This window comes from Leucopleurus acutus, assembly GCF_964270905.1.
Source record: "Leucopleurus acutus genome assembly, chromosome: 1".
NCBI classification, from domain to species: Eukaryota; Metazoa; Chordata; class Mammalia; order Artiodactyla; family Delphinidae; genus Leucopleurus; species Leucopleurus acutus.
Window position 1 is genome coordinate 251,662 of NC_139142.1, and position 106,591 is coordinate 358,252.

Consider the following 106,591-nt stretch of genomic DNA (forward strand, 5'->3'; position numbering starts at 1 on the left):
GCTGGCATGGAGCAGGTGCCCCAGTGATCCCTACCATTGACTGACTGTGAAAGAAGCTGGAAATTCCATCAGGAGCTGCCCAGTGAAAACGTCTCAGGTGACCCTTACAGAGCTGAGTGGAAAGGTTCAGACATTTGTTCACTTCATAAATGATCATTAGGCTAGTTTCCAACCCTAGGGACACAGGAAAGAAAAAGCAGAACCTGGTTCTTACCCCCATGGAGCGTACATTCTCCCAGGGAGAGAATATGAACAGGTCAACCAACACACAAAAACATTGTACTTTCTGATAACGGGTGTTTGGACTGAGAGAGCGTGGGCAGGGAGGTGACGTGGGGCTGAGGATGGAAGGACAGTGAGGTGCCAGTGGGGGAAGGCAGTGCCGGCCTGGGAGCTCCCTAGAATCCTGTCTGCTGGGCTCAGGCTCTGGAGGGCTGGAGCGTCCCCAAGAGTTTAGGGTGGGCCTGCCCTCAGCCGGCTGAGTGTTACTGAATAACAGAGAACAGAGACTGAGGACCACGGGCAAAGGCACAGCGGAGTGTTTACAGAGGGGCCAACGGCATGTCGTCCAGTGCGCTGGGGGCACAGAATAGAGTACGGGGAAAGGAGCCACGAGCCAACCATCCGGAGAGGTCTGCGCAGGGGCACATCTCGGCGGCCTTTTCTACGCATACCCATACTTCTTCAAAAAATCTGGGTGGAAGTACAAGTACTGTATTTTTTTTTACCTAACAGCAAACTATGAGCATTTTGCTGTATCCTTGAATGTTTTTCTAGAGTGCGGTTTTCAATGGCCTTTTGCTATTCTGTGATGTGGATATGGTACAATCTGTTTACCCAGATGTCCCTTTGCGGGCATTTAGACCAGCATCATATATGTGGTAAAGTGTTAGTGGCATCCCATTAAAATGGTCAGTTAGTCCTTAAAACGTTAGTGAGGGCTAATGTTTTAGTGGGAGGAAGGAAGAGGTTATACCGTCATTATGAATAGAATTTGGTTATATCCTGAGAAAATGCAAGAGAAGAACCTGGAAGAGTGCTGTAACTAAGCAGAAGTAAGAATGTTACAGGTTGTAAGACGCAAAGGGACGGTCCACCCCGAAACAGCAAACAATAAAACAAAGTACCCCTCATGGCAGAGAGAGCTAGTTGGCCCCAACATCTGTTCTCTCTCTCCCAGAGGGACAGAGCTCTTGATCTGGGGCTGAACACAGGAGGAGAGATCCCTTTTCCAGCTTTGGGAGCATACAGCTGGGTTGTAAAGGAATATTTGCCTGTGTGGACAGCAGTGCCATGTGAGGAGGCTTCTCTGGGAGGGGACTCATCAAGTGCTCCCCACAAACGGACCCAAAATGGTCAGTGCAGGGGGCTCATAGGGAATTTTGTGTTGACCCGATGGCCACAGGTGCCCAGATTAAGCACTGTTTCTGGGTGTGTGTGAGGGTGTTACTGGATGAGATCAGCACTCGGACAGGTGGACCTGTAACACAGGTGACCCTCCCCAGTGCAGGTGACCCCCCCCAGTACAGGTGGGCCTCATCCATCTGCTGAAGGTCTGAATAGAACAGAAGGTGGAGGAAGGAGGGATTTGCCCTTTTGCACCTGCCTCACCATTGAGCTGGTCTCGTCTCATCGCCTGTCCTCGGATGGGAGTGATGCCATCGGCTCCCTAGGTTCTCAGGCCCTCGGACTTGGGATGAATCACACCACCTGCTCCCTGGGTCCCCAGCCTGCGGACGGCAGCTCATGGGACTTCTCGGCCTCCGTGACCGCGTGAGCCGACCCCTCATAACAAACCTCCCTGTCGGTGTACGTCCTATTCGTCTGCGCCTCTGGGGAACCCCAAGTACTACAGGGAGCTTGAGAAACTGGTGCTGAAGTTCACCTGGAAGAATAAACAAGGGGTCGTAGCTGTGAGACGGGGTGACTGCAGTAGCCCGCCTTCTCACTTGTGAGACGGGGTGACTATAGTGCCCACGCTGCCTTGTCGTGGGATCAGCCACGGGGGTGGGTGTGAACGTGTGGAGCTGCTGCCCAGAAGGCACAGGAGAAATGGGCAGTGTTGGCGTCATCGCTACTACCAGGCTTTGGAAGGGAAGCGGAGGTGTCCTAACCAACTGTCTCATGAGATGACAGTGACCGAAGCCATGCCTGTCACTGCAAGAATCCAAGAGGTGGTCAGTAGCACAGAACAGGTGAGAGGAAGGCTCTTCTCAAGGCTGCTTGCCAGAAAATCAGGTGTGAGCCTCCCTCGTGCAGAACACCTACGCGAAACCCAGGTGGACGACACAGTTAGGCGTCAAATACGGCAAAGCCACCTCTGGACTTGAGGGGACTTTCTGAGCATAGCAACACTCTAGGAAGTCACTGGCTAATAGCCGGTGGTATCTGTGTACCTGGAGATGTCCACTGTCTCCGAAGCCAAAAATCCACTGTCAGCAAAGTTAAAAGGGAGAAGAATGTATGTCGTAGGCCAAGGGTGGTAACCTGGTTACCTAACGACCACCTACAAATGGATAGGAGTGATGCAGAGAGGGGAAGGCATTCCAGAAGACCGGTAGATGGAGGTGGGTTGGCCGGCAGTCATGGGAATCGAATTCCCACATACAGAGACACCCGTTTCGCCCTGAGAGTTTGAGGATCTAACACTGGGATCCCTGCGTTGGCGCTGGTAGGAAACGGGTGCCGGTGAACCAGAGGGGCTGTATCAGGCCCCCTCTGGGGGAACCGGAGGAGGAGGGGTCAGGAGCACAGGATCCCGCAGGTGGCACTGCCCTGCAGCCACAATGCAGGAGGTTCCTGAGGTCACCTCTGACCTGTGGGAGCCTCGTAGGCCCGGGGCTGGGCCAGCGGGGCTTCTCCGAGTGAAGCCTAGAATCACGTCCAGGCTCACAGAGCCAGGGGAGGTCAAGCCGGCCACTGCACAGCCACCCCCTGGAGCATACAGCTGTGCAAAATGGTAAGTTAGGACATGGCTAAAAATACAATCCTTTTTGGTTAACAAAATGTGTGTGTAAATGCATGTACATGTAAAATGTATATTTACATGTAAGTGATTATACGTGTAAAAGACCTATTTTCAAAGTACAAGGACAATACGGAAGGTTAAAAATGGATCCAAAGTGTTAAGAAATTATCTCTTTGGCAGGAAGTCAGTTGATCGAGCTTTTCTTTTTGCTTCTCTTTACCTCATATTTTCTCTATGATGAATATGTATTAATTGTACCACGAAAATAAAGGAAAAGAGTAGCAGCTTCTGTGGTCAAAAGGCACGGGCGGCCCGTGGAACATGCAGGTGCCGGCAAAACGGGTGACTGTGCAGCCTCAGCAGCGGGGAGAAAGCCCACCGCACACGGCTGTGTGAGAAAATCAGGGTGCGCAGCTGAGCAGACAGCGCCCCTGGGGTCAGCGCCCCTGGGGTCAGCTGAGCAGACAGCGCCCCAACGCATGGGAGCCCTGCTGCCTCTTACTGGAGGGTGTTCTGGGCCCTGAGTGTAAGGGGCGCCTTTGTAGTTACTTTTGTGTGTGTGTGTGTGTGCGGTATGCGGGCCTCTCACTGCTGTGGCCTCTCCCGTGGCGGAGCACAGGCTCCGGACGCGCAGGCTCAGCGGCCATGGCTCATGGGCCCAGCCGCTCCGCGGCATGTGGGATCTTCCCGGACTGGGGCACGAACCCGTGTCCCCTGCATCGGCAGGTGGACTCCCAACCACTGCGCCACCAGGGAAGCCCTGTAGTTACATTTTAATACTTTTCTGTGTTCCCCACAATGGAAATTGTGTCACAATAAGTCAGTACAAGAGTTAAATGTTGGAAAAGAAAACAACAAGGCCCTAACACAGAAATCAACAGAGGACATTCCCGGGTAATTCACAAAAGCTGGAACACCATGGTGGCAGCGCCCATGAATCAATGTTCGACCTCAGTGCTGTTCAGATTAACATAGGAATGATGTCCGGTTTTCCTTAGAATTTTCTTTGTTTTTCTGATGTTTTACAATTAGCAAACATGTTTTTGATGCTTGAAAGCAACATTATTTCTCAAGCAGAAGAAAAAAAGTCTGACCAGTGGAGGGTGGGCCCCGAATGCCAGGCTTTGTGCAGTTTTAAGCAAAAAGAGACCTGAGTGACACAGCATTTTTCAAATATTGGTGTTGGTCGCGTGGCACATGGGACAGGGACATCTGGGGCACCCGGGGTGCACTGCCACTGCTGGGGGTGGGCCTAGCTGGCTGCTGAGAGCCACGGGTAGGTGGGCCTGGGAACAACCTGGTGGTCGTTCGAACGACCTTGGGTTTGGGGCAGAGGGGAAGAGAGGAGTAAAAACCAGCTCAGGCTTGGAATCTGATAGTCTCCCAGGAGAACGAGCAAAATTCCTGAGGGGGAGATGCAGTACAGAAAGCAAAACAAACACACAAAGGAAAAAACGGGAGAGTGTCTGGGATGCAGAACTGTCAGGTGGGGAGCCTGGCCCTGTGTTGTACGCTGCAAAGGGACACTGAATCACACAGACACAGCACATCTCCCAGGAAACTTCAGGCACTGCGAACTAGTCAGAGTCCCCTGACAGGTCTGTCAAGGGGTAACTTTAGCTGGGATGGGGAGGAATTCACTGGAGGCCCAGAGAGTGGCACATTCACCCCAAGGGCCACCTGCATGACGTGGAGGGCGGGCATGAGCTCTGCGTGGCCAAGCCAGCCCAGAGGAGAGCGCGTGCAGGGTGGTCCTCGTCCAAGGAGGAAAACTTACCCATCCAGCGAATAACTAGTAGGTGTCTTCCCCTTTGGGGAAGATTATGTGTTTGTACGTAATATTAAATTTTGCAGTAGGCTGGAGGTTTGCAAAAACAGGTTCATCTAAAAAAAAAAAAGCAAAAAAATAACCCCAGCTATTCTACTAACATTGCATGCTGATTTCTCTCATCCAGTATGACCCTGGCGCAGGGGCTGTGTCACCGCTGTGCTGTCCTCTCCCCAGGTCCTTTCCTTCTTGGGACATATATTGGAGTCACGGAGGTCAGCCAGGGCTTGGAGACATGAGGACATCCAGGGGACCCTGGGCTTTGACCTTGGGGTACACTCCCCAAGGAGGCCTGGTGTGGCATTCCTCTCTCAGATCATCTGGACCCGGAGCATGCACCTGAAGGGGGCCCTCAGTGTGGCCCCAGGAACAGTCAGGGGAGGCGACACCTTGGCTGTAGGCGGCCTCAGAGCCGGAGAACCTAGCACCCACGCGTCCTTAGATTCTTCGTTTGTGCCAAGTCCAGTCCTTAATACCTTGGTCTTGATGACCGTCTTGCACTGGTGAGAATGGGGTGCTTCCAGCCTTGCTAAACTGTACGCGGCTGGCCGTTGCTCTCCCTGGCCCATCTCGGCACATCCCCAGGTGAAGGTCCTCCCGACAGTCGAGGAGACACCTTCTCTGAGCAGATGGAACCAGGAAAGCCTCTATCCCCGAAAGGCAGCAGCCGCAGCCACACCCCTCCTCCCAGGGAGGCTCACTGTACCTGCGGACGTTCCAGATGTCTGGAGTCCAGGAGCTGTCCGGTGGCCGCAGAATTCAGGCATGGAAGGAGCTGTAGAAAGGGGTCAGGCCCCTGTCACCCCGTCCACGGGAGGAACCAGAGAGATGCAGGTGGGGCAGGTGGCCAGCTACACCAGGGCCCCCTCTCACCCCTGGTGGAGGCGGGAGCCTGTGACCCACTGTGCGTCGGCCCAGGAGGTGGGACACGAGGGCGCCGGCCCATGGCTTCTGTGGCGGAAGATGGACTGCACCCCTCCTCAGTGGCACGTGATGAGGGTGGGCAGAACAGACAGAGACAGGAGCCTGCGTTCTGGGTGGTCTGCGATCGTCACTGCAGTCTGTGGCACATACGCCATTTCCCCTGCTCTGCCCCCGCCAATGCTGGATGGAGATGCCATGACCTCTGCTATGCAGACGAGGAGACAGAAGCTTGGAGACCTCGCCCACGGGCACTGAGCTGCTGATTTTCAGGTGCGGTGATGGAAGCTTGCGTGCCCAGCCCGGTCCTCTCACCTGTGCTGACCGCCACACTGTGGGGAAGTGTTGTAAATGTGTTACCGACCAGGGTTCTTGCCCTCCTTAGTCGATAGAAATTGATCAGAGGCCAGACAAGAAATTCACGCAAGGCTTTACTGGGGCCCCTGCTACAGCAGGGGAGAGGGAGAAGTACCAGGCCCCCTTACTTGCTCCCCGACGTAGGGCAAGCTGGTTCCTTCTAACGGGTAAGGATAGGGGCGTGTCCCGGGGTCAGGCTGCAGGGGTGGCTGAGGTAGTTTGCCTACCCTTGGGCGGTGCTGTGTGCAGCAGGCATGCGCAGTACCCTGCTTTTGCTCTGGGCTCTTCAGAAGCATCAGCTGGGCTTTTTGGTCTTTTTGTATCTTGTTGTCCATAATTTGCCCCAGCTGTTTGCATGCACGCATTTATTTTCAGTTCCTTATAGTTTCTTTGTATTTCGTTGCCGGAGGAGAGGTGTGTCCAGGTGCAAGCCCTGCAGCAAAGGGTCCCAGGTCCCAGCCCATCTCAAATGTACCCGAGATGTGTTTTAATCAGGTGTGGTAAGGTGACAGACACAGAGACAACTGCCTTTGAAAGAAGGTGCCTGAAAAGCAGGAAGGCAGAGAACGCTGCAAAGCCTGGAGTAAAGCTTGGAATCCTATCAGCGCCTGATTGCATCAAGGTATAGGTCGCCCCCACCTGTGTGACTCACCGAAGGAAAATAAATTCTCTCTGAATAACAAAAACATCTCCGAGCCTCACAGTTTTTCTTTACAACGATCATCATTTAGTCCAAAATTACCAGGTGTGCCAGGAAACGATTTCACATAAGCCAAGAAAAACGACAGACATAAATCCATAGGTCACCAATATTGGAATGATTAGAATGAACCTTAAAAGGTGATTAATATATTCAAGAAAATAAATTTTAAAAATGGAGAATTTCATCAGAGAATTGAAATCTAAAGAAAAATAATCATGAAAATTCTAGAACTGAAATATAAAATAGCTGAAATGAACAACAGAATAGATGGTTTCAAAAGCAGATTACACACAGCAGAAGAGAGGATTAGTGAAATGAAAATTATGTAAGTAGAAAATACCCAGATGGAAACAAGGAGGGGAGAAAAGAATTTAAAATACAGAGTATAGTATGAGGAACGTGAGCAACAGAATAGATGGTTTTAAAAGCAGATTACACAGAGCAGAAGAGAGGATTGGTGAAATGGAAATTACATAAGTAGAAAATACCCAGATGGAAACAAGAAGGGGAAAAAAAAATGTGTCAAAATACAGAGGCATATAGGACATAGCAAAAATCTAACATGGGTGTAATTGGATCCTAGAAAGAGATTTAAAAATTTTAAAAGCATCCAGGAAAAAAATTGTAGCTTAACTTCAAAGTGCAACAAAACAGATAAAAAACAGACTTTTTCAACAGAAATGATGCAAAGAAGACCATGGAATGAGCCTTGAAATTGCTGAAGGGAAATGACTGACAGCTTCCAATTCTATCTTGGTTGCCGGCAGCGTGGCCACTCCCGCAGGGCCCTGTCCCCTCTCCAGCTGCTCAGCTGCTCCCACCTGCGTCCCACCACCGAGGGCAGCGGCCAGGCTGCAGGGTCCCTCGTGCACTCTACACTCGTCAAGCCCCACACACCCTCTCATATTCCCACCTCGGGCATCCACACTGAGGATTCCAGCAGCTGGGCAGGTTCCCAGCCAGGGCGAGGGGCGGGCTCCCTCCTCCAGGCGCCCCCATGTCTCCTCACAAGACCCCGGGGTCGACCCCCCACCCCTCTCCCCGAGGGATGGGGAGGAGAAAAGCCACCTGCCCCCAGGACTCCCTGCAAGGCAGGCAGGTGTCTCTCCAGCACCGCCACCCCCACCCCCCAGGCCTGCAGCCTGCACCTCGGCCTCGGGAGGGAGGCGCCCTCCAGCCTGGTGCTCCAGGTGGGGCCTGGGAGCCCACTGCTCTGACTCGGGGCCCAGATGGCTGGGGAGCCCCGCCCCATGCCCGGGCAGCCTCTCCTCCTTCCCTCTATCGGGTGACAGGTGTGGGAGGGAGACAGCCGTCCAGCGTCCTCCGCATCTGCTCGTCCGGGGCTGGCCTGGCTCTCTGTTCTGGACACTTCCCTCCTCTGTGTGGGTCGTGAGGCACTCTCGGGGCTCCCGGACCCCAGGTCTCTCCCGCGCTGGCTGCAGTGGGGTCCCCGCGCTGTTCCCCCTCCCTCGGAAGCCTGCAGGGGTCTGGGCACCCAGGGTGGCGCTGGACGTCTGGTGCCCCGTGTGTGTGTCAGGTCGGGTCAGGGGGGCGGCCGGTGGCGCTTTTAAACATGTTCCGGGTCCTCCTCCCTCGGGTGTGGTGGGTAGGACGCCCAGGTGGAGCTGGTGCAGCGATGGCACTGGCAGGTCGGTCAGCCAAGCCTCGCATCTCCTGTCCTGCGGGTCCCGGCCCCCGGCGCCCCTGTGAGGACGCTGTGGGGGCTGCCGGGTGAGGCGTTCAGGCCCCACCAGGAGCCACGTGAGGGAGCTTGGAGGCAGAGCCCCTAGTTCCGGCCAAGTCTTCAGAGGACGCGGCCCTGGCCAACACTTTGGCCGTGACCTCGGGAGACCCCGGGCCAGAACTGTCCCACGAAGCCTCTCCCAGACCCCTGACCCACGGAAACTGTGAGATGATAAGTTTGTCATTTGAAGCCACGAACTTTTGTGGTTATTTGTTAGACAGCAATTGATAATGAGCATACAAAAAGTTGGCCAAAATGTGGAACAGTATTGAACTAGGAGACAGTAATTTCATGGGACAATTTTGGGGATCAGTTTGCCCATGTGTGGTGTGTTGAGCGTAGGAATACTCTGCGCTCCAGTGATGCCCCTTGGGGAACATCCATGTGTGCATGGGGGCACGAAGACAAGGGTCATCACTGCAGCAACCTCTGTTTCCTCAGCATGAGACCGGTGACCAAAATTCTGCTCTGTCCTTCCAACAAAAGACTATGTTGTCCCGACCATACATGCACTGTCTTCTAGCTTAACCGGCTCGACTGTCCACACCCTGCGGTGAGGGCGGCCACCTGCAGGGTGAGGCGATGATGAGCCACACATCAATGGGGCTCAGGGGCCAGGCACCCTCCCATCATGACAGAGATCCACTGCAGATTTACAATACCCTCTTGTATCTTATTCCAGGAGTCGTTGCAGTTCTGTTTCTAAGTTCAGCATTTCATGCCATTTGGGATTTATTTTTAGAACAGGGTGAGGTCGGGGCTCAATTTACCCTTTTCCTCCTCTAAACGGAAACCCCAGCCCCACTGAAAAGTCTGTCTTTTCCACAATGATTGAGGCCCCTAAATTTCCGTGTATAGTTGGGTTTGTTTCTGGACTCCTGGTTTTATTCCACTTGTCCCTGTACAAATACCTCGTGGTTTAATGGATGTAATTTGATATAATACTTTGATATACAGAAGGGCAATTTTCCTCTTCTTTTAGAATTTTCTTTTTTTTTTTAAATAAATTTATTTATGTATGGCTGCGTTGGGTCTTCGTTGCTGCGCATGGGCTTCCTCTAGTTGTGGTGAGCGGGGACTACTCTTCGTTGTGGTGCACGGGCTTCTCATTGCGGTGGCTTCTCTTGTTGCGGAGCACAGGCTCTAGGTGCGCAGGCTTCAGTAGTTGTGGCACACGGGCTCAGTAGCTGTGGCTCGCGGGCTCTAGAGCGCAGGCTCAGTAGTTGTGGTGCACGAGCTTAGTTGCTCCACGGCATGTGGGATCCTCCCGGACCAGGGTTCAAACCCGTTTTCCCTGCATTGGCAGGTGGATTCTTAACCACTGCGCCACCAGGAAAGTCCTTTTTAGAATTTTCTTGACTGTTCTTGTGCAGTATCTCTTCCAGATGACTTTAGGGTCAGCTTATCAAGTCACTTGAAAATCCTGTTGACATTTTGGTGGGGATTAAATCGACTTTACAAACTGACTCGTGAAGATTTTAAGTATTTACAACATTGCTTTCAAGTGGGAATAAGGCATTTTCTGATTCAGTTAGAGCTCCTGTCAATCCTACAGTCAAGGTTTAACGGTTTTTTTTTTTTTTTTTTTTTTTGCGGTATGCGGGCCTCTCCCTGCTGTGGCCTCTCCCGTCGCGGAGCACAGGCTCCGGACGCGCAGGGTCAGCGGCCATGGCTCACGGGCCCAGCCGCTCCGCGGCACGTGGGATCCTCCCGGACCGGGGCACGAACCCGCGTCCCCTGCATCGGCAGGCGGACTCTCAACCACTGCGCCACCAGGGAAGCCCGGTTTAACGGTTTTTGAAAAACGTGGTCTTGGGAGTTCCCCGTTGGCCTAGCGGTTAAAATTCTGGGCTTTCACTCCTGCGACCCGAGTTCGGTCCCTGTAACTGAAATGCCGCAAGCCGCGCGGCCAAAAAAAAAAAAAAAAAAAATGTCGTCTTGCACATTTCTTTTCAGGCTCGTTCCCGGGGACCGCATGGGTGTTCCGGCGACCGTGAATGGCATCTGAAGGTAACTGAGGGCGCGGGTGAGAGGGACACAGAAACGTGATGACACCGGTAACCACAGGTGGCACAAGTGACTGTCAGGGGGTGGGGAGACACGAGGGGGGGTCCACACAACAGGGAGCGGGGTTGCATGGGGGCGTAAGGGCACCGCCAGACGGAGCCCGCGGAGCCACTAAGAGCCGCGGAGCCTGCCCACAAGCCCGGAGGGAGGGGCGGGGGCGGGCGGGGGCGGGCGGTCCCGGGCGAGGGTCTCCACCCTCAACCTGCGCCAATCCTTCGCAGAGCTCTGCTTCTCCTACCCCGCCTGAGGCCCCGCCCACAACAAGGTACGCCCACAGTCCCTGGTCCCGCCCATAAGGCCCTCAGGTCCCGCCCACCACTCCCCTGCTCTCGCTCCTAAGGCCCCGCCCACAAGCCGCGGTCCCGCCCATCTAGCCCCGCCCCCGCAGGCCGCTCAGCCTTTCCTCCTGCTGCTGGCGCGCTGCCGTTGCGGACTGTAGGTCCCAAGTTCCGAGGCCTGGTGGCTGCGTCCTGGCCCGGAGGCCGCGGGTTCGAGTAGTCGCGTTTTCGCCGCGGCCCCGGAGCCCGTGCCCGTTCCGCGGGGCGCGACCGTGGCGGGCAGCGCCGTCCCGGCCCGCGCGGCGAATCTGCCGCTGCGAATCGGCGGGCTCGGCGGCGGCGGCCTCGCGAGAGTCTGGGCGGCGCGGACGCGGCTGCGGACGGGCCCGCGGACGGGCCCGGCGGACGCGCGGGCCGGCGGGCTGACTGGGGCCGGGACCGGCGGGCGGGGGCCCGGCCTGGAGCCGCCGGCATGACTGGCCGCGTGTGCCGCGGCTGCGGCGGCACCGACATCGAGCTGGACGCGGCGCGCGGCGACGCCGTGTGCACCGGCTGCGGCTCGGTGCTCGAGGACAACATCATCGTGTCCGAGGTGCAGTTCGTGGAGAACAGCGGCGGAGGCTCGTCGGCCGTGGGCCAGTTCGTGTCGCTGGACGGTGGGTCCCGGCGGGGCTGGCGAGGCGGAGGACCGGGTGGCCAGTGGCCTCCGTGCGTGTCCGGTTCTGGCTTTAGTAACGGAACTTACCGGAACAGGGGACAGGATGCGGCCTGGGGTCGGGGTCGTGGCCCATCCCCCTCAGCGCAGTCCCTTCGCTCCTTGGGGGGACAGTTGTTTGAATCTGGGGGTCGGGGACGTCAGCGCGTCCCCTCTCTCAGTCATCATAGTCGATCCAGCTCCTTTCGGGTTACGGTTGTATGAATTTAAACACATTTGGATTCGAGTAACACCACAGCGAGGATAGAGTTCCACAGCCCCACGCCTCCCCGCAGCGGCAGCTGCCCTCCGTCCCTGCAGTCTTGTTTTTCAGGAAGGCCGCGTAAATGGAACCAGCCCGTGGGCCACCTTCGGAGACTGGCATCTGTCCCTCAGCCCTGTGCCTTTGGGATTCGCCCAGGCTGTTGCGAGGATCTGGGCTCCTTCCTGTGCACGGCCCACGATTTGCTGAAGGACCTTTGGTTTGTTTCCAGTTGGGGGTGATTATGAATAGAGCTGCTAAAAACTTCGAGGATGGCTTCTTCCGTGGACATAGGTTTTCATTTCTCTAGGGTGGTTACCCAGGAGTGGATGGTAGCCGTATGTTTAACTTTATAACAAACCACCAAATGGATTTTCAATGTGGCTGGCACCGTTTTGCATTCTCACTAATTGCTTCACCAGAACTTGGTGTTGTCTCAGTATTTATATATATTTTGGGTGTGTTTTTAGTGTGTTGTGGTGCCTCATCTCCGTGTTGATGCATTTCCCTAATGCATAGTGATGTTAAACAGCATTTAATGTGCTTATTTGCCATCCCTTAATCCCGCTTGCTGAAATGTCTGTTCAAGTAGCCTTTTGCTCATTTTATATTCAGGTTGTTTGTTTCCTTACTGTTGAGTTTTGAGCATTCTTTAAATATTGTAGTTACAAGTCCTTTGTTAGATACGTGATTTGCAGAGCAGAAGTTTAAAATTTTGATTAAAAGTTTTAAAATTTGATGCAGTCCACTTTATTGATTTTTTTTCTTTCATGGATTGTACTTTTCTCCTGTTGCAGAGCATGGGCTCTAGGCACGCGGGCTCAGTAGTTGTGGATCGTGCGCTCTAGAGCACAGGCGCAGTAGTTGTGGCACATGGGCTTAGTTGCTTCGCAGCATGTGGGATCTTCCCAGACCAGGGCTCGAACCCGTGTCCGCTGCATTGGCAGGCAGATTCTTAACCAGTGCGCCACCAGGGAAGCCCCCAGTAGTAAGTCTTGAAATCAGATGTTGTGATTCCTCCAGCTTTGCTCTTCCTTTTCAGAATTGTTTTAGTTATCGTAGTTCCCTTCCCTTTTCATTCAATTTTAGAATAAGTTTGTGTATATTTACAAAAAATCTTGCTGGGGCTTTGACTGGAATTGCATTAAATCTCTTGATAAATTTGGAGAGATTTGACATTTTTACTATATTGTGTCTTCCAATCCATGAGCACAGATGTCTCTCCATTCATTAGGTTTCCTTTGATCTTCCATCATCGTTTGAAGTTTTCAGCATATAGCTCCTGTACATATTTTAGATGTTTACCTGAGACCCAAATAGAGCTGTTGTCAATAGTATTTTTCAGAAATTCAGTTTTCAGTTGTTCATGGCTGGCATATAGGAATACGGTTGATTTCTGCCATTGGCCTGTTTCCTGTGAGCTTGCTAAACTTATTAGTTCTAGGAGTATTTTTTTTTTTTTTTTTTTTTTTTTTTGGCGGTACGCAGGCCTCTCACTGTTGTGGCCTCTCCCGTTGCGGAGCACAAGCTCCGGACGCGCAGGCTCAGCGGCTATGGCTCACGGGCCCAGCCGCTCCGCGGCATGTGGGATCTTCCCGGACCGGGGCACGAACCCGTGTCCCCTGCATCGGCAGGCGGACTCTCAACCACTGCACCACCAGGGAAGCCCCTAGGAGTATTTTTAAAAATAGATTCCTTGGGATTCTTGATGTAGACAATCATATTATCTATAAATAGGGGCTGTTTTCTTTCTTTTGTTTCTGTTTCTTGCTTTTGAGCAGACATGCTTGCCTTCTTCCCAGTCTTAGAGGGAAGCATTCACTCTCCTCCCACGCAATATGATGTTAGCTATAGGGTTTTGGTACCTGTTCTTCATCAGTAAAGTTGAGGAAGTTCTCTTTCCACTCCTAGTTCGCTGAAAGTTTTTATCATGAGTGGATGATGAGTTTTGTTTTTCTTCCTTGGTCTGTCAGTGTGGCTGGTTTTTGAATGTTCAACGTGCTTTGCATTCCTAGGGTAAACCCAATTGATCACTGGGTATTATTCTTTGTATGTGTTGCTAAATTAGATTTGTTAGTATTTTGTTGGGGATTCTTACATTTATGTTCATGTGGTATATTAGTGTGCAATTTTCTTGTAATGTCTTTGTCTGGTTTTGATATCAAGGTAATGCGCCTCCTGGAATGAGTTGGGAAATGTTCCCTTCTCTTCCCGTTTTCTGGAAGGATTGTGTAGAATTGGTGTTATTTCTCCTTTGACTGTTTGGTGGAATCTACTAGTGTAGCTATCTGGGCCTGGAGGCTTCTTTTTCAGAAGTTCTTAATTACAGGTTCAGTTTCTTTAATAGTTGTAGGTTTTATTTATATTTCAGAGTGACTCTTTCATGTCGGGTGAGGTTGTCGTTTTGCGGCTTTGGGCCGTCTGATCTAAGCTGCTGAATTTGTGCGCGTGGAGCTGCTGGCGCTACTCCCTCATTCTTTGGGTGTCCGCAGGGTCTGTGGAGGCGCCTCGCCTTCCTTTCAGATATTGGGGTTTTGCATCTTTCTCTCTTTTCCCTTTGTTTCTCCTGCTGGAAGTTTATCAATTTTTTTGATCTTTCCAAAGAACCGGTTTGGGGTTTCATTGCTTTTTTTCTCCTGTTTTCTGCATGGCACACGTCTTTGTGTTCTTTCTTTTGTTGTTCTTTGTTTTTTTCGTCTTTGTGTCCTTCCTGAGCAACTTCCTGGGACTGCTGTGGCGGAGTCTCCCTGGCACTGTGTTTGCAGCTTTGTCACATGTTGCCAAACTGCCCCCTCAGTCATCCAAGACTTTGATGCCTGTTGGGAAGAGAGTAACAACGACAGTAAGAAGGAATAATCATAGTAGCCGACACTTAGGGTTTCCCATGGGAGGCACTGTGCTGAGTGCATCCCTTGTACCTGATGACAGCCTGTCCTCACTGCAGACGACAAAGCTGGGTGCAGAGGAGTCCTGGACGTGAGAGATGTGCTGCCACCTGTGGGCAGTGACGTTGGTCCCACGGCCTGTGAGCACAGGCTCAGAGCTGGGTGCCCTTTGGTGATGTGATTTAAAGGTGGTATGAACCCGGGCTGGCTCTGTCCGGTGGGCTCACTCTCTGGAGGGAAGCGCTGCAGGGGTTGTGGGTTCTCAGCTCCTGTGTAGAGGACGGAGAGGGAGGGGCGAGGGGCGCCGCCTCCTCCAGCAGCCCCTCCCTCCCCTGGGTGGATCCCTCCCAGACTCCTGGCCTCCTCCCTTCCCCATCACAACAGCAGCCGCCCTGGTAGTCGGCTCTGGCTGCTGTCAGCCTCCCTGGTGCGGAGTGTATGCCCAGCTGGCCCCCCAGCTCTTCCTTCGCTCCAGCCTCATCCTGGAAGCTGGGCCTTCTCTCTGGGGTGCCCTTGTGCAGGGCCCAGGGCCGCTGTCTTTCTTAAGCATTCTTGTTTACTCTTTGAGAAGGAGTGGTGGGTGGTTAGCTCCTCAGTTCACTTGAGAATATGTAAATTAGACGTCAGGGCCCTGTGGCCAGCGGCCCTGTCACCAGCTGGGTTTCTGACTGAGACCCAGGCCCAGGGTCCAGAGGTGAAGAATCCCAGTCCCCCTGGGTCCCCTGGTAGATGTTTGAGGACCGGCAAAGTGTGAGTCCAGCGTCCCAGGCTGGACTCGCAGAGTGGTGGCAGCTAGGGTGGTGCTGGGGACGTCTGGGCTGTGTCTTTCAGTTGATGGGCAGCTGGTGAGGGGATGGGCGTGGCTGAGAGAAGGGATGGATGTGAGGACTGCAGGATGGCAAGGTGGTGGGCAGAGCTGGGGCAGCTGGGCCTCTGCGGGCCTGAGGAGGGTCCTGCTGAGTCATGGGGGAAGGGCTCACCAGAGCGTCAAGGAGCTCAGGGGCAGAGTAGGGCTTCCTGGCACAGGCCCACGCCAGCATCCCGTCCCTGGTGTCGGTGCTGAAGGTCTCGAGGACAGCAGGTCTTTCCCCTGGGTGTCCCCTGCAGTTGTTGGTGCACAGTGAGCCCATGGGCCCCTCCCGGGAGCTGTACCTGCTGCTCCCCCAGGATGAAACCCAGAGGCAGAGGGAGCTCCTGCTTCCCTGGGTCCTTCCCTTCCTCTTCTGGGGTGCACCCCCATGGGTTCCATGACCACAGCTTTTAATCGCTGCAAACTTTGTCCCTGAAGTCAAGGTGTCTGTAAGTGCTAGTGTTCTTGTGGTTATGAGTAATGAGGTGCTTTCCATGCGTAAAACGATGAGGAAGGTTTGGTGCCCAGCTCTGGTGGGGGTGGAGCCTCTCTTGCTCGCTGGGGCAGCTCCCTGGGTCCTAAAGAACAGCAGACCCACCTGCCCTCTGCCTGGCTTGTGCCCTGCCCGGAGAGGGTTCTCTCGGGCACAGCCTACCAGGTGTCCTGGGCAAGCTCTGGTCCTGGAGTTTCAGAGGTTCTGCATCTCTGTTTCTATCTTGTGGCCCCTCAGAGCCCCACTGAGTCCCTGCGGGAAGGGACCTGCTCTCAGGAAATGGCCGAGTTTTGTCCTGGAGGCACTTGCGTGAGAGGAATGTTGTTCCTAAAATGTCATTTGCTGCTTTTATCACCTGCCATGCTGCATGCTGTGTGGTTTCCATAATCAGACTCTTAATCGTGACGAAACAGGCTCTTCAGTAGCTGTGTCTGGTTGACAGAAGTTTAGGCTGCCGCCACTGTTTAGCTGTTGATCACCGACCGCAGGAGGTCTGTGTCCAGCCACGGCCCCATGCCCGGGGCTCAATGTGGACTTGCTGAGTGTCTTTCGGGTGCCTTAGGGGAGTTATGCCAACGTCTGAGCTCAGGTCGAGGGGCCACTGGATTTCTCTTCCGTCCTGGAACCGCCCAGCTGGACCTGTGCAGTTGTCCCCCCTTAAAAGGAGTTTCACAGCAGTGACAGAAACCCCTCACTTTAAATAAAATGAATACAGACTTAGGAAAGGTTTTGCTTACCCATGTGGGAGGGATCCGTGAGTGAACTGGAGGACGGGGCTTTGTGCTGCTTTTCTGTTTGTGGTCTTGGGGTGTTGGTGTTGCTGGCTTTGTCCTCAGTGCTCAGAGTGGCCGAGAAGCACCCCCCACTCCCCCACCAAGTTGCAGGGGTCAGGCCTTTGCACCTTCTTGCTTTTGCAGCCACAGCTGGGAGGGGCACAGGTGCATCTGGGTGGAATTTCCGGCCCCTCCCCTGCTGTCCACAAGGGGGCAGTCTTGGCCCGGCTGTGCTGATAAGAACTGCAACTTCTACTTGTTAGATGTAGCTGGTTGTATCTTGTTTGTTACAGGATCTTGTTATAGAAAATACCAAATGTTTTTAGAAGTAGAGGGAATAATATGAAGGGCATCTGAAAGACAAGTACAGCGTGCATTGATGGTTTTGGTCAGAGGTGGTACTCAAGCTTTCTTTCACGCTTCAGGGGACCCTAGCCCCGTGGTGTTAGCTATTTGAGATTTGCTGAATAAGCACTTTTCATAGGCTCCACCACTGCTTTCCAGATGTTATCTACTGTAACCAAATCCCCAGTGGGTAGTATTTGTTGCATAAAAGAATATGCATCCATTTGGCAAGCAGGTTTTGACCTGCCCCCCCCTTCCCCCAGCTGGCCGGACCTAGTAAGGCACCTTCCTTGCCAGGACTTAGTCCCCGTTTCTCTTGGGAGCACATGCAGGACTGAGGCTACGTACAAGGGCCTTGGAGAGCACCAGGGTGGTGTGTGTGTATATGTGAGCATGTGTGAGTGTGCACGGGGGCAGGAAGCATCAGCTCCCAGAGCAGGTGGGGCCGGAGCAGCCCCAGGAAGCGTGACTGGGGCGTTGAGGAGAGACAGGGAAGGACAGCACCGCAGCAGGAAATAGAGGTCCTGGAAGTGCAGGGGGGAGCACCTGCAGAGAGTTCAGGGGGGGAGTGAGGGGAGAGGGTGAGGGAAGGGCGTGACCTCTCAGGGTCTTGCAGTGCCTTTAACGCTCACCCAGAACGAGGCTCTACTCTTACTCAGCAGCATCTTTGGGTGACCTGCCCTGGTCGCTTCCCATCTGTGTCTAAGCAGGGAGAGGTGGCTGGGAGGAAGGCCCCCCAGGGTCCTTGTGCCTGGAAGGTGGGGCTTCAGGGGATTTATACCCTTACGTTGTCCTTTTTCTAATGCAGCATTATTGTAATTGTTTGCTTAAAACACGAGCTGATTTCCGTTAAAACAATGTGGTGATTTTTTTTCCTTTTTCTCAAATAAAAGTTGGGCAGCACTGCACGCAGGTCAAAATGTGGCCGTCCTCGTCAGGGGGCTGAGGGGTTGTGGCCTTCTTCAGTGGTTCCTACGTCCAAAAGATCACAAATATAACAATCCTGAAGTGTATAAAAGCTGCCACAAAATAGGAGGGTACAAGATGCAGACCCCCAGTCTCAGGCCGGTGAGCCCCTGTCGGGCTTCTGCAGAGTCAGAGGTAACACTGGAGTGTTGGAGGCTCCTCATTTCTGGGCCGGGTGGACAGGTCTCCCCTGGGCCCTGCACTGCTCCTGGCCCTCTCCAGGCCCCCAGTGTGCCCTGCCTGGCCCTCTCCCTCCCTGCCCTCTATGGCCAGCTTCTTGAAGACACTAAGTTTGTGGCAACTTGTCAGGGCAGTGATAGAAAACCAACACACCCAGGGTGACAGCAAAACCTTCCCCAGGCACCGCCACCTGTCCCCAGGCTCCACATCCTATTGTGAGAGAGCCATGGGCTCCCTGCCAGTACCCACTGGGGCCGGCGCCTAGACCCCACCGTCGGACCACAGGAGTTGGTGGGGGACGCTGCCCAGCCCTGGGCCTCAGCCCCAGGGAGGCTGCTGAGGCGGGGACGCTGGGTGCTGGGGCCAGCAGCCAGCCAGCCCCCTGCTGTGCTCCCGGCTGCTTCCAGCTGCTCGTAGCCCACTAACTGCCCAGCCAGGCCTACTTGTTGCTCGTTTCAAAGTTTTCTTAGCCCATCTGATTTCTTTCTTTCCCAGCTGACCTTTAGAATCGTTTTGCTGAGATCTTTAAAGAATCTTGTTAGTGCTGGTTTGGGATTTGGTTGCAGTCACAGAGAAGCTGAAGGCCGACTTGTTCTCCGCTGTCTGTGCTGGTAGCCGGCCTATGGATGACCCAGAGGTCCCTGCTGGCCCCAGGAGGTGGGCCACGTGTTCTCCTCAGGGGCCTATTCTCAGACTTCAGTGATCTGGCTTCCCAGATCCCTGTCACTTCTGAGTTTCCATTTCATCCTCCAGCAGGCCCTGCACCCTTACCCCCCCCCCCACGTGGCTAACAGTGTGAGGTCGTGTTCCCTGACTTCAGGAGCCTCTAATCCTTTGCTCTGTACTTTGTAACAGACACACTGGCCTGTGGGATGCGCAGCGCTTCCCCGCTCCCCCGCCTGTGCCTGGCCGCCTGCGCCCCTCACTTAGGCGTGGCGCTCGTTTGAAGATCGCGCTTCAGCGCTGGGGTTTGTAAGTCTGGTGAACAATCTGGATGTCCACCTGGCTGTCTTCACAGGGTATCAGGGCAGAAGTCCCCGCCCTGAAGCCTTGCAGAGTGGAGCACGTGAGACGTCCTGGGGGGGCTTGCCGTTGGTGGGAGGTTCAGAACAGAGCGCCCGTAGGTGCAGCTATAGCTACACGTTGGGTTCCAGGGCTTCCTAGGTTGCTGCTCTGTGGGCGGGCAGCACACAGATGGGTACAGGTGCGAGCGTCTCCTGCAGACTGGCTCCTGCCCTCCCCCCCACCCCCCCGGGAGATGGATGCGATAATAAATGTGAATTGGCTGGCCCACGGCCTGCAGAGGGCCAAGGTGAGGGGCTGGGCTGGGCCGGGCCAGGCCTGGGCCGTAGTTGGGAGAGCTGTGTGACAGTCTCTTCTGGGACATGGTTAGAGAATGCAGATGGGCATGGTCCACGCCCTCGGCTCCAGGTCAAGGCCACGACCCTGTCAGCAGGGCAGAGGTGTGAGTGGTGCAGTGAGATGCTCGCTGCTGCCTGCTGCTCTGAGTCTTGCTCCAGAGGCACTGATGCACGAAAGGGCTGTTGACACAGATCTCTGCCCAGTGTCGGTTCATGAGTCTGATTTGTGTCTCCAGGTGCTGGCAAAACCCCGACCCTGGGCGGCGGCTTCCACGTGAACCTGGGAAAGGAGTCAAGAGCACAGACCCTGCAGAACGGTATTTCCCGCCGTGGGTGCTGCTGGAAGAGGGTGGGCTCCTGAGGTGGGACAGGGACGTGGGATGAAGGATAAGAGTGACAGCCTGCCGTGACCCCCCGCATCCTTGTCACCAAGCCAGTGCAGGCCCCACTTTTGGGAGGACTTGTTGGCGGAGTCCCCTCCCCGGGTCGTCAGGACCCTGCCTGGGTGCCCTGCAGTGCCCTGGGCCTCCTGTAGGGGCTCTTTGCCAGGGCTACTCTGAGATCTCTGGACCCTAACGGGCCCACACCTGTTTGTTACAGTTTCAGTCGCGATAAGCACAGGAAAAACAAATTTATAGCAGTTTGATGTGTGGTGCCACTTTTGTTGTATTTTGTAACCATCCCAGTCCACAACAGATTGGAGAAATGTCTGTTCAAACCTTGGCCTGGGGGCTTCCCTGGTGGCGCAGTGGTTGCGAGTCCACCTGCTGATGCAGGGGACGCGGGTTCGTGCCCCGGTCCGAGAGGATCCCACATGCCGCGGAGCGGCTGGGCCCGTGAGCCATGGCCGCTGAGCCTGCGCGTCCGGAGCCTGTGCCCCGCAACGGGAGAGGCCACAGCAGTGAGAGGCCCAAGTGCCGCTAAAAAAAAAAAACAAAACAAACCTTGGCCTGTTTTTAATTGGGTTATTTGTCTTCTTATTGAATCGTAAAAATTCTTTATGTGTTTTAGATACAAGTCTCTCTTATCAGTTACATGACGTGCAGAAAATTTTCACCCGTTCTGTGGGTTTCTTCACTCTCTTGGTGGTATGCTTTGAAGCACAAAGGTTTTCAATTTTGATGATGTGCGGTTTATTTACTCCTTTGTTGCCTGTGCTTTTTGTGTCGTAAGAAAGGTTGCCTGATTCAATCCAAATCACAAAGGTTTATGCTTATGTTTCCTTCTGAGTGTTGTGGTTTTAGCTCTTAGGTTGAGGTTTTGATCCCCTCTTAGTTTTTGTGTCTAGTGTAAGGTAAGGGCCCTACTTCACTCTGTTGCATGTGGATATCCAGCTTTCTCAGCATCATTTGCTGAACAGACTGTATTCAGTTGGCACCCTTGTCAAAAGTCAGTGACCGTAAACGTGAGGGTTTGGATTCTCACCTCTGTTCCATTGGCCTGTGTCTGTCCTTTTGCTAGTATCACACTGTTTTGGTTATTGCATCTTTGTAGCAAGTTCTGAAATCAGGAAGTGTGAGTCCTCCCAATTTGTTCTTCATTTTTAACATTGTTTTGTTGACTATTCTGAGTCCCTTGAATTTACATATGAATTTTAGGTTCAGTTTGTCAGTTTCTGCAAAGCAGCCAACTGGGATTCTGATAGGGATTTACATTGACTCTGTAGACCAATTCGGGGAGTATTGCTGTCTTAACAAGATGAAGTCTTCTGAGACCTGAACGTGGAATGTCTTTCCATTGATTTAGGTCTTCCATAATTTGTTTCAACAATTTTTATGGTTTTCAGAGTATAAGTTGTACATTTCTTTGCTAAATTTATTCCTAAATATTTTATTCTTTTTGACTATTGTAAATTGAATTGCTCTTTAAATTTCATTTTTTGGTTGTTTGTTGCCAGTGTATAGAAATATGAGAGGTATTTGTATATTGATCTTGTATCCTGCAGCCCTTGAAAAACCCACATATTATAATAGTTTTTTTAGCGGATTCCTGAGAATTTTCTATATATAAGATCACGACATCTGAAAATAGATATAGCTTTGCTATACTTTCCAATCTAGACACTTTTATTTATTTATTTTTTTGCGGTACGCGGGCCTCTCACTGCTGTGGCCTCTCCCGTTGCGGAGCACAGGCTCCAGACGCGCAGGCCCAGCGGCCATGGCTCACGGGCCCAGCCGCTCCGCGGCATGTGGGATCCTCCCGGACCAGGGCATGAACCCACGTCCCCTGCATTGGCAGGTGGACTCTCAACCGCTGCACCACAAGGGAAGCCCTAGACACCTTCTAATTTTCTTCCCTGACAGCCCTGGCTAGAACCTCCAGCACCACGGTGAATCCAGGTGTCTTATTCCTGATTTCAGGAGAAGTGTCCAGTCTCTCACCATTAAGTGTGATGTTGCCTGTGGTGAGCTCAGGCAGGGACACCCTCTGCTGGGACCTCTCAGACACTCTGTGAGGACGCTGTCAGGAAGGTTATGGCACATAAGAGTGCCTCCATCTTGGGTGTGTCCCTAAGCGCCGCGATCTTCACTTGCACGCTGGGAAGATGGGCTTGGTGAGTTCCAGCATCCTTACCTATATGCTGGTCACCTTCTCCTTGGCTCTCGAGGACCCGCCTCCTGTTGCTGCTGTGGATGGGAGTGGCCAGCATAGACTCGGCCAGCAACTCCTCCGTCCAGTAGGGCTGACATCCACGTCGGCTGACTACCGTGAGGGCAGGTGGTGGGCTTCTAATTATGACTCGCATCAAAATGTTTTAAATTTTCCATTGAGCTTTTTCCTTTGACCCCATGGGTTTATTAGTGTTGTTGGCTCTTCCAGCTTGAATCTTCTGTGTTTAGAGCTCATACTCTGTTGGATTTCAGTCTTTTGAAATGATTTGACGCTTGCGTTATGGCCCAACATATGGTCAATTACAATCAGTTTGGGCACTTGAAAATATTTTTCTGCAAAGAGTGGGGTGTTCTGTACATGTCACTTGGGTCAGATTTCCTCCCAGTGCTCACTGATTTTGGTTCTGCTTGTCTGTCTGTCTGTCACTGAAAGGGCATATTAAGATCCCCATGATGATTGTGGGCTTGTCCATTTCCACCCATAGTTTTGCTGGTCTTTTGTTTGGCCTGTTTTAAGACCATGTGTGTAGAAGTTCAGCGCATACAGACTTATTTATTTATTTAGGCCGTGCTGTGTAGCTTGCAGGGTCTCAGTTCCTAAACCAGGGACTGAGCCCAGGCCACGGTGGTGAAAGCCCGGAATCCTAACCACTAGGCCACCAGGGCGCTCCTCAGTGAACACAAATTCACAATTATTCCTGGCTGGTAGCCTGAGTCTCCATGGCTAAAGTAGTGCTCTGGCCTTCAATCCCACTTGTACTGGCCTACTTCCACCTGCTTTCTTCTAGCTGGTGCTATCACATAATGTTTCTTTTTCTCTGTGGCTGACTTTAAGATCTCCTGCACATGAAGAAGTTTATCCCCTATAGAGAATGTATCTATTTCCAGACTTCCCTGGTGGCACAGTGGTTAAGAATCCGCCTGCCGGGCTTCCCTGGTGGTGCAGTGGTTGAGAGTCCGCCTGCCAATGCAGGGGACACGGGTTCGAGCTCTGGTCTGGGAATATCCCACATGCTGCAGAGCAGCTAAGCCCATGCACCACAGCTGCTGAGCCTGAGCTCTAGATCCTGCGAGCCACAACTGCTGAGCCCATGTGCCACAACTACTGAAACCCACGCGCCTAGAGCCTGTGCTCGGCAACAAGAGATGCCACCGCGATGAGAAGCCTGCGCACCACAATGAAGAGCAGCCCCTGCTCGCCGCAACTAGAGAAAGCCTGCACGCAGCAACAAAGACCCAACACAGCCAAAAATAAATAAATAAATAAATTTATAATGAAAAAAAAAAAGAACGTATATATTTCCAAAAACCTAGAGTAGGTGGTACATCGGACTCAAATCAGTTGTAGTTGTAAAGAGCAGCATTCATGCAGACGTATTCATGGAAGTAAAACTGGAAACTAGCAGTAAAGGAAGAGAAATAACCCACCTAATTAACAAAAACTTCAGATAGCCCTTGGTCTAAGTACAAAATCAAAGCAGAACTCGCGGACTCCTCGGAACAGGCTCGCTGAGGTCTGAGGCCGAGGTGGAGCCCACTCAGCTGTTCGGGGAGGCCCAGAGCCTGGGGGGCAGCCTACTCTGTCGTCCTCCTCACACCTTTCCTGGGGCTCCTGCCTGGGGTCAGCGGCCAGCGGCCTGGCCCCTGAGGAGGGGCTGGCCCTCCCTCCGCCCACCATGGCAGGTGTACCCTCCTGTCTTCGGCTGCCTTCCCCGGTGTTATCGTCCTATCTCTGTCTGGGTGGGGGCTGCAGGGACCGAGGGGTGCCATCTCTCCACAAGGCGCCTCTTTTCTCCGGACCGGACTGGAGCTGACCTGTTGTCCTCCCCCGGGGAAGACTCCTGTCTTTTCACTTCCCACCACCCACCCCCAGTCTGTTGGATTGGGTTGAAATCTATGGATTTAACTTCAGCTGTTACTCTTTGTGTTAGGTTTTGGGTGCCTTTCTTAGAAAACAAGAGAGTTGGGAGAGGAACAGACGGCTTGGACTGTGATTCCGTTCACGCGGGGGTCTGCGCCTCCTGGCCCCCCTCCCTCCCTGGAGGTGTGGTGCCCGCGCAGGTCCCTCTCTAGGGCCGTCTCTGGTTTATTGGGAACGTGCTCAGGTCCCAACTGAGGTGCAGCTCAGTGAGCGAGAAGCCCTGGACTCTTCCCTCCGGGTGCCTGGGCGGGGCTGGAGCGGGCGCCCCACTTAGCGTGGAAAGGGCATCCTGGGTGCCAGCGAGGCGATTTGGTCCAATCTGAGTGTCCGTCTCACTCTCTTTTTCTTGCTTAATTTGGCCCTTTTGGGGTTTTCTGTCTATCTTGGAAGTTCTGAAATGCTTCTAGGCTGGAGCATTGGTCACTGACTTGATGAGCCCTTTCACATGGGAGGCATTTCTCAGGGAAACTTTTTATTCTGTTCTTTTTGTTTGTCTGTTTTTCTTGGTATAACGTATGTATAGTAAAGTGCGTAAAATATACCAGCTTTAAGTGAACTGCTTGATTAATGTGTATGACTTAAGGCCTGGGCTCAGATCATGGTTGAGCATGTTTCTTGTACCCCAGGAAGCTCCCCACTGTCGATTAGTTTTACTTGGTTTTCTGCTTCAGACAATTAGAATCACAGAGAATGTCCTTTTGGTGTGTGTATTTCAGTAGTTTGTTTATTGCCACGTAGGATTTCATTTGTGAATATACCAAAACTTATTTATCTGCTTTTCCTATCCATGGACGTTTGGCATCTCCAATTTTGGCTGCCGTGTGTGTTCTTTTTTTTTTTTTAATACGTTTTTACATTCTTTATATTTTTATTTATTTATTTTTTTAAAGATGTTGGGGGTAGGAGTTTATTAATTAATTTATTTTTGCTGTGTTTTGTCTTCGTTTCTGTGCGAGGGCTTTCTCTAGTTGTGGCAAGTGGGGGCCACTCTTCATCGCGGTGCGCGGGCCTCTATCACGGCCTCTCGTTGCGGAGCACAGCCTCCAGATGCGCAGGCTCAGTTGTGGCTCACGGGCCTAGTTGCTCCGCGGCATGTGGGATCCTCCCAGACCAGGGCTCGAACCTGTGTCCCCTGCATTAGCAGGCAGATTCTCAACCACTGCGCCACCAGGGAAGCCCACATTCTTTATTTTTAACATTTATTTTATTTTTTTGGCTGCATTGGGTCTTAGTTGTGGCACGCAGGATCTTTGTTGAGGTGTGCAGGATCTTTCTTTGTGGCGCTTGGGCTCTTCGTTGCAGCGCTGGACTTCTCTCTAGTTGCGGCATGTGGACTCTGTAGTTTGCGGCGCATGGGCTCTCTCGTTGAGGTGCACGAGTTCAGTAGTTGTGGTGTGAGGGCTTAGTTGCCCAGCAGCATGTGGGATGTTAATTCTCTGACCAGGGATCTACCCGAGTCCCCTGCATTGGAAGGCAGATTCTTTATCACTGGTTTCCTTTGCTGTGCAAAAGCTTGTAAGTTTGATTAGGTCCCATTTGTTTATTTTTGTTTTTATTTCTGTTGCCTTGGGAGACTGACCTAAGAAAACAGTGGTACAATTTATGTCAGAGAATGTTTTGACTGTGATCTCTTCTAGGAGTTTTACGGTGTCATGTCCTTTATTTATTTATTTATTTGGTTGTGCCGGGTCTTAGTTGTGGCAGGCAGGCTCCTTAGTTGCAGCTCTCAGGCTCCTTAGTTGCGGCTCACCAGCTCCTTGGTTGCAGCATGCAGGCTCCTTAGCTGTGGCATGCAAACTCTTAGTTGTGGCATGCATGTGGCATCTAGTTCCCTGACTAGGAATCAAACCCAGGCCCCCTGCATTGGGAGCATGGAGTCTTATCCACTGCGCCACCAGGGAAGTCCCTATGGTGTCATGTCTTATGTTTAAGTCTTTAAGCTATTTTGAGTTTATTTTTGTGTATGGTGTGAGTGTGTGTTCTAATTTCATTGATTTACATGCATCTGTCCAACTTTCCCAGCACCACTTGCTGAAGAGATTATCTTTTTCCCATTTTATTTTCTTGCCTCCTTTGTCGAAGATTAATTGACTGTAGGTGTATGGGTTTATTTCTGGGCTCTCTATTGTGTTCCATTGATCTGTAAGTCTGTTTTTGTACCAATACCACACCATTTCGATTACTGTAGCTTCGCAGTATTGTCTGAAGTCTGGGCGAGTTATGCCTCCTGCTGTGTTTTTTTTCCTCAGGATTGCTTTGGCAATTCTGGGTCTTTTATGGTTCCATATAAATTTTTGGGTTGTCTGTTCCCGTTCTGTGAAAAACGTCATGGGTATTTTGATAGGGATCACATTAAATCTGTAGATTGCTTTGGATAGTACTGCCCTTTTAACAATATTAATTCTTCCAATCCAACAGCATGGGATATCTTTCCATTTCTTTGAATCCTCTTTAATTTCCTTTATTAATGCTTTATAGTTCTCAGCATATAAGTCTTTTACCTCCTTGATCAGGTTTATTCCTAGGTGTATATGTATATATACATTTTTTGGTGTTATTTCAAAAGGTATTTTTTTTTTACATTCCCTTTCTGATATTTCATTGTTGGTGTAAAGAAATGCAGCCAATTTTTTAATGTTGGTCTTGTATCGTGCTACTTTGCTGAATTCATTTATTAGGTCTAGTAGTTTTTGTGTGGAGTCCTTAGGGTTTTCTATATATAGTATCCTGTCATCTGCATGTAGTGACAATTTTACGTCTTCCCTTCCAATTTAGATACGTTTTATTTCTTTTTCTTGTCTGATTGCTGTGGCTAGGACTTCCAATACTACGTTGAATAGAAGTGGTGAGAGTGGGCATCCTTGTCTTGTTTGAGATTTTAGCAGGAAGGCTTTTAGCTTTTCACTGTTGAGTATTATATTGGCTGTGGGTTTGTCATAAGTGGCTTTTATTATGTTGAGATATGTTCCCTCTATTCCCACTTGGATAAGAGTTTTGATCATAAATGGATGTTGAATCATGTCAAATGCTTTTTCTGCATCATTTGAGATGACCATGTGGTTTTGGACTTTTCTTTTGTTAATGTGGTGTATTACATTGATTGACTTGCGAATGTTGAACCATCCTTGTGAACTTGGGATAAATCCCACTTGGTCGTGGTGTATGATCTTTTTTATTTTTATTTTTTTTGTGGTACGCGGGCCTCTCACTGTTGTGGCCTCTCCCGTTGCAGAGCACAGGCTCCGGACGCGCAGGCTCAGCGGCCATGGCTCACAGGCCTAGCCGCTCTGCGGCATGTGGTATCTTCCCGGACCGGGGCATGAGCCTGTGTCCCCTGCATTGGCAGGCAGACTCTCAATCACTGCGCCACCAGGGAAGCCCTGTATGATCTTTTTTATGTGTTACTGGATTCGGTTTGCTAATATTTTGTTGAGAATTTTTGCATCTGTGTTCATCAGAGATATTGGCCTGTCATTTTCTTTTTTGGTGGTGTCTTTGTCTGGTTTTGGTATCAAGGTGATGGTGGCTTCATAGAATGTCTTTGGGAGTGTTCCCTCCTCTTTATTCTTTTGGAAGAGTTTGAGAAGGATTGGTATAAATTCATCTTTGTATGTTTGGTAGAATTTGCTTGTGAAGCCATCTGGTCCTGGACTTTTGTTTGTAGGGAGGTTTTTGTTTTGTTTTGTTTTTTTAACAGATTCTATTTCACTTCTAGTGATTGGTCTGTTCAAATCATCTATTTCTTCGTGATTCAGTTTTGGTGGGCAGTATGTTTCTAGAAAGTTGTTCATTTCTTCTAGGTTGTCAAATTTGTTGCTGTATAGTTGTTCATAGTATTCTCTTATTTTTTTTTTTTTTTTTTGTATTTCTGCGGTGTCAGGTGAGATTTCTCCTTTTTCATTTCTTACTATGTTTATCTGGGTTCTCTTTTCTTCTTGGTGAGCCTGGCCAGAGGTTTGCCAATTGTGTTTACCCTTTCAAAGAACCAGCTCTTGGTTTTACTGATTTTTTTCCCTATTTTTTAAAATCTCTATCTCATTTATTTCCTCCATGATCTTTATTATTTCCTTCCTCCTGCTGACTTTAGGTTTTGTTCGTTCTTCTTTTTCTAATTCTTTTAGGTGGTAGGTTAGGTTGTTTACTTGAGATTTTTCCTGTTTTTTGAAGGCCTGTATTGCTACGAACTTCCCTCTAAGAATTGCTCATGCTGTATCCCATAGACTTTGTATGGTTGTGCTTTCATTGTTGTCTGTCTTAAGGTATTTGTAGCATGTTATTTAGTCTTCATGTAGTCTTCTCTTTTTTTCTCATTTCTTTCCTGTGGTTGATGTCTAGTTTCATTGGCATTTTGGTCAAAGATGCTTGAAATAATTCCTGTAGTTTTAAATTTGTTGAGGTTAGTTTTGTGCCCTAGTATGTGGTCAGTCCTAGAGAGTGTTCCATGTACGTTTGAAAAGAATGTGTATTCTGGTGGTTTTTTATTGGATGTAATGTCCTGAAAGTATCAATTAAGTCTAACTGTTGTATTATTTAGGACCTCTGTTGCCTTATTGATTCTGTCTGGAAGATCTGTCCATTGAATGAGTGGGATGTTAAAGTCTTCTACTGTTATTGTATTCCTATCTTTGTCTGCCTTTATCTGTTAGTATTTGTTTTATGTATTTGGTGCTCCTATATTAGGTGCATATATGTTGATGAGTGTAAAATCCTTTTCTTGTATTGATCCTTTTATCATTATATAGTGTCCTTTATCTTTCCTCATGGCCTTTGTTTTAAAGTCTATTTTGTCTGATACGAATAGTGTGACTCCCGCTTTTTTGTCATTTCAGTTTGCACGAAATGTCTTTTTCCATTCCCTCACTTCCAATTTGTGTGTGTCCTTTGCCCTAAAGTGGGTCTCTTGTAGGCAGCGTGTTATAGGCTCTTTTTTTTTTTTAAATTATTTATTTATTTTTGGCTGTGTTGGGTCTTTGTTGCTGCGCGTGGGCTTTCTCTAGTTGTGGTGAGCAGGGGCTACTCTTTGTTGCGGTGTGTGAGTTTCTCATTTCAGTGGCTTTTCTTGCTGTGGAGCACAGGCTCTAGGCGCGTGGGCTTCAGTAGTTGTGGCACATGGGCTCAGTAGTTGTGGCTCACAGGCTTAGTTGCTCTGCGGCATGTGCGATCTTCCTGGACCAGGTCTCGAACCCGTGTCCCAGGCATTGGCAGGCGGATTCCTAACCACTGATCCACCACCAAGGAAGCCTGGCTCTTGTTTTTTTAAACTCCAGTCTGCCACTCTGTGTCTTTTGATTGGAGCATTCAGTCTATTGACATTTAAGGTAATTATTGATACATATATATTTATTGCCATTTCAGACCTTGTTTTGCAGTTGATTCTTTGTTTCTTCTTTGTTCCTTTCTTTTTGTTTTTCTTTTTGTGGTTTGATGATTTCCTTTCATGCTTGTGTTCTTTTCTGTTTTGGTAAATCTGTTGTATATTTTTGATTTGCGGTTGCCCTGTTTTTCAAGTGTGTCAACGCCTTCTTATATCTGCTTGCTTTAGACTGATAGTCATATAGGCTTAAACACATTCCAAAAAAAAAGAAAAAGAAAAAGAATCTGCATTTTCTTACTGTCCTTCCCCACATTTTATGATTTTGTTGTCCCTTTTACATCTTCATGTTTATCCTTTTGTTGTTCCTTGTGTTTATCATTGCTTTCACAAATAGGTTTTTTTTTCTTTTTGATCTGTTAACTGGATAATTTAAGTGATTTACTGTCCAATTGTGATTTCCTCCTTCCTATATCTTCTTGCTTCTTTTCTATTTAGAGATGGCCTTTCAGTATTTCTTTCAGGATAGGTTTAGTGATTGCTGTGTTCTTTTCGCTTTTGCCTGTCTGAGAACTTCTTTATTTCTCCCGTTCTACCTGACGGTCTTGCTGGGTAGAGTGTCCTACAGTCGGTCGCAGAGCTTTTTCTTTTAAGACTTCGAATGCATTTTGCCACTCCCTTCTGGCCTGCAGTGCTTCTGCAGAGAAATCAGCTGATCGCCTTGTGGGAGTTCCCTTGTAATTAACTCTGTTTTTCTCTTGCTGCCTTTAGAATCCTCTCTTTATCTCTACATTTGTCATTTTCATTACAGTATTTCTTGGTGTAGGTCTGTCTGGGTTCATCTTGTTTGGGACCCTCTATACTTCCTGTATCTGGATGTCTGTTTCCTGCTTTAGGTTTGGGAATTTCTCAGCCATAATTTCTTCAAACACATTCTCGGTCCCCTTTTCTCTTTCTTCTCCTTCTGGAATCCCTATTATGTGTACATTGGCTTGCTTTATATTATCCCATATGTCTCTTATATTGCTTTCATTCTTTTCATTTGGCTTTCTGTCTGCTGATTTGGTTGGGTAATTTCCACTATTCTGTCGTCCAGGTCACTTATTCTTTCTTCTGCATTATTCATTCTGCTTTTCTGCCTTTAGCTCAGCTTTTGTCTCAGCAAATGAATTTTCTAATTTTTCTTTGCTCCTCTTTCTAGTTCTAGTTCCTTTTTATAGTAATCTGCATTTCTGTCAATAGCCTTTCTTAATTCTTTCAGTATTTTCATTACTGACTCTTTGAACCTGGTGTCTGTTAGACTGCAGAGGTTTCACTGTTCTTTCAGGGGAGTTCTCTTGGTCTTTTAAGTGAGAGTGCTTCCTCTGCCTCTTCATTTTTTTTTTTTTTTTTGCCTCGTCATTTTGTTTATGTTTCCCTTACTCTGTGAGTTCAGGAGAAACAAATCTCTCCTGTCGTCCCGGAGGGCTCTGTATATGCCGGCACATCTCTGTGTAGCTTGTGTGGGTTTCATATGTTTTTGGCGTGAGGGCTGTTCTTGCTTTGGACGCTTGCTGTCTCCTTCTTCAGCATGTGCCGGCCTTTATCCCCTTGAGAGGGGCGTGCAGGTGCATGGCCCACGCGCATGCTCCCGGGGGGGCGGGGCAGCGGTTGGCTTCTGGTCATGGGTCCCTGGTGGAGGCAGCTGGCTGCACGTACTCCGGGGAGACGGGGCAGTGGTTGGCGCCGGGTCGAGGGACCCTTGGCAGTGGTGGGCTGCCCATGCTCCGGGAAGCTGGGGGCAGTGACCTGCACCTGCTCACAGGACCCTCGGCAGCGCTGGCCCGCACTGCCTCTGAGGTCTGAGATGGCAGCAGCGACTAGCGCCTGCCCCTAGAGCTCTTGCAGGCGGTGCCCTGCTGCGTGAGAGCATGGACAAAGAAGCTCCTATGGTGGGCCTGTTCCTCTCCTTGTGTGCCCCCCAACAGTGGTGCCCTGCCTCTCTGGACTCCCTCATTTGTGGCGCACCACACCCCAGCCCCCTCAGGCTGTCTTCGTGCAGCCAAGCCCGGTCCTCTCCCCAGGGTCTGACCTCCAAAGCCCAAGCCTCAGCACCCAGCCCTCACCGGTCCCAGTGGACGGGCGTCTCAGACTGTGGAGAGCCTGTCGGCACCGATCCTCTGTGCAGGTCTCTCTCTGCTCTGCGCTCCCCTCTGTCCTGACAGATCTCCCCACCAGTGAGGGGACTTCCCATGTGTGGAAAGCTTTCCTCTTTCACAGCTCCCTCCCAGGGCAGAGGTCCTGTCCTGATTCCCTTCTCTCTTTCTTTTTTCCCTTTTTTTTTGTCCTACCCAGTTACGTGGAGATTTTCTTGCCCTTTTGGAGGTCTGAGGTCTTTTGCCAGCATTCAGTAGATGTTCTGTGAGAGTTCCACAGGTAGATGTATTTTTTATTTTTTATTTTAAAAAATTTTTTGCCGCACCTCGCAGCATGTGGGATCTCAGTTCCCTGACCAGGGATCGAACCCGCGCCCCCTGCCGTGGAAGCGCAGAGTCTTAACCACTGGACCGCCAGGGAAGCCCCTGTAGGTGTATTTTAGATGTATCTGTGGGAGGTGAGCTCCGTGTCCTCTATTTCTCCACCATCTTGATCCGCTCCCTCGAGGTTTGCATTTTTCACTGTGGACATCCAGTTACAACACCATTTATCAAAGAGACCATTCTTTCCTAGTCAATTGCATTGGTCCATTTGCCATAAATAAAGTGGCCGTAGACGGAGGAATCAATTCCAGACTCTGGTAAGACACCACAGACACACTCTGTAACTGCTGTCGGTTGGTCTGTCTGTCCTGAGCTTGTGCTACATCGTCCTGATCACTGGGCATTCCAGTGATAACGTGGTGGTGTGAGTTCTCCAGCTTCGTTGTTGTTCTTCGAGATTGTCTTGGCCATTCTAGCTCCTTTGCGTTTCAAAATAAATGTTAGAATCAGCTTGTTGGTTTCCACAGGGAAACCTGCCGGTTTTTTGATTGGGATTTGCATTGAATCTATAGATCAATTTGTGGAGAATTGTTTTGTTTACTTATGAAATCTAATAGTTTATAAATTCTCTCCTTCATTAACACTCATGTGGTCTGGGACTAGACATTATTGCTTCTTCCTTTCCCGTCTTTATGGTCATCATTTATTTTCAGGGCTTTGTTACACTTTTATTGCTGTGTGTTGCTACACTCTCCAGGGAGGTGCTGAATAGAATGGTGGGATTGGGTGTTCTTGTCTGATTCCTGACAGTGACGGGAAGTGGTCAGTATTTCTCTGTTATTGAGAATGATGTTAGCATTTTGTCACATGCTTCTTTGTATTATTGAAATGATGATATATTTTTTCTGTTAACTTTGTTATTGTGATTGACTACGCCGATTGATTTTGTGAAGGGAAGCTCCCCCCACATTTCTGGAATAAACCTCATTGGGTCTTGACGCCTTGTTCTTTTTTTTGCTCTCTTAAGAGCTGTGTGTGATTTACCTGTTTCTTCTTTAAATGTGTGGAAGAATTTACTAGCGAAGCCATCTGGGCTTTGAGTTTTCCTTGTAAGGAGATTTTAATTACAGATACATTTCTTTAACAGGACAATTTTAAATAGGATTTTACTGGGCCCACTTAGGTTTTCTGTTTCTTCTTGTCAGTTTTGGTAAGATGTGCTTTTCAATTTAATATCTGTTTCAGTAATTCAAATTCAGATTTGTTGCCATAGTCTTTCATAATATTCTCTTATGCTTTTAATGTGTTTCCTGGATTTTTAGTGATATTCTCCTTTTATTCCTGACATTAGTAATTTATGCTTTATCCCTTTTTCTCTTGATTGATCTTGCTAGGAATTTATCAATTTAGCAATTGTGTTAATCTTTTCAAAGAGTGCATTTGGCTTTGTTGATCTTCTGCTGTTTGCTATTTGATTGGGTTCTGTTCTTTATTATGCTTTCTTCCACATCTTCTGTGTAGTTCATTATTCTTTTTTGGCTTCTTAAGTTGGAAACTTCATCAGTTTTTCAGGCTTTTTTTCCTAATATTTGCATTTAAGATGTACATTTCTCTAAGCTTTGGTCTAGCTGTAACGTCCAAGTTTTGAGATAGCTATTTCTTCTTTTGTTTTTCTTTGTTGTTGTTGTCGAAGTATAGTTGATTTACCATGTTGTGTTACAGATAGCTATTTCTCCTTTTAGTTCTGTGGGGTTTTTTTGAAGTTTTTATTTAAAATGGTGTCAGACCTGCAGACTTAGAGCAGAGTTGCAGATACAGCGTCCTGAGCATTCCGGTTCCCAGCTTTCCCGGTAACACACACATGGTCCATAACCTTGGCACAGTGATCCATGCTGAGAAGGTGTGGCACGTGGCACAGGGCTGCTGACGACGCTGCACACCTGGCTCCCTGTCCCGGTCTGCCCACTCATGCCCTCTCTGCTTCAGGGTCCAGTCAGGGCCCCCGGGCTGCATGTAGCCTCACCTTCCATAGTCTCCTCCCATCTGTGACAGTTTCTGCCAACCTGGACACACGGGAAGAGTCCTGGGTGGGTGTTTTATAGAAGGTTCCTCAGTTTGAGTTTGCTGTGGATTCTGGGGGGAGATCCCACAAAGACATGGCGCCTTTCTCTTTGCCCCATAGCAGGGCTACCTCAGGTCATGTGACTTGGCTCTGGTGATGTTGGCCTAGAACACTGCCAGGGTCCTCCACAAAATGTCTCACGTGTTTCTTTTCCATTCTCTGTCCCTTAGAAGCAACTCACTGAGTCCAGCCGCACTCAGAAACGGGAGGGAAACTGAGTCCACCTCCCCGGGGAGGGGGGATGTTAATGTGCACATGTTACTGGAAGGCTGCAGGGAGGAACTTAGTGGCTGTGCAATACCCTGCTTCTCCCTGAAGCCTTGCCTGCCGCTCCCAGTGGCCCTCAGCAGATCTTTCCTGCAGCAGCGCCTTTTGTGCTAAGGCCCTCATCCCTGCACCATTTTAGTCTTCGGAATTCTGTCAGGTAGCATTGTCCCTTTCCTGTTAGTTCTGTCAAGTTTTACTTTGTATGTTTTGAAGGTAAGCTATTAAGTACATACTGTTGCTCACCTTCAAATACAACAGCCAGTTATGTTACCAGCAACATGCGTTTACTCGGGAGAGGCAGGGGAATTGCAGTTCGGGACCCCCAAGCTATGGCAAACCACAGGCAAGTCCTGCAACAATGGAGAGGAGCCTTATTTTATGGGGGGGGGGCGGGGGAAGGAGGAAGTTGGGCGGGACTGCTTTGAAGGTTTTCCAGTCTCCATTGAAGGAAAGTGAGAGTTGAGGGTGGTGGCGGTTTCTCATTGGCTGGGCTGTTGCTGGGCCGGGAGAAAATCTTCCTTCCTCTTCCCAGGGCAGCGCACCAGCTTCTTCCTGCCCAGAAGCGCGAAGCAAGCTGGGAAGGAGGGCCTGGTGTGGGAGCGCCCCCTTCAGGGATTCCTGCCTCCGTTTTAAGCGAGTTGCCCTTATTAATTTCCACACTGTAGGGCTGTTATTTCTTCCTGTGGTGTTCATATGTTCTTATCACATGCCCTCTTTATTTCTAATAATCCTTCTGGCCTAAAAGTCTGCTCCCTGTCTGGAGGGAGAGGCCTGCCCATGTCAGCTGTGAGCCTCCCGCTGTGGTTTGTCACCTGGCAGCTGCCCTTCTCCTTTGGGGCTGCATTCTGGGAGGGTCCCTTCCTCCAACTCCTAGCTCTCTTTTTATTTTTATTTATTTATTTATAAATTTATTTTATTTACTTATTTTTGGCTGCGTTGGGTCTTCGTTGCTGCACTTGGACTTTCTCTGTTTGTGGCGAGCGGGGGCTATTCTTCGTTGCGGTGCGTGGGCTTCTCACTGCGGTAGCTTCTGTTGTTACGGAGCACGGGCTCTAGGTGCACGGGCTTCAGTAGTCATGGTGCACGGGCTCAGTAGTTGTGGCTTGCGGGCGCTAGTGCACAGGCTCGGTAATTGTGGCACATGGGCTTAGTTGCTCCACTGCATGTGGGATCTTCCTGGACCAGGGCTCGAACCCGTGTCCCCTGCATTGGCAGGCGGATTCTTAACTGCTGTGCCACCAAGGAAGCCCCGGACTGTGTCTTTTTAATTACAGCCTATTCATACATTTCTATGAATCGACATCTTTCTAATATTTTGAGGTTATGATGGGGCTTGCCAAGCTCTCTTCTGTTAGCAGTCTGCTTGTGGAGCTTGGTGTTTCTCCCTCTTCATGTTGGCGTTTTCTACAGATTCTCAGTTGTTAGTTCATGTTTATACGAATGTGGGTCTTAAATTGAACTCTTTACATCTGTCGCCCACCTGGGGCACCCATTGGCTTCTGAGTGCCCCTGGATGTGACCATGGGAGTGGCTTCTAGTGTGTTGCTGCGTGGGGACGGGTGTGACATGCTAGTGCACCACGAGTCAGGCCAGCTGCACAGGCCTGGCTGGCGCTGTGAAGGTCCTTCCGGCCCGGGGGAGGCTTCTGGGGGAAGCCCTGTGATGTCGTGGCTTAGCTTCCTGAGCTGGGCCAGGTTAGATCCTCCTTCCACATGTTCCCGGGGCACTTGCCTGCCCGCATGCTGCTCTGTGTTCATTCTCGTGCTCTCTGCCGTCACCACCGTCCTGGAAGGATGCTGTTTGGCCACCGTCTCGAAGGGAGAAGCAGGCCTTATTTTTACAAAATGTCAAAAATTTGAACACCCTATGTGCTAGTGCATTGCCTTTTTGCATTCATTTACTATTCCAAGGAGAGGAAGCTGTGGTTGGTTAATCAGGAGTCTGTTTTACATGAGTTTGCATTTGTTAATAACATCTTCGTGCATTTAAAAGCTGCACACATGCCTGCGTCATATGATTTGTTCAGTCTGCCAATTGTGCTGCTGAACTTGCGTGAATTAAAAACTCATTTGGGGGGTGGGGAGTAACTGCCAGTGGGTACAGGGTTTCCTTTTGGGTGATGAAAATGTACCAAGGTGTGGTAAGGGTCGCACAACTCTGTGAACATACTAAACCACTCAACCTGTAAACATTTTAAGTGGGCAAATGTTACAGTACGTGACTTATATTGCAATAAAGATGTTATAACTTACTGTAATAACTTCAAGCCCCCCAAGCTGCTGGGGGGGCCCTGGCCCATGCTGTGGGGGGTGGGGTGGGTCCTGGCGTCTGTGAGCTCCTCTGGGGAGCACCTCTCTCTCACCTTCCGTCGCAGGAGCTCCCAAACGCGCACTGAGGAGCTGGCTGGGAGCGAGCCCCCGGCATTAGCAGGTCTCCCATCCGCCGCCCCGTTTACCTCTGAGCTGGCTGGGCTGCGGGGTGGACCGCGTTTGTCTGTCTGGTGTGTCTGGCGTGAGAGCATGCAGTGCTGATGGGGAGCCAGTGCCCAGCCTCCCTGTCTTTCTGTCCAGATGGTCAGTATGTCGGCTGTTCCCCGGACTCGGCTCTGGCGCGGCGAGCGTGATCCCTTGTCCCTGCAACCTGACCAGAGGCCTCAGAGCTGTGTGGGCTCCAGGCGAGCTTTGCTGGGGGTCGAGGGAGCAGGGCCACAAAGGGCAGGGACGCTTCTGGGACATGCTGACTGCCTGATGCCACGGTCGTCAGGCCCGTCCCTGGGCTGCCAGCCTGCGTGCCTGTGGCCGGCTCCCCAGGGCGCTGGCTCCCTGGGTGCCCACCTTTGGCCGGCGGTCAGTGTTGGCGTGTGTGGGGTGTGTGGGCCATACCGTTAGCGGCCGAGGCTGGAGGAGACCACACAGCCCTCGCTTCCCTGAGCCCATGGTCCTTGTCAAAGAGCGCAGCGGAATCGGCTCTTAGCTCTTTGTGGGCGAAGCAGAGGTCCCTGGCTCAGCGTAGGGCGGCCTTCGCCAGAGGAGAGAGGGTCTCGGGTGCCAAGGACACTGGGTGGAACTGGAGTCTGTGCTGGGACCTGTCTGCTCGCTGTGCCAACACAGCACATGGAGGTGGGTGTGGGCTGGGCCTGGAGCAGAGACGTAGGAAGCTGTGGGCGCTCTGGCTCACAAGGGCAACGCGCTGCCGGTGCGGGATGGCCCACGATGACTCGCTGGTGTGTGGGCAGCATGTCTGCTTCCTCTCTTGCTGCCGTCTTTTGGCCCATAGCTTCTGAGATGGCCTTGCTTCATTAAGAGGTGTGGACGCAGACTGTGGCCCGGGTCAGCCGACATCCTGGCCGTGCGAGGGCCCGCGCCCCTCCCTCCCCGAATCTGCCTGTGCTGTCCGTGGCCTCACCGAGGCTGGCGGGGGGCCCTTAGGGAAGGCTGGGTGGGCGTGACCCACCCCCTGGCTGTGGGAGCAGGAGGCAGAGCCTGGGGAGCTCACCCACGGGGAGGGGGCGTTTGAGGTTGAGTGTGTGGAACTTGCTGGCCATATTGTTTAATGGTGTTCAGCACCAGGCTGGCCGGCCTGCACAGAGCCCTTTCCAGACACACTGAGCTCAGGGCCCTTGAGAAGGGCCCTTGCCCCCTGGGCCTGATGCCACTCCAGCCTGGAGGAGAGCGTCTCACAGCACGTGAAATAATAGGAAATTTGCATCCAGTGTCCACACATAAAATTTTACTGGAGCTCGTGCAAAAAGTGAACTTGAAAGTGTAAAAGGAAAAGGGTAGATCTTCACTTTCCATCTTAAATTGCTGAGGCGGTCGTGTGACCCTGTTATTTTTAACAAAGTCGTCAGTTAACGGACAGTTGGGAACCCGCGGTAACGTTTCACGTTGTGTCCTAGGGAGGCGTCAGATCCATCACCTGGGGAACCAGCTGCAGCTGAACCAACACTGCCTGGACACAGCCTTCAACTTCTTCAAGATGGCCGTGAGCAAGCACCTGACCCGTGGCCGGAAGATGGCCCACGTGACCGCGGCCTGCCTCTACCTGGTGTGCCGGACGGAGGGCACCCCGCGTATCCTTTGCTCTGGGGCCTCTTGGAGGACCCCATCTGGGCGCTTGGTCAGCCTCCCTCTGCTGTCGGGCTCCGTGTCCCGGTAGCTCGTGTTTGTGTTTAATTGGAGCACCTCGTTGGATTGACCGTCTGGACGGATAGGAGACTTTCACAGATTGAGGAGCTGGGCAGCTGGGTGCCGTCCCCCCTCGGCCCTTGGGGAGGACTCTTCAGCATCCTCCTGCGGTTGGCCAGTTGTAGCCAGGCCGGTGTCCCGAGGGGCTGCTGACCTCATCCCCTCCTCGCCAGCCCCGCCTTCTCCGAGAGCACGGTGCTCTGCTCTCCCCTTGTGCCTGGACGGTGGGGCGCCCTCCGCTGCCCTGCGGGCGTCTGCGTGTGTCAGGAATTCTGTCCATCGCGCCTTCCTGAAGAGGGCCTTCTGGGGCTTTCTGGCCCCTCCGCTTGGCCTCTGCTCTCGCTGCCTCCTCGTGTCTCTTTTCCCCTCGCCTCTCCTTGCAGGACCCACGCTCCTGGCCCTGTGTCCTCGTACTTATGTGACAGCACGTGCCCCGTGGCTTCTGAGAACGGGCGCCTCTGAGCATCTGACCCCCTGTGGTCTTCCTTCTGCCCAAGCCTTGGGGATAGTCTGGCAGGATTCTGGGCTGCAAACTGGTCTCCCCAGCACTTGGGCAGTGGTGCCCTAGTCCCCCTGCGCCCCGCGCGCCTGTGGGACAGGTGGGCGCCCTGGCTCGGCGTCCTCGGGGGGCGCTGCGTTGCTCTCCGGGCTGCAGCACCTCCTGTTCGTCTTCAGGCTCAGAGGCCCACGTGCGGTGCCCCCGGCGGCCCCTCCCCCGCGGCCTCCCGTCTCCGGCTTCTGGAGTCACTGTGGCTTCTCCCTTTGTGTCTTCTTTGTTCACTCTGCTGCCCTGCTGACCTGTCTTCTGGTCTCCTTTCCTGTTTCCCACTTACTTACCTTCTGCTTTGAGAGAGTTCATCTTCCAGCCAGGCCTGCGTTTCTGCTTTCATGGTTTCAGCTGGAGCAGCTCCGTGTTATCCTCACCCTTCCTTGTGAGGCGGTCCTGCGAGGCTCTCGTGGGAGCGGTGGCGTCTTCGAGCTCTCTCCTCCCCTGCTGTTCCTTCCGTGTGCCGCGCAGGCTTTCCCCGATGGCGGGTGGCCTGGCCGTCGCCCCCGTTTGCATGGAGTGCTGGAAGGGTCCTCGAGACAGGGTGCGTGGGTGGGCGACCCTCAATATCAGAATCTTTCACTAAAATGTCTTTCAGTTTTTGAAAGGTACCGTTTCAGCATAAAAGCGTTTGTTGCTTGACGGGATGAAGCTGCGCGCTCTGGCGGTCCCACGAGGTGGCGCAGTGGAGCTCCGTCCGTGGTCACCGCCTTGCCCCGCGGCGAGGCCTGCCCCGGCCTGGCTCGGGCGGGGTGGGGAGCCGGGGGGGGGCTGCAGGGAGGTGCGGGCGCTCGGGTCAGGGCCCCGCTCTGCCTCCTGAGCGTGGCCCGAGCCGGAGCCGGAGCCGCGGGGGCCGCAGGGGCGGTTGGGGAGCGGACACAGGTGTACGGGCGGGCGGGGCTCTGGAGGCGGCTGCTCCATTGCCCGCCTCGCGCTCTTCCCGCCCCCCTGGGGCGAAGGGGCGGGCACCTCGTGCAGGGGTCCAGACGTGGCCCCGCCCCCGGGTGGAGGAGAGTGAGCGGGGGGGGGGGGGGGGGGGGGCCAGCAGCCCCGCCCCTCCCGCCCACAGCAGCCCCGGCTCGCCCACACCCGAGGGGTGGGTGCCTCCCACACGGTGGAGCGGCATGCTACCTGCAGAGGAACGTGACCCTGGATGCGGCGCGGCGCCCCGTGGAGGAGCCGCACTGGAGGCCGCACGTTGTGTGATTCCCTGAATACCAAACGTCCAGATGAGGCAGATCCAGACAGAGCAGATCCGTGGGTGCCGGGGACTGGGGGTGGTGACGGGGGTGGGGTGGGGGTAGGGGCGGTTCTTTTTGAGGGATAAAAATGTCCTTAAGTTAGATTATGGTGATGTTTGCATAGCTCTGTAAATAGACTAAGAGCCATTGAAGTGTACATCTTGAACAGGTGCATTTGTGGCCCTGACTTTGACCTCGTGAAGCTGTTGAAGATGAGACAGCAGTGTGCGGGGAGTCCAGCACTCTGGCCGCTGGGCCTGCCGGTGGTCCCCTCAGGATGGCCGTTTGGGGGCGGCGGGGGGGGGCACAAGTGTGACACGGTCTTCTCTGTCCTCTTCTGGTTGGCGACACTCCCCTGCCTCCATCCCCCAGTGGGGTCCCCAGACTTGTCCGACGCCCACCAGTGCCACCTCCTTTCCTTCCACGTGAATTCCAAGCCCCTAGAGCGCATCTGAAGGCTTCATTCACTCTCCTCTCCTTGCCCCAGGTTGCCCTCCTGTTTCTGCTGCCTGGGGCTGCACCGGCCCTGCAGACAGCGCCTCCCCCCCCACCCCGACCCACAGAGGGTAAAGCCCTCGCCGGGGCAGGCTGAGGAGAGACCTGCTCTCTAGACCGTCTGTCCCTGGGTGGGTATTTGGCAGAAACTTTCAGGCTGTGAGTAGACACCCCTGTTGCTGCCAGGCCGGTGACCCAGCCAGTGCATCTTCCCGAGCTGTGTGTCCAGATGGTTACTGCAGCTTTTTAAAAATTTATTTATTTATGTATTTTAAAATATTTATTTATTTATCTGTTTTGGCTGTACCAGGTTTTAGTTGCAGCACGTGGGGTCTTCAGTGTGGCATGTGGGATCTTCAGTAGCATCATGCAAACTCTTAGTGGTGGCATGCATGCGGGATCTAGTTCCCAGAGCAGGGATCGAACCCAAGCCCCTTGCATTGGGAGCGCAGAGTCTTAACTACTGGACCACCAGGGAATCCCCCCCCCCTTTTTTTTTTAACATAAGCTATCTTCAAAGTCCCTATTGAATTTGTTACAATATTGCTTCTGTTTTATGTTTTGATTTTTTTGGCCTTGAGCCATGTGGGATCTTAGCTCCCTGACCAGGGATTGAACCTGCACTCCCTGCATTTGAAGGCAAAGTCTTAACCACTGGACCGCCAGGGAAGTTATTTATTTATTTATTTATTTATTTGGTTGCACTGGGTCTTAGTTGCGGCAGGCGGGCTCCTTAGTTGTGGCTCGTGGGCTCCTTAGTTGTGGCTTGCCAGCTCCTTAGTTGCAGCACGTGGGCTCCTTAGTTGTGGCATGTGAACGTTTAGTTGCGGCATGCATGTGGAATCTAGTTCCAGGACCAGGGATCGAACCCGGACCCCCTGTATTGGGAGCGTGGAGTCTTATCCACTGTGCCACTAGGGAAATCTCACCACAACTTTTCGTGAAACACATCCATGGGAGGTGTGTTTTTGCCCACAGCTATTTTTTAAGTCTTTGGTATTTATTGGGTTCCAGCCGAACTGCCAGCAGGCCTGTGTATGAGCAAGTGAGCCCTAGCAGTGGTCTAGGCCAGGAGGCTGCTGTCATCTCTCACCCTTTCTGTGTAGAGCGTGCCCACGGCCACAGCCGTGTCCTGCCCACCGTGACCTTCAGATCTTCTTCTCTCCCAGGCTTCAGACACCCAGGGTCTTGTTAACAGCGGGTTCTGGTCTGCAGATCTGGGGCGGGGGGGCTTCCAGAATGAGCTTCTGTCCCTCTTCTCAGGTTCACCTGGGGATCTTCTTTCTTGGAGGGCAGTGAAGCTGGGGACTCCCTTCTCCCCAGCCTACCATTACCTGCTTCCCTCCGCCCCTCCCCCTCTGCTTGCCTCCCCAGGGACAACCTAAGAATTGAAGAAAAAAAATTTTTTTAATTAATTAATTAATTTATTTATTTATGGCTGTGTTGGGTCTTCGTTGCTGTGCACGGGCTTTCTCTAGTTGCAGCGAGCGGGGGCTACTCTTTGTTGCGGTGCACAGGCCTCTCATCGCAGTGGCTTCTCCCGTTGTGGAGCACGGGCTCTAGGTGTGCGGGCCTCAGTAGTTGTGGCCCATGGGCTTAGCCGCTCTGCAGCATGTGGGATCTTGCCGGACCAGGGCTCGAACCCGTGTGCCCTGCATTGGCAGGCGGATTCTCAACCACTGCGCCACCAGGGAAGCCCTGAATAGACTTTATTTTTAAGAGCAGTTTTAGGTTCACAGTGAAATTGAGAGGAGGGTACAGAGATTTCCCATACCCCCCAGTCCCCACACAAGCACAGCATCGCCCAGGATGGACATCCCCTAGAGCGGTGCATTGTTCCCGATGGTGAACCCACAGTGACGCCTCATCGTCACCCAGCGCCCACGGTTTGTTTACCTCGGGGCTCACTCTTGGTGGTGTACGTTACGTGGGTCTGGGCGAATGTATGATACGATGTTATGTATCTGTGGTATCATGCAGAGAGTATGTGGTCAAAAGAAGGCCTCAGGGGGGCTGATTAGCATTTGTCGGCAGGCACGCAGCATCACTGGGCAGGAGGAAGTTGCAAATTCAAACCCATGACAGGCAGAGATGGAGAGGACCGCCCAGTGTTGGCCAGCCTTGGGCCTCTGGAGCTCTGTGACCTGCTGGCCAGTGTGTCCTGCCTGCCAGCATCCAGTAATGCTGAGCATGGGCACACCCTGGGGTCCAGCAGGCATGTCCTGGGCCGAGGCCGGGGCTGGGCATCTGCGTGGAAGGTAGCCTCCCCGTCCTGGCTGCCCTCCACCTCTCAGCAGTATCTTTTGATGAACAGAGCTCTTAATTCTAATGAAGTACAATTTATCCCTGTTCTCCTTTGTGATTAATGTTTTTGTGTCCCGTTTAAGAAATCTTTGTCCCAAATCCTGGAAATATTCTCCCGTGTTCCCTCCTGGAAGCTTTTGGTTTTACATTTCCCATTGGATTGAGGACTTCTAAGGGGTTGGTCTGTGTGTCTGTTGTGAGGAGATGGTCAGAGTTTGCTGCTTTCCACTGGGTGTCCAGGTGACAAGGTGCCACCTGTTGACAGCCATTCCTCCCAGCGCACAGTGGTGGCACCACTGTTTTGATCTTAGGTGGGGGCCTGTTGCTGCTGTCCCTGACCCCTTCTGTTGGTCTGTTTGTGCCAATACCAGACTGTTTTCAGTATGGCGGGTTTATAACCTGTCTCAGGATCTGTGGCATGAGACCTTGAATCCCAGCTGTTCTTCTGCCTCAGGGGTGTCTGGGCTGTTCGTGGCCCTCTGTTTTTCTGTATAAATTTTTAAATCAGATTGTCTATTTCTGTAAAAAAAACTTCTGGGATTCTGATTGGGGTTTGTGGATCAATTTGGGGAAAATTGACATTCATTTTAACAATACTGAATCTTCCAATCGATCAATATCCCTTCTTTCTTTTTTTTTTTTTTTTTTTTTCGGTACGCGGGCCTCTCACTGTTGTGGCCTCTCCCGTTGTGGAGCACAGGCTCCGGACGTGCAGGCTCAGCGGCCATGGCTCATAGGCCCAGCCACTCCGCAGCATGTGGGATCTTCCCGGACCGGGGCACGAACCCGTGTCCCCTGCATCGGCAGGCGGACTCTCAACCACTGCGCCACCAGGGAAGCCCCTTTCTTTTTTTAAATTTATTTATTTTATATTTTTGGCTGCGTTGGGTCTTCTTTGCTGCGTGTGGGCTTCTCTCTAGCTGCGGCGAGCAGGGGCCAGTCTTCCCTGCAGTGTGTGGGCCTCTCATTGCGGCGGTTTCTCCTGTTGCGGAGCATGGGCTCTAGGCGTGCTGGCTCAGCAGTTGTGGCTTGTGGCTCCAGAGCACAGACTCAGCAGTTGTGGCGCACGGGCTTAGTTGCTCCGTGGCATGTGGGATCTTCCCGAACCAGGGCTCAAACCCGTGTCCCCTGCATTGGCAGGCGGATTCCCAACCACTGCGCCACCAGGGAAGCCCTCCCTTATTTCTTGAGGTGTTCTCTGCTTTCTCTCATTTTTGATGAGGAGGTCTTACACTTTGTTCGTTAGATTTATTCCTAAATATTTGTGTTTCGAGCTAGGGTAAATGGTATCTTTTGTTTCCAGTGTATAGAAGTACAGTTGAGGTATGTTGATGTTATAGCTAAAAATACAAAACTCATTGAGTAGTCTTACTAATTGAGCTTTGGGATCTCTTGTTTTGTTTTCTTTTTCTTTTTTTTAAAATTTTATTTATTTATTTATTTTTGACTGCGTTGGGTCTTCATTGCTGCGTGCGAACTTTATCTAGTTGCGGCGAGCGGGGGCTGCTCTTTGTTGCGGTGTGTGGACTTCTCATTGCGGTGGCTTTTCTTGTTGCAGAGCATGGGCTCTAGGCGCATGGGCTTCAGTCGTTGGGGAATGTGGGCTCAGTAGTTGTGGCTTGCGGGCTCTAGAGTGCAGGCTCAGTAGTTGTGGCGCATGGGCTTAGTTGCTCCGTGGCATGTGGGATCTTCCCAGACCAGGGCTCGAACCCGTGTCCCCTACATTGGCAGGCAGATTCTTAACCACTGCGCCACCAGGGAAGCCCTCTTGTTTTGTTTTCTTAATGTATACAGTTGTGTCTGCTGCCAGTTTTAGTTGCTCCCTTCTGATCTGTATGCCCGTCGTGTGTTTCTCTTGGCTGTCTGCATGCCTGTGGTGCCCCGTGGGGTGTGAAGGGGTGAAGCAGGGCGCGGGAGCGGGGGTGTCCTCGGCTCTGTCCTGGCTCCCGAGAGCGTTTCCAGCGCCTTAGACGTCTGCTCTAAGATGCCTTTATCTGGTAACAGGTTGAAGGTGTTTCCTTTTCCCCAATTGCCAGGAGCTTTTATAGTGAAGGGTGTTGAGTCGTCTGTGTATGTATTGGTATGATCATCATGTGGGGTTTTTCCCCTTAATCTGCGCCGAGGTGAATTACACTGACCGATTTTTTGGGGGGGTACCATACCACGCGGCTTTCGGGAGCTTAGTTCCCCGACCAGGGATCTAACCTGGGCCCCCGGCAGTGGGAGCTTGGAGTCCTAACCGTTGGACCACCACACGGACTGATTTTTAAGGTTAAAGCACCCTTGCATACCCAGATGTGGTCATGCCAAGTTACCCTCTCCAGGTATTGCTGGTATTTTGGGTGGAGCTGTGCAGGTGGCCTGTGTTCTTGCAGTGTCCTCATCAACTGGGTGTGTCGCAGCCGTGCTTGCCCCGACACCGCTGGGAGGTGCCCCCTCGTGCTCTGCACCCTGGGCAGTCCAGTGGTGACCAGTACTGTTTCCTCTTGAAATGTTTGGGAAAACTCACAGTGAAGCCATCGGGACCTTTAGCTTTCTTTGTGGTAAGATCGTACTTGTGGCTTCAATTTCTATAGTAGATGTGGAACTAGCCAGCCTTTCTGCTTCTCATTCCAGTTTTGCTAGGTTGTATTTTGCAAAGGCTTTGTCTGTGTCACTTCAGAGACCAGATGTATCAGAGTAAAGTTATCCTTAACATTCCCGGTGTCCCTTTCGTGTCTGCGGCACTTGTAGTGACGACCCCTCTGTCATGTCTTATGTTTGTAATTTTGCCTTTTTTTTCTTTGCTCCATGTTGCTAGGGGGTTGCCAGTTTTATTAGTCTTTTCCTTGGTAATGGCTTTGTTGAGATGAAATTCACCCGTTATGTTGTGCAAGTCACTGGTTTTCAGTTACATGCACACAAGTGTGCAGCCATCCCCACGGTCAACGCTAGAGCATTGTCATCGCCTCAGGAAGCATGTCTCTCGTGCCACCAGTCCTAAACAAGCAGCAGTCTGCTTTCTGCCACTCTGTGTTTGCCGTTCTGGACAATTCATGTACATGGGATCGTGTAAGCTATCATTGGAGCTCTGTGTTTAACTGTGAGGCACGGCTGGACTGCTTTCCAAAGTAGCTGGACCATCTTGCATTCCTGCCAGCAGTGTAGGAGGGCTCCAGTTCCTCTGCAGCCTCACCAGCGCTCTTACCAGCCTTCTTAAAGAACCAGACTTCCGCTGTGTTGTTTATCTGTATTGTACGTTTATCTTATATTTCATTGATTTACTTTTATTATTTCGTTCCTTCTAGATTCTTTCAGTTTAATTTACTATTTTCAGCTTTCTTAGGTTCTTGATTTTCATTTTTTCTGTTTCTCCTAACATAAGCATTTGAGACTATAAATTTCTCTATAGGCAGGTTTTAGTTACATCACACAGTTTTGATGTGTCACATTTTTACTATGATCAGTTCAAAATATTTTCTAATTTCCATTTTTATTTCTTTAAGATATTAAGTCATTTACAAGTGTACCACTTGTTTTGAAAACTGTTGGGAGTTTTCTATTATCTCTGTGTTATCAGTTTCTAGTATAATCCCATTGTGGTCAGAGGACAAACACTGAATGATTTCCCTTTTTTCCCAGTGTGCTGAGATTTGATTTACAGCTCAGTGCATGGTCTATTTTGGTGGCCGCGTCATGTGCACTTCAAAGGAATGGGTATCTGCACCTGTTGGGTGGAGCGGTCTATAAATGTCCATTAGGTCAAGTTGGTTAGTCCCGTTCAAATCATCCTTACTGATTTTTCGGTCCCCTTGTTCTAAAGAAGAGTGTTAAAACTCCCACTGCAGATGTGGACTTATCTACTTTTCCTTTTATCTTGTTGGTTTCCCATTATATTCTTTTTTTTTTAATAAATTTATTTTATTATATTTATTTTTTGTTCTTTTTGGCTGCGTTGGGTCTTCATTGCTGTGCGTGGGCTTTTCTCTAGTTGTGGCGAGTGGGGGCTACTCTTCCTGCGGTGCACGGGCTTCTCATTGCGGTGGCTTCTCTTGTTGCGGAGCACGGGCTCTAGGCGCATGAGCTTCAGTAGTTGTGGCTTGCGGGTTCTAGAGTGCAGGCCCAGTAGTTGTGGCTTACGGGCTTAGTTGCTCCGTGGCTTGTGGGATCTTCCCGGACCAGGGCTCGAACCCGTGTCCCTTGCATTGGCAGGCGGATTCTTAACCACTGTGCCACCAGGGAAGCCCTCCCATTATATTCTGATGCTGTGTTAAGAGGATACAGATTCAGGATCCTGTATCTTCCTGGTGGAAATGACACTTAACGTTATAAAATGTCCCTCTTTATCACCAAACGCTTTTCCCCTTAAATTCTGCTGTGTTGGGTGTTAGTATAACTATACCCGCTTTCTTTTGCTGAGTATGTGCGTGGTCTGTCTTTTCCCATATTTTAAAATTCAATCCTTCATGATATATTTAATGTCTCTCATAAGCAGCATATAACTGCTACTGAACCAAACTTAGGTCCTCTTGCCCACACGCAGTAAAGCCAACCTGCTGACACTGGTTGTGGTGAAGGAAAGTGCAGGGTTTATTGCAGGCGCCAAGCAAGGAGTCCAGGCAGCTAATGCTCAGCAGAGCCTAACTCCCCAGAGGCTTTCAGGGAAAGGTTTTTAAAGACAGAGTTGGGGAGGGGGTTGTGGGGGGCGTGATCAGCTCATGGACGCTTTTCTGATTGGTTGTTGGAGAGCTAGTCGGGAGTCAACATCCTCAGCCTTCTGGTTCCGACTGGTCTGGGGTCTCCGTGCTTGGGGGCAGCATGCAGTTAACTTCTTCCACCTGGTGGGGGTTTCAGTATCTGTAAAACGTGTCAAGGACGGTGGCTCAGAACAGTATCTCTCACCCTTGAGGAGGAACTAAAGGTCCTTGACTTTGTTTAATGGCTAAACTATTATTATTTTGTCTTGCTTGACTGTTTTCCTTTCTTTCTGCAATTTTCTTCACTGCTCTGGTTAAATTTATTCTTTGACTAAAAGTTTTTCTACAGACGAGAGGCAGGTGGGCGGCTTGTCTGAGGTGGAGGAGTCCTGTTCTGGGAAGGCCCCACAGGGTCCTGCTCGGTTACATAATTGTGTGTATTTGTCTAATTTTTTTATCATCTTAAAATTTTTTTTTTTTTTTTTTTTTTTTTGTGGTATGCGGGCCTCTCACTGCTGTGGCCTCTCCCGCTGCGGAGCACAGGCTCTGGACGCGCAGGCTCAGCGGCCATGGCTCACGGGCCCAGCCACTCCACGGCATGTGGGATCTTCCCAGACCGGGGCATGAACCCGTGTCCCCTGCATCGGCAGGCGGACTCCCAACCACTGCGCCACCAGGGAAGCCCAAGTCTTAAAGTATTTTTTATTGGAGAATTTCATCCATTTAAGTTCAGTGTGCTTATTGATATATTTGAATTTAATTCTAATATCTTACTATTTTTCTATTTGTTCTCTGTTTTTCCTTTCTTACAACCTCTTAGTCAAGTATTTCGTTATTCTGTTTTCCTTCAAATACTTTGTTATTTATTTACTTATTACTGCTTTGGTGGTTACCCTAGAGACTGTGTCCTGTGCCCTTGACCTTAAGTTAGAAGCTGGCCTTTCCTGACAGGACATGCTCTTCCGGGCCCTGCTAGGGGCGCTGTGGGCATTGCTTCCCCAGCCGTTAGTGTGTTCACTCACACCTACCTGCTCTGACCCTTTCCATTCCTGTGTTTCTGTGGTTTCATCTGGGATCATTGTCCTCTGTCTGAAAAACAGTATGCCTCCTAGGAAAAGACTCCTTCAGCTTTTGTTTATGTGAAAACATCTTTGTTTTGTCCTCATTTTGAAAGGTATTTTCAGTGAGTGTGGACTTCTGGGGCAGCAGGTGTTTCTCCTGGAGCTTTACTGCTGTCATCCCGCTTCTGCCTTCTGCCTTCTGTGGTGCTGTGGAGTGGGCGTTACATCGTCTTGTCACTGTTTGAAAGTTACCATCTCTTATCACTACCTGCTTCTAAGAAATATCTTTGTTTTTCTTTCAGGGGTTTGACTCTGATGTACTTAGATGTGGTTTCCTTTGTATTTGTCCAGCTTGTTATTTGTAGAACTTCTGGTATTTGTGACTTAATGTCTTTTGTCTGTTTTGGGGAAATCTTGGGAGGTATCTTTTCAGACATTTCTCTGCCGTTCTTTCTCTGTTCCCTTTCTAGGATCCCAGTTGCACACACGTTAGACCCTTTCCTTATGTCTCAGGTTGTGTTGTGTATTTTCCATTCCGTTTTTTAAATTTGTCCTGTCTCTGTTTCACTCTGAATATTGTCCAGTGACCTGTCTTGAGTTCTTTCATTCTTTCCTTTGCAGTGTCCAACTGGTTGTTAAACCCATCTGTTAACTTCCTGACTTCAATGATTGTTTTACATTAGATTCTTTAGATTAGATTCCAGTTCTTTGGTAAAATTCTCCGTCTCTGCAGTTAAATGAAAGCCTTTAGTAACTCCAACAGTGGGGTCATTGGTGGTTCTGTTTTTTTTTTTTTTTTGCGGTACGCGGGTATCTCACTGCTGTGGCCTCTCCCGTTGCGGAGCACAGGCTCCGGACGCACAGGCTCAGCGGCCATGGCTCACGGGCCCAGCTGCTCTGCGGCACGTGGGATCGTCCCAGACTGGGGCAAGAACCTGTGTCCCCTGCATTGGCAGGCGGGCTCTCAACCACTGCGCCACCAGGGAAGCCCGGTGGTTCTGTTTTTATTGCCTGAGTTTTCTTTTGGTTTTGGTTATTTGGTCCTGTCTCTTGTCATGCTTGGTAAATTTTTATCGAAGTGCTGGATATAGTGTTTGAAAACCTGTGGCAACTGTGGGTAATTTTGCCCCCGCAGGGGACTTCGTTTCCTCCGGCAGGCAGAGAGTTGTGGGGAGCTAGCCTGGGTCCAGTGGAGGCTGGCCTGTCTGGGTCCTCACCGCACATCTTGGGGTGTGCTCGGCTCAGGACCTGGGCAGGACCCGGCAGTGCCATCACAGGGGTCCCTGCCCACTTTCTCTTCTCCAGGCTGAGTGCCGCTGGCCGTGGCATTAAGCCTCTGCGCCCTTGTGCCTGTGCGGAGCAGGACCTGACCAGGGCCTGGAGGGAGCCTGAGTGCGTGGTGTTTGGCCCACTTCTCGACAGTTGGGCGCGTCGAGGCTGGCTGTCTTGGAGGTCCCCGAGCCCTCCATTTTATCTTCCCCCGGGTGGGGCTCTGTGAGCTCCAGGCTGTGGCCTTGGCCTCTGCCTGGTGCCGTGGGGGCAGCCAGTGCCCTGAGGGGGAGCAGGGGCAGCTGGCAGGGCCCCTGGCGCAACGGGAAGCCTTTCCTTTTCCTCGGTGGCTCCTGGCTGCCGCCCACCACACCCCCACGACCCCCCCCCGCCCCGCTGCCCCGCAGCCCGCGTCCAGGCGCCGCCCTGCCTTGTCACACAGCCCTGTAACTCCCCTGGATGCCTGCTTCCACTCCCGGCCCCTTTGTGGACTGCCTCCAGGACTTGGGTGATCTCTTAGAGACTTACATCAGGGCTCCATGTCGCTGTGCAGGTACAGCGGCACTGCCCGGAAATAACCGGTGCAGGTGTCCTGGTGGCCTTTGTCCTTGGTAGGCCGTGGCTGCGAGCTCCTGCTCTAAACAGGGCTGTGGGCCGGCTGCCTGGGGAAGGGCTCGCCAGGGCAGGGGGGCCCCGCGGGGTTAGAGGGTGGGTGGCTGCTGGGCAGGTCGTCCTCAGGGACGTCGAGGTTCGGCTCGTCAGTGCTGATGGTACCGTCATTCTGGGACTCACCGGCTCGTGTCCGGTGCGGCCCCGGGAGGGTGCTGTGGGCTCACGTGGCTGACCCCTGGCCTCACTGTCCTTCCTCAGGTGTGGCGTCCACGCACACACATGACATTTCGGACCTTCTGGATGGGCAGGGGCAGTTTTTCACCTGGAGAGACACTGTATCAGAGGCAGCGTAGAGGAATATCACGCTCTTTTGACCTTTAGTTCTGCCTTATTTAAATCTCTGTAAACTTTTCCTTTGACCAAAAATGAGTCTCAGTTTAAATCAGGTCCCGTCTGTGATTGTTTTCCCAGCAGTGCTGTGTGGGCCCGCCAGAGGGTCTCCAGTCCTCTCGGGGCGGAGCTACTCCCAGGCCCCAGGGACAGTGGTCGCCCAGCATGGGCTGCCGCGCGCTTTCCAAACCCACTGGACGCACTCTGGCCTTTGGACCCTCAGGAACGTCCAGGATCTTCTGAAGGTGTTCTATCCGCCACCCTTCTTTGTGCCGATGCACCTCTTCTAGGACAGGCACTCAAGTGGGTGTTCGTTGAGCAGAAGTGCCGCCCGCTAGAATACGGCTAGGCCCCAGGAGGACGAGAGGGAGACAGAGAGGCCAACAGAACGACACTCATGCTGAACCAGGGCTTCACGCAGGCCTCATCCGTGGGCTTACTTACTGTCCCAGCAGGTTTGGGGGTCTGGGGTCTCTGCACCGAGGTTGGATGCAGCTGCCTAGCAAAAGGGAACAGCTCCTGGGAAGGACACTGGCCCAGGGGCCGGCCAGACAGGAGACTTTTCCAAACCATAGAACCCCAAACGCCCATCAGTTGGACCCACTGAGGCCCAGGCCCCGGGGGCGCTGGTGGGCTCTGGCCCAGGATGGGGCATGGGTGAGGGGGCTCATTCAGGAAGCACGTAATTCAGATCACCCCACTCCGAGAGGAACCAGGGCTGTCTAGACGCTCCTGTGGGCACGGGCCAGGTGCCCTGCCACTGTCATTTCACGGACAGCAAACTGCCACTGCCATTTCACGGACAGCCAATGTCATTTCACTGTAACTTGGTTAGAGGTTGAATCCCAATCTCCTTTATAAAATACACGCATCCCCCACACATCCCCCCCCCCATCATTTTATTATGAAAAATATCAAACACGTGGCAAAGTTGAAAGGATTGATTATGCAGTGGGCGCCCCCCACCCCAGTGTCTCCATCCACACCTTGCTAGTCTATGCTCGGCCCCCTCCCACCCGCCAGCCATCCCTCAGCCTGTCCTTTTTTGGTGTTTTTCAAAGTAGGGTGCAGACATCTATTCAGTGCCCCCAGGCCCTTCAGCAGGCAGCTTATTAACTGACTAGATACCAGTATTTGTTTATGGTTCTTATTTCCTTTTAAGGTAAAATTGGCATAAAATGAAATGCACAAGTCTTCATCGTGCCATTTGATGAATTCTGAGGAGCACATGTGTCTGTGCGACCAGGTCTTCTGTCAGGATGCAGGGCGGCGCCAACACCCCACCCCAGAGGCACCCGCTCTCCTGGTGACGCCCGTGGGTTAGTTTTGCTTGTTCTGGAACTCCCTGTCCGGGATGCGGCTGTGTGCTCTTCCTGCAGGTCTGTCGCCTGGCAGGCCTCTGCCGTCTTGTCTCCATGGGGCGAGTGTGTGACAGGTCATCGGTGTCTCTGTCGACGGACCCCCGGGCTGTTCCCGGTCTTTTGCTCTTGTGCACGGAGCTGCTGTGAACATTCTTTTTTCCTCTCCACGTGGTCGGAGGCCCTCGAGCAGGGCCGGTGTTCCACTGGGCACCCTGCCGGCGGGCGTGGCAGCTGCGGTCATCTGTTGCTGTTGTAGGGGTGCTTTAGTTTGCTTTTCTGTGATAGCTGCTGGGGGGGGGGGGGCTCTTTGCTTCTCTTATGAAACATCTGTTCAAAACTTTTGCCCGTTTTTTGCATTTATTTTATTAGTATGAAGAGCAGTTTTAGATTCATGAAGAAATTGTGCAGAGTTCCGTATTCTCCACCCAGCACAGAGTTTCCCTGTGATCAGCTCATGTCAGTGTGCTGTGTGTTATAATTGATGGACCCGTGTTGGTACAGTATTGTTAACTGAAGTCCATAGCTGATGTGAGGGCTCACTCTCGGTGGTCCATGCTCCATGCGTTTGACGAGTGAAAGGCCACGTGTCCACCATCGTGGTATCATACCAGCAGCTTCGCTGCCCTGAAAATCCCCTGTGCCCCGCCTGTTCATCCTCCCACCTGACCCTTGGCCACCCCGACCCTTTCACTGTCTCCACAATATTGCTTTTTCCAGAATGTCATAGAGTTGGAATCTTAGGGCGTATAGTCTCTTGGCTATGTTAATTTGTTCTGTTGTCACTGATTCCTGCTTATATATTTACGGTGGTCTTCCTTTCATTTCTTGTGATTTCACTTCTCTTTTTTTCGAAGTGCTTCTCACTAGTTTGTTGGTCTGCACTGTAGCATTATCTGTCTTACTGTGACTACACTCTGATGAAACGTCTGCCTTCAGACTGAGAAACGAGGTGCCTTTGATTCGAGGACCTTGGAGGCCATGTTCCAATGCTGGCCGCCCGGTGTGAGGCTTTGGCACTGGGACTTCCTCTCTCCTTGCTTTGCTGGGCCCAGGCTTTCCCTCTGGACACCTGGTCTGGGCTCTGGTTCAGCATCGTGGGGATTTCTTTCTTAGTCACTTCTCAAAGCCATAGCATATCCATGAATGACGCTAAGTTCACTTCATTTGACAAGTTGCCTTTCTCAGTGGCTCGTGTTTTATATTTCTGTGTATGTGTCTGGCTGAGTTTTGAATCGCTTAGGACATATTCTGGTTACTACTTAACCATCTGCTGAGAGCAAGGATAGGTCCCACGCCAGAGTCCCCACAGCTGCCCCCTCGAGCACCAGTACCGAAGTGGTGCCTACCGGCCACCAAAAGTGGCAGCCTGGTGTGTGTGTCTGTCCCCCAGGAGCCTTGAGTCCTGGGACACAGGACACTGCTGGGCACCCAGCAGCCGCTCAGCGGATGCTCGTGAGATGCAGTGAGTGTGGTTGCGCACTTCTTGGGCAGGCCGGGGCGGGAGGCCCCTCGGAGCAGGGGACCCCTGGCTGGGCAGGGCCCACACAGATGCGGGAGCCGCCCCGCCAAGGCAGTTGCACTCCGAGAACCGTGTTGCAGGCCCCCACCCCAGCTCCACTCCCCCTCGTCCGGTACTGACTCGGAGGTCTCCCAGAAGTTGAGCCCTGACGCGGCTGCCTCACTCTGCCCTCACGATCCAGTGCCGAGCTTAGCCCTACAGCAGGGGTCTGCCTCCTGGAAGCTGTCAGGCGGCCGGAGCCTGTGGGCCGGGCGCTGCTCCTTGACTCCCCTTGCAGACATGCTCCTCGACCTCAGCGACCTGCTCCAGGTAGATGCGTTTCCTTTCTCAGCCCTTTCCTGCCCCGGCTGGGAGGGTCCACAGGCGAAGGACACACAGGGTGTGGGTCTCTGTTTGGAAACTGGCAAATGGAGTGGGTAGGGAGACAGTGGACACAGGGTGATGGTGTTGTCCCGGGGGCTGGGCAGCCCTGGCCTTAGAACCAATGGAGAGACCCAGGTGAACTTTGTCCAAGGCAAGGGAGATTCTTTAAAAGAAAAAAAAAATGGACTCACATGCATACATTTTAAACAATATAAAAACTTACATTTACAGTCTATTTAGGGAAACTTGCTTTCTGAGTTCCAGGAAGGCACCTCTCATTTCCAAATGCCTGACGGTAATGGAAAGACCCAACAAGAGGGACACCTGTGTGGATGGGACGCTCACGGGGTGGGAGCAGCGCCGGGGCGGAGCCACCACAACTCTGCACTTGTCCCTGGTGATGGCGCTGGGGCTGGGGCGAGCTTGGCCCCGTGCCCTGGAGTTGGGCTCTGTGGTGATCACTCCACTGAGGGCTCGGAAGGAAAACGAATGTCATGGAAAGCAGACGTGACTGCAGTGTGAGGACTCATGCAGAATTCATAGGAATCCCACCCCCACGGGGAAGCTTCCTCGCAAGCCCGGTGCTGGGCCTTCAGTGCCCTCGGTGCCGGCAGACAGACCTTCACTGAACTCAGATGCCACCTGCATTTGTGTTCTCCCAGGTGCCTTTATAAATGGCATCTCTTAGGAGCCCTGCTGAAATATTCAGGGGTCACGCTAAACATAATCCCTTGGAATCGTGAAAATCCAGCACTCCACGTGCTGCGTTTGGTCAGGGCAAGGCCACGTGGCCTGGTTTCCATCCTGGTGACTCCCAGGAAGGACAGGAGTGAGGGCTGGCACAGGACAGCGCTCCAGAAGTGCATGGGCACCACTTGGGAGGGAGAGGGAGGTGCTCCAGTACTTTCTTGCTTCACACCTTGGGAGGTGGGACACCAGTCAGGGTTCAGGTGGGAGAGGGTGACAGAGTAGATGCACCCACTCACCTGGGGCTGGATCAGGGCCCAGCGGAGAGTGAGACCAGTGAGACCCCGTACGTTCAGGCTGGACACACACAGACAGTTCTAACACCTCAGGTGGAAGGGTGAGCCTCGGGCCCCCTGGTCTTGGGCAGAGCCCAGCCTGGGCACTGGGAAGGTGGGAGGTGACCTGGCAACCGTCACCCCGCAGCCCCCCACTCCCAGCCTCCCACGCTGGCCCCGCCCTGGAGGGGCTGGGACAGGCTCAGCACTCACAGGACACACGTGTCTGCAGCTGATTGTGGGTGTGGAGCACACGTGTCGGGTGAGGGTCCCACTCGGAGGCTTGCACTGCCGAGGGCTGAGCGCTTAGAGGACGTGAGCTGAAGGCTCAGGGCTCACTCCGTTCTCACTCACACGCGCACCAAGGTGGGCTTCTCCCTGGGTTCAGCTCACAGCCAACACCCTCTGGCAGGAGCTGTGGAGGGCCCACTGCACCCTGAGGGTCTTGGCAGGACGTCCCTTTGTCCCCCCTTATAGTGAGGCTGACACATAGGCACTCACGTGCCTGGGCCCCGGCCCCTCAGAGGCAGAGCCAGGAGCCCTCAAGGTCTGCGGAGCCTGCCCGCCATGTGGCAGGGGCACAGGGAGGGCTGGCCACCCACACACAGCCGCAGACACGGGAGAGTGGCCATCAAAGCATCTCTGGCAATAACCACACATTTCACAGGCATATCCTTTTTAAAATTTGATTTTCCACTTGAAGTTGTTCAGAGAACGCTTTCCTGCAGCATTCAGGCTTCGTCTGCCTAGGTCCCGGGGTTGGGGTGGTGGGGGTCATGGCGTGGGCAGGCAGGGTCGGGATGTGCTGCAGGGAAGGTGGAGACAGCACGCCGGGTGGCAGGTCCGTTCTGCTCTGGCCTCAGCAGAGGATGAGGCAGGAGGGTCGGGATGCAGGAGCCTGGTGGGAACCCAGCGGAGGAGGATGCACACTGACACGCGTGCTTTGGTGGCAGGCATCCCCGGGAGCCCCCAGCCCTTGTGATGGGGATCTTGGAGGACAGAGTGACTGCCAGTGGGGTGGGGGGTGCCCTCTGCTGCCTGGACAGGGAGGCCTGGCCTCCGCTGGGAAGGCCCCAAGCTGCCTGGTGCCCACAGGTACCCTCATCTCCTCCCCTAAGGAGACTCAACATTGTACCACTCCTTAGCACCCTGGTCCCCTGGTGGCAGCAGGCGCCCGTGTGCCATGTGCAAGCCCCGTGGTGGATATGACGCACAACAAGGTCTTCACTCTTCCTCAGCACGTTTTCTGGCGCCCTCTTGGGTGCTGGGCCAAGGGGCTCACAGGCCAGGCTTGATCAGGTGAGGGAGCTCTCTGAGGAGGTCAGAGGCAGCCCTCCTGCGAGGCCCGAGTCCTGTGGGCAGGGCTGGGGTGAAGGCAGGTGGGCAGGGGTTTCTCCAGCTCAGGCTGGGACGGCGAAGCCCACAGCTCGGGCCTGGGGTGAGAGCCTGGGCTCTTCTCAGATCTGCACGCCATCCGAGTCTTCCCTGCACTACTCCTGCCGTCAAAGTCCACTCAGCAGCGTCCTGCCCACGAGCTGCCCAGCCCTCGGCCAGCACCAGGCAGGCTGGGAGGACAGTGCCTGGCCAGGCCCCGGGCTCAGTCGCACCCGGGGAGGTTCTGGCAGGTGACTGGGTCAGGGGCAGGCTCCACGGTGGATTTGGACCTGAGGTGGGAGCAGTGTAGGGTCACTGAGGCCTGCAGAGCCCCACAGCCAGGACTGAGCTGGCCCGTGGGGACAGAAGAGGATGCCCCCGTGAGCCCCTGGGAACGGGGTAGAAGAGTGGCCGTGGGCCCCGCAGGCGTGGCGCCTTGCGCCCTTGATGATTCTGCTCGGCCAGCTACTCTTGAGGCAGCTTTTCTTCTCAGCAAGTTCAGTCGTTGCTGAGATAGTGGTAGAGTCTAAAAAAGCCACCTGGGGGAGGGAAGGAGTGCCCTGGGCTGCTCTGGGGGCTCGTGGGGGGCAGCAGGGGGGACTCTTAAAGACTGAACGATGAAATAAAAAGGGAAACATTTCCTGCACATGAACGCCCTTCTTAGTTGTGGTGTCTTCACGACAGGTGAACGTTTATGTGCTGGGGAAGACGTTCCTTCTTTTGGCGAGAGAGCTCTGCATCAACGCACCAGCAATAGGTACTGCGGGGCTCACGGGGCGCGCTGCCGGTGCTCTGGGTGGGAGGGCGGCGTGTGCAAGGGCAGGGACCTAACAGGGAAGAAGTGTCTCACCTGGAGGCTGCCAGGAGCCCAGCAGCCTGGGGGGTTATTTCTGGTCTAAAACCAGAATGCTGTGGTCAGTGCCCGCAGGTAGGGATGGAGTGAGACGAAAGTGCTGCGTGGATGGGGGCCCGTCTCTCCACCTCTCGAGGAGCACCCCTGGCAGCACGGTGCCTCGGGGTGGGCAGGCCCCCTGCAGATGGAGCCGGGCCTTTCCCAGCCACGGTCGGTCGGCCTTTGTGGCAGCTTTACCGTGAGGACTGTTTGCACGGTTGGCTTGGAGGGGCTGCTCCCTCCTTCGCCCATCAGCGTCTAGAGGCACCTCCTTGTACTAAGGAGGTGGTGTGTGGGGCCAGGGAGGGTGGGCAGGGCGTGCAGTCCTGGGTCACCCACAGGGTGGCCCCCTGGGGCCGGGAAGGCACGGCCCAGCAGGGTGGGCCCGGAGGAGGAGGGCCACAGGCACAGGGAGACCTGGGGCTGGGGGCTGTATCCCTGTGCCGAGTGACACGGTCCCTCCCTCCGGGGGTCATGCGGAGGTTTTTCAGAAACAAATGCCCAAGGAGTTTGCAGCAAGGGAGGATAGAGGCAAGAGGCCCAGCGAGCCTGCCTGACGCCACAGCACGCGCCTGCAGGCTGCTGCGGAGCCTCAGGTGGGAGGTCCGCTCTCGGGGGCAGGAGCCCTGGGCCTGGCAGAGCACCCCCCACGCCCCCACCCAGTCGAAATCAAACAGTAGGATTCTGAGCAGCTAGTGACACTTGAGGAAGTAGACACAACCTGACACCTGGCTTTTTCTAGAGCAGTCTGGCTACAGCCCAGAGAGCAAGCCCTCCCAGGTGGCGGAGGCCCGGGCTGCCGGCAGAGGGCAAACTCGGGGACGGGGGGCCTCTTGGGACTACCCACTAAGCACTGTTAGGGCAATTTGAGACTCGCAGTCGTTTATCTATGGCTCTCATTTTGTTAAAACTTTATTATGAAAATCCACTTAAACAGGTGAACTACTTTAAGTGACTTTTCCCACTTTAGATTTGAACAGAAGATCTTAAGCTTAGAACCACTTAGAATAGAATCCAAGAGGATGCGAGGGACGGCAAAGCCCTCAAAGCAGGCGGTGTGGGTGCCCCTGGGAGGGAATCTGGAGCCTGCCTTGTACCCCCCAAATCTGCCCTCCACCTGGGAGGTGCGCCCCAACGTACAAGAGATGCAGAGACCGAGGCTCTGGCTGGGTAGGAAAGCATCTTGTGTCACAGCTTCAGGCTCCAGCCGACTACTTGCAGAGGAGGCACGCCGCGAGCGCAACCTTTGAGGTGGCCGGTCACGGGCTGCCTGTAGAGAAAGGGCCTGCCGCTCGCAGTGCACCCCTGCCACCCCACAGCGCCTCAGGCGTAGAAGATGAGCTCGGGGATCTGCCCGCCCTGGACCCCGGTCCCGTTGGTGCTGTCGGAAGAGCACTGGAACTGGAAGGTCACCTTCCCGCACTGCACCTCGGTCATGCCCTCCTGCCCAAAGTAGCTGAGCTCACTGCCATCCAGGACGGCGCTGGCGGTATAGAAGGTGTCCTGCTCCACCTGCACGGGGTGTTCAAACCAGACTGAGAAGGTGCTGCTGGAGCCGTCGGAGACAAACGTGGTCAAGTTCTGCGCCAGGACCACCCCCAGCCGCTTGAGTTCGATCTTCACGCTATACTCCGCTCTCCCAGAGCTAGAGCCGTACAAGCCCAGCCCCGCGATAAATACTCTCCTGTCCACGGCAAACTGGATGCTGTCGCAGCGGCCGCGGTAGCGCCACTGGTTGCTGCGGTAGGCGGAGGACTGGAAGCGGTGGCACCTCTGCGGGGCGAGGCCCTTCCTCTTGGTCAGGGGGAATTCGAGGAGGGGCTTGTTGGCCGCCGTGTACCACAGGAAGATGTTGTGGGTCTCCTCCAGCGTCAGGATGTCCGACTGGGCGGCGCCGTTGGCAAACTCTTCCAGGGTCATAGTTGGAATTCGGACCAGGTAGAGGGCTGGCCCCAAAACATGCCTCTTGTTGCGCGGGGTGGCCGGCAGGCCCTGCCTCTTGCACTCTGCCTCGGCCCAGCTCAGGACTGCCTCGAAGACCACAGCCTCCTTGGTGTTGAGGGCCTCCCGCATCACGATGATCTCCAGCGTCTGCCAGTCAATTTCACAGAAGCCTTCGGACCTCAGGGCCATCTCAGCCTGAGCATCGATGACCTCCCAGCAGCGCTGGGTCAGCTCGGGCTCCTCAAACAGCCGGCTCTGGGACAGCAGCACACAGGCGTTTTTGGCTTCCAGACTCGTCTCCAGGAAGTTGACACAGGCTTTTGCTAACGCGGGGACAATGTACTTCTTGGCGGCATACAGAGTGGCCAGCACCGTGTCAGCTTCCAGGTCAATCTCGTCACTGTACATGTACCTAGGCAGGACGGGGCTAAGTCACAGGCCGCGTGGGGCACGCCGCGCACCCAGGGCCTGGGAGAGGAGCCCTCCATCCTTGTGGACTTCAGGAGGCTGCAGGCAGCTGGCTGGCGGAACCAGGCAGCGAGGAACCGCCCCATCCTTGCACCCTAAGGAGGCAGACTTACTTTAACAAGATGAGAAAAGCTGTAGGTTCCACGTCAGGGATGTGGATTTCTGACTTGACTTCTGCCAGGTCCCCGTAAAACATGGCATAAAAGACAGAGCTACCCACGGCCAAGACATACTGTGGATGAGAGAGAGAGCTGCCCTGAGCCCTGGGCCCTCCCTGCCCCCAGCGGTTGCCACACCCGGGAAGAGGACCGTCCATACTCGGGGAGGCGGCCGGTCGCCTTTGGGAGCTCAAAGGGCCGAACCTCTACCAACCTTGTGGGCAGGCACCCTCCGGGCCGCGCCCGGGGGCCCCACGACGAAGTGCACGTCGGCCATGAGCTCGTTGTTGAACATCAGCGCGTTCCTGCAAAGGGCAGAGGCACAGGACACGGCTCGGGGCTCGGGTCGGCGCGGGGCGCGGACAGGGGCGGGGGCGCAGGTCCGGGCTCACCTCTCGCGCAGGGTCGGGTGGAAGGACTGCCAGTTGGGGCTCTCCAAGTTGTTGTTGTCGAGTGCGGGCGGCGCGGGCGCGGGCGGTGGCAGGGCGGGCAGCGGGGCGCTGGGCCGTCCCTTCCTGCCCGCGGCGGCGGCGGCGTTGCTGTTGGCGATGTCCGTGGCGGTGGCGGCCGCGGCTGCGGCGCCGGTGGGCGCGTAGAGCTCCGCGGCCATCTTCGCGGGCAGGGCGGCCTCCGCGCGCGGGGGCGGCGCGCCGTGCGCCCTCGCGCCGCGCCGGGGCCTCGGGGGCGGCTCTGCGAGCACTAGGAGTGCGGTGAGGCACTGCGCCACCCGGCCGTGCAGGCAGGCCAGGGGCAGCAGCATGGAGCCGCGGCGGCCCTGCGCGCGGGGGGCCGGCCTGCCCGGGGCGGCGGGCGCTGCTCCCTCGCGCCGCCCCGCCCGCCGGCCGGAGCCTCCAGCCCGCCCGCCCTCGCCCGCACCGCCGCGGCGCCCGCGCGTCACGCCGCGGCGCGGCCCCGCCCCGCGCGGTCGACGTGCTCGCCTGTGGCTCCGCCCCCTGCCCGGCTGCGCCCCGCGCGGCCGACGTGCTCGTCCGGCCCCGCCCCGCCCCGCCCGCCCCGCCCCGCCCCGCCCCGCCCCGCCCCGCCCCGCCCCGCCCCGCCCCGCCCCGCCCCGCGCGGGCGCTTGCTGGAATCCGGCCGCGAAGATGCGGGAGGGACCGTGTGGGCGCGTGCCCGCGGCGGGACGGCCGGCGGCGGCTTTGGTGATCTTGGCGTGGTCCGAGCTCCTACGTAGGGGCTGCCCCTCTTCGAGGCCCACCCTGCAGCCTGCGCGCCTGTGCTGTCCGGAGTCCGTGGGACTGTCAGGGGCGGAAGGGACGGGATGAACTCCCGGAGAGACGACCCCCTGGGCGGCCGTCCTAACTAACAGGTGAGGTGCTGTCTCACGGTGGGTTTGAGTCCCTTACGGTCAGTGATGTGGAGCACCGCGTCAGGTGCTTGTTGGTCACCTCTGTGTCTCTGGAGAGAAGTCCCTTGGACTCCTTTGTCTCTTTTTGAATCGGGTTGGTTTTGTCATTGCTGAGATTTAGGCGTTCTCTGCATATTCTAGAGATTCATCCCTTACCGGATGCATGATTTGCAAACACTTCCTCCTATTTTGTAGGTGGCATTTTTCACTCTGTTGACTGTTTACTTTGCTGCACAGAGGGTTTTAAGTTTGGTATAGTCCCATTTGTCTGTTCTTGCTTTTGTTGCCTGTGCTTTTGGTGTCATATTCAAGAAGTCATTGCACATTCCAATGTCATGCTCTTCCCCGACGTTTTCTTGTAGGAGTTTTACAGTTTCATGTCGTACGGTTAGGTCTTTAGTTCATTTGGAGTTGAGTTTTGTATACGATGTGTGAGATAAGGGTCCATCTTTTTTCTCTTGTATGTGGGTGTCCAGTTTTCCCAGCACCATTTGTTGAAGACGTTACCCTGTCCCCATTGTGTAGTCCTGGCACCCTTATCAGAGATCATGTGACCGTGCATGTGTGAGTTTGTTTCTGACCTCTCTATTCTGTCCCATTGGTCTATATATCTGTCTTTGTACCAGCACCATAGTGTTTTTGGTTTTATCTCCTAAAATTCTTTTCCTGGTGAAAATAATTTACTTATACATTTACTTTTCTTTATTACTTCTTTTCTCCTGTATTAATTTTTTTTCTTAAGATGGAGGTTTTTAAACCTTTTTTTTTAATGTTTCATTTGGCTTTAGAAGTAATATTTCCATTTCCCCTTTTTTAGCCCGCTTTGCAACGCTCATGTAATCTTTTTTTTTTAGTTAGCTTTTTTTGAAGTATAGTTATTTACAATATCATGTTTCAGGTGTACAGCACCTTGATTCAATTATATATAGATAAATATGTGTATACATATATATGTGTACTTTTTCAGATTCTTTTCCCTTATAGGCTGTTACAAAATATTGAGTGTAGTTCCCTGTGCTTTACAGTAGGTCCTTACTGGTTATCTATTTTATATATAATGGTGTATATGTGTTAATCCCCACCTCCTAATTTATCCATCCCCCGCCCCTTCCCCTTTGGTAACCATAAGTTTTCTATGGCTGTGAGTCTCTTTCTGTTTTGTAAATAAGTTGGTTTGTATCTCTTTTGTATTTTTTAATATTCCACATATAAGCAACATCACATGGTATTTGTCCTTTTCTGGTTTACTTCACTTAGTATGATAATCTCTACGTCCATCCATGTTGCTGCAAGTGGCATTATTTCCTTCTTTTAAAAAAATTTTTTGGCTGCATTGGGTCTTCATTGCTGCGCGCGGGCTTTCTCTAGCTGCGGGAGCAGGGGCTTCTCATTGCTCATTGCGGTGGCTACTCTTGTTGCGGAGCACGGGCTCTAGGTGCGTGGGCTTCAGTAGTTGCATCACACGGGCTCAGTAGTTGTGGCTCGCAGGCTCTAGAGCGCAGGCTCAGTAATTGTGGCGCACGGGCTTAGTTGCTCCGTGGCATGTGGGATCTTCCCAGACCAGAGATCGAACCCATGTCCCCTGCATTGGCAGGTGGATTCTTAACCACTGTGCCACCCGGGAAGTCTCTTTTTCTTTTTTATGGCTGATTAATATTCCATTGTATATGTGTACCACATCTTCATCCACTCCCCTCTCAATGGACATCTTGGCTACTGTGAATAGTGCTGCTGTGAACGTCGAGGTGCATGTATCTTTTCCTGATGTATGCACAGGATTGTGATTGCTGGGTCATATGGTAACTATATTTTTAGTTTTTTAAGGACCCTCCATACTGTTCTCCATAGTGGCTGTACCAATTTACATTCCCACCAACAGGGTAGGAGGGTTCCGGGTTCCCTTTTCTCTATACCCTCTCCAGCATTTATTATTTGTAAAGTTTTTTTTGTTGATGGCCATTCTGACTGTTATGAGGTGGTACCTCGTTGGAGTTTTGATTTTCATTTCTGTAATAATTAGTGATGTTGAGCAGTTTCTCATGTGCCGGTTGGACATCTGTATATTGTATTTGGAGAAATGTCTATTTAAGTCTTCTTTTTTGCCTGTTTTAAATATTTCACTTTGTCAGTTTTTTATTTAACTACTTAGTTCATTATTTTGTCCTTACCTAAGCACTTAAGTCTGTTAAGTTACCTAGAAAATTGTTCTTTAATTTCCTAATAGTTTGTCTGGAGGTGAGGGGGCTGTGTACCCTTGTCTTGCTAATTTTTAGTTTTCTTGCCCTTGAGGTCAAAGGGCACGTCCTGTGATATTTCTGTTCTCTGGGATGTAGGGAGGGTTTCTTTGTTCTTTAATACACGGTCAATTTTCATAACTGTTCCACAGACTTTGGAAAAGAATGATTACTTTTTGTAAGGTACTGACTTTAAAACATATTTGTTAAATTGAGCCTATGGTGATGGCATCCAGTTCCCCATTTGGTCTTTTTTTTCCCCTAAGCCAGTCTTCCAAATTTGAGGGAATTGTGTTAAAAATCTCATATCATTGTGGTTATGTTAAAATCTCATATCAAGTGTGGAAATTTCTGTTTCCAACACTTTTTGCTTTATTTAATGCTTTCTCTTTCCCGGTGTGTCTACAGATTTGCGACTGTCCTGTCTTCTTTAAGATTATCTTGTCCTTTCCATCATAAGAAACATTCGTCTGTGTCCCTTTCAGTGATCCCTTGCCCTGAGTCCCGTGTTGCTGCTCCCTTCACAGCTGCCCTTTTTCTCCTGGTGACCTGCTTCATGGGTCCCAGCATAGCCTTTTGATCTTCACCTTTTTGCATTATTTTTAAGTGTCTCTTGTAAACACCATATCCTGGTTTTAGCGCTTTTGTGCAAGCTGATTAGGGAATTTAACTTACATTGTGGGATCTATACTTGTGGTTTGTTGTTTTCTCCTAGTTTTTTTTTTTCTTCTCCCTACTTTAAATGCCCCAGTCCATTCCACACCTATCCCAGACTGCTGGCATGTTTGCCTTGAAATTTTTACCAGTACTACAGTTTTCTATTTCAAGAACTAATCAGCGTCAAAGTTCCACCCAAATCAGGATGAGATCTTTTAATGTGCTTTTAATTTAATCTCCAGTTCTGATGGGTTTTGTTTTATTGTATATAACTAGAAACCTTAGCAATTATATTTTTAAAATATGTTTTCTCCCAATAATATCTTAAGCAACCAAATAACCCTCCAAAACCCCAAACCAACCCAAAACAAAACACCCACAGTGGAAGTAGGTGTAGCTCCAGAATGCCTGGGCTCAACTGACTCTGCCCCATCTTGGCCACCTTGTCGTCTCTGAAAAGGGGGTTAAGTGGTGGTAGCTGCCTGTTGTCAACCTAAAACAGCCAGTTACGTTACCAGCAACATGAGTTCACTCGGGAGAGGCAGGGGAATTGCAGTTCGGGACCCGCAAGCTATGGCAAACCACAAGCAAGTCCTGCAACAATGGAGAGGAGCCTTCCTTTATTGGGGGGCGGGGGAGGGGGCGGGGAGGAAGTTGGGCGGGGCTGCTTTGAAAGTTTTCCAGTCTCCATTGGAGGAAAGTGAGAGTTGAGGGTGTGGCGGTTTCTCATTGGCTGGGCTGTTGCTGGGCCGGGAGAAAATCTTCCTTCCTCTTCCCCCGGGTAGCGCACCAGCTTCTTCCTGCCCAGAAGCGCAAAGCAAGCTGGGAAGGAGGGCGTGGTGTGGGAGCGCCACCTTCAGGGCTTCCTGCCTCCGTTTTACTCGAGGTTGCCCTTATTAATTTCTACACTGTGTTGGCTGGGCTGAGCTGGGTGGCTGTTAGGATCCGGCTGGCATAAGGCAACCAAGAGGCACTGTTCCGCTCCCTACGCCACCACAGCCTCCTCGGTCAGTGCAGGGGAGTGTCCGCCTGAATCCATGCGGTCCCGGGCGACCCAGGCTGCTTCAGGGGTGACTGCCAATCGCTGTGGCCTCAGAAACCTTCCCTGGGTCCTGTATGTGAGCCAAGGCCGGCAGGGATGGAAGAGGTGCTCGTAGGATCTATGGGGCTTCCAGGGACCAGAGCTCAGTCATGAATGCCCTGTAGATGTAGGGAGGCCAGGAGAAGTGGGCAGGCTGGGGCCCAGAAGGTTGGTGCTGGGTGTTGGCAAACAGCTGGGGTCTCTGACACACCTGCTTGCGCTGCTGTTGGGGGTGTCAGAGATGAGCTGACCAGTTCCCTTTCCTCCTGTGCCTCCCAGGGTCTTCCCGACCTGCCCTTCATCCTCCTCCGTCCGCCTGTACACACCTGCTTCCAGGCCAACCCATCCCCTCCTGGAACCCCCTCCTCGGGCCTCCGCCACGGCCCCCTGAGCACAACCTTCCTGGATGATCTTGTCCAAAGGAGGTCTCGCCCCGCTATTCTCTGTCATAGAGCTCTGTAAGGTTCCTTCAGTTGCCTATGGCAATCCAGACGCTTAGCTGAATTGCGTAAATTACTTGGTGATTTTTGCCCGCTCTGTGAAGCTTCTAGCCCAAAGCTGCGTGTGGGAGTGCTGGTAAGGAGGGAGAGGGTGTGTGTGCAGGCGGCTCTGGTCCCTCCTGAGCCGGGCTGACGCTCCCTTAGTGAGAGACGTGTTCATCTGAAGAGGTGCACCTGCCCGTAGACAGGAGGGCAGACGATATAAGCTGGCATTACACAAAAGTAAGTGCAGAAAATAAGTACGTAAAACATTGGCTGACTCACAGCAGTCCACGAAATGCCAAATGAAGCAGCTGGGTTTTGTGTATGTGTCTGCAGGAGCGTGTGCGATGTGTACGCAGGCTTGGGGCCCCCATGTCACGTGGCAGGGCACGCACGTCCTGCCCACTGGCTCCACTCTGGGTGCAGCAGCCACCCGGCCGCAGTGTCTACAGCTGCTCCAGGAGGCTCCGTGTCCAGGAGGGGGGCTCGTGTCGGAGGAAAGGGGCCCTGGGGAGCCTGTGCAGTGGAAGGACAGGGAGGGTGGGCGGGGCGGGGGGGCACCTGTCGCACCAGGTGGGTTTCCGTGTGCTGCCAGATGTGGAGCACATGCACCGCAGGGCCTCCTGGCGCTGCACACTCCTGTTCCAGGGCGCGTACGGCTGGCTGAGGTGCGTGTCTTCCGCAGACCCCTGCCTGTACATCCCGCGCTTCGCCCACCTGCTGGAGTTCGGTGACAAGAACCACGAGGTGTCCATGACGGCCCTGAGGCTCCTGCAGAGGATGAAGAGGGACTGGATGCACACGGGCCGGCGCCCTTCGGGCCTCTGTGGGGCAGGTAAGGCGGCCTCGGAGTCGCGCTGGCTGCGTCCCGCTGCCAGTGTGCGGGTGCTTTCTGTCCCGACTCTTCAGCAGGCCGAGCCGGTAGGTAGTGGGCTGTCTCCAGGGCTGCCTGCTGGCCTCGCTTGCCCGGCCCTCACCCGGCCCTCGGGGACCTCCACTTGCTTCCTGTTGGCCTCCCCTCTGTCTTGGGGAGCAGGCAGGACCCTCAGAGGCCAAGCGGGCTGCCAGGCTTCCTGGCCTTGACCCCAGGCTTGAATGTTGAGGTGCAGCCGTGCTGAGTCATTGCTGCAGAGGGCACCCCAGGCTTTCGGGCTAGCTCCCCGTTCCCCAAAGGACAGTTGTCTCATCTCCCCTCCAGGTGGCAGCAGCCCACAGACGGCCCTCCTGCTCTGTTCCTGACGCTCCCTGGACCTGGAGCCCCTCCCCAGGAGGGCCGTTACCCTTCCTCTTAGCCTCTTACCTTGGCCCACAAGGTCGAGTCCACTCCTTTCCAGAGCGCTCAGCAGCCAGTAGGATCAGTGCTTCCTGAGATGCATTTTCCATCTCTAAGCCCAACTCCCGAGTTTGCAGTCCAGAATCTGGGCGCCTCCTAGGGTCCAGCCAATTGTGGTCACCAGCACAGCACACCCGGGCCCACTCCCTCTCTCCCCGATCCCTGGCTTGTCCATCACCAGCCAGCGTTTCTCACACAGGTCACCTCAGAGTTCACTCGTTTGCTTTGAGAGGTTTACACAAAGTTCTCAAAAAATGTATTTTAATTTTTCTCGCGTTTAAAAAGGGAATGTGCAGTACTTCTTACGTTTTTAAAAATTATTGTATGATTGCCTGCAAAGCGGTTGGTGGATCTTAGGTGTTCTGACAGTCGTGCAGACCATGCAGCACCGCCCACAGTAAGGTGAGGAGGACGGTGTCGCCCCAGGGGCTCCCAGAGCACCCTCTGGCACTGTCTTTCCAGCTGGTCGCACTATGGGGTCATCAGCCCTCTGCGCACGGGATCGGTCCTGTTTTGGACAGGAGCACCCTGTTTCTGAATTCTCCATTGTGTTCCTTCCCAGCACTTCTAGTTGCAGCTAGGATGCACGATTTCCGGAGAACGGTCAAAGAGGTCATCAGCGTGGTCAAGGTGTGCGAATCCACGCTGCGCAAGAGGTGGGTCGCTCTTGTCACAGCCGGGGGCTTGGGCAGGCTTCCCTGCACAGCGTCTCAGTCCGTCCAAGTGGTGGACCCTTTCTTCCATCCTGTGTCGAGGTGGACAGTGGTTTGAAAAGTCACCCTGACTCACAGGTCAGGAAACAGGTACTGAGAGTGGCCTCGCCTGTGTCCTGGCTGGTGCAGCCTGAGTGACCGGTCTCTCTGGAGGAAGCCAGGCTCAAGCAGAGGGCCACTGTGTCCCTGTAACGGAGTGGTCGGGCGAACCCCTGCTTTGGGTACCGTGTTCACAGGGTCATTACGGCAGCTCCAGCGGAGCTCCACGTGGACTGTGACGAGAGAGGCACTGGCCCAGAGTCGCTGGCACAGCCGTCAGCACAGGGTATTTACCCTGAGTCTGGAGCTCTTGATGGCTGTCTTTCAACTGAGATCATATCCTGTGGCAGTTTTCAAAGGCAGAGGGAAATTTATTTTGCTTATATGAACTCTGGTTCTCTTTAAAAATTTTTCTGTTGAACATTTTGAAGATTGTATAAATGTAGGAAACGGACAAGAATTAATTATGGCCGGGCACACTGCGGTGCAGGAGCCCTGCCTGCCTGGGACCCGTGGCTCAGCCGCCTTCCTTCTGGGGCCTTCTTGAGTCTACCTGTGGCAGCAATGAGGGTGCCATGCCTTTTTCTCCCTGGGGCCCAAGCTATCGACAGGATAGAGTAGGGGCTGAGAGGCTGCCGGACAGCCCCCGGGCCTGTGCTCACAGCTGTGTGTGGCAGGGTGCTGGGCCTGGGAACCGGCACCCCTGAGGGACTTTTGTAAACGGGGTGCTGGGTTTTTTTAAATTTGTTTTATTTATTTTTTGGCTGTGTTGGGTCTTTGCTGCACGTGGGCTTTCGCTAGTTGCTGCAAATGGGGGCTACTCTTCGTTGCGGTGCGCGGGCTTCTCATCGCGGTGGCTTGTCTTGTTGCGGAGCATGGGCTCTAGGCGTGTGGGCTTCAGTAGTTGTGGCACGCGGGCTCAGTAGTTGTGGCTCGTGGGCTCAGTGGCTCCGCGGCATGTGGGATCTTCCTGGACCAGGGCTCGAACCCGTGTCCCCTGCGTTGGCAGGCGGATTCCCAGCCCCTTTGCCAGCAGGGAAGCCCTGGGTGCTGGTTTGAGCGCTGTTCTCGGGCACCATCTTCCCTTTCAAGCGTCTGTTTCAGGCTCACGGAGTTTGAAGATACCCCCACCAGTCAGCTGACTGTGGACGAGTTCATGAAGGTCGACTTGGAAGAGGAGTGCGACCCCCCGTCGTACACAGCTGGGCAGAGGAAGCTGCGGATGAAGCAGGTGGGCCGCACGGCCGTTTCCTGCTCTTCCTTCACAACAGTGGCTTAGCTACGAAGACTGAAGGGGGGGCCAGGGTACACCACACTGAGCGCAGTCCCTCCTGGGCCCCGAGCCATCTCATCTGCTGATGGGGTCTCCCCAGACCCCCCCTCAGTGCATCCCATACAGTTTCCGGGGCAAGCCGCCTTCCTGAGGGCCCTGGTGCTCATGTCTCTGGGGGCCTGAAGCCCGAGTCCCTCTCATCAGGCTGGGGACCTGCGTTGGGGTCGAGAGGCCTCCGGGTACTGGCAGGCACCGCTCTCGCTCCTCTCATTAAATGCATTTGTTCTGTGCCTTTTCAGCTGGAACAGGTCCTGTCAAAACAGTTGGAGGAGGTGGAAGGTAAGCAGCCCATCTTAATGTGTGGGTGCTTCAGGTCCTTACAGGAACGGACTGTATGCTTGCTTTCAAAAAAAACCATTTTATTTATTTATTTGTTTGTTTGTTTGGTTCCACTGGGTCTTCGTTGTGGTAGACAGGCTCCTTAGTTGTGGCTCACGGGCTCCTTAGTTGCGTCACGCATGTGGGATCTAGTTCCCTGACAAGGGATCGAACCTGGGCCCCCTGCACTGGGAGCGCAGAGTCTTAGCCACTGGGCCACCAGGGAAGTCCCCTGTGCTTACATTTTGCTGTTAATTTATTGCTTCAGGTGAAATATCCAGCTACCAGGACGCAATTGAGATTGAACTAGAAAACAGCCGGCCAAAGGCAAAGGGGGCCCTTGCCAGCCTGACAAAAGATGGTGAGTCCAGCCACGTCTCCTCGCCCACTGGCTCGGTTCACCCGTGTCCGGCACCTGCCCCTCCTGCCGCCCCCACCGTGGCCGTGCGTCCTGTCTCTTGGCTCCACCCCCGCCCCAGGCCTCCACGCACCAAGCTGGGCGTCAGCTGCTCCCAGGACACCCCGAGCCACCCTGCCCCCAGCAACTCCGGGGTGGCCGAGTCTTCCGGACCAGTCTCCTGTCCCCGTTGCCCTCAGGGTACTCACTCGTTGGCAGACGCTGCCTGTGGGAAAGAGCTCGCCCTGCGCCCGTGGCCGCGGCCCACACAGCCCTCCCCGCTGCCGCCTCTCCCCGCGTCCCATCGCAGCTCTTGCGCACCCCCGTTTCTGGTTTGGGGCCTCGCGAAGCTGCCGTGAGCCCCCTCGGACAGATCTCTTTGTGCATGTGTGGTTTCCATTTCTCCCACGTTGCCTCCCTTGCCGTGCTCCAGGGACAGCCCGGCTGGTCCGGGGCTCCCCCTCCGCTCACGCGCTGTGGGTCCGCGGCCGGCGCCCCCCCCCCCTCCGGCTCACAGGACAGGGACGGCGCTGAGTGAGCGTGGGCTCCATCAGTCACCCAGTCTGGGAGGCGGGCAGCTGCTCGCCGCCTCTTCCCTGGGGTTTGTGGTTGCCCTTGCTCGCTTTCTCGCCCGATCTTTAGAGTCATCCCGGCCGCTGCCTGCGCCAGCCCAGCCCTCCACTCTGTCGATCACCTGGGGCAGGTTGGCGCCTCCTCCCCCCGAGAGCGAGAGTGGGGTGTCTCCCTCCCGGGGGTTTTCTTCCGAGTCTGAGGCCTTGCCTCAGGTGCTTTGGGTCCCAGCCGCACTGCCTTCTCTGTTGCTGCCATAAGTGGCGTCTTCAACGGCGGTGTTTGTGGAAGATGCTGATTTCTAGGTGCTGCTTTCGTGCTCCTTAAGTCAGGGATTCTGTTACTGCTCTTAGTACTTCTCAGTTCATCATTGGATTATTCAAGTAATTGGTGAGTTAGGTCGTCTACAGATAGTGGTATTTTACTGCCCTTCACGATTTTTAGGCCCCTCCTTTCTAGCTCTTGCCTAGTCCATTGCTTGACCCTTAAAGACCATGCTGAGTCTTGCCTGTGACAACGGGCACGTCATCCGGCTTCCCTGCAAGGCCTCTGTGCTGCCCGGGACACACACCACACGCTTTGGGCTGAAATAGCACATTGTCCTGTAAAGGAAACACCCACCGCCGTTTTCACTGAACCGTGCTGTCTCAGCCGTCGGGGAGTGTTTCTGATGTCTGCAGGGTCTGCGGAGAGAAACCCAGGGTTTTCCTGGGTCGATGAATGTGAGCCGTCATTTCCGCAGTGTCCCGTGGTTCTGGGAAGGCCTTGCCTGGCCAGACGGTGCACCTCTCTGTTCTCAGGCTGCCACAGCGTCCCGTCCAGGCACAGAATTGGACAAACTTGTATCTTACGATACTTTTGCCTTTATTGTTTCTCTGGTTGATTTCATTTTTATCCTTTCTTATTCTGCATAGTTTGTTTCTGTGTTTTTTAACCTAGCTAGGTTGTTGATTTCCCATTCAAGCAGCTCTTGCACTGATTTATGAGGCCTGCTGCCTTCCTGTACACTGTTGGTGATTTCCGCTTCCCTCTGCTCTGTCCTCCTCACAGCTTCTCTCCTTGCTGTAAACTGAGGTTGCTGCCAGGCTGGTTCCCTCTGACGCACGCATGCAGGGCAGGGCCCGAGCGTCGTCGGAGCTGCGACCCGCCGTCCTGGCACCAGACGCTTCGCGCCACTCACAGTCGCGGCGTACATTTGTCTTTGGTGCTAAGAGTCAAGTGAGGGAGTTAAGAGTTGGGGCGGGGGGGGCTTTTGCTTTCTGATTTTGTTGTTAACTTCCACACGTACCGCGTTGCGGCCGGGTGTGCTGCTGGCGCTGTCCCTCCCTCGTGCCATCGACTCAGGTGCGCTGGTGGGAGACACCAGTGGTGCTTGGGAGGAGGCCCCCTCTGCTCCCACCCAGCTGGGCTGGGCTCTGTGTCTGTCGGGGCGTCTCACTGGTCACGTCGTCAGTTTTGAGGTCCTCTTGCAGACAGAGGTGGCCGCCGTGTTTTAGCTGAGGCTGGCTTGTTTTTGGTGCCTGGCGCCCTCCGCGGCCTGGGGGCACGCCTGGTGGTCTCTGCTCTGCCTGCCGCACCTCTTCCGTCCGTGTCCTCCTCTTCTAGAAGCAGAGAATCGGGCTCTGCTTTCTGACCCAGCCTGCGAGCTTTTTCTCTTCCAGCAGTGGAAGCGAGCTCTTTTATGTCTGCTCAGGTGCCTTTCTGCTTGCTGTTCTCTGGACCTTGGGAAGCTCTGGCTTTTGTCCCAGTGGTGTCCTTCACGTGGTTTCTTCAGTCCTCTGTTTCTCGGGCAGCACCTGTTCGCACCTGCCCAGCCGTGGCGAGGATGCGGGCTCGCTCTCCTGCCCGCGCCCGGCTGCCGGTGGCCGCCGTCGTGCTTACCGGGCGCTGTGGAGGGGCCGCTCATCTGCTCCAGGTCCAGCTTCTCACACGCTTCCCCTCTGGGGAGACCGTCGGGGGCGTGTCCTCCTGCATGCCGCTGCGTTTGGTTGTCTGGGCCAGCTCCGCGTTGCGTCCGTTGTCTCAAGAAGGGGCCTGGCCCGCCTTGGCTGCGGGTCTTGCTCCTTGGATCCGCTGCCGCCTCGCGAACAGCCCCTGAGCCTCCAGCCCCGGCGAGGAAGCCGCAGCTCCCGCGTCCCCGTCTCTGCGGTGAGGACGGAGGCGGGGCTGGAGGAGGGGTGGAGGAGGACGTGGGCCACGGACGCAGGTACGAGTCCTTCCCTGCGGAGGACGTGTCGCGTGCGTGCAGGGCGCTGGGCCCTGGGACCCCACGGCGGACAGAGTGGACCGACCGATGTCCTCCCTCTGCTGGCCCTCCTGTGGGATGTCTGGTGACACACACGGTAATGGCGTGGGCTTCCAAGCAAGGGGCCGAGAGGGCGTGAGGGAGCTGTGCGCGTGGTCAGGGGTGTGTATTCCAGGCCCAGGGCCTGGCGAGTGCCCACCCCGGTGTGTAGCTGCCTCCTATCGCTGGAAATTAGTCATGTTGTTTACGTACGTGGGATCATGTAGCGTGTACCCTGTTTCTCTCCTGGTTTTTTCACTTGGTGTAGTTGTGAGCCATCCGTTGCTAGATCAGCCCTCTTTGTGGAGTGGTGGTCCCCGAGTGCACCCAGTCCTGGGTGGAAGGACCCTGGGATTATTTCCAGTCTTGGACTGTTGCACGTAACCCGCTGTGAACATTCGTGTAACTGTCTTCGTTTTTTTTTTTTTTTAAATTAATTAATTAATTTATTTATTTTTGGCTGCGTTGCATCTTCGTTGCTGCACGTGGGCTTTCTCTCGTTGCAGTGAGCGGGGGCTACTCTTCGTTGTGGTGCACAGGCTTCTCTTGCTGCTGAGCATGGGCTCTAGGTGCGTGGGCTCAGTAGTTGTGGCTCGCGGGCTCTAGAGCGCCGGCTCAGTAGTTGTTGCCCACGGGCTTCGTTGCTCCGCAGCACGTGGGATCTTCCCAGACCAGGGCTTGAACCCATGTCCCCTGCATTGGCAGGCGGATTCTCAACCACTGCGCCATCAGGGAAGCCTTAGAGTTCTCAATTCTGATGAAATCTGACTTATCAGTGCTTTATTGATTCTGCTTTCGGCGTCACGCATAAGAAGTTTTTGTTTAATTCGCAGTCACCTGTCTTCCCATTGTGTCTCTGGAATGTTTCTGGTTTTAGCTGTTAGGCTCACAGCTGATCCCTTCTGAGTGAACCTGTGCGTCGCGTGTGCGGTGTGGGCCGAGGCCCGTTCACGGGCGGGTGGGTGTTGGGCGCCCTTGGGACGAGGCGCGTCTTCTGGAATAAGTGCCTTTTGCTGCTGGGCGGAAACGCTCCCTCTGGCCTCCTGCCTGGTTAACACGTGGTGCGTGAAATTGTGTCCCTAGGCTCCGTTGAGGACACCACATCCAGCTTATTTGGTGAGGAGGACGCTGAGGATGAAGAGCTGGAGGCCGCTGCCAGCCACCTGAACAAGGACTTTTACCAGGAGCTCCTTGGTGGAGGCATTCCTGGCAGCTCGGAGGCGGCAGGAGGCCCCGAGGGAGGCGGTAGGCCCCCCGCCCTGGAGTCCCTGCTCGGCCCTCTGCCCACTGCGGCCAGTCTGGGCATCTCGGACTCCATCCGAGAGTGCATTTCCTCCCAGAGCCGGGACCCCAGTGAGTGCCCAGGGACTGGGGGAACAGGGGGGATGGAGAGACGGTGGGGGGCTCCTCCGGGCGGGTGGGGTGGGGTTTCCAGACCTGGGTCGTCCCCGCCTGCCTGTGGGAGTTGGAGGTGCTGCTTCTGAGGGGCCTCCTAGAAGGGTGGGCTTGGGAGGGGCACTGCCAGCTCTGCTGCAGGCTGTGTGAGCAGTCAGTGACCCCAGCTGTGCTGACGCCTGAATGCCACAGGGCTTGTGAGCATCTCCGGGACCCGCCTCCGCTGACCAGAGCCCTCAGTTAGGCCGGGCTGTGGCTGGAGGCTCCTTCCTGCCCCTGTGCAACTCGGGAGGCCTCAGTGCAGAGGGGCCACGGGGACAGACTGGCATCCCCTGCCCGCACCTTTGCACCCAACCTGGTGGGAAAGTGTCGGCCAAAGGCGGCATCGCCACTGGTCAGACGGAGGTCACCTGCTGGGCTCCAGTGCCTGCAGTGCCGGGGTGCCTGCGCAGGGGCCCAGCTGTTCCTCCCCCAGGGGGGCCTGGTGTGCAGGCAGCCCCAGGAGGGCGGTGGGTTTGGTCTTGTCGCAGTTTCACCGTAAGGTGGGCCCTGCTTCCTCTCCTCTGGGCACCAAGGGCTTGTCGTCTGTGTGCAAGGAACCTCTGTGAGAGGGACGCTGCTCAGGTGTTCCTCCCGTGCCCTGTGGCTGGGCGTGGCGATGGGCGGTCATACGCCTACCCTGGTGGCGGTGGTGGTCTAGAGGGGAGAGGGATGTGACACAGACCCAGCCCATCAGTTAGGTACATGTGGGTTGTACCCCAAAGGGGCTGCCGTATGAGTGGAACCCGGGGCAGGTCCCACAGTGCACTGAGCAGAGGGCATGTGCAAAGGCCTTGAGGCAGCTGGGGGGCACTGCAACCTGGACAGAAAGAGGCCAAGCTGGCTGGAGCTGAGAGAGCAAGGGGAGCAAGGCTGACCGCAGAGGGGCGTGGGGGTGTGTCCGAGCGCCCAGCCTCAGCCGCGCGGAGCGGCAACGTGACAGGAGAGCATCCCCGACAGCCTGCTGGCAGGAGAGCATTCCCGGTTCCCGTCGGGCTGGAACCAGCAGGACGGGGCAGAGAACCGTCGGATGACGAGGGGCAGCCCACGGGAGGGCCAGCCCACAGGAGGGGCAGCCCCGGTTTCTGGGCCGTGCAGGTTGTGCTGTTGACCAGCGGGGGCAGGAGGGTGGTGGCCGACAGGTTTTGGGGGTGTCCTGAGCATGGTCCCGGAAGGCTCCCCGAGGCCCCCTCTCTTGGGCTTGTTGATCTGAAAAGCGCTCTATACGGGAGAGCGTGAGGACTGGAAGGTCTTCCGAGTTAGCATCGCGCCTCCTCCGCAAGGTGCTGGGGTGTCGCCTCGGCCTGTGCCCCGCACTCGCAGGAGTGGGGCCGGGACCGGCCGGCGGCCGGGAGGAAGCGGGTGCTAGAAGCCCTTGGCCGCACCCCGGAGTCCTGAGACGGCCCAGGTGATGTATGCGTTCATTTAACTGGACGTCGGCCCTAAATGCCAGGCTGTGCTTCCCTTTAGAAGATGCTTCCGGGGACGGTGAGCTAGACCTCAGCGGCATTGATGACCTCGAGATTGACAGGGTAAGCGCCGTGAGCTCTCAGTGGCCTTTCCGGGGGTGCTGGTTGGGGTCCGTGGGGTGCCAGGCTGCGCCCCATTGGGAAGCTCCTGTGGGCTGGGGGCACAGCTCCATATCCCCCTGGGCCTGCCGTCGTTCGGACGGGCTCTTAGCAGTTTGTCCAGCATTGCTTGTTCCCTGGCAGGCGGGAAGCCTTTCCCCTGATTTGTCACCAGTCACCTTGTGCCTGAGGCCACCTGCGTGTTCTTAAGTCGGCGTCTTGAGCCCTCACCTCAGTTCCTTCTCCGGGACCTATGTCCCTACGCTCTGCCTGGCCTGGCTCCCGTGCCCAGGGGGACCGCAGACTGCCAAGAGTCGGGGGGCGTTGGCTGCGGGGTTGGTTCATGGATGTGGCCCTCAGGCCGGCCTGGAAAGGGTGAAGGACGCCGAGGTGTTAGCCGGGTCTCCACACACGTTCGTCTTGGGTCGGAGGCCTGCTTCCTGACCAGTGTGTATGAAGGGGAGCAGGTTGGCGGAGCTGAGCTCTGGGCGTGCCCCCTGACTGTGGTGCTGCGCTCTGCCCCAGTACATCCTGAACGAGGCCGAAGCCCGCGTGAAGGCCGAGCTGTGGATGCGGGAGAATGCCGAGTACCTGCGGGAGCAGAGGGGTGAGTGCCCCCCAGGCGCCCTGGAGCGCGGGCCTCGCGGACCCCCACCCGCCCAGGGGCCCTGGGGCGCCAGCCGTGCTGACCCCGCTCCTTGGCCTTTCAGAGAAGGAAGCGAGAATCGCGAAGGAAAGGGAGCTCGGCATCTACAAGGAGCACAAGGTAGGGCACGGCCTCTTCCTCAGGGACCTGAGGGCTCCCGGCCGCCCAACCTGTGCCGTGCTGGCCTCCCACTGGCAGACGCCCGGCCAGCCCCCACCCCCACCCCGTGACCTGGGAAAGCCTGCTTGGGGCCCAGCCCGGCCGGGGCTCTGCACGGTGGGCTGTGGGCAGATTGCAGCCGCCCAGTGGCCCCTATAGCGCTGGGCTGCCCGGGTGCCCCACTCTTCAGGGAGAGTAAGGCTCCCCAGCCGACCCCGATTGTTTGAGCCCCGCTCCCACGTCCTGAGTGGCACCTGGCAGGTTCATAGGACCAAGACCTACAGGAAGCGTAATGTTGTGTTTCCATTGAGCCCAAGAAGTCTTGCAAGCGACGGGAGCCGATCCAGGCTAGCACGGCTGGGGAGGCCATCGAGAAGATGCTGGAGCAGAAGAAGATCTCCAGCAAGATCAACTACAGCGTGCTCCGGGACCTCGACAGCAAGGGCGGGGGCAGCCCACACGGGGAGGACGCCCGGCCTCAGGAGAGGGCTGGCGCCAGGAAGCTGTCTCGGCGGAAAACGCCAGCCAGGAGGAGCGGGGCTGATCCCGTGGCCAGCATGGGGAAAAGGTACCGTGCCAGGCGGGCTGGATGTCGGGCGGGCGCGGGGCTGCGGGGCATTCCCCACGTGTGTGCTGGGAACCAGTGTCGGTGTCCAGCGTGGCCCCCGCTGCCCTGGCCAGGAGCTGAGCAGGGTTTCAGCCCTGGAAGGGGTCCTGCTGCATTGGGGTCTGTTCTGTTTGAAGAGACTTGTGGGCCAGGCCCATTCTCCACCCCAGGGGTCCGTTCTCCCGGTAGGGCCCCCCGCCTTGCTCTGCGCACTGCCTGCCCGTCCCCCATCCCGCTGCTCTCTCTGCCGAGGGAGAGCAAACCACTGATGGGGCAAGTGGGGTAGGGTGGGGAAAATATGAGCTCGACCACAGGGCCCTCCTGATGGCGGCTGGTGGGGCCACCCCTCCGCTGTGGAGCCAGGTCCTGGCAGCTCTGCAGTGCCCCTCGCCGCAGGCCGAGAGCCCCTGCCGCGGCCCAGGCTGGTCGGTGTGCCCGCAGCCTGGCTCCAGGCTATGCTCGAGGGGGATTCCAGAGGGGAGGGCCCTGTGGGGCTGCACTCCCACCACCCTACCCCCTCTCCTCTGTCGCTACCGTTTTCTAGTGCTGACTCATTTGAGAAGTAAAGATGTTCTGATTTGCATTTCTGTTCTCTAAAGTGGGAGTAATCATTTTTCGCAGTTTTTGCGACACTTTTTCTGTAATTTGGTGACCCCACTCCCTTGTTCCTCGAGTCCCCACGCCCCCAAGTCCCCAAGCACCCAGTACAGCCTGTCAGTGTCCGGACAGCTGGTCCTGGTCCTGTTGGGTGTCTCCGTGCTCCTTTTTTTTTTTTTTTTTTTTTTGCGGTACGCGGGCCTCTCACTGTTGTGGCCTCTCCCGTTGTGGAGCACAGGCTCCGGACGCGCAGGCTCAGCGGCCATGGCTCACAGGCCCAGCCGCTCCACGGCATGTGGGATCTTCCCGGACCGGGGCACGAACCCGTGTCCCCTGCATCGGCAGGCGGACTCTCAACCACTGCGCCACCAGGGAAGCCCCCGTGCTCCCTTCTGATGACAGGCACGAGAGCGGGCACTGCGGGAGGCCCACGCCCGCTATCCTGGAGCCTGGGAAGCGCCCCCCCCCCCCCCGCGCCTGGATGCGGTGTGGCCGCTGCATGTGCTCCCGGGTCGTGGCAGGCAGCCTTGTCCTGTTCAGCCTGCCCTTTGGCGAGGGGGCGCCTCACCCCCGAGCTCGGCATCCCCTGCTCCCATCACCATGCACGGGGGTGAGGGGGGCTGCTTTCCCAGAGCTCAGGTTCAGCCTGTGTTTGTCAATGGAAGGTGCTGTGGCCGAGCCCCGTCGCACAGTCCGGCTGTTCCTTCGTGGACATGGTGTTCGCCGTCCGGCCGTGAGCATTTTGGTGGCTGGCGCCCGCAGTGCATTTGCAAAAGTGGTGCGGCAGTGGCCCTGTGGGGCAGCCACGGGTCCTCCAGGCCACCGGCTGGCTGGGGCTGTGGGCTGAAGGGAGGAGCGTGTCCCCAAGTGCTCGCAGACCCCCCTGAGAGGCCCAGCCAGTCACCCGGCTGCACGCAGGACCGTGTGTGGACGGCTGCCGGATGCGCCTTGAGAGGAGGGCCCGAGACCCAGACCCACCTCCTGCCGGCCCTCACGTCAGGAGCCGCTCTCACCCCATCCGCTGACGGCGCGCTCTCCCAGCCAGGCTGGCTCTCGGTCAGTAGGGAGCGCGCCACTGGCTCCCGCCTTCTGGGTTCTGGGGACTCTGGACTTCTCTGCTGGGCCTCAGGTTGTTATGGCTGTGGCTCCAAGCTCACGTCTCCCCAGGTGACAGGTGGGGACCCGGAGAGCCGTCCGTGTGGGAGGGGCTTCCTCTGAGCTTGGGCACAGCCTGGCGTGAGCTGCCGCCTTGTCCCCTCCAGGCTGCAGTCCCAGACCGTGTAGAGCGAGGGCTTCCTGTGAGACCCCGGAACCACTGCTTCCGACGCCCTCACGGGGCGGGCTGCCCAGACCTGGCCTGACGGGCCAGACCCCCGCCGTCAGGTGTCCACTGTCGGCGGCTGTTACGGGGTCCACTCCCCGTGTGCCCAGCGTTCATTGGCACGTCACAGCAGGGCTGGGCCAGATAGCCAGGAGGGTCCAGGGTAGCGGGTGTGCGGGGCTGGGGCCGCCATGGGTGCAGCTCGATCACCTGCTCCCCCTCCCTGCCCCCGCCCATCTTCCTTCAAACTGTGCCCTGGAGGGAAGTGGCTGCAGCGTGGGCTCTGCCCCTGCCCTGGCCACCCTACACAGGTCTGGTGGGCGGGTCCCTGGGTCTGGACGGCTCCTGCGGCCAGGGCTGGGAGGAGGACCTGCCTCATCTCCCGTGGGAGTCCCGCCGTCACACTTGGGCAGGTCAGCGGCATCCGGGGAGCCTTGGTGTGCGCCCCCGGCCCCTTGCAGTGGGTTTTGTGTAGAAAGCGCCTTGAGTTTTGTGTTTGGAGGGTCCGAGGGAGGAAGAACAAGCCCACTGAGGGGGGTGCTGTGGGCCTGGTGGGGTGGAGGGGGCAACCAAGGCTCTCAGGCTGGGAGGAGAGGGGAGGGGAGGGGAGGGGTGGGGCGGGGCGGGGCAGGCTTGGATCTTAGAACGTGCCTCTCCCCCTCCTCCTCTTCCAGCAACAGGGAAAACTCAGGATGGACCAGTGGGAGGACTGAACAGGGGTCTCCCACAGCAGCTGCTGCCCGCAGCCTCTACACGTTCTCCTGGAAGTATGGGGGGTGGCAGGGAGCAGATGGCCCAGGACCGCTTCAGAAAACAGCTGGCCTGGGGGACCTGGAGTGCCTGGGTGGCAGGGCAGTGTGATTCTAGTTTTTAATCCTTCATCAAGTATTGACGAATACATGGGGGTTCTGTCCAGAGGGACCTTCTGTCGCCCTGCAGAGTGGCTTCGATGAAATTTGAATTTGCTGCCAACATTTAAAAAGAAGCTTTCATACAAAAATCCAGATTTCCGGCTGCTTCTGGCTCCCCGCGCCCCCATCCCAGCACCCAGTGCTCGCCCAGGCCCCGGGGAAGAACCTTGCCTGCGCCATGTCTGTTGGGTAGACGTGAAGAGGCCCAGAGGGCGGCCCACTCACCCAGCCACCTGCCCAGCCGGTGGGGTCGGGGGAAGGACAATGCAGGGGCTGGGGCGGGGCAGGGTGGGCTGCCAGGCCTGGGTGGAGGAGGTGACAGGACAGCGCTCAGGGCCCAGGCGCAGCCACTGGGTGGACAAGACCCAGTCAGGGTGGTGCCACGGGAGCCTCAGTACACCGTCATCCTTTACATCTGGCCAGATGCTGCCATCAGAGAACAGGCCTTGCAGCGGGGCCGTGTCCTCGTGGCCGATGGTGCAGCCTGGGCTGAGGCCACGGTACTGTGCTCTCTTCCAGGTTGAGGCCGATGGTGTCGACGCAGCCAGCTAAGAAGGTGGCCGTGGGAGAGGTGCGTTGTGTGGACATAGCCGGGGGACAGGGATCCTTGGGAAAGAGCAGACGCCCAGCACTGCGTCTGTGAGCAGCGTGTCAGGGAGGGGGGCCAGCACCGCTGCTCCGGCAGTCCCAGCCCAGCCCAGCCCAGTCCAGCCAGGGGAGGCCTGAGGCCCAGGGGCGGCCCGGGGCCTGAAAGCCTGAGCCCACCAGTGTGTGCCAGCCCACGGCCATCGCAATCCTCCATGTGGGAAGCCAGGCCCAGGTCCCAGGGTCCAGCGTGGTCAGTGGCCTTCCCTCTTTCCTTGTCTTGGGGTTCAAGGGTCTTCGCTTCTTATTGTTGGGGTCCTGGTCTGGCCTAGGAAACAAAAGGGAGAGGCAGGGCCCCTGCGGGGTCCCAGGGCAGCTGCAGGGGCAGGCTCGGGGGATCGGGTGTCCTTGCTAACCACTCTTGAAGGGTGGGGAGTGTCCCCCCTGCCCCGGAGAGCACTCCCCTGCGGTGGCCTGGGAGCCATGCTCTGTCCCCAGCTCACCCACTCGCCAGCAGGCCTTGCTCCCGAGTCCCCCCTCCCTGGAAGCTGAGCCCGTCAGGCCCACAGCGGTCGTGGTGGAGAGTGGGCCAGTGTCGTACCACCCAGAGGAGGACGCGGACGAGGAGGACCCCGACGAGGAAGATGGGGAGCCCTGTGTCAGCGCCCTGCAGATGGTGGGCGGCGACGGTGAGCGGCCTCTGGAAGAGCAAGCGGCCGGGCCGGGCCGGGGGCTCCCGGAGGAGGCACAGGCCCCTGCCTGCACCTCGGAAGGGAATTTGAACTGGCGTCTTACGATTGGCTGTATTGGTTTTGAGGCCCAGGCTGCCAGAAGCAGCTGGCCAGGACCTGCTTGCTGTGCAGACTGGGGGCTCTGGGCTGCCCGTGCAGCAGGAGAAAGGTTCCCACTCTGCACCGCTCATGTGGGCGCTTGCCCCTGGGACCTGCAGAGATGGAGGGACCGACGCGGTGGTCCCCGCCAGTGGTGGTGGGGCCCGTGCAGCTGTGGCCTGCGGGGCTGGGGCTGGAGCCTCGCTGGGGCGGCCGTGGCCTGGGGCGCCGCTCGCGAGGTGGGCAGTGGGGGGTGCGGCGTGCGGCGCCTGGGCCGCTTGACCACGTGGCACCCCTCAGTGTCCGTGACTCTTTTGTGCTTTGCAGATTACGGCTGTGACGGCGACGATGACGATGGCTACTGAGGCGTGACCTTGCTGCCGGCAGTGTTCTGAGGGGTCAGATGGGCCTCTGGGGCCAGCTCACAGGCGTGAGCGCCGAGACTTGGTGACAAGATGGGTGCCGGCCCGCCGGCCCTGCCACCCTCTTCCACAGCCACACGCGGCCTCTGTGGTACTTGCTGTCTGTTGCAGCCGTGTTTTGAGCAACGTGAGGAGTGTTTCTGCCCAGCAAGGGGAGCCAGACCAGCTGTCTGTATCTGCTCAGAGGTGGGTCTCACGGCCCAAGAACCCTTGCAGGCGGCAATGTCGTGTCCCACGGAAGGAAACTAAGGCACAGGGAGCGCCAGCCACTTGTCCAAGTGCGTGGAGGGCTGGGCGGGCTCCAGGACCCTCCTCTGCCTGTGTGGAGCTGGGTTCCCTGCGCCCCTCACCTCCTTGCCATGTCTGAGAAGCACTTTGTGTCGCGCTGGTCCAGAATTGATTGTGTATCTCCAGCCGAAGTCCCCAGCCACTGCCTGGGCCCTGGGGACCCCACAGATCTGCACCGAAGAGCCTAGAGGCTGCTTGGCCAGCCGGCATCACTCGGCAGACGCGTGCACAGCCACCGCGGGTAGCCTGCGTGGCCGGCCTGGGTGAGGGAGCCAGAGGTGCTTCCTGTCTGAGCTGCGATCAGGCTCGCCGTCCACAGAGGCATGGCCGGCAGAGGGGCCTTGAGCTTGGCAGCCCTGCTCTGGGTGGTTCCTGCCACCCAGAGCCTCCCGGGCCGGGCCTCCTCATTGGAAGGCCCAGGGACCACTCTCGGTCTGGGCTTGGGCACCGCTTCCCTGGAGGTGTCCTTGGGGGGAGGGCAGATGCTTCTGCCCCACCAGGGCCCAGGCCCCCCCCCCCGCCCCTGGGGTGGGCAGACCCCTCCTAGCGTGCACCCTCCCGGAGTGCATCAGAGTTTGCGGGGGGCGGGTTTTGAGGCCATTGGCTGTGCCCCTCGGCCTGTACCATGCAGCCAGCCTGGACTCCAGGGCTCCTGCAAGGCTGGAGTGGAGGGTTGGCTTGGTGAAACAGAAAGATCGTTCCTTAAGCAGAAACCCACTGAGTCTGTGGTCTACAGTTCCCTGTCTGGCTCCCTGGAGGAGGGAGGCTGAGGCAGGGGTACCTGCCCTCCAAGCTCCATGCTCCTGGCCTTGACTGATGGGGGCCATCAGTGACATGTCCACTCTCACAGGATGTCCCTGCGCCATTGTTCCCAGCTGTGGGCCATCCTGGCCCTGGGCCCCTCTTGGGACTAGGAGAGCTTGCTTGGCTGCAGCGGCTCTTAGAGGAGCCTCACGGGCTGGGGGCTCATTGCACTGCGCAGGGAGCAGATGGTGGGCCGGACCAGAGGTGACCGGGGAGAGGCATGCTCAGGGAACCTCCCGGGAGGTGGGCTGGAGGCGGGGGGAGGGGGGAGGGGGAGGGCTGGCTTCCTTGGTGCACGATGGCTGTGCCTGGGCCGGGCTGGCTCTCAAGACAGAGCTGTGGCTGGATGGTTCGTTCCCCTGGGAGGCTGGGCAAGAAGGGGGTCCAGGTGGAGACGTGGGAGGCTGGGTGGGAGGGGCTGGTGCTGCCCAGCCCCGTAAGGTGAGGCTCAGGTCTGCGAGCGGGTGTTCCGTGCAGAGGAGGAGAGGCCGCCGAGGCCAGAGCGGAGGGGAGCGGGAGGTGGGGGAGGTTGGAGGGGAGCACCGAGGCCCAGAGGTGAAGTGAGGCTGGTTTCCCAGCCCTGCCTCCTCCCCCGCTGGGGACAGGACGCTGGGAGGCAGGGGGCTGCTGGAAGGGGAGGTCTGGGGGCTGGTGGTGGTGACCGGGGGTGGCGTCTGGTTGGAGGAGTCAAGCCCCAGTGTGGCTGGGGGTGCCTCTGGGCTCAGCCCACGCCCTGTGGGCAGGCTACCACTGCCACGGGCTGGCCCAAGGGGGACGTGCAGGCCCGTGTGCACCTTCATCCCACATCTGCATGCCATCCTCCCACCCCGAAGAACGACCTGTTCGTCTGGCTCCAGGATCGAGGGAGGGGAGGCCAGGAGACAGGGCCCCAGAACTCACACTGCCTGGCATCTGCCGAAAGCTGGGGCCTTCCAGCCGCTGCCTCAGAGCCCTCCCAGGTGCAGGCCTTGGGGAGTGGCCCCCAACAGGGAGGGGCTCAGGCTACCACTCCCTCCCCAGCACCCTGCAAGTCTCGGCCCCTTCCAGGATCGCCAGGGTGTGGAAAGGTCCTGCAGCTACGTGGACAGGACACCAGCCTGACGGCTCACCCCGCCCCCATGTCTGCAGCCCTTCTGGGTGCGTGGCAGCAGTGGGCACTGCAAGGGCCTGGGGAGGCCTGGGCAGCAGGCCAGGAGAGGGGCCCTGGCGGCCCCCCATGCTTCTCGGTGAGCAGAACTGGGCCCTCAGGAGACTCTGACGTCTGACGGTCAGGGTCACTGAGGTTCTCATTGTGGTGGCAGCGATCAGGCCTGGATGGGGGGTGGGGGTCCCACGGGGGGGCATCTGGCAGGGGCCATTTTGAGGCCTCCAGTTTCTCTCCAGGCCCCTCCTTCCCCACTGCTGCCTGAGGCCCCGCCGCGGTGCCATATGGGAGGGCCTTGCTTCCCCTGGGGCTCGGGGCCTTCCCTGGGAGCTGAAGACAGATGGCTGGCCACGGTCCGGATGCGCACGGCCGCTGGTGCTGACTCCGGGACTCCCAGTGGCTCCCGATGGGTGGGCCCCAGTCCCATCCCCGTCTCTCAGGTGAGGCCAGAGAGAAGCATGAGCTTTGACACCACCCACGGTCACCCAGCTGGGAGGTGGCCTCCCTGCCCTGACAGCCACCGCCTCCCTGTGGAAGTGGGCCCAGGGCGCGGGGCCCGGCTGGACCCACTCTTTTTTTTTTTTTTAAGATTTTATTTTTAAAAATTATTTAATTTATTTTTGGCCACATCGGGTCGTAGTTGTGGCACGCGGATCTTTTGTTGAGGCATGTGGGATCTTCCGTTGGCGGTGTGCAAGCTCTTCGTTGCAGCGCTGAGCTTCTCTCTAGTTTTGGCAGCAGGTTTCCTTTCTCTGGTTGTGATGCGCAGGCTCCAGGGCACGTGGGCTCTGTAGTTTGCGGCGCACGGTCTCTCTAGTTGAGGCGTGCGAGCTCAGTAGTTGTGGTGCGCGGGCTTAGTTGCCCTGCGGCATGTGGGATCTTAGTTCCCTGACCAGGGATCATACCCACGTCCCCTACATTGGAAGGCAGATACTTCACCACTGGACTACCAGGGAAGTCCCTGTACCCACTCTTGACGTCAGCAGGGTCCTCCGTGGGGCCTGGCTGGGGAGCGCAGGCTGGCTCCTGAGGAGGGCACGCGGCTGGCCGCCGGCCTCGGCACGGTGCTGGGGAGCAGCTGGGAGAAGGCGGCCTGCTCCCCGCATCCAGGCCCAGCTGCCTGGGGCCCAGACCTGCCCATCCCTGTCACGTGCTGGGTGGGGCCACGTACCACGCTGTGGCTGACCCGGGACAGGCATTTGCACACATACCTGTGTGCACCCCTGCGCCCCACCCCCATTATCTAGGGTGAGGTCCAAGGCCTCCAAACCTCTCTGCCTGCCTCCAACATGCTGCACTGGCTCCTCCAAGTGCGAGGGGCCTACCCATTCCTCTTTCCCGGGTTTCCTGCTCTCCCCGAACTCACACGCACCTTCGGCAGCGTGTCCCCTCCCCAGAGGCCTGTGGGGGAGGGCCAGGGCCAGCCTGGAGGGGACACAGCACACGGCCTCCACACTTGCAGGTACGCACCTGTGTGCACAGACATACACGTACAACTCATACACGTCTGCGCCCCTCCATGTACTCATGCATCTGTGCACACACATTTATCCATTCGTGCCTCTGGACCACCCTTCAGGGTGCTGGGTGCTGGGCTCTGACAGGACCCAGATCCGCACCCCAGTGGTGGCCGAGCTCAGATGCCCATGGGCCTGATGGTGCCTCTCGCTGCAGGGCACGTGTGACAGGGCTGCTCCCTCCCCAGAGAGGACGTGGCATCTGCTGGTCACCCAGCCCACACCGTGCCCATTCCTGCCCGTCTCTGAGCCACAGATCTGGGACCACGGGTAACCTTCCTGGCAGGGTTGGGTGGGCCCCAGTGACGTGCCACTCACTGCCTCAGGCTCCTCCAAGAATTGGGGGGCAGGCCTGAGGGCCCTGCCGCCCCCCCCCCCCGCCAGGGCCCTCAGGTGGGAGTGGGCCACATCCTGAGCCAGCCTGCTCTGTGCTGCCCTAGCTGGAGCCTTAGCACCTTGGTCCCAGGTGCCCTGAGCCGGCAGTGGGAGCCCGGGGGTGGGGGTCAGGGGTCAGGCAGGAGGGCTGGAATGATGGAAGCGCCCCTCTCTGCATCCACCTCCCGAGAACTGTCCGCAGTGGATGGCATCTATACAGTCATTCAAAGAGGTCAGCCTCAGCGCTTTCCTACCCTTTGCCCAGCTGCCACCGGTCAATTCAAGGTCACACCAACTTGCTCAACCTCAGCCCGTGTTTGCCCTGGGCCTGGGCCCGCATACCTGCCTCTGCCCAGCTGCTCCCCGTGTGGCCCCGCAGTGGTTTCTGGATTGGCTAGGCAGGCAGGCAGGCAGTGGGACTGAGGGCCACCCACCGCCGCCAAGGCCACCTGTGGGCAGGGGGAAGGCCTCTCGGGGGCACAGGTGCTGGGTGGCCCCAGAGAACGAAGGTCCGCTGACACTCTGCCTCAAGGAGCCCAGCCTGAGCCCCCAACTGCACCCTTCCCACCGGCAGCGCCATAAACGCTGCTCCCACCATCTCGGTGCCACGTGGAAAGTTCCAGACCACACCTCCCTGCATCTCGCCATCCCAGGGCCGGTGCCCCGTCCCCCTGGGCACCTCTTGCTCTCCCTCCAGTCTCTCTGCTGTCCTCTACACCCTGCCTCTCCCTCCGTTTCTCAGTAGGCTGGAAAACCGGCGGAGCGAGGGCTTGGGTGTGCCAGGGAGTGGGGGCCTCTCGTCACTGGCCGACTCTGGGCCAGGTGCCCACTCCTGCGTTGATGGGGACCCTGGGAGGGGTGTAGACGGTCCCGTCGCCCCCTGCAAGGCTGGGGATCGCCCTACGGATTGTCCAGTAGGCGTGCTGAGAGCACGGCTCCTGGGGTCACAGCGGGACAGATTCAACGGACCCACCGAGAGAGTGGCAGGGTATGCAGGGATCTATGCTTGCGGGTCCCCCAGCGCGGCCGTGACCACGTCGGGAGAAGCCGGGGCCTCGCCCCCATCCAGCACTGGCTGAGTCAGGGCCTGGTTGCCCCCCAGCCCCATAGCCGCGGCCACACGGCTGCCCAGGCCAGTCCACCTGGCTTCCCGCTTCCAGGCCACAACTGGGGTTCAACAGAGACCGTGGCCCCACCCCGAGGACACCCTGTTCCCTGAATAATAAAAGCTACCCTCAAAGCCACGCGGCTCAGTTCAGGGCCTTTGTTCTCTGTCACCGCTGGGCCCGGGACTGCTCTGCCCACCGAAATCCCAGTGCAGCGCCGCTGGGTCCAAGCGTCACCCCAGACCCCCGCTGCCCAGGCTCTGGCCACCCCTCCACTTGCAGCCACAGTGCCTAGCGGACCACCCGAGCTCTTAGAGCCTGGGGCCAGCTGGACCCCTCACCCCAGCTGCCTGTGGCCCGAGGGGGCCCCAGACTGTGCCCCCGCTACAGCCCTGGCCCCAGTTGTGCAGCCACACCCCAGGCAGCAGGGGGCGCCCCAGGACCAGCTGGGCTTGGTGGGGAGGCCTGGCCTAGCGGGGGCAGGCCCTCTGCCTGTCCCCTGTCCTGCAAGGGGGCCTTGGGTTCTGGGCACCTACCCACCAGGTCCAGCCCAGGTGTCCTGCCAACACCCTCCCAGGCCCCAAGCTGCCATGTCAGTAGGACACTCAGCCACCCTGCACACACACCCTGGCCCCTTGGGGGACACAGGGGCCCATGCCTCCTGAGGGTAGGAGCTCCTGAGTGATGGCCGCATTTGGGGCTGTGCCTGTGTGCGGCCGGCAGCTTCCCTGACTGGGCAGTGCCCACCTATGCTGTCCTGTGCCTACGTGCCTGCAGGGTTGGCCGGTCCCTGGGGAGGCCTGGGCCCCGGCCAGGCTGGCAAGGGGTGGGGGCCGAGGAACTGGCTCCGAGGCTGCAGGCCTCAGGCGCTGACCGCCCAGGCCCTTCAAAGGGGCCGTGGGCGGTGGCAAAGTGGAGGCCTGATGGCTTTCCTGCTGGGAGAGGAACCTGGCTCAGGAAGCCATTGTCGCCGCACAATGGGCCCGGCTGGGCCCTGTGAGGGCAGGGGCCCCAGATTGGTAGGACCTGACCCTGACCTCAACCCTGACCCCAGCCGTCATCACAGCCTTGACCCTGATCCACTGCCAGCCCAGTGGGAGGCCATGAAGGGGGCACATCCTGGGATGGCCCCACGGGGCCGTGGTGGAGCAGGGAGGGTCATCACGCCTCACAGGGAGCAGACTGCTAAGGCCATGCAGGCTTCACTGGAGCCCGGAGGCCCTGGCTGACCAGGGGCAACGCCGCTTTGCCAGACCGCGTGGGGACTGCGCTCCCCTTGGCGACGAGGAGCCTTCACGCTGAGCGGAGCGAGTAATTGCTCCCGCCATCCAGAGGTGAATAAGGCTAGTGAATAAGGACATCGTCTGCCAGGTGCCCGCCTTGGTGGGGCCTGGGAAGACGACTGTCCGGCGCTTCACAGCGTGATGGCACTGTGGCCCTGGCCTCCAGCCTCAGCAGGAGTGTGGAACTGAGCTGGCAGCTGGGGGGATGCCCCTCGGGCGGGAGGGCTTGGGTCAGCGAGGGCCAAGCCGGCAGGACCCACGCCATCTGGCCAGGGCCTGACTGCAGAGGGAGGTGGGCCCCCTGGGATCAGCAGCTGCACGTGCCACGTCACGGCAAGTGATGCGAAATGGAGATGTTAGCGTCTGCCTCTGTGTCCATCCCACCCCCCAGGCCTCCCCGAGGTCTCACCACCTCTGGGCTTCCCTCTGCACCAAAGCCCCTTACCAGGACACCCCATCCAACTACACGCAGGGCTCTGGAAAGTACCTATTTCCCATTCAAGGCCTCAGCAGGCCTTGGCAAAGCCTCACGGCAAAGCTCTGAGGCTCTGAGGCTGGCCGTGGGACCGGGGACACGGCAGGGAGGGAACAGCCTCCATGCTGTGGGGAAATGCAGCAGGCAGGGCATAGAGGGTGAGCAGTCGGTGTGCAGCGGAGGGCGGGGCAGAGGTTCGAGGCCCGCCAGAGGGAGGGGAGCCAGGCAGGGTCTGCGCAGGAGGCCCCTGTGGCTGTCACTGGGGGATGGGGGCCGTGGGTTCGGGGGCCTGCTGGGTGTGCAGGACAGCCGATGGAAGAGCCTGAAGTGACGGAAAGGCCACACAAGGGGTGGAGATCTGGAGCACACCAGCCTGTGGATGGCATTCAATCCCCCGCCCCCGTTGGTGCGCCCCCAGCCTGGCCCTGGGCAGGACTGCTGCTGTTCAGACAGATTTTCCAAACGACCATCACTGACCCCGGCCTGGGAATGTGAATGTAGGAGAGGTGGCATGGTGGTCACAGGGCCCAGGCCACGGGGTGCAGAGGAGTGCACACGCACACATGGGCACATGCCGTGCGAAGCACCCACTTCCCAGCCCCGCAGGCTCGGCAAGTAGAAGGGGGCGCTGCTTGGTTAGCCAGCAGGCGGTGCTACAGGACTCCCGGGTGGGCCTGAGTGGGCTGGCTGGGTGTGCACGATGAGGACCATTTTGCAGGTTGTGTGTGCTTGTGCACGCGTGCTCGTGCATGTGCGGGTCAGTCCCACAAGGAGCCCTGCTCCAGGGAGGGGTCGGCATTTCTTTGGGAAGGGACCCACGCGGATGGCTGTTTCCTTTGCCATTTACATCTGCCCCGGACCTGGGGCGGGGCGCCCTGCGAGTTCAGACCAAGATGAGCTTCCCAGGGGCCCCTCTGCCCCGTGTCCCCAACTTCAGTTACCGTCCTGACCCACGCAGTGTCGCCGGGCGTGCTGGGCGAGGGGTGCACTGGGGCGAGGCTGGGAGGTGGGTTCTGCCAGTGAGCAGCAGACTCTGGGTTCCCGCTGAGGGTCCAATAAGCTCAGAGACGAGTTCCACGGACTGGAGACATCCCTTGGGAGGCCCCAGGGTGGGAGGATTGTAGGGGTTAGACCAGGAAGGCTTCCTGGAGGAAGAGGGGTCCACACTGAGACCAGAAGGAGGAGGAACTGGTCAGGCCGTGATGGGGCACAGGGGAGGTAGGTGCGCTGCCAACTTGGGCTTGGGTGACAGGGTGTGGGGAGAAGCAGTGAGAGCTGAGGGTGGGAGGGGTCAGGGTCCTCAGAAGGTGCGGTGTGGTGCTCCTTGCAGAGCTGGCGGACAGCAGGGCCCGTGGGTAGGGAGCAAACTTGTGGCCGCCTAGGTGGGCAAAGCAAGGAGCTTGTGCTCAGCCCTGGTGGGCCCTGCAGCCCCGGCTGCCCACCCTACTGGCTATGAGCACTTGGGACTGGGGGGGGGGGGCACAAAGAGGTGGGGGCACCTCAGCCCTGCTTGTCGGGGATGGGGGAGGAGGGGAGGGCTAAAAGATGGGGAAGATGCTGGTGGGTGGAGAATGGTGGGAGGGCCAGGGAATGGGGGCTCAGGGTGGCCCTGCCAGCCAGGTGTGGGCCAGGGTGAGGGCGGGAGTTCTCAGGAGGCAGGAGGTGTGGGCCAGGGTGTCCCCAGGCCGGGCTCTCGGTGAGTCACTGCTGACCTGGTGTCCCGGCGCCACGGGGCCCAGGCCTTGCTGGCCGCAGGAAGCGTCGTGGGCTGATAAAGAGCGGGAGTCAGAAGCCGCCAGGCCTCCCATTTCCTGCAGCCCGAGCAGGGCCCGGTGCTGGGCAGAGGCCAGGCAGGTATCTGCTCACGCGGACCCAGGTGCCTGTGGCTCGGCCCGGATGTCTCACAAAACAACGCAAATGTGACCCATGACCACCTGGCTGTGCTTGCGGAGGCCGTGGCGGGGGACATCATGGTGGGCGAGGGGAGTGCCACGTGGCTGCTGGAAGGAAGGGTAGCCGCAGTTCCGAGGCTTTGGATCAAAGGGTAAAGTGGAGAAGGTGGTCAAGGCGAGGACACGGCTGGGGCCAAAGTTGCTGTTAAGTCAGGCTGTGGGTCAGAGGGTCAGGTTGTGTCCGCTTGAGGGTTGGGCTGCATCCACCTGAAGGCCAGGTGTGTCCATCTGCCCAGGCCACTGAGGGGTCACGGTTACCTAGGTTACTCAGGAGATGGGGCACTCACAGCACGTGGGAGGGGCAGGAAGAGTTGGCAGGGGACACCTGGTTCCTTGGAGGGCATGACCCCAGGCCACTTAGTGGAAGTCTGGGCAGCCTCTCCGAGGCACCTGGAGCCACGTGGGCTGCCCTACGGCACCACCCCCAGTGACCGCAGCCCCAGCAGTCTGCCATGCTGCCACGCCCGTGGCCACAACCTGCCAGCCCACCAGCAGGACCACCACTGTCAGCCAGATGGTGCCCACCACCACCGCCACCAGGCTGCACCTGCATCTCCAGGGCCGCAGCCTGCACCCTCTACGCAGCACCACCGTCACCATCACTCCCGGCCCAGCCCAGCCTCTGGGACGCTGACAGAGACACCATGCAAGCACTCTCCTCCCAATGGCCACCTTCTCCACAGGCCCAAGGGGCAGCTGTGTCAGGGTGATGCCTGGGGCCTGGCCACACCCCCCGGCCCCCTGGCTGTTCCACCTGCGCTCCTGGACCCCTTGCCCTTCTCCAAACACCTGGCTCCTCCTTGTCTCCAGCCTGTGTCTGGGCCACTCCCTCTCCTGGTGGGTCTATCCCGTCCTGTCCTGGCAAATGCAACACAGGTGTCACCTCCTCCAAGAAGGCTTCCGATGGCTGGGTCAGGGCCCGCTCCTGGGCCCTGCAGCCTGCGAGCATCCCTCTGCCTTGGCTTTGCCCACCCTGTATCACCCCTATCCTGGGGAAGGCTCCCACCGGGGCAGGGGCTTGCTGAAGGCGAGGCTTGCAGGCTGGTGATGCCAGGAAGTAATGGCAGAGCTGCGGGCTGGACACACACAACAGGAGGCTGCTGTGGGCCCGAGCTCCCCAGATTCCTGCTCTGCCTGGGGCCTGCCAGGCTCAGAAGTGGGCCGCCTCATCCTGCCAGGAGGAAAGAGCCTATCTCAGTTCTCCCAAACCTCTAGGCCTTGCCCGTCTCAGCCCCGCTCCTCCCCTGCAGGTGGCCAGGCTTCTTCTGGAAGATGCTGTGACCCCCTTCCCAGACGTACACACACCCTGCCACATTCCCTGACTACAGTTCTGTGCCTGCCTCTTCACAGAGCCTCCCAGACTGGGGGGGATGACCTGGTGCACCTGGGCCCTCCAGAGCCAGCGCGGGACTGACTCCTGACCTCAGCTCCACGGCTCGGGCCTGGGCAGGGGCCCCCGCTCGTCTCTTGGAGCTGGCTCTCAGCGCCGGGCCGCCACACACGGAGCTGCACCATGTGCACCATGTGTCCTGATGCCTCCGGAGGAGGGGTGCCTCAGGCAGGCGTGCGGACCAGGCTGCCCCCGGAGCACAGCGAGCCGCCCGCGACCCTCGCAGAGAGCCAGGGAGTGCGGGGAAAGCCGGCCGGGCCGCCCTCCCGGACTGTTCCACCCAAAGTAGGCGAAGGAAGCGCAGCGAGGCGCCGACTTCCGACGCTTTTAGAGGGGAAAACGCTTTGCAGAGCTTGGTTTCGTTGGCCCGCCCAGGGGCCCAGCCGGGCGGGCGCGCCGGGCCGGGCAGGGGGCGGGGCCAGAGCCGTTTGGAGGGGCGGGGACGCTCCCCGGTGAGTTCCCGGATTGGTCCCCGAGCGGCCGGCGGGGCGCGCCGTCTCCCCATTGGCCCCCAGTCCGCGGGGCGGGGCCGCGCCAGCCCTGAGCTCCTGCCGCGGATCCCGGAGCCGGTCAAGCCTGCGGAGCCGTCTTATCAGCGCGGGCAGCTGGTGGCCTGTCCGTGCGCGAGCGCCCCGGCCCAATTCAATGGCCATTGTCCGCCGGCCTCTTTGTTCAGGAGGCGGCCACTTCCTGAGGGGCTGGGCTGGGGCTGGCGGGCAGGAAACGCTCTGAGCCGAGGCCCAGACACAGAGGCCGTCCGAGCCCGGGGTCAGAGGGGACGGCCACCTGCCCGGAGCCACCCTAGGCTCGCTGTTGGGGCCTCCGAGCCGGACCAGGGGACGCAGCTGGGCTCAGCTCAGCCCTTTCCTCTGGGTCTCAGTCTGCCTGTCTGCAGGGTGGGTGGATGAGCCAGAATGTCCCCTCCTGGGGAAGACTTGGTGGGGGCTGGGCTCGTGAGATCCGATCCTGTAGAGCTGGGGGAGGGGCATGGGAAGGAGGAGAGAGACCCTCTGGCAGAGGGGTGCTCCTCCCAGGTCTGGGCTCTTCCTCTGATCCCTGGCAGGGGTTGCAGGCCTGAAGAGGTTAAGCACAGCACCAGGCGGGACTCAAGCTCCGGAGGGTGGAAACCCAGCTCCCACTGCTCCCCTGTAGAACGAGAGGAGGAGCCCACTGGGACTCCAGCCGGGAAGCAGGACTGTGCCCGGCGGGGGAGTGAGGGAAGCAGGGCCCCCGCGCTCCCCACCTGGGCCAGGCCGCCCCTCCCTCCTTCACCTGGGCTCTGCCATGCAGTCCTGCCCATCGTGGACAGGCCGTCCACTTGGGGCCACACCAGGCCTCCACTTCCGTCGTGCCCTCTGCCCCAAGGTTGCCCCTTCACCAGGCCCCGTCAGTCAGCCCAGCGCAGCTCTCTGGCTGGGCCTCAGTCACATGCTCACCCACAGCCGAGAGCGGGGTCTGGGAGGGGATGGGAGACGGAGCTGGCCCCAGAGGCACGGCGTCCCGTCCTCACCATGCCAGCCAAGGCACACACGGCCCAACTGCTGCCCGCTCTCCCACCACACAGTGCGGAGCTCTCTGGGCCAGCCCCCAAGCCCGCCCCTCTCCCCAGCGCCCTGGAACCTCTGCGGTTCCTTCCTCTGAACCCCCCTGTGGCCCATCCTGCAAAACCCTCCCGGACTTAATCCAACCCAACCAGAAAAAAAATCACTGCGGGTATTTCAAATGGCGGGATTTAACATGAGGAGTTGGTCCCAGAGGTCTTGGTTGCCTGAGGCCAGAGGAGCCCAGGGTACAGTTGTCACCCAAAGCCCACCATGGCTGTGTCCCCGCGGTGCTGGGCTGCTGGCCGAGCCCCTCTGCAGCCTCGGGCAAGCCTCAACCCCTCTGAGCTCAGCTGTAACACCGGGGTTTGCGCAGAGACTTGAGGTGTCAGATGGAGAACACCCAGCGCAGTGCCAGGACATCGTAGGTGCTGTACAAAGGGCAGCGAGCGTTCACAAAGGGCCTGAGCACCCACCAGGGAAAGCGGGGAGCCGTGCCACCCTGGAGGCTCCTTGGCTGGAGGTCACAAGGTCCAGGAGAGGCGGCGGCGGCTTGAACTCGATCCCATGTGAGAGGCCAAGTGGGGAGCTGATGTGCACGAGATCCTGGGGGGAAACACCTGTGAAGAATCAAGTGGGGGGCCAGACCCCATGCAGGGTGCCTGCCCCCGGGGAAAGCAGGAGAGGCAGGAGGTCCGGCAGGAGGGGCCTCAGGCTGCCGTGTGGCTGCAGGAAGGGGCCTCTGCACCCCTGCCGTGCTCCGTCTCTCCCTCGTGGGCAGGTGGCAGCCGTGGGCAGCGAGGCCTTGGCGCCAAGGCCCCGTGCATCTGGAGGGCAGCAGCCGGGCCACCGTCCACCAGCCTCACAGCGGGATGTCCCAGTGAAGCCTCATCTCAGCCACACCGGCCCAGCCCGCAGTGGTGTCATCGATGCCTGCATAGAAGGGCCGTGTGTCCCCAAAGCAGGGCGGTTGGTCCCACCGTCTCTGTGTTTTGGGCCCTGAAGGGGAGAAAAGTATGAACCGGAGCGGCCCCAGAGCTCCAGGGAGGGGGTCTGGCCGTGGTGGGGTTTGGGTGTGGGAGTGGCAGGAACCTCAGGCGAAAGCAGGAGGGTGGTCGGCCAGGGCCTCCCCCAGGAGAGACCAAGAGGCAAGTGGCCACAGGGCGGGGCCGTGGGCTGGGCTGCTCGTGGGTCACATGAGTCCTTGTGCCCTGGGGACAGATGTGCCCTGGGGACAGAGAAAGGTTGAAACGTGGAGGTCAGGGGAGGGCCCGACAGGCTGAGTGCCCTGGAGGACGCATCAGAGCTGGGAAGCAAGGGGAAGGGGGGACCAACAGGCAGCCCTGTCCTCAAGTGTAGAGGTGGGTGGGCACAGCGTCCTCATCACCCGGCCCAGAGGACTCCTCAGTGTGAGCCTGGGCCCAGTGCTCTGTCCCAGATGCCGGTGCCCTGCTCTGCGCCTCCCCCGTGCCCCACAGTGGGGTGCCGGGGTCAAACCCCCTCCACCGAGGTCCTGCCCGCAAACCTCTTCTCGAGAAGGGAAAGACCCCAGGGGTGCCCTCAGGATCCTGTCCCCACCCTCCGAGCAGGCCAGACATTCCCTGAGCTCTGGGTCTGACCACCCGGGCCATCCAGGGCTGCGCGTCACCCAGGACCTGCGGGTGGGCTCCTGCCACCTTCAGCCTCACTCCCTGGTGTCCCTCTTCGGTCATTAACCACTGAGCTTCCCCATATCCAGGAATGCCCCCCAGGCCAGCCCACCCTCTTCACCCAGAATATGGAAGGAGCCCAGGCACTGCTGCCGCTACCCCTCCCTGGAACCCGCTCCCCTCCACCCAGTACCATGGCCTGCCCTCACCGTGGCACCCCGTCTGCTCTGCCCCTGGACCCTCTGTCCCCTGAGCAGCTCTCTTCATGGCCCTCCTGACTGGCTCCTGCTTAGCTGTTAGCACTCTGTCTGAGGTCCCCTCCTCCAGGAAGCCCCCCACGCCCTCTCCCAGCCCTGCTGCCGCCTGAACAGCTCCGGGGCCTCTGAACATATCCAAGCTGCTGGGGCTGGAGCTGAAGCTCGGGAAGGCAGGGGCTTGGAGGACGGCGGGTGGACCCCTCACCTGGCCCCGGGGCCCCAAGGGGTGCAGGGCCCTTGGGGCACCTAGCCCTGGCTGACTTGGCTAGAAGCTCCTCTTTGTGGGAGGTCTTGTGTGAATCACCCCTCAGGCGAAGGCACAAATGCAGGAAGTCGCCATTCTGTTAAACTCTATTTTCTCCCACAGAGGGGAAAGTCTGTCACACGAAGGGCATTGTTCCCGGGCTCGTGCTTTCCGGGCGGGCTCAGCTGCAGTGGGGCTTGCGCGTTCCCGGGGCTCCTGGCGGAGCTGTTTCCCTTCGAGACCCCGGGGCGCCTAGAGGTTGGGAATGTGGGGCCTCGGTCCAGCCACCGGTGCAGGGCGACGCCGGCACGTCCACAGGACGGTGCACGTCTAGGAGCAGGCCCTGTGCGGGGCCAGAGCGAGGTCAGAGCTGGGGTCCCGCACGCCGCCGCCGCGCTCTCCACCTGCCTGTTGGCCTCGGGGTCCGGCCCAGGCCCTGCCCCAACTCCCCCTGCCTCCCCAGAAGGGCCCCCCAGCCGCGCCCTGCACCACTGGCAACCTCTGAGACCGGCCAGGGGACTCTGGCCAGTGGGCCCGTGCTGTCCCACGGCCTCAGCTCAGCTCGTCTCTGGCCTGCACGGGCCACTCTGTCCCGGGGAGACCTTGCCACGGCTGGGGGTCTGAGAGTCCAGACTATGCCGTGCCCCAGGGGGAAGTGGGGGGGCGGGCGGGGCAGGCAGCCCTCACATGACCACACCCCCGCCCCGGGGCCACATCGAGTCCCACCTGGGTGCGTGGGCCACGGTGTAGTGAAGGAGCAGTGGTGTCGCCTGCATGTCGGCTCAGCTGTACGCGGGGAATGGCCGGTGACCGAGGGGCCGCCACGGGCACCCTGGGCGGCGTCAGTAAGGGTCGTGGACGGCAGGCACCCCCTCCCCGCATCCTGGGGGACCCCAGTGAGGAGTCTGGGCACCTGGGGTGCAGGTGTAGGGCTGCCCCCAGCACTGAGCCCCAGATTAGCGCCGGCACGGGGGGGGGGGGGGGGGGGATGGGCAGGGGCTGAGGCCGGAGGGCGCGGGGGCTTCGGGGGCTTAGGATGGGTGGAGGCAAGCAGGAGGGGCTGGGCTGCTGGTCGAGGCCCTGGTGGGCCCTGCGGGCAGGGCAGGGAGAGGGCCCCACCCCTTGGTCCTGAGCACCTCTCCCAGCTCCGCAAGCTCTGTGGTGGAGCCCGGCGTCCAGGCCGAGGCGGACAAAGAAGCCACGGGGCCCGGCTGTTCTGGGCGGAATGACTGACCGGACGGGGCTCCACAGAGAAGCCCAAGGGCAGGGGCTCAGGGAGCCGCAGGCAGGAGCCAGGGCCCAGAGAGAACCGAGAAGAGGCACGACTCGGGAGGGATGAAGGGCCACCCTGACGACACAGCGGAGGATGGAGAAGGATGGGGGAACAGCAGCAGGCTCGCGATTCCCAGAAGGAGAAAAGAGGCGGGGACTCTTCTGAGGCACAGAGTCTGAGGATTTGCCTTCAGTGAAGATGAGGACTCAGGGCTCCAGTGGTTAAGCCTCCGCGCGTCCACCGCAGGGGGCGAGGGTTCAATCCCTGGTCAGGGAACTAGATCCCGCATGCCGTACGGGGTGGCGGAAAAAAAAAAAGCTGAGGACTCGGTGGGGAGGTCCTGTGATGTGTTTCCACACTACCCCCTCCCGCCCGTCCTGCACGTCCCCGGGTCACCTAGGCCCCCCCACCCCCGTCCCTCTCACGCCTCCTCCAACCTGGCTGTTCTGAGTAGATCCCAGGCGTCACTTCATACTTCAGCTGTATTCCCAGAATGTAGCTATAATGCTGTCAGCACAGAGAACCTCTCAGGGTTCCAGGCTCCTGGACGCTGCTAGGAACGGCGTTCGTACAGTTGGCCTGAACACAAGGCCCACGCGTTGCGACCGCTGGCACGTGTCTTGAGCCTCTTCATCCTGAGGTTCTTCCTCCCGGCTGTCTTGAGTTTGCCCCGACCATATCTTCTGTGGACCAGGACTGGAGTGTGGTCCTTGTGGAGGTGGTCGCTCATCAGTGGTTCTTCAGTCAAGAGGAACGAGGCTCTCTGCTTGTTTTTTTGTGGTGCTTTTTTTTTTTTGGTGGTTATTATACCTAACATAAAATTGATCGTTTTAACCATTTTAAATTAGGAGATAGCAGGATCCAATATTTCTGAGATAAACAGCAGATCAAAAACATACAACATGTATGCAACTAAAAACATAACCTCAGAGACTTCCCTGGTGGTGCAGTGGTTAAGATTCTGTGCTCCCAACGCAGGGGGCCCGGGCTCGATCCCTGGTCAGGGAACTAGATCCCACATGCCACAACTAAGGAGCCCATCTGCCGCAAGTAAGGATCTGGTGAGTCGCAACTAAGGAACCCGCCTGCCACAACTAAGATCCGGTGCAATCAAACAAATTAAATAAAATAAAGATATTTTTAAACTCAAAAAACAAAAAAACCCCATAGCCTCAGAAGACAGAAAACAATAGGTGACAACTGACCCAACAACGGTGGTTGGAGATGGAAACCCTCCAACTCCCCTCTCAGACACTGACAGCTCAAGCATCACAAGCAAAGTTGTGGACTGTGTGGATAACACAAGAAACAGAAAGAGGCACACTCTTTTTTTTTGCGGTGCGCGGGCCTCTCACTGCTGTGGCCTCTCCCGTTGTGGAGCACAGGCTCCAGACGCGCAGGCTCAGCGGCCATGGCTCACGGGCCCAGCCGCTCCGCGGCATGTGGGATCTTCCCAGACCGGGGCACAAACCCGTGTCCCCTGCATCAACAGGCGGACTCCCAACCACTGCGCCACCAGGGAAGCCTGAGGCACACTCTTTTCTAGTACAAATGGGACATTCTCCAAATTAACATATATTATTAGGTCCCCAAAGAGGCCTCCGAATGGCTTGAGAAGTGAAAGCAGCCACCCTGGAGGTAAGGGGACAAGGAATCAGTACCTACGAAGTGCTGGAGGAAAGTGATTTCCAACCTAGAATTCTATACCTGCCCGAGCTATCATTCAAGTGTGAGGGTTTCGTAAAAACTTCTCAGACATGCAAGGTGTTAAAATGTATCTTCCACGCACGCGCTGTGTCTCAAGCAGCTACTGAAGGATGTGCTCCATCAAAGCGAGAGTAAACCAAGAACTAGACCAGGCGAACGGACCTCCAGCACCTCACTCAGGAGCGGGGGCAGGTGAGCGCACAGGGGGCTCTGAAGGGAGATGTCTGTAGGACAGCCGTGCCCCTGGGACCGTCAGCCCCCAGGTCAGACAGTGTGAGGCAAGAGATGGCGCGGCGGGGTTATCTGAGGACGGGGCTTCCCCGGGAGTGTCCCCTTTGGCCCATCTGACCTGTGCCAGAGGACTGGGAGACGGCCCTGGTGGGTTCAGAAGCAGAAATACAGGACAGCCCAAGCCCCAGCCAGATGCCCCGCCTGTGGGGGGCCTGGATATCCCTAGGTCATCAGTGTCCCTGCCCACTGATGGCCCCAGAACAGTTCCTAAAAACCCTCAGGGAGGCTGAGGCCAGACCTGGACCCCATGGCTCTGCTCGGCTTCTCTTCTCCTGGTGCCTCCAGGTGAGCTTGGTCAAAACAGAAGAGACTATAGCTCGGGGGACACACACCGAATGCTGACAGGTTCAGAAGAGGCAGTGGACAGTCTACCTCGTCTGGAGGAAGTTACTTTGCTGGGGGCAGGGTCCTCCCCCTGCAGCTTCCAGGCCACCAGGAATGTGCTATATTCCGTGACCTGGCTCTTATTCTTTAAACTGTACTTTATACAAGGACATTTTTCATTCTCTTCTGCATGTACACATTTCACGTTTCAGTGTTTGTGAATCAGTGGCGCTCCTTCCCATGGCAGTAAGCCAGCAGGATCCTGATAGAAAGCAGGGCAGTGTTCCCAGCAGGAGGGAAACCACGCAGGAGTGGGTCAGCCGGCAGAGAGGAAGTCTGGACATAGGCGATCTGGAGAAGCGAGGAGAGCTGCTCCGTCTGGGCACACGGGGAGCCGTGCAGACCCCGAGTCTCTCCCAGGTGACTGCAGACCCGACGCCACCCCAACTCACCTTCCTGCTATTGGTTTTGTCACACTTGTTCTAACATTTGTAAGGAAAAAAGTCAATGATAAGTAAGTTAATTCTGAAAAAATGCCTGTAGAACCAGGCATCAAAACCACAGCAATGGTGGACTTCCCTGGCGGTCCAGTGGTTAGGACTCTGCACTTCCAATGCAGGGGGCCTGGGTCCGATCCCTGGTCGGGGAACCAAGATCCCACATGCCACACAGTGAGGCCGAAAAAAAAAAAAAAGCCAAACCAGAGCGATGAGACAGGCTGATGCTGGTGCAGCCGTCTATGGAGGGTGGCGGGATGGAGAAGGAAGCTTGAAGACACTCCCCGTCCCGGGCGCCCACAGGTCACTCTGCTCTGTGCCCAGGCCGGGGGCCCAGGGCTCCCCTTTGGAGAGAGACACCAAGAGGCCCACAGAAAGGACCCCCCAGCACTGAAACCTGGGGGCCCCACCGGGGAGCTGGTTCGACAGTTTGCAGCGCGGCCCCCCCAGTTGACAACACACCCACCCAGACACAGACGGGGTGCCCCCAGCTCCCGAATTAAAGGAAACAGAGTGAGCGTGGGCCAGAAAAACCCAACTGTACCCACATTCGGGTGGAAGACACGGAAGGGGGAGAGAGAACAGCTCCCATCAGGTTAAAAATACAACGGGAGAGGGCTTCCCTGGTGGCGCAGTGGTTGAGAGTCCGCCTGCCGATGCAGGGGACCCGGGTTCGTGCCCCGGTCCGGAAGGATCCCACATGCCGCGGAGCGGCTGGGCCCGTGAGCCATGGCCGCTGAGCCTGCGCGTCCGGAGCCTGTGCTCCGCCACGGGAGAGGCCTCAGCAGTGAGAGGCCCACGTACCGCAAAAAAAAAAAAAAAAAAAAAAAAAAAAATACAACGGGAGAAATACGGAAACGACAGATGGACTGAAAGATAAAACTGAGAAACTCTCCTGTAAAGACAAAGAGACATAAATAAAGAGGAAAGTTAAGAAAATTGGGATCGTTCCCGTAATCGAACATCCAACTAACCGGAGTTCCAGTCAGAAGAGAGAAAATGGAAGGAAAAAAACGATCAAAGAAACAATACGAAGATTTCCCAAACGGAAGGGCACCTGTTTCCAGACTGAAACGGTCACTGCCTACTTGGCCAGGGATTGAGAAACCCAGGGTATTACGGAAGCTGGGGACCCAAATGGCTGCAGAGGGAAAGGAGTTCCCCACAAATGGTCAGGGACTAGAAAGGCACGGCGGCTCAGCGGTCAGCCTGGTGCTGGAAGCTTCGTCGTGGGAAAATGACACTCCTACCAGAATTACCCATCTGGTCAGGCATCCATCAGGGTGAGGGGCTGGTGACATTTCCACACACGTGAAGGTCCTCCCTAATCAGCTTTCACGAGGCATTTCGAGGACAAGAAGGACACGCACCAGCGAAATGAGGAAGGGAACCAGGGACGGGGAGGCATGGGGCCAGCGACCCGGGGCTGGAACTCACCTGGGAGATAGGAGACCCCTGGGTCCTGGAGGAGGAAGCGCCAGCCCAGGGCGAAGGGAGGAGGGCCCCGGGGAGCTGCCACCAAGACAGACCAGCTGCAGGACAAGCGGGGCGTTGGCCTTGGCGGGGGCGACAGGTTCTCCAGAGAGACAGAACGCATGTGTGATGTGTGTTACGTGTAGAAGTGTAAAGTAGGCCGGATATGTGCACGCATTGATGGTGAGGAGTTGGCTCACGCACTGTCACGGAAGCTGACAAGTCCCCAGGTCGGCAGCGGGCCAGCTGGAGACCCAGGGGAGCGGAGGTGTGAGGTCCTGCCTGAGTCTGTGTCCAAAGGCAGGAGGCCGCTGTCCGAGCTGGAGTCCGTCGGGCCAGGAGAGCAGATTCTGCATCACTCACTTCTGCTCTGTTGAGGCCTCCGGGACGGGACGAGGCCCACCCGCGAGGGGAGGGCGCCTGCTTGCGTCAGACCACCCGTTCAGATGTTACTCTCAACCGGAGACACCCAGAAGAAAGTCTCACCAAATACCTGGGCACCCGTGGCCCAGCCAAGTCCATACATAAAATTAAACATCACAGAAGGAAAGGAGGGGAAGGCAGGGGTTAAATCAGAAAATCAGAATTACCTGTGGCAGGAAGGGCGACCACAATGCACTTCAGATGCTATGGGGGGCTCCCTCTCATCAGGGACAGTGACACCCGGCACTGACTCAGCTGGCGGTCCTGAGGGGGACGCACTGGGAGAGAAGGAAGGGGACATGCGGGTGTGGAGCCCTCCAGGGCCGCGAGCCTGAGGCAGTGGACACCCCTCCCATGTCCACTCCCTCCCTCCTCACCTCCTCTTCACAGTCCTAGCCTGGGGTTGGGGGCATTCACCCTCCCTGGCATGTGCTCAGGGAAGGCACTGTGCCCCCCACAACTTGGCCCAGATCTTAGAGGTGAAAGGTCACTGGTCCTCACAGTGGGGGCTTCTGGGCAAGCGTTTCCTCCTAATTTGCAAAGAGACTCTCCTCCCCTTTACTGATGCCACTGCGTCTGTAGGTGATGCCTGGGCCACGGCAGCCATGTTGAGATCATGAGGTTGAGTAGGGGCTGACCTGCTGTGCCAGGGGGACGTGCTCTATGGAAGGCTTTGGGGCCTCCTCCTTCCAGACTTCTCGTCGGAGACTGCCGACCCCACGCTGTTGGAGCTATTCTGGTGGCTCTCCTGGCTGCCTGTGGCTGAGCTGGCCTGACCAACGCAGTCAGAGAAAAATGCCCACAACCAATAAATCAAGAAATGGCCGCGTGAGCAGAGACGCTTGGAGGAGAAACATCAAAAGGATCAGCCGGAAGGCTTGACAGTGGCCGCCTCTGGGGGGGTCGGACTGTGGAGAGGGCTGGGCTGGGGGCTGGTGGTTTTGTGTATGAGTCTTGCACTAATATTGAACGTTTCTCTTTTTCCTTTTGCTGTGTGTGTGCGTCACTTTGAAAAAGAGCAAAACACTCAAACCAAATGAAACTAAAACTCCAGCACAAACAAGAAACACTTAACCACCACTAAAGCTCCCTAACTCAGGTGAAAGGAAAAGGCTTCTTGGGACTTCCCCGGTGGTCCAGCGCTTAGGACTCGGTGCTCTCTCCGCCGTGGCCCGGCTTCAGTCCCTGGTCGGGGAACTAAGATGCTGCGAGTGGCGTGGCGTGGCCATAAAGAAAGAAGAAAAGGCTGCCCCAGGTGCCCAGAAAGATCGGGGCTTTTGCATGGCCCCTGCTTTCTGTTGCTGCCCCTGGCACCCCCCTGAGGACCTCAAAAGGTGAGACCTCTAGCCCCAGAAGGTAGCCTTACTGCGCCTGGGCCCTCAGCCCCTTTGCTTAGCATGCCAGATCCACTGGTGCCCAGCCTGGATGCCCTTTGCTCCTGGCTGCAGAGATGCAGAGGGTAGGGCGCCGCCCCTGCAAACACAACACTTGGGGGCAGCTCGTCATCGGTAACCAGGTGGTGTGAATCCAGCCCCCTGCCAGCTGCCCCAGGCCCTCTCCTCCTCTGCCCACTCCCTGCTTTTGGGGCATCACTATTCCTCTGGACCTGGTGTCTGCTACACCCCTGTAGCTCACCAGTGTCACCCCTGGAGCCCCGCCCAACCCCTCACTCGGGCCCCGTCCTCAGGCTTCCTCTGCACCCACTTCTGCCGCCAGCCAGCAGGCTCCCACGCCCACGCCCCTGACCTTGACCCTCCCCGACTGCCCTGTGGCTCAGCCTGCGTCCAGGCTTGCGTTCTGTGCCTGTTTTGGATGCCCAGCCCGACTCCCCCGCTTCCCGCTGCCCGCCAGCCCCTCCGGTCCTCACCACCCTCCATCCCTGGGGTCTCTCACATCAGGAACTCCCTGACCAGTATCCTCACCTCTCTGGACCCACGGGCTCCCCGTCACCCCCTCTGGGCAAAGGCTGAGCCCTGGAGGAAGCCGATGTCCACCTGTCCACTTGCCCAGGCTACTGGCGCCGTCCGAGGGCCTCCTCCAGCCTTGTGCCGGTAGGAAGCCCCACTCACCAGGCGACCGGGACTCCAGGCCCCCGACCCCATGGGGTCCACATGCAGCCACCCTCTCCACCCGCCCCACTCTTGGTAGATGACCTCGTCCCTGCCTCTTACAGAGGAAGGGGAGGCGGCGGCCAGCAGGAGTTTCCCCCAGTCCTGCCAGGGCCCAGCAGACTGAATCCCACCCGGGACCCCGCCCTGGCTCTCGCGTCCACACCGTACTCCCAGAACCCTCGAATGGGGAACCTTACACGGCAAAGACGCAGTTAAGTGAAGGACCCTGAGGTAGGGGGATCCAGGGTCATGGGAGGCCGGTGTCGTCACGGGGTCCTTGTGGGGGACGGCAGGGGGGTCAGAGTAGAGATGTGACAGCAGGAGGCAGAGCCCTAGAGAGAACAGGACTGCTGGTCGCTGGCCGGGAAGGTGGAGGAGGGGCCCGGAGCCGAGGCGTGCGGCCGCTTCCAGCTGTTAGAGGCCCGCTGGCTGCTCCGTGGGCTGTGGCACCCTCTTCCATCCTGTCCTTCCCGTCCTCCTGGATCCTCGGGTCTCTGCGAACAGCGCCTCATCAGCGGGCCGCCCCGCAGCCCGGCCCCCCTCGACCGTGCCGTGTTCTTGTCCTAACGCCCTCCGAGCCCCAGTTCCACGCTGCCCGCCCCCAGCGAGCCCTCCAGACACACGGCTGAACTCCCTCTGCCTCTGAGGAACGCCCCGCCAGGCCTCACTCCAGACCCCCACCGTGCGCCCTGTCCCCAGGCCCATGGCTAGGCTGCAGGGGCCTGGTCCCGACCTACCACAAAGGGCCCCGGGACTGCAGCTGACGGGGCTGGTGTCCACGGCCAGCGTGGAATGCTCCGGAACAGTCTCACTGATGTACTTTTCCTTCTTTAAAAAAAGTGAACTGAAATTCACATCACCTTAAGCGTCTCACCTTGTACACGTCGGTAGCACCTAGCACATTCACAGTGTGCGTAACCACCAGTCTCCCTAGTTCCAGAACATTCTCATCACCGGAAAGGAAACTCTGCCCCATTAAGTCACTCACTCCCTGTTGTCCCCTCCCCCAGCTCCTGGCAACCCCCTATCTTTCTGTCCCTGTGGATTTACCTACTCTGGACGTTTCATATAAATGGATCATAGAACATGGGACCTTTCGTCTGCCTTCTTTCACTCAGCATGACGTCTTCAAGGCTCCTCAGTGTGGCAGCACGTGTCAGAATTTCATTCCTTTTTTAAAACAATTTTTATTGAAGCATACTTGATTTACAGTGTTGTGTTACTTTCAGGTGTACAGCAAAGTGATTCAGTTACACACATACATATATCCACTCTGTTAGATTCTTTCCCATATAGGTCATCACAGAGTATTGAGTACAGTTCCCTGTGCTCTACAGTAGGTCCTTATTAGTTACCTATTTTATAAATAGTAGTGTGTATATGTCCATCCCAATCTTCCAATTTATCCCTCCGCCCCATCCCCCTGGTAACCATAAGTTTGTTTTCTACATCTGCGATTCTATTTGTTTTGTAAATAAGTTCATTTGTAACTCTGTGGGTTTTTTTGCCTGCGTTGGGTTCTCATTGCTGCACGCGCGGGCTTTTCTCTAGTTGCGGCGAGCAGGGGCTGCTCTTCGTTGCAGTGCGTGGGCTTCTCATTGCGGTGGCTTCTCTTGTTGTGGAGCACGGGCTCTAGGCATGTGGGCTTCAGGAGTTGTGGCTCGCGGGCTCAGTAGCTGTGGCTCGTGGGCTCTCAAGCGCAGGCTCAGTAGTTGTGGCTCACGGGCTTAGTTGCTCCGTCGCATGTGGGATCTTCCCGGACCAGGGCTCGAACCCATGTCCCCTGCATTGGCAGGCAGATTCCCAACCACTGAGCCACGAGGGAAGTCCCTGTACCATTTTTCAGATTCCACACATAAGCGCTATCATATGGTATTTGTCTTTCTCTTTCTAACTTACTTCACTCAGTATGGTAATCTCTAGGTCTATTCATGTTGCTGCAAATGGCATTATTTCCTTCTTTTTTATGGCTGAGTAATGTTTCACCGTATATAGGTACCAACCTTCTTTACCCACTCTTCTGTCGATGGACACTGAGGTGCTTCCATGTCTTGGCTATTTTAAATAGTGCTGCAACGAAAACCTTCATTCCTCTTTATGGCTGAGTCACATCCTCCTGTGTGGCTAGACCACACTGTTTATCTGGTCATCAGTTGGTGGACACGGCTTGCTCTGACCTTTTGCTATTGTGAATACTGCCAGTATCTGTGAGTCCGTTTTGAAGCCTTGGATAGACACCCGGGAGCAGAATTGCTGGGTCACCCAGTAACTCTATGTTTAACTGCCTGAGGAACTGCCAGGCTGCTTCCTGCAGGGGTGGCACCTTG

The 106,591-nt window shown here is 56.3% G+C and overlaps 2 protein-coding genes across 4 annotated transcripts; one reads left to right on the forward strand and one right to left on the reverse strand.

Moving 5' to 3' along the window:
• Positions 1-11,196: 11,196 nt before the first annotated feature.
• On the forward strand, positions 11,197-83,110 carry BRF1 (BRF1 general transcription factor IIIB subunit). 3 transcript variants are annotated; one of them, XM_082853677.1, is made up of 18 exons: positions 11,197-11,522; positions 19,912-19,992; positions 38,269-38,442; positions 54,310-54,341; positions 57,476-57,548; positions 66,759-66,908; positions 67,969-68,062; positions 69,263-69,389; positions 69,731-69,770; positions 70,078-70,170; positions 74,144-74,413; positions 75,965-76,026; positions 76,588-76,669; positions 76,773-76,828; positions 77,179-77,435; positions 80,823-80,874; positions 81,403-81,577; positions 82,046-83,110. In XM_082853677.1, exons 1-18 carry the CDS (start codon positions 11,339-11,341, stop codon positions 82,081-82,083), a joined length of 2,040 nt encoding a protein of 679 aa, XP_082709803.1. In that variant the 5' UTR covers positions 11,197-11,338; the 3' UTR covers positions 82,084-83,110. The 3 variants fall into 3 exon arrangements, with proteins under 3 accessions (XP_082709803.1, XP_082709804.1, XP_082709805.1); XM_082853678.1 differs by having other exon boundaries at positions 81,406-81,577; XM_082853679.1 differs by lacking the exons at positions 38,269-38,442; positions 54,310-54,341; positions 57,476-57,548.
• Positions 58,583-61,073, reverse strand: BTBD6 (BTB domain containing 6). The gene is made up of 4 exons (XM_082833480.1): positions 60,646-61,073; positions 60,468-60,558; positions 60,209-60,327; positions 58,583-60,039 (listed from the first exon to the last, which is right to left on the reverse strand). The coding sequence occupies exons 1-4, from the start codon at positions 61,011-61,013 to the stop codon at positions 59,007-59,009; spliced, it is 1,611 nt and encodes a 536-aa protein (XP_082689606.1). The 5' UTR covers positions 61,014-61,073; the 3' UTR covers positions 58,583-59,006.
• Positions 83,111-106,591: the final 23,481 nt, after the last annotated feature.

Coding starts and splice junctions, on each gene's coding strand:
- BRF1 (XM_082853677.1), top strand. CDS start 11,339: ATGACTGGCCGCGTGTGCCGCGGCTGCGGCGGCACCGACATCGAGCTG. Junction 19,993..38,268: donor AGCACAGACCCTGCAGAACG/GTATTTCCCGCC, acceptor GTTGTGTCCTAG/GGAGGCGTCAGATCCATCAC. Junction 69,771..70,077: donor ACAGTTGGAGGAGGTGGAAG/GTAAGCAGCCCA, acceptor TTATTGCTTCAG/GTGAAATATCCAGCTACCAG.
- BTBD6 (XM_082833480.1), bottom strand. CDS start 61,013: ATGCTGCTGCCCCTGGCCTGCCTGCACGGCCGGGTGGCGCAGTGCCTC. Junction 60,559..60,645: donor CACCCGACCCTGCGCGAGAG/GTGAGCCCGGAC, acceptor TGCCCTTTGCAG/GAACGCGCTGATGTTCAACA. Junction 60,040..60,208: donor GCTTTTCTCATCTTGTTAAA/GTAAGTCTGCCT, acceptor CGTCCTGCCTAG/GTACATGTACAGTGACGAGA.